This window comes from Akebia trifoliata, chromosome 15, assembly GCF_017979445.1.
Source record: "Akebia trifoliata isolate Shusen 1 chromosome 15, ASM1797944v1, whole genome shotgun sequence".
In the NCBI taxonomy this organism is placed as follows: domain Eukaryota; kingdom Viridiplantae; phylum Streptophyta; class Magnoliopsida; order Ranunculales; family Lardizabalaceae; genus Akebia; species Akebia trifoliata.
In genome coordinates, this window is record NC_141389.1 from 15,752,740 (window position 1) to 15,896,918 (window position 144,179).

General features: G+C 35.6%; 2 protein-coding genes and 1 non-coding gene across 5 annotated transcripts; 1 reads left to right on the top strand and 2 right to left on the bottom strand.

Annotated features, from left to right (window-relative positions):
• The first annotated feature begins 24,518 nt into the window (after positions 1–24,518).
• On the top strand, positions 24,519–63,510 carry LOC147384429 (kinesin-like protein KIN-UB). The gene is made up of 4 exons (XM_086426416.1): positions 24,519–24,794; positions 56,721–56,976; positions 62,667–62,870; positions 63,038–63,510. Exons 2-4 carry the CDS (start codon positions 56,941–56,943, stop codon positions 63,224–63,226), a joined length of 429 nt encoding a protein of 142 aa, XP_086282542.1. The 5' UTR covers positions 24,519–24,794; positions 56,721–56,940; the 3' UTR covers positions 63,227–63,510.
• On the bottom strand, positions 61,200–61,294 carry LOC147384430 (small nucleolar RNA Z247). Its single transcript, XR_015173165.1, has one exon. It is a non-coding gene; the product is annotated as a small nucleolar RNA Z247 (small nucleolar RNA).
• Positions 63,511–66,924: 3,414 nt separating the features above from the next.
• On the bottom strand, positions 66,925–107,536 carry LOC147384431 (cationic amino acid transporter 2, vacuolar-like). 3 transcript variants are annotated; one of them, XR_015172632.1, is made up of 15 exons: positions 107,149–107,535; positions 101,856–102,057; positions 101,640–101,724; positions 99,258–99,398; positions 98,995–99,113; positions 98,815–98,911; positions 97,647–97,819; positions 97,461–97,527; positions 87,302–87,460; positions 86,822–87,089; positions 86,622–86,730; positions 68,755–68,867; positions 67,851–67,926; positions 67,524–67,756; positions 66,925–67,201 (listed from the first exon to the last, which is right to left on the bottom strand). XR_015172632.1 is itself a non-coding variant. In XM_086425592.1 (14 exons), the coding sequence occupies exons 1-14, from the start codon at positions 107,297–107,299 to the stop codon at positions 67,597–67,599; spliced, it is 1,920 nt and encodes a 639-aa protein (XP_086281718.1). In that variant the 5' UTR covers positions 107,300–107,535; the 3' UTR covers positions 67,237–67,596. The 3 variants fall into 3 exon arrangements, 2 of the variants coding, with proteins under 2 accessions (XP_086281718.1, XP_086281720.1); XM_086425592.1 differs by lacking the exon at positions 66,925–67,201 and having other exon boundaries at positions 67,237–67,756; XM_086425594.1 differs by lacking the exons at positions 66,925–67,201; positions 97,461–97,527; positions 97,647–97,819 and having other exon boundaries at positions 67,237–67,756; positions 107,149–107,536.
• Positions 107,537–144,179: the final 36,643 nt, after the last annotated feature.

The window sequence follows — 144,179 nt, forward strand, 5'->3', positions numbered from 1 at the left end:
AACAAAGAAGCAAATAAATTAAAAAAGAAAAAAAAAATAAAGGAAAAAATCAAAAAGAAAAGAAAGAGAAAGAATAGAAGAATAAAAAAATGAAAACCTTGTGTCTATAAAGAGTGAGAAGGGGCTTTTTTTCTATTAGGAATAAAAAAAGAGAAAGGGGGGCTGACATTCTGAAACATGATTGATGTTTTTGGAAAAAACAAAAAAGTCTAATTTTGGACAGCAAGGTATAGGAGAGAAACAAAGAAGAAGATGGTACAACCATCTTCTCCTCCAAAACTTCATTACAACACCCATCGTACCATCATCTTCTCCATTTTGAAAGTCACCTTGACTGCCACTGCTGTTGTCTTCATCACCCAACTGAATACGACCTTCCTCTTCAACGTGTAGAAACACATCCTATCATAAAGACCAGTCCCAACCTTCCTTCTATCTCTTCTTCCCATTCACCATTAAAACTAGTCCCCTACCTTCACATTCTATTATTCATTTTAGCCATTCTTCAACCCCAAACGCCCTCATTCGTAGCCTTCATTACAAAACCCAAGCCCCCACTCCATTACAGCCATTAACAATAGCCATTTTTCACCATTGATAGACCCAAATGACAACCCTTCTTCACTATTGACAGCAGCCATCATCACTGAAAGCGTCCTTAATTCGCGGGGTGCGTGCATCCATTTTTGACTTTGAGGTTTGGAAGTCGCCACCTAGCTATTACGGTCTAGGAACCGAACATTGACTCGAAACGGATAAAAAAATAACTAATCTACTATTAAAAAAAAAAATACTGAGTCCGGGGATCACATTACGGGATTGGAAGATGTTAGGCACCAATCCCGTCCGACATATACTGGTCTCTACTTATTCCTAAATTGAACTATATTGCTAAAAAGACATAATAAATAAATAAAAAATAAAAATCTTTACCTTTATGAACGGAACGGTTTTGTCCCCTCAAATCTAACAGAACAGCTCCTCGTACAGCACTCATCGCTTCGTTCTGTCGTTGGATTTGCTTTGGATCTCCAAGACGAGGTACTTTTTTCTTAGATCTGAATGTTCTGGTTTTTTCTAGATTTTGGGTGTTTTTGAAGTGCTTCTAGGTGCTTTTTGAGTTAAAGTTGGGGTATGGATATTAGGTAAAGAGTTAGGACTTCAAAATTAGGGTTTATGGGGGGTTAGGGAAGCTTCTTGACCTACTTTTATTAGGGTTTATTTCTTATACGAAAAATAAATTGTAAAGACCCCTATTTATAGATTTTTTAGGTGCCTTTTTAGATAGAGTTAGTGTTTAATTAGAATTGTTTTAAATAGAGTTATAGTTTAATTAGAATTCTTTTAAATAGAGTAATTATTTAATTAGAATTGTTTTAAATAAAGTTATTGTTTAATTAGAATTCTATTAGGGTTTAGACTTTTAATCTCACTTGATTGACTTTAAAATTTTGACTTTAGTCTTACATGATTGACTTTCATTTTAATTAGGATTAATTAATATTTTAATTATTAATTTTAGAATTTTTAATTTTAGAATTTTTAATTATTAAAATTGTAAAATTATCGTTTTACCCTCGGAGAGGACTTTTTGTATTTTAAGTCATTTTTCAATATTCTAGGATGTTTTGGAATCAAATTATCGTAAGGAATTCAATGGGAATATTAGTTTATGTCATTTATGAAAAATTTCATACGAAATAGTCGTGAACTTTATGAGGGGCATTTTCATAATTTTGTCGAATTTTGTGAAAATTGGCGAAATGGTTTATTTGGTTTCGATTTGCTGTTTTATGTGTTTGAAAGGATTTTCCTAAGCGTAATGTAGGCTATAGGGATGTTTTTAGGTTAGGGGTATTTTGATAATTTGATCGTTTTTTATTGATTTTTATCGTGAAACTTCTTTTTGTCTGAAAAATGATGATTTCTATGTTTTTGGGGTTATATTTTCCTAGCGTAGCGTGGTTTCTATAGTTTTGTTAATTTGAGATACCTCATCTGAATTTCTAAAACATATCTAATAACAAATAAAGCATTGGAATGATCATCCATCATTGAGAATCGTCGCGTTCGGGTTGACAAGTTGATTAATCAGGTAATTGCAAAAATAGGGTGTCTACAATCACTATTAATACCACTCCTCTTATTCGTCATCTCCTTCTCAAATGCACTTCAGCTCTCTTATAGGCTTACCATGCCCGTATCTCTGCCCAGGGGCCTTTTCTAAGCTTCAACTCATCCTCACGACCTTGCTGCCCAGTTCTCTTCTTTCCTATCGAACCTACTACTCATCTTTCCTTTACCATACTCTCACGTCCTTCACCTCCCTTTCACACCCCTCACCCCCTCTCTCGTGTCCTTGTAATATGCTGCATCCAGCCATTATAGCAAATCACAACAGCCCCCTAAAGTCCTCAATCATATTAACGCCTAGCCACCACGCCACCTTTTAAGCTATCCTCTTCTGCTTCAACACAGCCATCATAGCCCTCTCATTTGCTTAAGAACAATCCTACAACAGCCACTACCATCCTCTTTTCTTCTCAAGAAGGTCTTCACAATAGCCCAATTCACCTTCAATTTCTATTCTCTTATCTTGAACCACCCACAACAATCATCTCTATTCGTTCTCTACATGTCCCCCATTAGTCTAGAATTATCCCCATTGAAGCTCTCATCCGTAGATTTTTGAAGCAACACTCACAAAACTGGGTTGTTGTTCAAATACTCTGAAGGAATCTCACAAAACTTGACCCTTGCAAGTGGTAAGTTCGATTTTTTTTTGTCTCTTCTTACACCTCTTTAATCATTGTTCTATATGTAGGTTTTATTCGTGAGTATTAATTTGTGAAATCGCACGAGTCGACTAGCTATTTTTTTATGTGCTTAGAAGTTTCAAAATTGGATTTTTAATCAAAGTGACACGTGAGTCGTCTAACTGATTTTTGGGTATATAAGAAATTTAAAATCGATTTTCTCAATAAAATAGGTGCAAGTTGACTCACTGATTTTTATGTATATGTGAATTAATTCATCAATCAATTTATTAATGTTTGCAACGCGTCCCTTGCTCAAAAAATTTGCATATATGTGTGAATGGTTGATTCCCTCATTGGTCCTATGTCACTAATGTTTTTTTGTGAAATTTTACTCACGTGGGTTGTTGATGCGTCAACTTATTGATCTACCATGTGTTCGTGATTGGAAAATTGTCATGTTCACAATTCCCATTTTTGAGAGATTCGCTTTTGGAACGTTCTAATTTTGAAACTTTATAATTTTCTAATTTTCTAATTTTTTTAATTATCATTTTCTACATCGAAAAATTCATATTTGCCAATTTCTAATTTAAAATTCATCATATTCATGATTTTCTGATATGGATAATTTTGTACTTTCGAGTTAGAAATCTCATAAAGTACCAATTTAGATGTTCCATATTGATGACTTTCCAATTTGGAAAATTTTCACGAATTCCTATTGTAGTCGATTTGGAAAAATATTTGCGCATACAAATTTGTAATCGAAATATTGTCACGTGGACTTTGGAGCATAGACCGGGATCAAGATTTTTTTAAATATTTCCATTTTATTCAGAATTTGAGAATCATATAATATTTAGGAGAATATTAGCCATATGATTCATTTAGCATATCTGATATAGTTTGATGATGATGGGACCCTAGCTTGACTTTAGTCTCTACCCATTAACCGTAGGATAGTTTGGATCGTAGTAGAGACCGATCATCTCGATCGGATGGGTTCGGTGCTTAACACCTTTCGAAACTCGTAATCTGACCCCTTACCCATTTCTCTTACTCGTGGACTGACCCGATCCATTTTGGAGTTATTTATGGTTCTTAGTCTTAAACTAGGTGGCGACTCCTTATTCCCTAAAAATCCCCAATTTACCAATCGGATCCCTATTCACAATTTAGTGGAAAATGAGTCGAGATGATTTCAATGGTGACTCCACTAGGGATTTTAGAGTCAAACTGTCTTTAAGTTGACCTTTTGCTCGAGTCAACCCAGTTTTCTCAATGAGACTTTTTAGATTAGGCTTGATTTTTTTCCTTTCTTTTATGGGTATGTGATTGATTGGATTTAATTGGTTGATGATTTTTGTCATTGGCTTTTTCTTATGATTGGTTGTTTCATGTGATTGGATTTGATTGAATGTATGTGGCTTGTATGGTTGGATATTCTCGAAAATGCCCCGGGCGTACGTTGTTCCTTTACACACACTCACGAGCACGCTGTAGACACCCCATTTTTTGCATTTGCCTGATTAATCAACTCGTCAACCCGATTGCAACAGTCCCCAATGATGGATGATTATTCCAATACTCTATTTTGTTACTAGATGTGTTTCAGAAATCAGGATAAGGTATCTCAAATTAACAAAACCTTAGAAACCATACTACGCTAGGAAAATATAACCTAAAAAATATAGAAATCATCATCTTGCAGACAAAAAGAAACTTCACGGTAAAAATCATTAAAAAATGATCAAATTATCAAAATACCCCTAACCTCAAAACATCCCTATAGCCTACATTATGCTTAGGAAAATCCTGTCAAACACATAAAATAATAAATCGAAACCAAATAAACCATTTCGTCGATTTTTACAAAATTTGATAAAATTACGAAAATACCCCTCGTAAAGTTCACGATCATTTCGCACAAAAAACTTCATAAATGATAAAAACCAACATTCCTATTGAATTCCTTACAAAAAATCGATTCCAAAACATCCTGGAACATTGAAAAATGACTTAAAATGTAAAAAATCATCTTCAAGGGCAAAATGATAATTTTACTAGTTTAATAATTGAAAATTTTAAAATTAATAAGTAAAATATTAAATAATGTAAAGTGAAATATTAATAAAATCAATTTAAAATTTTGAATAAAAAAAATCGATCAATTAGGCTCTCAGGCAAAATTATTGATGGTTGCCCAGATATTTATTAAAGGACCCCTCCATCTGTGGGCCCAAAGAATTAAAGATATAATAAATGGGGTTTCTCCAAAATCTTCAAATAAATCTTAAAGTCAATCAAGTAAGGCTAAAGTCAAGATCTTAAAGTCAATCAAGTAAGACTAAAGTCAAAATCTTAAAGTCAATCAAGTGAGATTAAAAGTCAAAATCCTAATAGAGTTCTAATTAAATAATAATTCTATTTAAAACAATCATAATTAAATAATAACTCTAGTTAAAACACTTCTAATTAAAATATAACTCTACCTAAAATAATTATAATTAAACAATAACTCTTTCTAAAAGAATTATAATTAAACATTAACTCTATCTAAAAGGCACTTAAAAAAATCTATAAATAGGGGTTCCTACAACCTATTTTCGTATGAAAAAATAAACCCTAGAAAAATTAGGTTAAAAGCTTCCCTAGCCTCCCATAAACCCTAATTTTGAAGTCCTAACTCCTTACCTAACATCCATACCCCAACTTTAGCTCAAAAAACACCTAGAAGCTCTTAAAAACACCCAAAAATAAAAAAAAAGTTGAAAAATTCAGATCTAAGAAGAAAGTATCTCGTCTTGGAGATTTGAAGAGAATCTGGTGATAGAACGAAGCGAGAAGTGCTGTACAAGGAGCTGTTCTATCAGATCTGAGGGAACAAAAACGTTGCATTCGTAAAGGTAACTTTTTTTTTATTTAGGTATTTTTAGCAATGTAGTTTTATTTGAGAATTAGTAGAGACCGACGTTTGCCTGGCGGGGTTGGTGCTTAACACCTTCCAACCCCGTAACATGATTCTCAAACTCAGTATATTTTTTTAAGTAGATTAGTTATTTTTATCCGTTTCGAGTCGATATTCGGTTCCTAGACCGTAATAACTAGGTGGCGACTCCCAAACCTCAAAGGTCAAAGTGGATACGTGCACCCCGTAGATCGAGGGCGCTTCACATGTATATTTATGTTTGCATCATGACATGTCCCTTTAAATCTCGTAGTCGGATCCAAGCTAACCTTGTCCTTCGAGACACAGGGGATGACAGTAAACGCTACAACTTCGGTACAGTACCTTCGGGTATATCAAATTGGAACACCACGTACTGCTTGACCAAGTGAAACTAGGATAGTATATCGGTGTTTCGGGTTGAAGTAACCTAAACTTTGGCCTAACCTAGCCTCAATCATATAGTGAGCTTAGAACATTGAACTTAAGTGCAATCCCAATTATGCCACAACTCGAATCGACCATTAGTGTTCCCAGGTTGCTCTATTTAATCTAACCAAAAGGTAAGTGGGCAGATCGATCCACACTGTTTTAATTAAACCTGCAATATCGGTCCAACCCAATTGGTAAAATGCACCAATCAATTTGAACCGATTAAACCAATTGGCTCAATTGGCAAATAGATCTAACCGGCTAACATCAAACCAGTTAGACCAATTGATTTTTAGGTTCAAAGACTTAATATATTCATACCAATAAGATGCAATCAGTAGGTCAAACTAACTAGTCTGACCCAAGGCTTAACCCCAACCAGGGGAAGATTCGTAATTAACCTCTTTCAGCCTTGTGGTTTCTATAGACTTATAGTGAATTTGGACTCAATGATTATCACCGGACTTAGGTTAATTTATGTCAACATTCTTTCATGTGGTTAAGAGTCCAACCTTCAGAGTCAATAATTAATCTTAGTTTACTCTTAATCAGGTAATAATTGCTCCTAAGTGTTCTAAACACTATCCGTGCCACTTTGGATCCGTGAAAAGAATTATCTTGCCAGAGTAACATCATCAAATCCAAGTAGTCAATCCTTGCCGAAAGGAGAAATAAGTGCAACGGATGAAACAACACGCCATCAAATTTTAGAATCCTTTAAAGCACATCATTGCTTCTGTTCTGGCACAAATTGAAGTCCTAAAAATTGAAATGAAAAAAGATAAAGTCATAGAACCTCAGGCTGTATTGGACCTCGTCAAAGACCTAGAAGATGATCATTTACCCGTCGACCCTGTCTTAGCTCACCGAATAACTCAAGTAGAAACTTCATTGAAGAATATCAAGGATCTTAATGATCTTGTCTTTGGATTAGGAGCAATGACATTATTTCCTACGGTCTGTCTGCCAGAAAAGTTCACAATGTCAAATATGGAGAAATTTGATGGGACTGGATGCCCTAGGACTCACTTGAAAATATATGTCGGCATCATGCAGTCTTAGGGACTGAGTTAAGAACAGATGGCCCAACTTTTTCAGAGAACTTATAGGTCCTGCCTTACACTGGTTAATGTTACTGGACTCGTCTCGGATAAGAACGTGGCATGAATTGATGAAATAATTTATTGGCCAGTATTCATTTAATACGGATATTGAACTCACAAGAAGAGATCTAGAAATGACTAAGTAGAAGCCCAGGGAAATCTTCACAGAGTTCATTGCTCGATGGAAAGCTAAAGTCGCTCAGTTATGGGACTGACCTCAAGAAAAATAATAAGTTAAGATCATCCTCAGGAATCTTACTCCCAATTATGCCAAGTATTTAATGCCTCAATACTTGCCTACCTTTCAATCCCTTCTTAAAGCTGAAAACCAAGTCGAGGATGCCTACTCTTCGGGACTCTTTGGCAACTCGTTTGAGTTAAAACACAAACACTTTAAAACCAGTGCAAATTCCTTACAAATGACCAACACCTCTTTCGCCCTAGCTCCTCAAGCCACTAAATCCTCACAAGCAAAGCCTAGGAGATAATTCTCCAATCTTGAGATGTCCCTTAATGTTGCCTATAAAAAACTGATGAAAAAGGGACTGTTGATACCGTTACACCCTAAGCTGTTGCCTAACCTTCTTCCTCCAAACTTAGACAATAGGTAATTTTGTGAATTCCATCAGATGCCCGGTCATGTTATTGATAGGTGCATTACCCTCCACCATGCTATCCAAGACCTTATCGAATAAGAAAAAGTTATCATACCTACTCTTTCCACGCATAATGTCATAACTAACTCTTTGCCTACCTTTCAAAATGAACCCCCTCCTGTTCTGAACCTTATATCCATATACAAACCTAAATCAGTTGACCCAATTTCTTTTATCCGCTTGATTGGTCTTGATAGTGCATCCTTATCATGCAAGAATGGGCCCATCTACCTTGAGATAGTGACAAAATTAGAAAGTAAGAAGAGTATTAAAGTAACGGGTTATCCAGCATCAAACAAGCTTGAATCAGAACATGAAGAGGTGGCAAGAGCAGACAAGTCCAAATCATTTGTTGTGAAGATATCCAAAGTGGTATAGACCCTGGCATTGTGTCCTCCATTCAGAATCATATCCTTATTTTGAGTTTCGCTTAAGTGTCAGTTGCGTCAGTCTTTAAATTCAATTGATTAGTTCCATTATGTTAGGATTTATTAATTTTTTAAACTTTTAGTCAAGTTGGTCAGTCTATGTCTTTTTTAGTCAAATAAAGTAAAGAAGCTCTTGATTATTATGCGTACAATAATAATTTGAACATAAAATCTAACACGAGAAATGACTCAGAGCTTACTAATCGAACTTGATAAATATTGGAATTAAAGAGTACACTCAAAAAGTGTAAATTGATACTACATTACCCTCAAAGGAAAATGAGAAAATAATAAATTTACTTGAAATTCAACAGTGTTCTCGCATGATCTTATGAAGATATATTGAATATAAGCATCACATCACCTTTTGTCAGAACAGATTGCACCAAAATAAATCAAGACATAAAGTCGAAGGTGGACTTCAAAGTTGAAGATTATCAAGAATGATGCGATTGAAACCATCGACAAAGGTGCTCGAACCTACAAGTGGATCCGTCATGTTTTTCACTAAAGAGAGGAGAGTTCTCGTTCATAAAGGAATAAAAGATTTTCCCTGAGTCTAATACGGAAAACTCGATCATACTCAATTTTACAAAAGAAGGTTGAAGGCTATTCATTCTTAAAAGAAGATCTTACTCGACAGAATAATCAAGAAATCAAGCTCTTGGAACCTTGACCAGATCAAGTAACATTTCATTGAAGGAGGCTCTCTTTGGTCGAAACATTCTCTTATCTTACCAAGAAAAATGTATCCTTCTTTAGCCCTTCGCAGCCCTAAAAAAAAAATAATAATAAAAAAAAAAAAAATTTCAACAACTTTTTTTTTAAACCACACCAACTAACTTTGGGAGGAAAATCTTGTATGAACTACGTTTTGACCTGATCCCAAGAGAGAAAAGAAAGATTTGGGTAGGCAACTTGAGAAGTTACTTCAGGCCCAGTCACACACAAGAAAAATAAAATATACTTTCTCTCAAATAAAATGTCAAAAAAATCTCTTATTGAAATATGGAAAAATGGGATAATGCCAAACTAGGAGCATTGGAAAAAAGAAGAATAAAAATTGACAAAAAATGCCTAATTAGGAGCATTAGAAAAGATAGAGACTCAAAAGAATTGACAAAAAAAGAGAATGTCAAACTAGGGGCATTTTGAGAAGTTGAACCTTATACCTTTTCTTTCTAAGTCATGTCCTGAGCCCACTACTAAATCCTCCTAAATGTTAATTGATTTGGTTAAGAGAACCAAAGGTTGTCGAGTTGAGTATCCGAGATCATCAAAAAGAAAGAAGAGTCCGCTAAGTTGAAAATTCGAAAGACGACTTAGGCAAAAGTTAGGGCATAACAAAAAAAAAGCAAGCCTACTAGGTTGAAAACCTAAAAAGGCGACCTAAACAAAAATCAAAGCAACTTTAAAAAGGAAATACAAAGTCCGCTAGATTGAAAACCCGAAGAGGTGATCTAGGCAAAAATTAGGGCATCATCAAATGGAAGAGAAGATCCCACCAAGAAGGAAAATTCATAAGAAAAGTTTACATAGAATCTGGGGAATGTAAAAAATCGTTCAAGTCAGAACATTTATTTTTCAGTTGAGAGCTCACATATGACGATGACAATGTTGAAGTCAAAGAAACTCAGAAGCCTTTTGTTTTTAATATTGTAAGATATTTAGTAGTGTCTGCTAATGGGAAATATAGAATCATTGACCACTTTGAAGAGGAATATCTTATATTTTGATATTTATCAAAGTCCAGCTCAAGCATTTTTCAAAAAGAAATTCGAAATAAAATAATCTATTCCTTATTGCCCATATGATAATCTTAAGAGTCATAAATTTAAAGGAATGTCGATCTTTATCTGTCAGAGTCTGTAGTTTCTCATCCATATTTTTCAAGTGCAATCCATTCCATCAATTCCATAGTTAAGTTTCAATTAGAAGCCAACTTTGAAACTAGGGGCATTTTTTAAAATAACTTTGATTATGAAGTTTTCATTCTTGATTTCATGATCAAAAAGTAAAATCTTGTTTAAAAGCTTAAAAGTTTGGTGAAACCCAATGATAATTACGAATCCAGATACATGATAAGCCAATAAAGGCCAATCTTTCAAACTTTAAGCTCAATAATACTGAGTCTTTAACTAATTTTAACCCGAGAAACGTGGTTCTAATAAGTTCAAGTCTGAGAAATGAGGCTCCAATTTTTTTTAATCATAGAATTAGTAGGTTTTTGAAGTGCCTACAAACCTTAGCCCGAGAAACGTGACTTCAATAAGTTCGAGTTCAAGAAACTAGACTCCGACTTTTTTTGAATCATAGAATGAGTAGGTTTTTTGAAGTGTCTACAAATCTTGGCCCGAGAAGCGTGGCTTCAATAAGTTCGAGTCCGAGAAATGAGATTCTGATTTTTTTAAATCATAGAATGAATAGGTTTTTTGAAGTGCCGACAAACTTTAGTTAGAGTCCAAGAAACGAGATTCCAGCTTTTTTTGAATCATAGAATGAATTAACAAGATTGTTTAAATTCCTGTAAACTTTAGCCAAAATTCAAGAAACGAGACTCCAGTTTTGTTTGAATCATAGAATGAATTAATAGGATTCTTTAAGTTCCTGTAAACCTTTGCCAGAGTCCGAGAAACGAGACTCCAACTTTGTTTGAATCATAGAATGAATTAACAGGATTGTTTATGTTCTTATAAATCTTAGTCCGAGTCCGAGAAACGAGACTCCAATTTGAATAAGATTTTTTAATTTCCGTACGAACCTTAGCCCGAGAAGCGTGGCTCCAATAAGCTCAAGTCCGATAAGCGAGACTCAAACTTTTCCGAACTCAAAAAAAATTACAAATAAGGATTTAATGAAGTTCCTATATCACCTAATTCTGATTATCTCATTGTTCAAACTTACCATAATTCAATACTGTTTGACTGCTTTCATTGCATATGTGCATTTAAGTTTGAATCATTATTGTCAGCTAGAGAAGAACTCTAGGACCTGACATTTGTTGTTATCGAGGAAAGTTTATTCTCAATGATCCAATGGACTACTTCATAAGCATCAAACCATTGCACATACGTGCACATTTGCATAAGTCAAGGAGAATTTTTTAAAATTCGAGGATCTTACATTTTTAGTCTAGGGAGAACTTACCTTCAAGGATCTGGACGCCCCGACAAACTACCAAATCAGGCTGTAAAAATGTCATGTCATTGACTTTGGCATTCAAATGTTGCACTATCTACCAAAATAGATTTGCCATCTAGTTTGCTTCCATCCTCTGCCATCTGTAGACACCTCATTTTTGTATCAGCCTGACTTGGTGATCCGTTACCCGGATGTTGTGAAATCCTAATGATAAGAGCAAAGAACTCGAAAGCTTGAGAGAAGCATCCTTCTAATTCTCTTTTGTATTCTAATTATATTCCCTTCTTTCTCTTTGTCACACGACATAGAATTACGCACGCTTAGGATCGCTACATTTTCTACCCGACTTAGCAAGTACGTACACTTAGGTTCACTACATAGTCCAATAACTTAGAGATCTTGCTATACTAGGAAAATACAACCTTGAAACTTAAAAATAATCACTTTGGGACTAAAAGAAATTTTACGTCAAAATTCACCAAAATGGACAAAAATCTATAAAATGACGAAAATACTCTTCATTAATTTCAGACCTCTGAAAAGTTTCGAAAATCCCTCCATTGTACTCAGAATGTGATTTTGAATCTAACGGAATTCAGATCAATGAAATCAGATAAACTTATGAAAAAATCATAAAATGACCAAAATGCCACTTGATGTCCAACTTGAACATAGAAACATTGACTCTTTAGGAAAATCGAGATAAAGCAACCAATTTGAAACTTTAAATCAATATTCAATCCAAAATTTAATCAACCCATCAATGTTCAATCTAAAATTTAATCAATCCATCAACATTCAACCCAAAATTTAATCAACCCATCAACATTTAAATTAAAATTCGATCAACCAATTAACATTGAAATTAAAATCCAATCGATCAATTAAATCGAATTTAAAACTCAATCGAACAATCAATACTCAAATCAAAACATAATCAACCAATAGAATCGAAATCTTAATCGAAAAGTGAAACACAACTAACTCATCAAATTAAAATCCAACTAAAATTAAAAAATTAAAAGATTAATCCATCAATTAAAATTAAAATTGAAAGTTAATTAATAATGATCCGCCAATGTACCACGTGTTGCGAAGCATGGGATCATGGTCCCTTTCCTTCTAAACTCAACAAGAAAGCTATTCTCTCTTTAGTTCGATCAAAAAAAGAGAAAAAAATAAGAAACAAACAAAAAACAAAGAAGCAAATAAATTAAAAACAAAAAGAAATTAAAAAAATGGAAACCTTGTCTCTATAAAAAGTGATAGGTCCTCTCAAGAGAAGGGGGCTTTTTTCTTTCGGGAATAAAAAAAAGAAAAGGGGGGCTGACAATGTTTTTGGAAAAAACAAAAAAGTAACGTTTTGAATAGCAAGCTAAAGGAGAGAAACAAAGAAGAAGAAGAAGAAAGGATTGAAGGGAGGGTGGTACACCCATCTTCTCCTCCAAAAACTTCATTACAACACCAATCATACCATCATCTTCTCCACCTTTACGCTACCTTGACTACCACTACTGTTGTCTTCATCACCCAACTGAATACGACCTTCCTCTTCAACGTGTAGTAATATATCCTACCACAAAGACCAGTCCCAACCTTCCTTTTATCTCTTCTTCTCATTCACCATTAAAACCAGTCCCCTACCTTCACATTCTATTATTCATTTTAGCCCTTCTTCAACCCCAAATGCCCTCCATCAGCAGCCTTCATTACAACACCCAAGCCCCTACTCCATTACAGCCATAACAACAGCCCTTCTTCACCATTGATAGACCCAAACAACAACCTTTCTTCACCATTGACAGCTGCCATCATCACCATTAATACCACCCCTCTTATTCGTCCTCTCCTTCTCCAACGCACCTCAGCCCTCTTATAGACCTACCATGCCTGTATCTCTGCCCAACGACCTTTTCTAAGCTTCAACTCGTCCTCATGACCTTACTGCCCAGTTTTCTTCTTCCCTATCGAACCAACAACTCATCTTTCCTTCACTACTGTTTCACGTCCTTCACCTCACTTTCACACCCTTCACCCCCTCTTTGGTGTCCCTGCAATATGCTGCATCCAGCCATTATAGCAACCCACAACAGCCCCCTAACGTCCTCAATCTCTATTAATGCTTAGCCACCACGCCACCTCTTAAGTTGTCCTCTTCTGCTCCAACACAGCCATCATAGCTGATGTGAACCTTCTTGGATTAAAACCTTCTCTTGATGATCTCTTCTAAGAATCCTTTTATTCGAAGGCTTCAAACGTTCTAGATTGTTTTAAAACAAATTCAAAATGTTGATCGGACTAAAACCCCAAGGAAACTAAATCCTTGAAACCTCAATCTAATGACACCACAAGGATTGATCACTTCCTTGATAAGTCGAAGAGTCATGTATTTTCTTCAAGAATTCGAATGAAAACTCATAAAGAACTCATAAAGAACCCATAAAGAAAACATGAAACAAAACTCAAGTTTCTTTGAATAAACTTCAAAATCTCGTAAGATGTAAATTATCAATTGTGTCCCAATTACAAAATGAGGTGCCTTTTTATAGACAAATTAGATCAAGATTAATTCTAACTAGTCCTTGGAAAAATAAAGAAAGTCTAATTAATCCTTAGGAAATAAAGAATTCAAACTAAGGACAATTAGAACATAAAAATTCCCAATTAACCCTTACATTCAAATTGATCTTCCAAATTGACCTTTTGCATAAAAAGATAGTTGACCATCCTTGATGAAACTTTGATATCTCCGAAGTTAGCCTTAGAATCTTCTAGAATGGCCTCTTTGTATTGGACTTCCACAATCAAGCCTTGCAATGCCTCTTCCATCCGTTTTGTCCTTGCCCTAGTCATCGGACCGCCAATTCCTTGCAATGGTTCTTGAGAAGACTTGGAAACAGCAACTCGATCTCCATTATTCTCCCCCTCTTCGAAAAGATTCGTCCTCGAATCACCTACATTAAACAAGGATAAATCAGCAACATTAAAAGTTGCACTAACATTACCATAATCGCTTGGCAAATCAACTTTGTAGGCGTTATCATTGATTCGTTCCAAGACTTGAAATGGACCATCTCCTCGAGGCTACAATTTTGATTTCCTTTGAGTAGGAAACCGCTCCTTACGCAAGTGCACCCAAACCCAATCTCCAGGATGGAAAATAACTTTCAAGCGACCCTTATTGGCTTGCGTAGCATACTGCTCATTCTTCCTGTCAATGTTAGCTCGAACTTTGGCATGTAAATCTTTCACAAAATCTGCCTTTTTCTTACCATCAAGATTAGCATGTTCATTAGTAGGCAAATGTAAAATATCCACAGGTGTTAAAGGATTAAAACCATAAACAATTTCAAATGGAGAAAATGAAGTAGTTGAATGAATAGTCCTTATATATGCGAACTCAATATGTGGTAAACACTTCTCCCATTGTTTTAAATTTTTTTGAATGATAACACGCAACAAGGTAGTGAGTGTCCTATTAACTACTTCAGTTTGGCCATCTGTTTGAGGATGTGCAACAGTAGAAAATAGAAGCTTAGTTCCTAACTTACTCCATAAAGTACGCCAAAAATAACTAAGGAACTTAACATCTCTGTCACTAACAATTGATTTAGGTAGCCCATGCAATCGAACTACCTCCTTGAAGAACAAATCAGCAATATGTGTTGCGTCATTGGTTTTAGTACATGCAATAAAATGGGCCATCTTACTAAACCTATCAACAACAACAAATAACTATCTTTACCATTTTGAGTCCTTGGCAATCCTAAAACAAAATCCATAGAAATATCAATCCAAGGCTGATTAGGTACAGGCAAAGGGGTATACAAGCCATGCGGTCGAATTTTAGACTTTGCTTGCTTACATGTAATGCACTTGTCACAAATAGATTGAACATCATGCTTTATATGGGACCAATAAAAATGCTCACGTAAGATATCTAAAGTTTTTAGGACACCAAAATGACCCATTAAACCTCTCCCATGACTTTCCCTTACAAGTAATTCACGAATAGAACAATTAGGCATGCACAATTTATCTTTATTGAAAAGAAATCCTTCATGCCTATAAAAGTCACCAGACGCACACTTAGCACATGCATTCCATACTTGGTTGAAATCAGAATCATTGGCATACAAATCTTTAATTAATTCAAAACCAAGTAGTTTAGTTTGCAATGAAGTAAGTAATACGTACCTTCTTGATAATGCATCGGCCACAACATTTTCCTTCCCACGTTTATATTTAATTACATAAGGAAATGTTTCTATAAACTCCAACCATTTAGCATGTCTTTTATTAAGCTTACCTTGGGTCTTCAGGAATTTTAAGCTCTCATGATCAGAATGAATGATAAATTCCCTTGGCCATAAATAATGTTGCCATGTTCGAAGAGTTCTCACTAGTGCATAAAGCTCTTTGTCATAAGTAGGATAATTCAATGCTGCCCCACTTAGCTTTTCACTAAAATAAGCTATTGGCTTAGAATCCTGCATCAAAACAGCTCCTACTTCAATCCCGGATGCATCACCCTCTATTTCAAAAACTTTATCAAAGTTTGGCAAACACAACAAAGGTGCATTAGTTAACTTATCTTTCAAAGTTTGGAAAGCCTGATCATGCACATTAACCCAATTAAAAATAACATTCTTTTTAACAAGTTCATTCAAAGGTGCAGCAATAGAACTAAAATCCTTAACAAACCTTCGATAAAAACTTGCTAAACCATGGAAACTTCTTACCTCGTTCGCATTCTTCGGTGTAGGCCAATCTTTTATTGTCCTTACATTTTCCTCATCAACACTAATTCCCTGCGAACTAACAACAAATCCAAGAAATACAACAGATTCTATACAAAATGTGCATTTTTTAAGATTAACATATAATTGGTGTTCTCTTAACACACTAAATACAGCATGCAAATGCTTCACATGGTCATCAACATTTTTGCTATAGACTAAAATATCATCAAAGTAAACTACCACAAATTTTCCCATGAAAGCACGCAAGAGATGGTTCATTAATCTCATGAATGTACTAGGTGCGTTAGTTAAACCGAATGGCATTACTAACCATTCATACAACCCATATCTAATTTTAAATGCAGTTTTCCATTCATCTCCCTCTTTCATGCGGATCTGATAATACCCATTCTTTCGATCAATTTTAGAAAATAAATGAGAGCCATGCAATTCATCAAACATATCATCTAACCTAGGGATAGGATGTCTATATTTTACCGTTATCTTATTAATAGCTCGACAATCCACACACATGCGCCATGTTCCATCTTTCTTTGGTACTAAGAGAACAGGAACCGAACATGGGCTGAGACTTTCCCTCACAAATCCCTTCTGCAATAGTTCATCCACTTGCCTCTGTATCTCTTTTGTTTCCTCGGGATTAGCTCTATAAGCAGGTCTATTTGATATAGCAGAACCAGGTATGAAGTCTATTTGGTGCTCAATTCCTCTTAAAGGAGGTAAACCGTGTGGAATCTCCTCGGGAAAAAGATCCTCAAAATCCTGCAATAAAGACACAACAACATTAGGCAAAGATAAGTTAAGATCGGTAGTGAAAAAATAAACATCTTTGTACATAAGAACTAGAACTTGTGGTCTTACTATCATTACACTTTTAACATCATGTTTGTCAGTAAGTACACTCAGTACTTTATTCTGATCTCCAGGTTGCTCATTTTGCTCTCCTTTTTGCTCACACTTTTGTTTCTCTCTCTTTTTGCACTCACTTGCTATCCTAACCTGGTCTTCATAAGCTTGCAAAGATTTGAGAGGGGCCAATACAATTTTTCGATTGTTCATTACAAAAGAATAACGATTTTTATACCCATCATGCGACACTCTCCTATCCAATTGCCACGGTCGACCGAGCAATATATGACCGGCATGCATCGGTGCCACATCACAAATAACCTCATCCACATACTTGCCTATTGAGAAAGGAACCCGAACTTGCTTGTTTACCTTCACTTCTCCACAATCATTCAACCATTGAAGCTTATACGGTTTAGGATGTTTCTGCCATTTCAAATTCAACTTCTCTACCAACAAGGTACTAGCAACATTGGTACAACTCCCACTATCAATGATCAATGTACAGACTTTATCCTTCACGTGGCATCTTGTGTGAAAAATATGCTCACGTTGCTCCTCATCTCTTTCATCCTTAGGCTGTATACTCAAAGCTCTCCTGGTGACAAGTAAATCACCATGCACAGGCTCTTCTACTTCAACATCAGAACAATCCTCTAATGGAGGCATCTCGTTGTCACTTGAACTAGCACTTTCAATGTCTCCGTTTGCCAACACAACCATAACCCTTTTGTTTGGGCATTCAGAAGCAATATGTCCAAACCCTTGGCACCTAAAACACTTAATCTGACGTGACTTAATAAGAGGCTTTGTTTTAGGTCTATCTTTAGGAATAGAAACCAAAGGCTTTGACTTTGCGTCTTCTTTTGGTTTGAAAGGAATTTTGTTGTCCTTCCAATTTGGTCTCCACGGATTATTAGAAGATGATCCAGAACTGAACTTTCTAGACTTGATTTCCTTTCCACTTTAATGGCTTTGTGCAGTAACTCTTCCATCTCCACATAATGGTGCAACTCAACCACATCAGCAATCTCTTTGTTCAATCCAGCAATGAATCTAGCCATGGTTGCTTCTCTATCTTCCTTTATGCTTGCTCTAATCATGGCAATCTTCATTTCTTTATAATAATCCTTTACACTCATGGAACCTTGAACCAACCCTTGCAATTCAATATACAAATCTCGATAGTAATGGCTAGGAATAAATCTTTTACGCATCACTGATTTCATCTCATCCCATGATCGAATAGGTCTCTCACCATTTCTACGCCTATTGATCACCAATTGATCCCACCATATACTGGCATAGTTTGTAAATTTCACTGCGGCTAGCTTTATTTTTTTATCCTCGGAATAATTATGACAATAAAAAACGTGTTCAACTTTCCTTTCCAACTCCAAATATAATTTAGGATCATTCTTTCCGTGAAAGGTCGAAATCGTCATCTTTATGCTACCCAAATTGTTATCTTCTTTGAAATCTACTTTCTTAGCCCGTCGATATTGTCCAACCTTGAATTCAACAATTTAAATTGATCATGAACGGCCTTGATGAATAATTTTAAGTCGGTCTCATGTGGTTCTCCCCCTTCCTTACTCATGGTTGAAACCCTGTAAGTTAAAATAAACGAAAACAACAAAAAATATGCAACAATCTTGTAAGTCCCGGAAAGTGATGAAAATGATGGAATTGAAGGTCGAAACGGTGTGGAACGAGGCAATGCCTCGTTCAGCTTGTAGATCTCGAAAAGAGCGTCGATTTGATATGCACTAATAGTCGTTCCGATATCCGGATCAAAAGTTATGGCCGTTTGAAGTTAACAACTCCAATTTATAGATTTTCTGTAACTACAAACAGCAACTAACAAATCCTTTTTTTTTTTTTTAAACCAAGCCCAGCAAAAAGAAACAATAAATCAGCCTTTAAGGTACTTAATCAGAAGTTAGAGTTCAATAACCGCAAAAATCCAGCATTCGATGTTCATACAACAAAAGAAAATTTGTGTATGGTTCTTAATAGAAACAAAAAATTCAACAAACCCAAAAAAAAAAAAAATTCAACATTTAACAGAAACTATGGTACGTAACACAAGCCCACGATTCCACTCTTAAAAGAAAACAAGAAAATTCGTTATGGGTTGTAACACCCCGAATTTTTAATTCATATCTCGAGGAAAAAATAGTGGAATATTAAGAAAATCTTGAAAGTGGGATTTAGGGGTAAAACTTTAGGATGTTTTTGATCATTTTTAATGGAATTTGACCTCACCATTAGATTCAAAATGATCGAAAAACATAGTTTAGCCTGTAAGCACGCTCAAATGCGAGTCCGAATATAAAAGTTGCAAAATCCTCGATTACCGGGACGGATCAGGCTAAAACAGTGACTTTTTGTTAGAGGAATAATTTTTAAAATTTGATCATACCATTAGGTTCATAATGAAAAATTATTCAACATGGACTATTTATTTGTCATTTTTGGAGATCAGGAAGTCGAATTATCGCAAGAAACGAAAACGACATCAAGTTTAGGGGTCACCTTAGGCCAAAAATGTAAATTTTTGTTAGAGATAAAATTTGTAGAAATTTACTACACCATTAGATCCGGAACGAAAAATTAGGCGAAATAGAGTATTCATTCATCACTTTTGGAGTCCGGATGATCAAGTTATCATCGATCGAAACAATTGACAAAATACCGAATTCGTCCCACATTTTATTTAAATAATATTTTTAATTTTTTTTTATATGTCATCTTCCCCAACGCGTCCATACGGCCGAGACATATAAAAAACATATTTTTTTTTTCTCTTCGATCTTCCATCTCAGATCTCTCACAAACGGCTCGCCGTCGACGATCGACACAGAAGGGAGAAATGTCCGCAGCTACGTTCTCTACAAAACCCACCCAATCTTTCTTTGTTTCACTTTCTATTTTACCCGATATCGTCAAAAATCAGTCGTATTTGGATACGGAAGTTTCGAAACTTTGACCTCAGATTTCGTCCGTTTCGGGGTCAAACCGTCTTCCGACGCAGAAGGGAGAAACGTCCGCAGCCTCATTTTCTACATAACCAAACAAAATTCCTTTCGTTTTCTCGCTTTTTTCACCCTGTATAGTCAAAAATCAGCCGTATTTTTATACGGAGATTTCGTAACTTCAACCTCGATTTTCATCAATTTCGAGGTCAAACCGTCTTTCATCGTAGAAGGGAGAAGAGACGAGCACATCGAGATCTTCAAAACCACCAGGCCGGTTTCGAAAATCAGCCGCTTCGAAGTTTCGTCCGTCTCGATTTCCGTGCCGTTTGCCTCGATTTCCGTGCACGTGCTTCAATTCCGTCGCCTAGTGATTGTAAGGAACTCTCAATTTCTATTAGTAATCGTAGATTGTGAAAATTGCATTTATGATTTTATCGAAAATTTTTGGATGTATTTCTAAAATATAGAATTATTTTTTTTATTAAAAAAATTCACGCCAGAAATTGCATGTTTGATATGTTTAATTGTATTTTTAACAAATTATACGTGGGTAGGGTATTTTAACGGGTTATTTCCATAAATTGGGTCTTGTGCACTGCTCGGACCCCGTTTTAATATAAAATTATTTTCTTTTTCAATATTATTGATAAAAATAAATTCTTTAGTTGGAAAATGTGATTTAATATTCAATGAACTCATATTGAGTTGATGAATATCAGAAAATGGATGTTTTATTGAAGAATTGAAAATTGTAAAAATCCGAAAGAGGGAAAAAGGGTATGAAACGGTAAAATGTCAGAGTCACACCCGAGGGGTGATGTCTGCATTTTACGTTGTTGTGTTGTGTGTAGGTTGGTGAACAGATATCTAGGGATAATATTATTGGTTGCATGTTTATTTCCTTTCTGTTAGCGCGAGGCGCTCTTTACGTTTCCGTTATGTTATTTATTTTAGGCCGGGTGGCCACACTTGCATGGTAGGAAACTGGATATCTATTCTCAACCTTGTATTGTTAATTTCTCTTTTATTTTCAAATGAAAATAATATATATATGTTGCTATTTTGTGAGCTGTTAAAGAGTTTGTGAATGCCTGAAGGGATAGTGCGTCATATCATCCGGAGTGATGTACGGTAGGGACCACCAAACTCATACGTGGTATGGGACGCGTATGAGAGTGGAGTCACAACTGGAATTCGGGATATTCCTCTCTATCTTTACCAGTGAACTTGTAATGTAAAGGTGGTCGTATACGAATGGTTTGTATATTTGGGAATCATATGCACGCCTGATAGGCATAGACGAAGATGATTGGTCAGTGATCACTAACAATCTATAGTAGTCGAACGTTCTGACACATCGAAAAGAGACCCATTGCTTACGGTCACGTCAAACGGCCAGCCTGAGCCGGATAAATGGTCAACCAAACGTGGTAAGGGCAGCGACCGGTCACAAAATCAGGAACTAAAAGCCAGAGAGAAATTGTAACATCATGTCCCGACTGGGAGCGATCCAGTCGTAAATCCCAACACTCTAATTCCAATACTCCACCATTGTGTATTATGTATCTGCTGTTTTACTTTGATATATAAAATGAAATACATGTTTAATGTTTCCATTTGATCAATTAGATTTGTACATAAAGAAAATGGTATAGTGAGTACTGTTGATTGATGTAATGTCAGTTTTAAAATGTTTAGTTGCTCATCCCTGGCTATATGTACCAGTTAATCGTAGTTTATTATGTAAAACTTTGATTATTTTAAAATGATTCAGTATGCTTATTCGTTCATGTTAGGAGGTGTTATTGGCAGAAATTGTTTGTTTCCCTACTGGGTAACCATTGTTACTCACCCTTTCCTTCTCTATTTTTTAGTTTCAGATTCAGAGCTTGGCGAGGCAAGTATAGAGTACGAATGAGGATCATCTGGTTGGTCAGATAGACAACCAGAGTTCGTCACCTGGTAAATACTAGGGCTATACCCCCTAGTGGTGTCAATTCCCCAAGGTAGTTTTATGGATTCTGTCTTGAGTGTTAGGAATTCTGTTAGAGTGAGAAATTTTGTATAATCCTGTATTCTGGTTATTCTTCCGCACTCTGATCTTTCGTACGTTATTAGACGTGTATAAGCTTCCGCTAGTATTATATTTTATATCTGTATGCAGGATTGTATGCCGTTTATCTGGTGCTGATTAAATGCCTTGGATTGCTAACATAAACAGAGGATACCATGCCGAAATTTCGAGGTGCCACCTAGTACCTCGAGATCTGACATGGGGATTTGTGTTAGCGTTTGACGGGGCGCCACATGGGTGTTAATTTCAGCAAGAATAAGATATAAAATAAAAAATAAAAATTCTAGCAAAACACGTTACATGAATCAGTGAACAAGAAGTGCACAGATTTCAGCAAGTTAATTTTTATTTTTTTTTTTTATTTTAAGAATTAGTTATTAACCACTTCTTTTTTAACGATTATATCACAGATTCAAGTTGGAAGGATTAGTGGTGCAATTACGTTGATACAATTGCTGCAGTTTCAGCAAGAAATCCAATGTAGTTCAGCAAACAGAAAAAGAAAACAAAACAAACTAAAAATTGTTGGTTGAATTCGAAGATGACAATCCCACAGATGGTTTTGTTCCTTAAAAACAGTCAAGAAAGTCGACCAATCAAGTCTGTTTTCAGCCGAAAGAATACAGCCCAAAAACATTAAGAGACATAAATTCAAAAAATGCAGAAATTAAAATCTGAAGATTTATTAGTTCAGATCTATTTTCAGTCAAAAGAATTCAGAAATTCGTTTCTGAATTTTCTCAGTTATAATGTTTGGCAGACAAACTTAAAACAAGGTGAAAAAATTCAGAAACATTACACCAATTTGGGTGAAAATATGAACTCGGCAAGAATTCCAGCAATAGAACGATGATCAGCAATTGACAACAACGTTTGAAGGTACTACGATGAAGATTAACAAATTCATACAAATCGCGATACAATGTCAGACCATTAAAGACAACTCTATGTCCAAGACATTCTCCAAATGAAAATTTCAGAAATCAAGAATCACAATCGAGTATTCTGTTATGGCTGAAATTTCAAGAAGCTCAATTTGCAGATGTACATATAAGGAATTAGAAAGAATGTTGAAGATTGAACATTGATTTCCAATTTCAGCAAAATAGAATAACAATAACACGTGGTGGCTGAATTCCAGAAATTTTTTTTTTTTTTCAATGATCAACACAACAAAACATGGCTGTTGGGGCTGTGTTTCAGCAACAAATCAAGTTGTGGACAACAACTTTGGTTTGTTCTTGTACACGAAATTAAAATCTGAATCTTTTAAAAACAAAGATGATCATGTAGCTCGTATATCTTAGATTGATTATTGATGATCGATCACAATTTGTAATTTTAGCAAAAAAAAAATTCAGAATTCACAAAGAAAATACCGCAAAGAAAATGCAGAATTCACAAAGAACTATGTAAGAACAACTACGAAATTCAATGAATGTTCATGGTTTCCAACAAGAACGTATCAAGAATGTTTTGAAATAATAAAAAACCTGGTTTCTAACCATCGTTGGCTTTGAATTGATATGAATTTTGTTGGGAAGCAAGATATACCACGTTTGATCTCCAATTCGAATGTCACCCGAACCAAATCTTCGAAGGATTACTTCAATCTTGATGTATTTTCCAGCAATCTTGATGCTCTGATACCAAATGATGTGAACCTTCTTGGATTAAAACCTTCTCTTGATGATCTCTTCTAAGAACCCTTTTATTCGAAGGCTTCGAACGTTCTAGATTGTTTTAAAACAAATTCAAAATGTTGATCAGACTAAAACCCCAAGGAAACTAAGTCCTTGAAACCTCAATCTAATGACACCACAAGGATTGATCACTTCCTTGATAAGTCGAAGAGTCATGTCTTTTCTTCAAAAACTCGAATGAAAACTCATAAAGAACCCATAAAGAAAACATGAAACAAAACTCAAGTTTCTTTGAATAAACTTCAAAATCTCGTAAGATGTAAATTATCAATTGTGTTCCAATTACAAAATGAGGTGCCTTTTTATAGACAAATTAGATCAAGATTAATTCTAATTAGTCCTTGGAAAAATAAAGAAAGTCTAATTAGTCCTTAGGAAATAAAGAATTCAAACTAAGGACAATTAGAACATAAAAATTCCCAATTAACCCTTGCATTCAAATTGATCTTCCAAATTGACCTTTTGCATAAAAAGATAGTTGACCATCCTTGATGAAACTTTGATATCTCCGAAGTTAGCCTTAGAATCTTCTAGAATGGCCTCTTTGTATTGGACTTCCACAATCGAGCCTTGCAATGCCTCTTCCATCCGTTTTGTCCTTGCCCTAGTCATCGGACCGCCAATTCCTTGCAATGGTTCTTGAGAAGACTTGGAAACAGCAACTCGATCTCCATTAATAGCCCTCTCCTTTGCTCAAGAATAATCCTACAGCAGCCACTTCCATCCTCTTTTCCTCTAAAGAAGGTCTTCATAATTGTCTAATTCACATTCGATTTCAATTCTCTCATCTTGAACCACCCACATCAGTCATCACTATTCATTCTCTACATGTCCCCCATCAACCCAGAACTATCCCCGTTGAAGCTCTCATCCGTAGATTTTTGAAACAACACTCACACAATCGGGTTGTTGTTCAAATACTCTGAAGGAATCTCACAAAACTTGACCCTTGCAACTTGTAAGTTCAATTTTTTTTGTCTCTTCTTACGCCTTTTTAATCATTGTTCTATGTGTAGGTTTTATTCATGAGTATTAAATTGTGAATTCGCACGAGTCAACTTGCTATTTTTTTGATGTACTTAGAAGTCCGAATTTTTTTTTTGTCAAAGCGATACGAGTCAACTCGCTGTTTTTTTTATGTGCTTAGAAGTTTCAAAATTGGATTTTTAATCAAAGTGAAATGTGAGTCAACTAACTAATTTTTGGGTATATAAGAAATTTAAAATCGATTTACTCAATAAATAGGTGCGAGTTGACTCACTGATTTCTATGCATATGTGAATTAATTCATCAATCAATTAGTAATGTTTGCAACGTGTCCCTTGTTCAAAATTTTTGCATATATGTGTGAATGGTTGATTCCCTCATTGGCTCTATGTCACTAATGTTTTGATGTGAAATTTTGCACATGTGGGTTGTTGATGCGTCAACTTATTGGTCTACCATGTGTTCATGATTGGAAAATTGTCATGTTCACAATTCCCATTTTTGAAAGATTCACTTTTGGAACGTTCTAATTTTGAAACTATATAATTTTCTAATTTGAAAAAAATTTTAATTATAATTTTCTACTGTGAAAAATTCATATTTGTCAATTTCTAATTTAAAATTCATGATTTTCTGATTTGGATAATTTTATATTTTCGAGTTAGAAATCTCATAAAGTACCAATTTAGATGTTCCATATTGATGACTTTCCAATTTGGAAAATTTTCACGAATTCCTATTGTAGTCAATTTGGAAAAATATTTGTGCATATAGATTTGTAATCGAAATATTGTCACGTGGACTTTGGAGCATAGACCAAGATCAAGGCTTTTTTAAATATTTTCATTTTATGCAGAATTTGAGAATCATGTAATATTTAGGAGAATATTAGTCCTAAGTTTCGTTTAGCATATCTGATATAGTTCGATGATGATGGGACCCTAGCTTGACTTTAGTCTCTACCCATTTACGTAGGATAGTTTAAATCGTAGTAGAGACCGATCATCTGGATCGGGCAGGGTCGGTGCCTAACATCTTCCGAAACCCGTAATTTGACCCCTTACCTATTTTTCTTACTCGTGGACTGACCCGATTCATTTTGGAGTTATTTATGGTTCCTAAACCTAAACTAGGTGGCGACTCCTTATTTCCTAAAAATCCCCAATTTACCAATCTGACCCCTATTCACAATTTGGTGGAAAACGGGTCGAGGCGATTTCAAAAGCATAAAAATAAGCTTGCTTAAATGTAAAAAGGGGAATAAATAGAGATGTTTTGAGTAATAGGAAGGCTTAAATAAGCTTGGAGAATTTAGGTAGAATTTTAGCTTCTAGAGCTCCTCCCCCCTCCTTTGCTTTTAATGAGAGTCATATTTATAAGAGTTTAGGGGACTCTTAGGTAAAAACTTGTCCTAAACTCTAAGGTTCCCATTATTTACAACAAACGAGAGTCATTTCTTGAGGGAAAATTTAATTAAAATGAGGCTTAAAGGGTAATTAGCCTTAACAAAATTTGAGTGCATATAAGACTCATAACTGTCTAACAGAACTGACCTTAGGTAACCAATAGCCAATGCAAATTTTCCTTCTGGCCGTTGGTCACCTCTATATTGAGTAATTTCTTCCTCTAGCCATTGGTAACTTATGGCCAAGCCAAAATTTAAGTTTAGCTGTTGGTTACCTCCATGCAGTGTATTTTTCTCTTCTGACCATTGGTAACCTATGGCCAGGCTAAAAATTAAGCTTGGCCGTTGCTTACCTCCATACCAGGCTAAAAAAATAAATGTAATTTATCTATTGGCTTATTATGGGGTCCTTATTCCACTTCTTAGGCATATTTTTTTGGAGTAGCTTGAAAATTGGTTCACAAATAGGCATGAGTTGAGCAATGAACCGGCTGATGTACTGTATTCTCCCTAAAAAAGCATGAACATCTCTCTTTGAAATAGGTACCTTCATCTCAAGGATATATTTATTCTTTGTCAAATTTATCTCAATATCTCTTCTGTTGACAATAAATCTCAGTAGCTTACTTGATATTGCCTCGAATACATATTTTGTCTGGTTGAGCTGAAATTGTATTTCTTCAACCTGTCAAACAACTTCTTGAGATTTACCAGATAGTCTTCTTCTATGCTAGACTAGCGATCATGTCATCTACGTAAACATTTTTTACTTTATGGATCACGTCATGGAATAACGTGGTCATTACTCGTTGATAAGTTGCCCTTACGTTCTTTAACCCAAATGGCATGACCTTATAGTGGAAAGTACCCCAGGGTGTGATGAATACTATCTTTTTCTGATCTTCTTCTGTCATTTTTATCTGGTTATAGCCTGAGAAACCGTCCATGAACGAGAACATGCCATTCCCTGCTGTACTATCGACTAGAGTATCGATGTGTAGTAGTGGGAAGTCATCCTTAGGACTGACTTTGTTCAAGTCCTGATAGTCAACACTTTCTTGGGTATTGGGACGACGTTAGCTAGTCATTCGAGGTACGTAGAAACTACGTGGAATCCTACTTCGAATTGCTTCATGACCTCATCCTTGACCTTGAGGGTCCATTCTAAGTTTAGTTTTCTCAAATTTTACTTGATCGACTTGCTTCCAGGAGTAATTGGTAGTTTGTGAATGATAAGATCTATGTCTAACCCAAGCATATCTCTATATGACCATGTAAAAATATCTTGATAATTTTGTAAGAGTTTGACCATTTCTTCCTTTTGCTATTGTCTCAATAAGACTCCGATCTTGACGATTTGTGGGTCTTCTTCGGTACTAAGATTGATTAAATCTATATCATCAATGTTTGATTGAACACATTTCTCGTGATGTTCTACCAAGTCATTGATTTCTTTAGGCAGATATTACATTTTATCCTCAGACTCTTTTTCGATCCCCATGAGGTCAAAGTTGAGTTCAAGATCAAAATAACACTCATCCCTTTTAAATTATATTTTATCTGGGTACGAGATAGATCTCTTGAAAACTCTTTTTTTGGTTTTTAGAAAATATATATTTTTTTTCAATTTTAAAAGTTTTTTGATTTTTTTGATTTTTAAAATATTTTTATTTTTTTTATTTTTGAGGAATATTTGATTTTTTGTTATTTTTTGGATATTTGATATAAGAAAAACATTCATGCAAATTCATTAGAAAAGATAAGGAACCCTCAAAATAGTCTTTCCCCGAGGACGAGGGCTCGTTATGATCCTTTGACAAATTAGATTTGTCTAACGACTTTTTTTGGAGGCCTTTGGAGGCTCAAGAGTTAAGGAAAATTCTTCCCAATTGTTCAAGATCTCTCATTCTCTATAGGGTGAATAAGGTAGGAAAGTGGTTCTATTGGTGGTTCGGAGATGACTATTATCTATGGTTGTTTGTTGTCAAAGTTGGGCATAGTCCCTCCCAAGCTTGATGAGATGATGACTGGTGCCCAGTCGGTGCTAATAGGGAAAGGTGATTCATTTTCTTCTCTTACAACGATTTTCACTTTTACAGGTTCTCTTGTTACTTTTGGTAGACTTTTGCTGAAATTCCTATTGAATAAGATATCAATGCCTTCCATGAGAGATAGTTGGGATTCAACAACTAAGTCTTCTTGCATGTGCTGGGGGTTTGAAACTTACTATTCTTGACTTCCTTGCTGGCTTTGTTGGCAGTTGTTCTGATAAGCTATCGGGTCTGACTTGCGATTTTAGAAAGTTGATGCTGATATGAGGAACTCTGCCTAGATTCCAGACGTTAGGCTCACGATTTTATTTTCTTACTAATCGAAGTTCTCTCTTCTTGTCATTCATCCTTTTTTGTAGGCCTGAATCCCAAACCGAAATATGGGGTGTGTTTCTTGGCTACAACTAGCGTGACTTTCCCTTTTCCTTCGGGTCCTAACCCTTGTCTAGATCTGTAACTTTCCTTTTTCAAGACCAGTCCGATCATTAGATTTTCCCTTGATAATTTTGTCCCTTAATTTTTTCTTTTCCCTTCTCAATGTGATTAACGACAATGAATTAGTAGGAATGGTACAATACCTTGTCCTTCATCATTTTTATGTCAATGAAAAGAACATCTGGGACTCTCCCAGCTAGGATCAAGTTTTCTGCTAAGACCCATGATGAATTGATTCTTTGGTGCAAAGAAGAAGGTACTGCCCCTGCAATGTGAATCTATGGCCTTCCCAACAGCAAATTGAATGTTGTAAGTATTTCCATGACCTCAAATGTACAAGGATCAATAGTGATTGGCAAGTTCACTTCTCTTAGAGAATCCCTTCTTGAATTGTCGAAATCTCGGACGACTTTATTGTTAGGTTTGACATGCGAACAATCAGCGTTTAGTTTGTAGAAGGTTTCTAGAGAACAAACATTGAGGGTTGAGCCATTATCGATTAATGTCATAGCAACCATCATGCCCCTGCACATGACCATGATATTTAGCAGCTCAACGTACCCCCGTCCCTTTAGTACGAATTTGTTTTCGTTGAAGATAATAGGATTGGGGGCCATAATCTAACCAACTATTTATTCTAATTGTGATGGTGAAATGGTCGTAAGTACATGCGATTTTCCCAAAACTTTCAATAGTACTTCTTGGTGTTCTCTGACTTTTGTAGAAAATCCAAAATGTTGATATAAGCTGATTGTTTGTTCAATTGGTTTATTATATTATGCTCACTTTTGCGAATAAGCATAATGAAGTCTGTTGTCTTTTTATCTAACATTTTCACCTTTTTTTCTTTCTTGTCATCTTGGTTCATCTTGTCCTTTCCTTTTTCTCATCCACTGTCTCCTTTGCACCTCATTCTTCTCAATCTTTATCTTTTTTACTGGCACTCTTTGGCATCTCCCTGCTTTTTTCATGTGACCAATGTCAGCCACCATTGTCCTTTTCATTATTTCGACCCTTATTGATGTGATAATGGTTGTCTCGTAGCTCCATAGGACCTTTTGGTTAGAGTTATATGGGAAAAGGCTTTGGCGAGCATATGGTTTTCGGGGGTGGGTTAGCTTTTATATTGACGATAAGGGGTGGTGGTTGTGATTTGGATGTAGAGGTGGTGGGAGGAACTACTTGAGGGGTTGATGGAGTATAGGGAATAACGAGTGGTAGTTGTGAGGATGGAATGTAAGGTATATGAAGGGGGGTCGAGTTGTATTATGAAAACTTGGCAAGGTATAGGCGATCGGATAGTAGTATTGGGAATTTGAGGAATGGGGTAGATGGTGAGGTCAGCCATTCTGAGTGGTAGTTACGAGATGGGTTTGTTGTGTATTGGTTGATGGTGTTAACCGTTGATGTCTCTAGTTCCTTTGTTATGTGGACCTTGATTTTTGACCCAATGGGAGCTATCAAAGCTGATGGATTAAAATCTAGTTCCCCGAGAATGACATTTACTCTATGCCCACTTCCTCCTCTATTGTGAGTAAGTGAGGGGTTTTGTTTGATATTCTATTGTTGAGGTGGGTTTGCGGGCCCGTCCAGTATGAAATTCTTATCGATCAGGTATATACCTGATGTTTGAGTTGCCAGCACTGATCTATAGAATGTCATGGAACACCCATATGGAATTCACAAAACAAGATAGGGTTGTACCCTAGTCCTTTCACAACTTCCGATTTGGTACCTTTTTAGCGAGATACTCTCCCCTGAGCAAGATCGGGAGTAATTATGATAATGTCATGGGCAACCTAGTAAACACTCTGTTAGGCCATGCTTGAAGACCCTACCTGTATTGTGGTGCATGCTATTGTAGACATCCCATTTTTGCATCCGCCTGATTAATCAACTCGTCAACCCGATCGCAATGATTCCCAATGATGGATGTTATTTCCATTGCTTTATTTTATTACCAGATGTGTTTCAGAAATCCAGATGAGGTATCTCGAACTGACAAAACCTTAGAAACCACACAACGCTAGGAAAATATGACTCCAGAAACATAGAAATCATCATCTTGCAGACCCAAAAAGAAGCTTCACGATAAAAATCACTAAAAATTGATCAAATTACCAAAATACCCCTAACATCAAAACAACCCTAGAGCTTATGTTACGATTAGGAAAACCCTTTCGAACACATAAAATAACAAATCGAAACCAAATAAATCATTTTCCCAATTTTCATAGAATTTGATAAAATTACGAAAATGCCCCTCATAAAGTTCATACCATTTCACACAAAAAATTTCATAAATAACACAAACTAATATTTTCATCGAATTTCTTACGAAAAATCGATTCTAAAACATCCTAGAACATTAAAAACCGACTTAAAACATGAAAAGTCCTCTCCGGGGGTAAAACGGTAATTTCACAGTTTTCATAATTAAAATTTTTGAAATTAATAAATAAAACATTAAATAATTAAAGTGAAACATTAATGAAACTAATTTAAAATTTTGAAATAAAGAAATCGATCAATCGGGCTCTCAGGCAAAATTGTTGAGGGTTCGTGAGATATTTCTTTAAGGACCCCTCCATTTGGGGGTCCAAAGAATTAAAGATATAATAGAGGGGGGTTCTCCAAAAATTTAAAGCCAATCAAGCAAGACTGAAGTCAAGGTATAAAGTCAATCGAGCAAGACTGAAGTCAAAATTAAGATCAATTAAGCAAGACTGAAGTCCAGATATTAAAAGTCAATCAATTAAGACTAAAGTCAAAATATTAACAGTCAATCAAATAAGACCAAAAGTCAAAATCATAATAGAGTTCTAATTAAAACACAACTCCACCTAAAACAATTCTAATTAAAACACAACTCTACCTAAAACAATTCTAACTAAAACACAACTCTACCTAAAATAAGTCTAACTAAAACACAACTCTAATTAAAAGAACTCTAATTAAACACTAATTCTATCAAAATCAACCCCTAAAAAAATCTATAAATAGAGGTCCCCACACCCTATTTTCGTATCAAGTCATAAACCCTAAGAGAAGTAGGTCTAAAAGCCCCCTAGCCTCCCATAAACCCAACTCCTTACCTAACATCCCTTCTTCGATTTTAGCCTAAAAAACACCTAAAAGCCCTTTAAAAACCCTCCAAAATCCATAACAAACTTGAAGAATCGAGATAAAAAAAAAAGAGATACCTTGCCTCGAAGATCAGAAATAAATCCGGAGACAGAACGAAGTAAGGGAGTATAGTACAAGGAGTAATTTTTGTCGGATCTGAGGGAACAAAGTCTTTGCTATCGGAAAGGTGTATAATATCTTATTTATTTATTTATTTATTATTATCTAGGTTTTTTAGCAATGTAATTTATTTAGAAAATTAGTAGAGACCGGCTTTGGCTGGGCGGGGTTGGTGCCTAACACCTTCCAACCCCGTAACATGATCCCCGAATTCAGTTTTTTTCTGTTCTAGATTAGTTCTTTATCTATTAGAGTCATTGATCGGTTCCTAGACCGTAATAACTAGGTGGTGACCCAAACCTCAAGGGTCAAAAGCGGATCCGCGCACCCCACGAATCGAGGGTGCTTTCAGTGGCGACTCCACTGGGGATCTTGAGGATCAGACTTGAAAAACCCCAAGTATGGAAAGCGTTGCCAATAGAGACCTTTTTTTATTTTATTTATTTATTTCTTTAGTTTGTCTATTTATTTTTATGACTTATCCTTCTTTTGGCTTTATTATTGATCGTTATGTTGAATCTTTTGTTTGGCCCACTTTTTTATGATTTAATTTAAGATCATTCGGAATGACCTTAAACCATGCGAAATTTCAAGATAGATGGTTTTATTAAGGAAAGAGTAGTGATTATTGGACCCTTTTTTTTTTATTAAGTATGTAGATTTTTTTTAGGTGTTTGGTATGTGGTTTGGCATTTTTTTCTAATATATATATATATATTAATAAACTCTGGTTTTGTTTAGTTTTATAATAGGAAAGTTGTTCTGTCCTTCAAACAACAAATAATAAATAAATTTCTTTCTTTTAAAAGTTTTGTTACAACAGTAACGTGCTGATGGGGATTGGTGTGCCATATAATAAAAAAAAATTTGTTTACACCACCTTAACAGCAATAGCATGATGATGTGTTTGGTGAGCCCAAAGTAGAATCGTTTCTTTAAATTGTACACATCATCTCCTTCATGGTTTTTATACCAAGCTCCATCGTCATATCCAGCAGAGATTTGGAAAACCTCTCAGTCTGATAGATTTTCACCCATAAATTTGATCGGCTTTTGATTGTGAGTGAAATTTAAGATATAAAAAAAAAATCCTTTTGATTTGTTTCGATATCTTCGTGAAAATCTGATTCGCAGAGTTCGAATCTGAACCAAGAACTGTGCTGTGTTTCTATTAAACATGGAATTTGGCAATTGGTAATAGAAGTGAACAAAAACCGTGGCCAATGGATTGGGTTCCATGAGTGTTTTTACGTCAATCTCGAGCTCTAACAAAGCGTTAATGGTGGTTGTTTTTCTATGTGGAGAAGAGGCAGCAGAGAAACGCTTTTTTATTTTCGTTTCTTGTTCACCTATGCTGAAAATGGCAGCAAAGAGAGAGGACGTCTCTCTCTCTCTCTTTCTTTCTCTCTCTCTCTCTCTCTCTCTCTCTCTCTCTATCAATCTCTCACTTCTCTCTCAATCTCTTCTCTTCTTTGTTTTGAATCGAAACTATGGCACTGTCATTTAAAGTCTCAGCCAACTTAGCCTCCACCTTTTTCTTCCCTTCTGTCTATTGCACCCCAACCTCCAAACTCGTCTCATTCTTCACTTGATTCAAAGCCACAACTATCTTAGCTCGAGCCACCTTCCTTTCTCTAACCAAAATTACCATCATCTCCTCTAAATCAAACAGTTGACGTTCCTCCACGTGTACCATCAAACAGTGGTTGTTATGATGTGTTATTTGTGGCTCCATACCTTGCAGCCTCTTAACCCAGTGGTGCTTGCTGCCAATGCCTCATTGCATACGCTAGTATACACCTATTACATGACCTGCACCTTAGGGAAGAGTCCCTTCTAGAAGAGATCAGATTGTTTAGTTTTGTTTATGTTTGGTGTTTAGGTTTTGATGTTGTACTTCCATTTTACGGGAATGAGGTGTTCTAAATTTTGGGGTTGGTTTTTTCAATGCTTCTCTTCGTGTCTTCTTTACTAATTTTCACTCCAACAAAGAGGAGTAGGGAGGAAAGGAAGAAAGATGGATGGCCTTAATTGGGGTCCAGTGATTTCATGTAATATCGCCGAATCATGTACGCATTTTTTTTATAGAAAAAATGTGAGTGGTGTGTGCTGCCCCAGCAACATAAAAAAATTGATTGAGGGTGCTGGCAGCAACCATGACAACCAAAAAAAAAAAAAAAAAAATTCTTTTATACGCTTGGCAGTCCCTTATTGCAATTTTTATCATGAAAAATTGATTTTGTTGAGTTTGTTACACATCATGGTGAGGGACCCACATCCTTTAAAATATATGTGTATTCAAATTAGTTGCTGAACAGTTTTTTTGAGTTGAGACAAAATTTCTTTTCTAACTTAACCCACCAATGTTTGGAACCTAAAGGGTTTGCTTTCCTCACTAATTTAGTAAGATCTTAAATGTTATTAAGAGTCATTGAACTCCCCACGTGGCACCCAAAAAAAAATGATTCAACATCAAAAGCTTGTAGAAAAAGAAATTTTAAGAGTTTTTTTTTTTAAAAAAAACATTCTTTATTTTGAATTTAATTTTAAAGTTCAATGGTCTTCATTTTCAAAATATTGGGTCTAAGTTAAATTTTTCGAATTTCATTTTATTTTTCAACCCAAGCTTTGTATGTGAAACCTAGAACATTGTAGTTTTAATGTGCTGATGTGATAGTCCACGTGAACTCAATTACCCTTAGTAAGGTTTCAAATCTTACTTAGTTGGTTAGGATAGCCTAAGCTCTTATGTACAAGTTTGGTTGAGTAGCAAACTAATAAAGCAAGGAAATTTTTATGCTAAAAATATAACAAGTCTACCCAAAAAAAAGAGAAAAAGAAAAAAAGTCATCTCCTCATCTCAACAATTATCATTCTAACATCAATGTAATATATATTTGAATATTGATTTATTTAGGATCACCCAAAGAAACCCTTGATTAGACCTTAAAAATTATGTCTATTGCAATGTTTGGGTTTGATCAATTATTCTATGCCATGCTCATTAATTGATTTGTCATTGATCGTAATTAGATATATAACTGATGAGCTTATTTGTGATTTTGATAATGTTATTGGATTGGTACTTATTTTGGTTAATATTTATGTGAAATCCAATGTATGATGATATGGTCAGGCCCATGGGCCCATGTTGTTTGGAAAAGGCCCCAGGCACACCCCACCCTGTTTTGCACACACCACTAGCACGTTTACTATTTCACCTATTTACACGTCCCATATAGCCAACGTGGCACTAGTGCGTGGCCCAGTCTCTTCGGAGATGCGACTTCATTCATGAAAACCACAATTCCAATCACGTACCTTAGGGTATATCAAACTGGGGCATCAATATCGTCTGATCAGGTGATTCTGAGAGGTATATTGATGCATCCAGGCTGGAACGACCTGAGCCTTTGACCTATTGTGAGCCACACAGTCACATGTCCCGATTACCAACGTAGTACTAGTACGTGGTCGGTCCCCTCGTGGGATGCCAAACCATTTATGAAAGCTACAACTCTTGACTCGTACCCATAGGTATGTAAAAGATAATCTAAGTATATCAATTGCACTTCTTGGTCAAAATTGGTGCCTAAGCAAGATCTTGCCCCGCTGTACCCTACTGTATGAGGGGGATAAACTACGTCTATTCTAGACGAGAGGTATTGAAGTGGGCCCTTGCTCAGCATTGTGCGCCGCCTCTCAACTGGAATTAAACTGGCTGTTTTTGTCTTCAGAGAAGTGAGTTGAGGTTTTAGATCATCACCTATACGGTATATCAAACCAAGTCACCACGTATAGAGAGGTATATAGGTGTGCTTAGGTAAGGGTGGCCAGATAAAAATGCATTGCACCTAGTAAGCCTAGAGTCTAGAAACCTTCCCTGTAGGTCACGACTCGAACTTATCGTGGGTGTTCCCGGATTGTTTATTTAATGGAACCTTTTGATTGGTGTATGCGAATGATGTGAAGGATGAGATCAGAGTGTATGATTGTCCTCAAGGATCAAAAGTGTTGTTTTTGAAAATTAAAAAGGGTGCACCGACCCAATAAAAAATCCATCTCTTGCAAATGACCCAGTCCAACTAGATCCAACAATCCTGATGGACCGGGCCATTTAAATCGAAATAGAAATCAAATTTTCAAAGAAGAAAAATAGTTTACAAAGGGAAAGTATTTTCCAAAAAAAAAATATTTTCCAAAAAAGTGTTTTCCAGAAAAAATGTTATTCTCTAGAAAAAATGTTTTCTAAGAAAAAATATTTTCTAAGAAAAAATATTTTTCAAAAAATATTTTTCATAAGAATAAGATTTTCCAAGAGAAAATGCTTTCCAAATAAAAAACTATTTTTTAGAGAAAAAATATTTTCCAGAAGAAAAGAAAATGAAGGAAAAATGATTTACGAAAGATATATTTTTTGCATGAAAAATTTTTGAAATATGTTTTTTTATCAAAAATCTATTTTTTGCATGAACCTTGTAAAATTATCAAAATATGTTTTTCTAAAAAGAAAATGATTGCAAAAAATAATCAGAATTGTGAAAATCGTTATTCAATAAAAACATTATTTTCAAGAGTGCAATAAAATTATTTTCCTTCTGAATAAGCATTGAATAGATGAATTATTTAATGGATTGGTGCACAAAATTCAATAAAATCTCAGAGTTCATTTAAAATGTTATCAAGGGGGTGACACTGAAATTGGTTAAATTCACCTTCAAAGAGGTTACTAGGTTATCATTATATCTAAGCTCAATCGTCCATAGTCTAGCTAGGGTTGTAAATCCGGTTAGTTAGAATAAACGTCAATATCAAGTCAATAGTCAGAAATGACCTCAGAATTTCTCAACATCGTCCAGTTGTTCCCTAAAAATCATAGTGCTTCAATCCTACCAGTTGTAAGTAATATCTCAGTCCTCAGTCCTAATCAAACTCATGTGGGTACTTGCCTTGAGTTTTCATGAGTCATTTGGGTTAGCTCGAGTCCTTTTTTCCAACAAGGTCATGTCTTCCTTAGATTGAGTTTACTTTTTTCCTATTGAGTCAAGTTAGTTCATCGAGTCTATAGAGGTGTCTGTCGCCCCATCTGAAATTGATCGGATAATGGAAATTTTTGAATACCTCGAGCGCATTAACGAATTAACTAATATTTTGATAGATTTATGTTCTGAACAAGAAGATAAGAGTCAGACTCAACCTTTAATCGATAAAGGAAAGGTCTTTGACCTCGAAACAGGAAATAATTCCTAAAGAGATTCAAATAGAAATCATCTTATCCCTAGAGGAACACGAGGGGATAATGAATTTACTCAAAAATTTCAAAAGACTTGTTCGTGTGATCATATGAGGGTATGCTAGGTACAAGCTTGGGTGTTGTTCAACATAGAATAAATACTCGTCTATATCTATGGAATCAAAGAAGATGTTATAAAATGTATCAGTGCTATCCTCACTACATCTTGAGTTGCAAATCACATATTATCAGTCGATATGGGGATACCTTTTGAACTGATCTCTAATAATGGATCGTACTTCAAAGTATAAGTCATTATTCTGTGTACAAAGTTCAAAATTCGACATCGCAGATCATCACCCTACCTCCCTCAGATTAATGGAGCAGTTGAAGTAGCTCGTAAGAGTTTCAAAATAATCATCAAGAAAATGTGTTAGTCACACTGGGATTAGTTAGAAAAATTACCATTCACACTAGGGGCACATCATACTTCAATGCAGTCCTCCATTGGAGCTATTTCCTACTCTCTAGTATATGATATGGAAGCAGTTTTGCTAGTTAAATTGGAAATCCTGTATTTTAAGGTCTTGATAGAAAGTCAATTGCTAGAAATAGATTAGACTTGTCATTGGGTACGAAGAGTTAAACTTGATTGAAGAAAAATAACTTTGGGTGCAAACTTATCAAAGAAGAATTGCTCGCACGTTTGACAAGAAAGTTAAAGTTCGCTACTTACAAGTCAAGGATTTAACCATCAGACTTAAAAAAAAACTAAGTACTCCTCCTCGACCATAAGAGGAAATCTGAATTTAATTGGAGAAATTCATCTATCAGAAAGAAAACACTACTTTGGAAAATCATCAGATTTCAAAGAAAATCGAGCACCCATCTTTGACCCTAGAAAGAAGTTCAAACCTAATTGGTGGGGTCCGTTCATCGTCAAGGAAATATTACCAGGAAAAGCTATTAGGCTTCAAGATCATGATGGAATCGAGTTACCAGAACCAACCAACCTTGACCCAAATCAAACGGTACTACATTTAAGGAGGCCATCTTTGGCCGAATCAATCCTCATATTACCCAGTTACCCAGTTCAACATATCCTTTCTCAACCCCTTTGCAGCCTTTTCAAAAATAAAAATTATGCCTTTTTCTTTCTCAGCCCGATCACCTAACCTAGGGAAAGGAAGATTTGAACTACGTTTTGGTCTGATCCTAAAATTCTGGGATACGTAGGCAACCTGAGAAGTTACTTCAGGCCCGACTACATCAAAATAAAAAAAATCTATTTCCCCACACAATAAAAAATGAAAAAAAAATTCAAAAGAAAAAGAAATCCAAAATGGGGAAGAAAATTTAAGGAAAAACAAAGTAATTTAAAAGGAAATGCCACACAAGGGGCATGTGAGTTTTTGAGCCTCAAAATTCCTTTCTTTTTATACCCAATCTTAAGCCCACCTATAAAAGTCCTCCTAAGTACCGTACAAAAAGTCAGGGAAGATAGCAAAGCATGATCAAATAGTAACTCTAGAAGCTCATAGGAGAAGAAAAAGATAAAAAAAAATGATAAAACCTACTAAGTTGAAAACCCGAAAAGGGCGACTTAGGCAAAAATTAAAGCAAGCTCGCAAGGTTGAAAATCTGAAAGGACAACTTTGACAACAATCAAAGCCAAGAAAAAAAAAGCTCGCTAGATCGAAAACCTGAAAAGGTTATCTAGGCAAAAGCTGGAGCAAGCTCGATTGATTGAAAACCTGAAAAGGCCATCTAGGCAAAAGTTAGAGCAACAAAGAAAAAATAGAAGAAGATCCCAAGCTGAGAGCGGTCCGAGCTTAAACATCAGAAGTCCGAATAATCAAGTTCAATACTTAGCTTAAACCAGGCATAGACTCAGAAGCCACAAGTATCTTGTCTACGATCGATCTAAAATTTTTTACTTCCCCGAGTGAACCAATGGAGAAAAGGGTGAATTTTATGATGAGTCCCAAAAGGAAATATTTTGTTCTCTTGAGCCTAACTCAAAATTTTCAATAAAATTAATCAAAATTAAAAGTTGGATCTTTATTGCGCTTGTGGTTATCAAATATTTCAAACATTCATACAAGGGGCATTTTCTTTCTTATAACTTTTCCCCCTTATACTAGGGGCATTTTTAAAAATTTTTGCATGATATGTTCAATTATCTTCAATGCCATGTTCATTGTCAAACTAGGGGCATTTTGTTTTTGAACAATGATAATGAGAACCCCAAACTTAAGGTTACCCTCTTGATAACAGTTTTTCGAAAGACTTTTGAGGTTCAAAAGAAATAAAAACTCAGGTTTTAAATTCATGAAACTTTTTGGATAAAACCTTGAGGTTCAAACAAAAGCACTTCGGATCTCACCTTTGACTATGCCCAGAGATTAACTAATAATTCGCTTACCTAGAGTAGGAGATATGGCATTCTTTCGTTCCCAGATTCCTGTCCCAGATCTATTTATTCCCAGATTCAACCCCTCTTTTTCAGATTTCATTTTCAATCGTTCTTTCCCAGATTTATTCCTTCATTCTCAGTTTTACTCAGTCAGATGCCGCCGAGGGCTTTCTCAGAATTATGCTCAGATGCCGCCGAGAGTTTTCTCCGAACTATGCTTAGTTACCACCGAGGGTTTTCTCGGAACTATGCTCAGATGCCGCCGAGGGTTTTCTTGGAACTATGCTCAGATGCCGCCAAGGGTTTTCTCGGAATTATGCTCAGATGCCTCCAAGGGTTTTCTCGGAACTATGCTCAGATACCGCCAAGGGTTTTCTTGGAATTATGCTCAGATGCCGCCGAGGGTTTTCTCGAAACTATGCTCAGTTACCGTCAAGGGTTTTCTTGGAACTATGCTCAGATGCCGCCGAGGGTTTTCTCGGAACAATGCTCAGTTACCGTCAAGGGTTTTCTCGGAACAATGCTCAGATGCCGCCAAGGGTTTTCTTGGAATTATGCTCAGATCCCGCCAAGGGTTTTCTTGGAATTATGCTCAGATGCCACCGAGGGTTTTCTCGGAACTATGCTCAGATGCTGTCAAGGATTTTCTTGGAATTATGCTCAGATGCCGTCGAGGGTTTTCTCGGAACTATGCTCAGATGCCGCCAAGGGTTTTCTTGGAATTATGCTCAGATGCCGTCGAGGGCTTTCTCTGAACTATGCTCAGATGCCACCAAGGGCTTTCTTGGAATTATGCTCAGATGTCGTCGAGGGTTTTCTCGAAATTATGCTTAGTTACCGCCGAGGGTTTTCTCGGAATTATGCTCAGTTTATGCTCAGATTATATTCAAATTATGCTCAGATTTTACTCAGTTCCAACTTAATCTCTTAAATTTTAAATCACACACTTGCACAATTGTTACATCAGTCAAAGAGAATTTTCTAAAATTCAAGGATCTGACACCGTCAGTGAGAGTTTGCACTCGATGACCTAACAACCTTTTAATTCGGGGAGAGCTTTACCCTCAAGGATCCGAACACCTTGACGAATTGCTAAACAAGCTACAAAATGAACTGTCACTAGCTTTGGCATTCAGATATCGCACCATCTACCAAAATAGATTTTTTTATCTAGTTTGCTTCTACCCTCTACCAAGGAGGGGCATCTGTAGACACCCCATTTTTGCATCCGCCTGATTAATCAACTCGTCAACCCGATCGCAATGATTCCCAATGATGGATGTTATTTCCATTGCTTTATTTTGTTACCAGATGTGTTTCAAAAATTCGGATGAGGTATCTCGAACTGACAAAACCTTAGAAATCATGCTACGCTAGGAAAATACGACTCTAGAAACATAAAAATCATCATCTTGCAGACCCAAAAAGAAGCTTCACGATAAAAATCACTAAAAATTGACCAAATTATCAAAACAACCCTAGAGCCTACGTTACGATTAGGAAAATCCTTTCGAACACATAAAATAACAAATCAAAACCAAATAAATAATTTTCCCAATTTTCACAAAATTTGATAAAATTACGAAAATGCCCCTCATAAAGTTCATGACTATTTCACACAAAAAATTTCATAAATGAAACAAACTAATATTTCAATCGAATTTCTTACGAAAAATCGATTCTAAAACATCCTAGAACATTAAAAATCGACTTAAAACATGAAAAGTCCTCTCTGGGGGCAAAACGGTAATTTCACAGTTTTCAATTAAAAATTTTGAAATTAATAAATAAAACATTAAATAATTAAAGTGAAACATTAATGAAATTAATTTAAAATTTTGAACCAAAGAAATCGATCAATCGGGTTCTTAGGCAAAATTGTTGAGGGTTCGTGAGATATTTCTTTAAGGACCCCTTCATTTGGGGGTCCAAAGAATTAAAGATATAATAGAGGGGGGGTTCTCCAAAAATTTAAAGCCAATCAAGCAAGAATGAAGTCAAAATTAAAGTCAATTAAGCAAGACTGAAGTCTAGATATTCAAAGTCAATCAATTAAGACTAAAGTCAAAATATTAAAGTCAATCAAATAAGACCAAAAGTCAAAATCATAATAGAGTTCTAATTAAAACACAACTCCACCTAAAATAATTCTAATTAAAACACAACTCTACCTAAAACAATTCTAACTAAAACACAATTCTAATTAAAAGAACTCTAATTAAACACTAACTCTATCAAAATCAACCCCTAAAAAAATTTTATAAATAGAGGTCCCCACACCCTATTTTCGTATCAAGTCATAAACCCTAAGAGAAGTAAATCTAAAAGCTCCCCTAGCCTCCCACAAACCCTAGTTTTGGAGTCCCAACTCCTTACCTAACATGCCTTCTTCGATTTTAGCCTAAAAAATACCTAAAAGCCCTTCAAAAACCTCCTAAAATCCATAACAAACTTGAAGAATCCAGAAAATAAAAAAAGAGATACCTTTCCTCAGAGATCAGAAATCAAATTCGGAGACAGAACGAAGTAAGGGAGTACAGTACAAGGAGTAATTTTTGTCGGATCTGAGGGAACAAAGTGTTTGCTATTGGAAAGGTATAATCTCTTATTTATTTATTTATTTATTTATTTATTATTATCTAGGTTTTTTAGCAATGTAATTTATTTGAAAAATTAGTAGAGACCGACTTTGGCCGGGCGGGGTTGGTGCCTAACACCTTCCAACCCCGTAACATGATCCCCGAATTCAGTTTTTTCTGTTCTAGATTAGTTCTTTATCTATTAGAGTCATTGATCGGTTCCTAGACCGTAATAACTAGGTGGCGACTTCCAAACCTCAAGGGTCAAAAGCGGATCCGCGCACCCCGCGGATCGAGGGCACTTTCAACTATACGACTAGTGGAAGGTTTGCTCATAATAGGTTATAAGGTGTTGGGGGAGGCGTAAAGGATAGGAGGTTGACAGAGCTTGTGGTCTTGGTGCAGGTGTCGGGATGAAGAGGGGTCAGTTTGGTTGTACATTATTGATCTATGTTTCTTCTCTCTTCTTCACCACATGCACTGGTTTTATCTAAGAAGGGATCCCTACTGCTACCCCCAAGTTTGTAAAGTCAAATATCATATCGATCTGGATCCCATCCTCGATTCAATCTCCTACTTGTACCAGATTTGAGAAGGTGCATGTAGTGTATCCCACTAGATGAGTATAAAAGGCATGCCCTAGTGTTGAGATAAACGTGGTGTTCATCTCTTGCTCGGTTATCGTAGGCCTTACTTGTGGAGTAGACTCTCGCCACCTCTGGGCATACTCTTTCACTTTTTCCTTCTGTTTTTGTGTCATCTTGGCCATGTTGTTCTAGTCCAAACCTACATCTATGTAGAACTTGTAATTGTGCCAAAACATTTTTGCTAAGTCTTGCCAATTCTTGATGAGCGTGTGATCTAATCCTGAAAATCATTTGAGGGTCGGCCCCACTAGGCTTTTTTGGAATAGTTGTACCAGTAGCCTGCCATCTTCCTCGTACTGACACATTGACCCACAATATATTTTGAGGTATAACATAGGACACCCTACCCCATTGTACTTCTCAAACTTTGGATACTTAAACTTGGCTGACAGCTGTGCGTTTAGGATAGAAGTAGAGGTCCTTAAATCGAGTTCTACTCATGGTATTGAGGCCTTTGATTATGCTCATTTCCTTTTGAAGAAACTCGATTTGTTGGACCATTTTTTCGTCTGTTACGCTTCTGGCTTCTGGCTTCTGGGGCCCTGTACTCACACTCAACATCAAGAATGACCACAGGGGGTGGTCGATTCTACGGAATGTAAAGTAGGGGCCCTTGGTATCTCGACATTGTGGTAGGGTAGTCTGTGGTCTTTCTGGAGGTTGTTTAGGTGGATCCTAGTTTGAATTTAACGCATTATGTTATACTATCTGGGCATGTATGAAGTTTGCTTTAGCTAACACGGCACTCGACATCTTTTCTTACCTCTTAACAGTTTTCAATAATGTTGTGATCCTTGCATCAATATTTGATGTTTTGGCCATTGCAGGTTATGCAACTTCAGATGTATTCATGGTAATGGTTAAAGATTTGAGAAAATACGGAGGTACCTAAGGCTGTTTATATTTCTTTCGTTTGGCCACCTGTGGGTATAGAAATCCAAGCGTTACTATCTTATTTATAAAAAAGAAAATGCATAATATTTTAGTAGGTCAGATAAAGCTATTTATTATAAAGTAAACAAATTTTAAAGAAAAAGGGGTTTCTAGGTGTGGAGCCAACATCAACACAGAGTTGGCATCAGCACGTAACTGGATTGTGTATTTTTTAAAAATAATTACATCAGCATGGAGTTGGCATCAATACGGAGTTGTCATCAATACGGAGCTGGTATCGACATGAAGTCGACATCAGCACGGAGTTGGGTGTGTATTTTTAAAAAGTAATTACATCAGGACGGAGCTGGCATCAACATGGAGCTGACATCAACACGAAGCTGGCATCGACACGGAGTCGGCATCAACACAGAGCTAGGTTATATACTTTTGAAAATAATTACATCAACATAAAACTGGCATCAACTCGGAGTTAGCATTAGCATAGAACTGGATTGTGTATTTCTTAAAATAATTACATTAGCACAAAGCTAGCATCAACACAGAGTTAGAATATTTTCAAAAAAGAGGATTACATTAGCACGGAGTTGGCATCAACACAGAGTCAATAAAATATTTAGAAAAAATTACATCAGCATAGAACTGGCATTGATACGGAGTCGATAAAAATATTTTGAAAAAAGAATTACCTCAACTCGGAGCTGGCATCGACATGGAGTCTGTAAAATATTTTTAAAAATAATTACATTAGCATGAAGCTGCCATCGACATGGAGTCAATGAAATATTTTGAAAAAAGAATTCCATCAACATAGCGCTGACACCGACATAGGGTTGGTAAAAATATTTTGAGAAAGGAATTACCTCAGCATGGAACTAGCATCGTCACGAAGTCGGTAAATAATTTGGAAAGGAAATTTAATCAGCATGGAGCTGGCATCGATACGGAGTCGATAAAAATATTTTGAAAAAAGAATTACGTCAACTCGGAGCTGGCATCGACATGGAGTCTATAAAATATTTTTAAAAATAATTACATTAGCATGAAGCTGCCATCGACATGGAGTCAATGAAATATTTTGAAAAAAGAATTCCATCAACATAGGGTTGACACCCACATAGAGTCGGTAAAAATATTTTGAGAAAGGAATTACCTCAGCATGGAGCTAGCATCGACACGAAGTCGATAAATAATTTGGAAAGGGAATTTAATCAGCATGGAGCTGGTATTGGCACGGAGTCGATAAAATTATAAAAAAAAAAAGAATTACAACAACATGGAGCTAGTATCGACACAGAGTCGGTACAACATTTTGAAAAAGTAGGTTGCTAAAATAAGTCGAATTGGAAAAACATCTTTTTTTTGTTAGCCCCAAATTCAGTTATCTGAAATCTAGATCGACCAGTCAGATCCCTAGGGAAGAGGTGACGTACAAGTACACTCTTAAATCACCTCATTTCCTTGAATAAATGTAGTCTATTCCTCTCGTATCAACGGGGCAAGATCGTTCTTAGGCACTGACTTTGATCAAGAAATGCAATTGAGGACTTAAAAAAAAAATTTGAATTTTTTTTTTATTTTTCTTTTGAAGATATATTTTTGAAAAAAGACTGAATTCATTTGAGTTGATCAGTCGATCGTTAACTTTGTCGGATCATATATGGATCATGGACTCGGATCGGATTGTATATGGGTTTTAGATCCGATTTGTAATGGATACAAGTCATAGACTTGATTTGGATTGATGTGGGTTGTGGATCCAATTTAGATTGGATACAGGTCATGGACCCAATTTAGATGGATATGGGTCATGGACCTGGTACAAGTGGGTATGGGTCGTGGACCTGGTTAGATGGATATGGGTCATAGAGCTGGTACGAGTGGGTACATGATGGTAATATCATTGTTCTTCCCACCGAAGTTAATATTAATCTTACTTTTACCTTACTTGTGGGGCAAGTAAGGGATCGAACTCAAAAGAAAGGGGGAGTAGAGTTAAACTAAGAAGATAAAATTCGAGTTAACCAAAAGGAATTAAAACTATTTTTCTTTGTATTTTTGAACTTATTAAGAAGATTTAAAGTTGCTAAAAAATGAATCAAAGTAAATGAAGTTAAAAGCAAGTAAACTTATAAAATTAAAACACCATTGGAGGTGGATCTACCTAGAACATGTTGATGAGCAATTTCTAGTCTCTAGTTTTTTTTATAACTCATTCGTAAGGGCTTAGTGTTAGCTCCTTAGATCGGAAAGTTTAGCTAATGAAATAAAATGAGGAAACATAAATAAAATAGAATTCTTTGAACTTCGTACTACCAATTATCTAATTTAAGCATACTTTATCTTGATCTAATCTAAGCATAAACTATCTATATTAAGAATAGAAGGGGCAAGAAATCTTAAAGAGAACTCATGAGTATTTTAGATAAAAGAAATGCATAAAACTAGAAACAACACAAGAATTTGCTCTAGACTTTTCCACTCTCCAATGGAGGGGAGCTTAGCCAAATGTCATTACAAGAGAGGGAAGATAAGAGATGGAAAAAATTTTCTTCATTTCATGGAGAAACTTACAAGTTCTTCTTACAAGATTATTTAACAAAAAAGAAAATAACTAGAAAATAAAAATACAAAAATATAAGAGAAAAGGCTAAGGGCATTAAATTAAAGGAGTCTTAGATAAAAGAACCAAGTGGGAAACTTTCTCTAGAAATTGAAGCTCTATTTATAGAGAAAAATGTGTGTAGAAGAGTCTAAAAGTAGCCTCCACTTTTCTTTGCATAAAAAGACAAAAGATGAGAACATGATTTAAAGATTAGGGAATTCCAAAGGATTAGGATATTCCAAAGTGGGCCCAAAAGCTTTTACCTTGAGATTTTGATTCCAAAATATTGATTTTTTGCACAAGAAACACATGTAATTAGATTTATCTAGTAAATAAATTTATTTATGTATAATTAAGCCTAATTAACATGCAACATGGTGTTTCGAGATTTATCATGATTATTACCTTAATAAGGAAAAATAGGGATAAAAATTAAAATAAATATACGGGAAACGTGTATATAACTCAGTGTTTCGAGACACTTATCAGTACAGGTCATGGACCCGATTTAGATGGATACGGGTCGTGGACCTATTTGGAGTTGGCACGGGTCAAGTTACAGGATCGGTTTGATTTGAGAAAATCCACACAATTTTTTTTAAATGATTGGTGGGAGGCTTGAAGAGACTTGATTGCGCTTGTCCCCGAGTTTCGAGATTGATTGGTTGGTCGAATAGCTCAATGTGCCTACTTGAGGCCCAAGTTCTCAACCTATCTCAATTTGGCTTATCGACGGATAACTTTTTTTTTATTTTTTTGAAATCATTGGTCGAAAGAGAATTATTTTGTTTAGTCCTCCAAAATTTGGATTTTTTGTTTTTAGGGTGGCATTGATGCTTAAACAGAAAGTTGGAGCTCTATACATCTGGTCTGTGCTCAGGATTCATATTGGTCCGTGTTTGGAGCATGGATAGAGTTATCATTGTCTTATTCATGTTTTAAGCATGGATGGGACATTAACTATTCTTTCTATGCTTCAAATATGGATGAGGCATTCTCTATTTTATTCGTGCTTCAAACATGGATGAGGTAGTCTCTATTTCATCCGTTTTTCAAGCACGAATGAGACACATTTTTGTCCATCAGTGTTATGAACACGAACCAGGAAGAAATCAGTTTATGCACTTCATAAAAACTGGTTTCTTGGCTACTATTTTGAATGTCCCTCACTGTTTTTCTTCTCTTGGGCAAAATGCAGAAAACATATCCTCCTTTTTACTTAAGGGGAAAATAAGGAAATGCAAAGAAAAGAAAGAAATCCTAATATGTACAAGGTTGCTTTCGTAGGCTTACAATTTGGACTTCGAGGCCCGACAACAACTTAAACAAATAAAATTTTGTTCGGGGGTCAATGCATTCTTGGAAACTTGTGTCCTAGCTCATCTAATCAGGCAAATGCATATAGCTAATTGGTGGGTTTATGGCTACCTGATCTTCAAACCTTGATGCATACCGGAGTATGCATGTTGTTGGTTAGTGATCGGATTTGATGTGTTCATCCCCAACACTTGAAATAACGATCTCAAGCCGTAGAACTACTAAGCATCGAGGCTAGATATATTGAGGGTACGGTGGCTTGTGTAATGGGCTTTGCTGACAAGTACTTTTGCATTTTTCTTTTCATTTCATTTCATTTCTTTTTTCATCGACCCCCTTACAAGCATGTAATGAAGAAAAGTAAATATTACATGTCACGCGTAAGATAAAAAAAACATAAATAACAAACACAACAAACAATATAAGCTTGTAAATAAAAACACTTTGTATTTTTTTTTCAAAATGGCTGAGTTAACACAAGGATATGAACCTAGTATCCCCAGTAGAGTCGCCAGTTGTAGATACGTGATTCTCGGATTTTGAGTATCACATCTACTAAAGTTTGGAGTCGCCACCATTCATATTGTAAAAGGGTGTGAATGGTCACCCGATGTACATTTTAGAAAAATTACTATTTTTGGCATTTAGTGACTCTCGTTTGGATAACGTACCAATCAAGTTTTCTCCCCACCAAGTAGTGGTAACCCCAATTCAACTTAGTCACTTTTGATGAAAATACAAAATAAAACAAAATGCCATGTGTAGATAACTTGTACCCTAAATAGGGATTTACTATCGACTTTGGCTTATAAGGATCATCTCATTGATGGAGATGATCTGAATAGGCATTAGCCTTGGAAAATAACATATTTTTGAAAAGTTTTGACTTTGGTTACAGGTCCATTCTCATAAGTCGAGAATAACCTGAATGTTAAGTGCCTCAAAATAGTTTGAAGGTTTAAATCGATTTTATTTTTTAAGGTGGTTATAACCCTTATACTTTCGACCGAATCGAAGTTCGATCTACTAGAGATGGGGGAGGGGGAGCATTACATCTTAGAAGTTTTCTAGTAAAAAAATAAAAAGAGGAAGGGGATTGTAGAAGAGGGGTATGGAAAGAGTAGAGAGAGGGGGAAAGTGTTTATTTGACTCACCTTGAAGCTTTAAAGTTTTCTTTTCTTTCCTTCTTTCCTTCTTCTTCTTCTTTTATGTCTTCTTTAGTCCTTAGTGAATTATAATAATGTAATTTTTATAGTAGATGAAATGAGGGAGTAGAGAAGAGATGAGTAGAGTGTTGATTTTTTTTGTATAAGACTTGGTGTACCCATTTTGGAAGGGGAAGGGGGTATTTATAAGTGTTTGGAGGTTACTTTAGGGATATAATGGGGTGAGGTAATGGAAGAGTAGAGAATAGCTTGGGTTTTGAAGGTGGGGGGTATGAAATTTAGAGTTGGAATGAACGTAGTTATGTAATAGGTGAGATGAGTGATGTGTGATGTGTGATGGGGGTGTAAAGGAGTGGTTTGTGGGGTTGAGTGTTAGATAGGTTGAAGAGGTGAGGTGTTCAGGTTAGGAGAATGGGTTGTATAAGGGATTAGTTGATTAGATTTTGGGAGGGTTAAGGAGATGATGACATGTGTCAAAAGGGATTGGGAGGTGAGGTGATTAGATGAGTTGATTGGAGAGAAGGAGTGCTTGATTGGAGAAGAAGGGCGTGGGTATGGTTTGTAGAAATGGATTGTAAGTGATGATGGTAGTAGGTTAGAGAAGGGTATGGGTTGAGATGGGGGCAGATGTTTTGTTTAGAGAAGGGATGATGTGGTAGGTTAGAGAAGGGTATGGGTTGAGGTGATTTTTAGAGAGATGTAATGTGGGTAGATGGTTTGTTAGAGAAAAATGATAGGGTGGGTAATTAGATGAGGGAGGTGAGTTGGGGTAAGGACATGTGTCCCCTTTAATGATCAAAGGGTGATTGGTTGATGTGGATAGTGGTTTGTAAGTTAGGGTTATGGGTTGGATGTGGATTTGATATGGATTTGGGCTTTGAAATGTTGGGTTTGGATTTTAGGAAAGGTTTTAAAATTGGTTTGGGTTATTTTGGAGTAGACTTTTTGAGGGTGGGTATGTTTTAGGGTTTAGGTGGTGTGGGATTAAATTTAGGTTAGGGGTAAGGTGAGAAATGATTTTTTGTGAGTTGAGGGTTTGTGAGCCCTAAGTGGGCTTAGGGTATTTTCTATCTTGAGGGTGGAGAAGTTAAAGGTGAGGAAGGTGGGGGTACACCAAGTCTTTTTTGGGGATCCATTAGACCCTTAGGGGGTCTTAGGAACCTTCAAATCGATAGAAAACGCCATGTTCCAACAAATTGGGCTTTTTAGGCCCGTTGCCAAGTTATTTAGAAAATCTAATTTTTTTTGGGCCCTTTCGAGTCGGGGCCCGTTCAAATTGGGGTGTCTACACTTTTAATGTCAAAAGGTTTTTTTAGGGGTTGGTTTGGTGTCATAAAAAATTGATTTTGGGATACTGTTCTAAGAGTATAGAAAATGGTTTTCAGGACTAGTTTTCGAGAGATAAAACCTGATCTCATGGGGTTATTTTGGTGTTCTCAAAATTGGTTTTTTTATTGGTTTCATCCTACTAAAACCAAATCCATAGGATTCGTTTAGTATTTCAAAAACTGAAGTTTTTTTTTTTATCAATTTTAGTGTTGAAAATATGGATTCTTTACACTCCTTGATACTAAAAATTCTGAATCTGGGAGGTGTCTTTATACTTTAAAAAAGATTTTTGAAACTAGTTTTGGTGCTAAAAAATCTGGGTTTATGTGGAAATATTTTTATGCAACAAAGGTCATGTTTTTTTTGTTTTTGCTAACTGAGTGTCTAGGCCAGCTTGTGCTCACCACAACTAATCTCGGGGAGGACTACCACAGCAACTCACCACCATGGTCCCCCATTTAAATCATGAGAAAAATCTAAGAGGGGAATCGAACCCGTGACGTGCGCCTAACCCACACTTCACATGCTCGCCCTTACCACTTAGGCAACACATGGGTGGGTCAACAAAGGTCATGTTTTAAGATTGTTTTTTATGTAGAAAAACTGAATTTTTGGACTGGTTTGGCAGTCATACAAATAAAATTTTGGGATAAGTTTTATTACAAGAATCTAGATTTTTTAAGGATTGTGTCATATATCGAAAATTGTATTTTGGGGGCTTTCTTATTGGTACAAGAACCTAGATTTTTTGTTTTGTATGTGAAATTCATGTGGATGAGAGTGTTCTTATGGGGTAATTGTTGTTATTTGTTCTATGAAAAGATTGGTATGCAAGGTCGCAAGGTGTTTGGTTGATCTAATCATTAATTACAAAGGAATTTTCAGATTTGGCATGATATTATGGCTAGTCAACTCATTTCTCTTTACAAAAAATAAATAAATAAATAAATAAAAGGAATTCCATAAGCTTTCAAATCACACACGTCTAATTAAATTAGATTTAGTTAAATCATGGGTTCTGATTCTCTAATAGGCGAGTGACCAAAATCAATGTTGGAGCATGCGTGGGAATTCCTTGAACCACAAGTGGATCAAATACCTATGATTTACTTCAATCTAACTTGATTCACTGTACATAATTTGTAAATATCAAAATAAATAAATATAAAAATCACGTGAGTCTAATAATTGAGTGTTGTTAAGTAGGTAACCATATAAACAGGTGAGTTGGGATGTCTAACACCTTCCCCGAGTCACAATTCAACCTCCGAACTTGGATATTTGATTCATAAATTATTATCGTGGAGTCAACTTATTAAGAAAATAATTTTAAAATAAAAAATTAAATCGGGTGGTCATTCACACCCAGTTAACTCAATGAATGGTGACGACTCCAAATCACATGACCAATCGATTCTATCTTGAGAATCCGGTCCATGGACATGGGCTTACATTTTAGTGGATGCCCAAAAGTGTTGGAAGGATACAATGATGCGAACTGGATCTTAGAATCTGATGAATCCAAATCTGCTAGTGCTTATGTTTTTACACTAGGTGGAGTTGTCTTTTGAAAATCAACCAAGCAGACATGTATGACTAATCTACAATGGAATCAGAGTTCATTGGTGTAGAGTTAGTTGGAACTGAGGCTGAATGGATGAGAAACTTATTGATATGTATTCCCTTATGAGAAAAATCAATGCCATCAGTATTTATTCACTATGATAGCCAAGCTGCTATAGCTAAGGTTAAAAATCATGATAATGGTAAGAGTAGACACATTCTTCTTAGATAGAATGTGGTCATGCAACTATTGATGGATGTGAGGTCAGAAAGTAACCTAGTAAATCTATTAACAAAACCACTACCTAGAGGGTTAGTGAGTAAAACATCTCAAAGAAGGCCAATACGTTTAATCATTAATTGAGTAGATGTTGGAGAACCCAACTTTCTGAGCTCTCTCTTTTTCTCCTCTCTACGGTTCTCTCTAAATATCATTGTTCATACTAGACTAATTTAGTTTGTTGTAGGCTTGCTACTTTCAAGTGCAAGACTTATAGGATCGTGACTATTGAATCTTGAAAACCAACTGATGGAGCCTTTTACACTGTGGCACTACAAGAAAATTGATATATAGCGACAGGATTTAACAACGGTCAAATTGCATCCGTCAGTGTAGAGGACTTATAGCAACATATCAAAATAGATGTCGTCGGTATAGAGTTAATTTTCTCGATTTTTTTTCCCTCTCCTTTCATTTTCCTTAAGTAAACGAACCCTCTTAGTTTCTCTGTTTTCCCAACCAAACGAACTCTCTGTTTTCCTTCGTTTCTATTTCCCTTCAACCAAATGAAATTTATCGATTTCGACTTTAATGTGTACTCTCGATCTCCATTTTTTATTTGAAGAGATCAAGTTGAATCTTGAGGCAATCAAGCTGATTAGGGACGAAGATTAGATCCGAGGAGAGAGCTGATTAGAGACGAAGAAATCAATTCGTTCAACAAAATTTGTAGTCGATTTGTTCAACAATTTCAGATTTTCGACTAGAGGTCTAGGGTTTCTCATCAATCAAACCAAGGTAATCTATCTGTGTTTTATTTTATTTTCCTAGTTGATTCCTCAAAACCTAATTAAAATTTGCTTCTTCAACAGGTGTTGTTGCTGCGAGGCTTTTTTATTCCGATCATCATATATATATCGATTAACTTTCTATCTTTTTGTATTTGAGCATTATTATATGGCTTCCACATTTGCTAGATTATTTGTTTATGAAGTTTCAAATTGCACAACATGCTTAGATCTATGAGATGTTAGCCATTGACTTCGTCCGAATAAAAATTAGGGTCGGCCACCATAATGTCCAATAGCTTCACTCATAAACTGTGTAGATCCACAACACCATTGGACCAACTACACTTTATATACAGACTTAGTAGAGGATCCCAAAGAGTGCGTCACATGGATTTTTGGGTAGAAATTCTTAACTTTTAGCGGCCATTTTTGTCTCTAAACACCTGGGCAAGATAGACAATGTGAATCGTCTCAATATTTTTGAGAATCTCATAAGAGTTTATTTTTGACAATGTGAATCGTCTCTATTATCTGAATTTATTTGGAACGATCCCTGCATTTTGTTTTAGATGCGTAAAACATGACCTCGAGTTTTGTTATTGTGTTAGATCTTCCCATAACTATACAAACCATTAATTTATGTCTAATATAAAATTATATTTTTATCCCCTTAAACAACTATCTTTTCAAACAGAAAAAAAAAAAAAAACAAAACAAAAGCAAAAGAACTTTGTTTGATTCACTTGACATGTTCACAAGAGCAGTGAAGAAGACAAGAAAATAGAAAAAGATAATGACTTATGTATAGATCATGTCCAGAAAGCAGTGAAGACAAAAGATGTAATTCCTTGAATATTCTCTTTGATCTTCATCTTGGATGATGTTGATTATATTTTGTGGCTTACGTTGTTATGTTTGCTTAAACGATGAAGTTAGTCTAAATTTCAATAGAATGTTTAGAGTTAATGTCACCCAACTTTGACTTCTCTAGTTACCCGTTTTGGGTATTGTACCTTTTAAATTTGATTGATATTGAAATCAACCAAGTATCTGGTCAATCTGATCATTATTGTATCATATATGGACTTGAGAGATGTGTTCATAGTCATTTAGTAAATTGAACTATATAATTTACACTCAAGATCTGACTAACTGTTCATTCAATTATCAAAACGTGAACGTACATGCAAAATTGCAAGATTTTCAAGTGAAAAGATTGCATTTGTTAAAGTGACAAATTCGGTGATTTGTATAGTGGCAATCTTTTAAAAATAATGAAACATATGATTTTATCATTTTAAACTTGCCAAATTGTCACTTTAGAACTTTTGATATTTTTTGCTTTGGTAATTAAAATGAACAGTACGTTAGAATCGTAATTTCATCTAAAGTTGATCATATTTTCTTAAATATCTCTTTATTACATCTTCCTTTTGGTGGCATATTTGGGGGTTAGGTTAGGTAGTTGTGAAACCTTGTACTGTTATTACTGAATGTGGGCTCAATAGCTTGTAATTCCATTTGAAGGGATGCGTTTTTTAATAATAAATGTTCTTTCTAATCACATTTCAAGGACAAAAGATGTAAAATTGAATGGAGAAGCATGGTTCATTTAGCCAACCCCAAATCTTTGGATGAGGTTTCGATGATGATGAATTGTTTTTTTTTTCTCGTAGAAAAAAGGAACTCATTGTAAAGGTTTACTGGAGCTTTTAGAGTCAAAGCACTATTAGCAACACTTGTATGTTTGTTTCTTCGAATTTTATCAGTTTTGTAGTAATATTCCTTGGTTTTGCTTCACGTCTGCCGTTTATGTTGGTAATGTTTTTCTTTGTTAACATCTTCGGTAAAAATTTGCTTCCTTTTCATATCTAATACATGTTCTGTCAAGATTAGTCTACTTAAGTGAGAATCTTTTTTCCCCTTTGTGCTTCTAGCACACATTTTCCCTAGGTCAATAGAGTTCAATAGGTATTCCTTACTTATCTATCTATTTCTCTGCAAGGGACATTTTACTGATGTTTTGTTTGATTTGGTAGAATGCTTATAAGACATTTTACTTAGATTCATATATAGTGAATCACTTAGTGGCACGGGAGTACGTTCCAACTCATCTCAAACTCGTCTATGTCTTAAAACCATGATAAAATGAGCTAGATGTACGCTCATTTATAAGTTGTAGATATAGTACAAATAAAATTTATTCAAAATATGTAGAATGACTTGTAGATATGATACAAATAAAATTTAGAAAGGCTTCACAAAGTCATAAATAGAACAATTGAGAATTGTTACAAGATGTATCGTGAGTTGTTTTTGATGAATTGATCATGATGATACCACCTTTGGAATTGAGAATTGTTATAATGCTAGTTGTTAGCTTATACTTACATTTTCATATAGAAAATGTACTATATGGATTTTCAACATTTTTCTTATCCTATATACCACTAAGGATTCTCTTTTTCGTTTTAAATTAACATTCTTGTGATAGTTCTTTTGTGTGTGTGACTATGTGTTATTGGTTTAAAGTTGACGTCGTCGTAAAGTGGACATGCCAATAGATAAAAGTTGGATTCAGTTGCCTAGAAGTACCCTTGAGTATGATGAAGGAGTTATTAAGTTCTTAGATTTTGCATTTTCTCATTCAAGGTTTGATAACATGATTAAGTGCCCATGCGTCAGATGTCTCAATGCGATTTTAAAGGATCGAGATAACGTGCATGGTGACTTATTATGGTATGGGATGAATAAACATTATAGTCGTTGGACTTACCATGGAGAGAAATTTGAAGATGAAGATAATAGTGATGAGTCTGAAGAGGGGTGATGATATGTAAGGGATGTTACAAGATGCATTCGGAATCCCTAATTTTGATAATGAAGAGGTTAATGAGTCAAATGATAATGGTCCGGATGAGCCAAACGATGATGCAAACAAGTTTTATGAAATGTTGAAGGATGTTGAGACTGAGTTATACCCGGGTTGCACTAAATTTTCAAAACTATCTTTTATTGTAAAGTTATTACACCTGAAATGTCTTAACGGATGGAGTAATAAATCATTCGATATGTTGCTTGAGTTGTTAAAAGATGCATTTCTTGTTGGAGAAAAGTTGTCAAAGAATTACTATGAATCGAAGAAGATTTTGCGATGACTTGGTTTACATTACAATAAGATAGATGCGTGCCCGAATAATAGCATATTATTCTGGAAAAAACATGAGAATGCAAATGAATGTGCAGTATGTGGTAAGTCTAGGTGGAAAACTGTTAAATGTCAATCAGTTGAAAACCCCTCTGATTCATCTTCAAAGGAGAAGAAAATACCTGCAAAGATTTTACGTTATTTTCCGTTGATTCCTAGGCTTAAGAGGTTGTTTATGTCTTCAAAAATAGCTGAACATATGAAATGGCACACCGAATGTCGTATAAAAGATAGGGTAACAAGGCATCTAGCAGACTATATGGCGTGGGAAGCTTTAGATAATAAATACCCATCATTTGGTTCTGAACCTCAAAATGTTAGACTTGAATTAGTCACTAATGACTTCACTCATTTTAGTTACATGAGTACTCCTCACAGTACATGGCCCATTGTTCTGATTCCATATAATCTCCCGCTATTGATGTGTATAAAGCAAACATATTTTATAATGTCATTGCTTATTCCTAGTCCTAAGGCTCCCGTGAATGACATCGATGTTTATCTACAACCATTAGTGGATAAATTGTGGATAGACACAGTTAAAACATATAATGTATCAACAAAACAAAATTTTCAGATGCATGCAGTGATTTTATGGATTATCAGCGACTTTCTTGCATATGCTAACTTGTTTGGATGGAGCACTAAAGGAAAACTTACTTGTCCATCCTACCACAAGGATACTTGTTCAATACGATTGCAAAAAGAAAATAAAGAATGTTACTTAGGACATCGTCGATTCTTACCACTTGATCATAAATTCTGACATAATAAAATGTCCTTTAATGGCAGAAATGAGTTGGGAGTTGCACCAAAACCTTTGACAGGCAAGGATGTGTTCGATTAATTAAGTGACTATAAGCAAATCATATTTGGTAAGGCAGATAAAGATAAGGATGGGAGGAAAAGAAAAAGGGATGATTGCAAATTACCGAAGAATTGGAAGAAGAAGAGCATTTTTTTCAATTTACCGTATTGGAAAGATCTTTTGTTGCGTCATAGTTCAGATGTTATGCACATTGAAAAGCCTTATTGCTGCCTTGACTCTGTGAGTAGTTTTCTTTCATAAAAAAACCTTTTTTTATTGACTCTGTGATTTCAGCGCATGCACTTTCTTTTGCATCCGTAGATTGGAATATGTTTTATGAACATCTTATTGTGCTGATTACGAAAAAAAAAGAGTATCTAACTGTGACATAATGTTGTGATCTCTTTTGTATCTATTTTAGTGCACCTTGTCTCTTATTTACCTTTTATCTTTCTATATGTTCTTCACCATTGTGCTATTTGAGTGGTCAAGAAGCATTATGTAATAAATTGAGCATAGTAGAATGATGATATTGAGAATGATGAGAATTGAATAAGAACAATATCTTTGTTCTAGAGTAAAATGACAAAACTCTTCTTATCTTCTTTTACATGGTAGTCATGTGCATTTAAATACAGGAATTACAAACTCTATTCTAGGAAACTAGCTAAGAGTAAGGCTGTACAAACTTGACTGTTTCAGAGAATTAATGTGCTGAACTCTATTCTAGGAAACTAGCTAAGAGTAAGGCTGTACAAAGTTGACTGTTTCAGAGAATTAATGTGCTGTGATTTATTAGCTGTACAAGCATGATTTTCGGCTATTTGTCTGATTTATTGTCCTTTGCTTGATTTGTGTGATCTTCCCTTATACGCTCCCGCAAGATGGGGCTGCCATCAGCAAGTCCTATCTTGTTTCTGAGTTGTTCTGTTCGTTGCCTTGACATTGGTTTTGTTAGAAGATCTACAAGTTGGTCCCGTGTATTGACATGATAAACTTGTAGTGTTCCTTTTTGAACCATATCACGCACAAAATGTAGGTCGATCTGTATGTGCTTCATGCGAGAGTGTTGTACAGGATTGAAGCTCAATTTTGTTGCTCCCAAGTTGTCACAAAGCAGCTTTGGTGTTGAGGATATTGGGAACCTGAGTTCTTGAAATAATGCAAGTAGCCAAATTGTTTCTGACGCTGCATTTGCAAGAGCCCGATATTCGGCCTCGGTGGATGATCTAGCAACTGCCCTTTGTTTTTTTGAGCTTCAAGAAATTGGATTTGGGCCAAGGAAGCTTATGTAAGCTGAGTTTGAAGTTCTATCATCAAAGTTACCTGCCCAATCTGCATCCGTGTAGGTTGTGAGATTTGAATTGCTGATTTTTTTTATGTGAATCCCATGGAAAATCGTTTGTTTCAAGTAACGTAGGAGCCTTTTTGTAGCTGTCCAATGAGTTGCAGTGGGTTTATGAATGAACTGAGATAGTTTATTCACTGCAAACGAGATATCTGGCCTTGTAAGAGATAAGTATTGAAGAGCACCTATGACACTCTTGAATTCGGTGCTGTCCACTGAGCTTGTTCCATCAATAAGTTTGAGGGTTGTGGTTGTGGATAATGTTGTTGACACATCTTTTGCACCCAACATATTGTGTTTGGACAGAACTTCTCTAATGTATTTATGTTGAGACAAGAAAAGTCCAGATTTTGTAGGTATGACTTCCATTCCTAAAAAGAAATGGAGGTGTCCCATGTCTTTTAGAGAGAAACAATTGCCAAGTTTTTCAATTACTGAGGCCACAAAGTGATTATCACTGCCGGTTATGACCAAGTCATCCACATACACTAGCAAAAAACATGTGACAGAGCTGGTTTTATATATGAAGAGTGAAGAATCAGCTTTTGAATTGACAAACCCGAGCTTCATTATAGTATGTCTAAGAGCTGAATACCAAGCTCTTGGTGCCTGTTTTAGGCCATAAATAGCCTTGCGTAGACGGCAGACATGGTTTGGCTTGTGCACATCTTTAAATCCCGGAGGTTGTACCATGTATACGTCTTCAGTCAACAGTCCATGTAAAAATGCATTATTGACGTCGAGTTGTCTTAGAATCCACCCTTGCATGACAGCAATAGTTAAGACAGTTCTTATTGTTGCAGGTTTCACAACTGGACTAAACGTCTCCTTGTAATTCAAACCCGGGCGTTGGTTATACCCTTTTGCAACAAGTCTAGCTTTGAAGCGATCAATAAACCCATCAAATTTTCTCTTCACACGAAATACCCATTTACAACCCACTGGTTTACAATGTGTGGGTGGGGGAACTAGTTCCCATGTAGCATGCCTCATCAATGCCGTGAGTTCTTCAGACATTGCAGTCCATTTCGGATCACTGAGTGCTTGTTTCACACAAGTTGGCTCAATGGTTGGTTGAATGGGATGTTTTGTGACTGAGTTAAATTGTTTAGGCTTGTGGATATTATTCATGGAGCGTGTGGTCATGGTACGGGTTCGGGTTGGTTCAGCTGGTGGGTTATTGGTTGCTGGGTCATGGATTTCAGCATTTGGGTTGTGCGTATCCGTAGTGGGTAAGACCATGAAATGAGTGGACTCATTTATGTTTGACTCATGTGGTGCGATTGAAGAAATGGAATTCAAATTGGGGTAATTATGAGAGGAGAAATTAGGAGAAATACCTGAGGGTGCAGTGGAAGACGGCGTGCTCTCGGACTGCACTGGTGGTGGTTGTGGTATAGGTTGCATCGAGATGGGTAGAGCCGGAGACTTGGACAGTGTGCTAGGCTCTGGTTTCGCGATGGGACTTCTGATTTCATCAAAGAGGACGTGCCTTGAGAGATACATGCAATTTGTGGAGAGGTCGAGACACTTGTATGCGTTTTGGGTTTGAGAGTAGCCCACAAATAGACACGGGATTGACTTGGGCTGAAGCTTATTTGAGTTGTAGGGCCGAGTTAGAGGAAAACACAGACAACCAAACTTTCTTAACTTGAGATGGTTTGGATTTTGTTGAAATAAGGCTTGAAATGGTGACTTGTTGTTCAACAATGGTGTTGGTTGTCGGTTAATGAGGTAAACAGCTGTTTGGAAAGCATGAGGCCAATAAGATGGAGGTAGAGAGGCATATTGTAAAAGTGTTAGACCTATTTCAACAAGATGTCTATGACGACGTTCGCTAACCCCATTTTGTTGAGGGGTATGGGGAGCAGTCGTATAGTGGCTAATCCCATGGATAGATAAATAATTTTTAAGTGCCACAAATTCTCCACCATTGTCGGAGTAAAGACATTTGATTTTTCGTTGAAAACAGTTTTCCACAAGATGTTTAAATTGTGGAAAAATAGTGCTTACTCCAGATTTGTTTGTCAAAGGATAAAACCACATATATTTGGTAAAGTGATCAACGAGAATCAAGTAATATTTTGAACCATCAATACCAATTGTGTGTGAGTGACCCCAAACATCAGTGTAAATGATATCAAGAGGTGCATTGCTTGTTAAACTATTTGACCGAAATGGTTGTTGATGTGCTTTATTCATAGAACAAGAAGTACAAATTTGAGGCACTTGGTCTTTTTTTATTGGAAGAGAAAAAGATTTGATAAGATGATGGACAATTTTTTGTGATGGATGTCCAAGTCTCTTGTGCCACCCATCAATCGATGTCCGCTCATGCACATTTGCAACCATTTTTGAAGTGGAATTCACCAATGAGTCTAGGAGGGTATAAACACCGTTTTCACATGCACCTTTGAGTTTAGTCGCCCCCGTGATCTGATCCTTGACAAGAAAATAATTTGGGTGAAATTCAAGAAAAACGTTGTTTTGAGTGGTAAAATGGTGAACAGAAATTAAATTCTTACGGATACTTGGAACACAAAGTGTATCATTTAAGTAAAAAGTGCGTGTTGGTGATTGAAAAACCAAAGAGCCAATGTGTGAGACACGCAAACCTGATCCGTCACCTATTATCACTTCATCTGTCCCGTCATATTCCGAGTGTACTGGTAGTTTTGATAGGTCACCCGTAATATTATGGGATGCTGCAGAGTCAATGAGCCACTTAGTGTCCTGCTGTTGAGAACTGGAGACACAATTTGTGGTGGCTTCAGAAAATGTCACTCTTGGACAGTGTTTTGCAATGTGGCCCAGTTGGTCACATATTTGACATTTGGGCTGGAACTTACGCTGCCCATTGAATCGGCCAGTGTTTTGGTTTCTTTTGTTCTCACGTGGGCCATTGTTTGAGCGTGATTGGGTTGAAGAGCCTTTAGGGACTTGCTGCTTAGTTGAACTCCTGAAGGAGTTACCGTTGTTTCCATTTGAGGAAGACAAACCAAAGCGTCGATTCGTGTAATTAGCTGTGGCAAGCAGCTGCTGCGTGGAGGTCTCAAGACGACGAAGATATGTCTCATGACCTACGAGTAGATCATGGAGTTCCTCAAAGGTGAGAGATTTCTCTCGCGCCTTAATCGGAGCAGCGATTTCACGATAATCAGAACCTAGTCCATTGAGGATGTATAAGGTGAGGTCATCATCAGAAATGGGATGATCAATGACAGTGATTTCATCCGCAAGTGACTTTACGATGTGCAAGTATTCTTGAATTTTCTGGTTGCCCCTTTTTATCAAAGTGAGTTCTTCTTTGAGTTGCATTGCCCTAGTTTGGGATTTGCTGGCATAGAGAGTATTGAGTTTTTTCCATGCTTCTTGAGAGGTTTTGGCAGCGGAAATGAGAGGAGTGATGGTGGTCGCGGTGGAGGCAAGAATAGCACTCAAAATGAGCTTATCTTGCCTTACCCAATGTGTTTTTTGAAGAGATGATGTGGGGGTATCGGCTTGGTGGGGGCAAGGTTTATCTCCAGTGACATAGTCGAGGAGATTGTACCCAATTAGAAGAACTTCAAATTGGGCACGCCACTGTGGGAAGGTGGAGGGAGTGAGTTTGTCATTGATTTGGGCTGAAATATTTAGGGCAATCAAGGGAGTATCTGTTGGAGAGGATGGGTTGTGGGTGGGGTTGGGGAAGGTGGGGATCGAATTCTTTTGAGAGGATGGCTGCTCTGATACCATGATGAGAATTGAAAAAGAACAATATCTTTGTTCTAGAGTAAAATGACAAAACTCTTCTTATCTTCTTTTACATGGTAGTCATGTGCATTTAAATACAGGAATTACAAACTCTATTCTAGGAAACTAGCTAAGAGTAAGGCTGTACAAACTTGACTGTTTCAGAGAATTAATGTGCTGAACTCTATTCTAGGAAACTAGCTAAGAGTAAGGCTGTACAAAGTTGACTGTTTCAGAGAATTAATGTGCTGTGATTTATTAGCTGTACAAGCATGATTTTCGGCTATTTGTCTGATTTATTGTCCTTTGCTTGATTTGTGTGATCTTCCCTTATAGAGAAATGAATGCATTTTAGAGAATATGTTGCTAAAACTAACAACATATCTTAAGTTGAGCTCTTTGCGCTGGTTGAACAGAACCACCATGACAGATAAAATGGGGATAAAACACATTGAGAGTTAGAACTATTTTCAAGATAATAATAACTACATAGCTTACAACTGGATAGAGAGTGTAGATCTTATGAAACTAAAGCTCAATAAGTAATCAGAAATACTTACACACACACACATATAAACACACAGATCTTTCAATTGGATATATATTGCAGATCTTGTGAAACTAAAGCTCAATAATAATCAGAAATACTTCCACACACACACACACACAGATTGCTAGAGAAAGAAAGAGGGATCAAAATCTCTGTTTTGTCTATGTCTGAATTTGCAGAAAATTACTCCAATGGATGAGATAATCTCCTGAAGAATAAGATATTGTAGAGAACTAGCTTGAATATCCATCTCTCACCATTGTGATATGTTGTTAGTTTTAGAATATTTATTTCTAACAGGCTATGAAGGTGGAGAATATGGTGAAACTAAAGGAAGAATTTGATTACAAAAGTTTGTCAAGACGGCTTGACATACAATTAGACAAACTCATTGCAGAACATGAAAGGCAGCAGAAAGCTTTCCAGGATGAGGTTGAAAGAATAAACATAGAAGCTCAAAATCGTATTGCTGAGGCAGAAAGAAATTGTGAAGAGACACTGGAGGTTGGTTAAATTAATTATAATGCTGCTTACTCATTCCTATTGGTGTATTTTGTTGTTGACATGGATTTTGTTAAATACCCATGCTTGTCATGCTCCATGTAGTGTTTAATTTAATTTTCTTGATAGTGTCTGACTTTTTGTTGTCTTCCTATCTTACTTTACTGTAGAATGAGAGACTTCAATACCAAATGGAATATAAGGAATCGATAAAGAAGCCCAAATCCTTAGGAAAGAAGATTGATGGTGGTGATGGGACACACCAACACATACTTCACTTTTGTTGTGTGTCCGGCATAATAGACAATCTAAGCAAGTTGGCCCAAAGTGATGGGCAGATAATGAGGTATTTATCGTAACCTTGTTGTTTCCCATCTGTCGTCAAAAACTGTGAAATTTTACTGATAGGAGGATGAGTATAGAGGATTGAATAGGTTATCTGGTTTTCTTTTTTTATATGACTTAGTTATGTTGTTTTCTATAATATAGACAGTTTTCAAAACATTTAGTGGGAATGGGAACTATGGTTCAAATACCATGGAATTTTGATGTTATCATTTTAGAGAATAAAGTTAAGCATTTGTACTCTAATAAACATGAGAGAGATCATTTGCTTCATTTACATGTAAGCTTGTTTATTGTCTAGTTGTTTTTTCACGTAAATCATGTAATTGTCACATAATTTGGCTTTAAAATTTTGATGGGGGTAGCGTGATCAAGAGTGGTTGGGTTTATGGTGGTAGCCTCAAAACAGCTAGAATGAATATAAATTTACCTGGAAACTTGATTATCTATTATCCTGTGCTCACATGGTGCAAAATTGATTGGTCTGCCTGTATATATATTATTATATGTTCCCACCATGGGGAACGCAGAGTCACATAATGTGTCATTTGGTGTTTACAAGGTGCTTGCAATTTAAGGCCATCCATGCTAATGGTGGTGAAGGTTTTAGAAGGCGTAATCGATATGGAACCCATAATGTGTCACAGCAGTGCTTGTCTCTGGTGGGTAATGCTGTGTTTGGGGATAGCAGTGCATTAGCATAGCTTGTTTTATGTGTTTGGGGACAGCAATGCATTAGCTCCTGGAGGCGTGTGAATTTGAGGAGAGAATTTAATTTACAGTGGGGTGGGGATAGGGCTGGGCTGGCATTTCGATTTTTTTTTTTTCACAAAATATCATTTACCAATGGACTTACAAAGTCTGTCAGAAAAACATATAGCGACGGCAAATACTGTCGGTAAATATGTAAACAATTGATGAAAAAAAAACTTCCGCACAAAATTTTTTCCGAAAAAAAGGGATACAGCGACGGTAATTTTATTATCCCGTCGCTAAAACAAATACCGACGCAACCAACTCCAAACCTATCCGTCGGTATAATATTCTGCGACGGACTTGTGTGGATTTAGCAACGGATCTAACTGTCGGTATAAGTCTCTTTTCTAGTAGTGTGGGTATCATCTTAAAGGGGCACAAATTTGGTTTTAAGGACAACGGCTCTTTTTGCTTTAGTCACATCAAAATCGATAAGTTCTTTCCAAGCTTCACATTCTACAATCTAATTTTTGGATTTAGAATTTTTGCTTCAAGTACATAGAAAATCTTCAATAGATAAGTGACTAGTGGAGGGTGAAAATTTAGGGGAACTAGTGGGTTTTTGTTCCTTCCCATGGTCGGTTCTAAATGATGTTGGTTATTTTTCGGATTGCTCACTCATCAAGATTTGTATTGTGATGGATGTTTATTCCTTGATAGTTTGTTATTCTTCTTCTTTGGTAAGATGGTCAAATTTTGGCCATCTTCTTTGGCTGCTCGACCTACAAAGACACCAATGTAGAACCAGCCTATGAGTTTCTGACAATCAAGTCAATGATCAAAGAAGCTACATATCAAAATAGAAAGAATAAAAGAGTTCCAAATTTGATCCCTCTCCATGGTGGAGTTTGTCATCTTTTAAGGTCTCGTTTGTAACTGTTCTTTCCTTTACTCATGCATATGCTTATTGCTTAAGAGTTATGATCATTAATGACACTATCTTTCATAGAGTAACCGTTATGTTTCAGCTAAGCGCTCAGCCCGTATCTTTAGTGTTTGTACTTTGTATGATCATGTCGGATTACATTTTAATAAGATGTAAACATGTAGCAAGCAGAGATAAGGAAGGAGCTAAGGTTGTCAATGAATTGGACTGGATCTAATGACCTAACCCAAGCCCAATTTGTTTAATTATCATGCCAAGCCTCGCATAATTGGGATAAAAAAATCTGTATGTCCATACATTCAGCCCAACTCGTGTGCATTTGGCCCAATTAATTACGGGTGGGACAATGAGATCTCGCACAAACAAACTTGCACACATCCAAGTCAGCACATTCTCTTAAAAATATTCTTTTTATGTAGTACAAGTGATTTGTGATTTGCATCTAATTTAATTGTAAGAACTTTACTAATTCCCATTTCTTATCTCTCACTAAAAACTAGGACAATGCCTGAGTGGGCCTATGTTTTTAAAAATATGTACCCTTCATAAAGAATATGGTCCATCTATGACTCACTCTATAAAACATTAGTCTAAGAATGACTTTTTGAAATAATTTTTAAGAAAAATATCATAATTACCATCTCAACAAATTGCAACCATAATTTATTTAAGAGATCCACGTTTCGGTGAACATTTGAGATACCTTTTATGTTTTAAAATTGATAAAGGAAAAATAATTAAAATAATAAAAAAAAAAACCCTTATTTTTTATTCATAAAACTGATCATCTTAAACCCTCTTAACAACGATGACAGAGATAATGATGAAGATGAGGATGATCATGATCATGATCAATTGATTTTTACTGTGTAGGTCGACCAATAAATTTTTTTAATTTCAAGCACTAAAATAGATGAATATAAATTTAAATATTCAAAGTATTGGCTTAACGCTCCAATCTCCATTGTCAACTTGATTACTCGTGAGGCAACTTAAACGAGTCAAATAAAATTGTATTAGTTTTATGATGGGGACGATTGAGGCTGAACATGATCATCATCAATTGATTTTTAGCGTAAGTTCTGAGTTTCATATATACCTTAAAGTATTAAAAAACAGTTGAAAGGTCGTTTTGGTATTTATTGAAAAAATTGTTTAAAAAGTCTTTTCTAGACTATTAAAGTTTTATAAATGGTCCATATTCTTTAAGAGGGGACTTTTCGGTATATATTTTTAAAAAAATAGGCCTTTATCGTCATTGTCCCAAAAAAAAATATGAGTGTTACGTACCTAGATAATAGGATAGGCCTTGCTACATATAGTAGTATTGTTAGTTGATTAGGATTCAGATTAAGGATTTTATTAAATTTGGATTAGAGTAAATTTAAAATAAACTTATATTTGGATCATGGTTAAATTATGATTTTTTTTCTTTTGTATTCTGATTTAAAAGTAAAGATAAAATTAATCAAAAGTCCTTATGGGTTTAGGAGATTGCCGAATCGGACCAAGTCTAATAAGATGAATCTCTAATTTTATTCTTTATTTGATCTAGGATCATATCGATTGGTATGTGTTCCTCGGATCATTTGGGAAGAAACTTGCATCATTACTGCCTCCGTATCAGATCTAGATCGTCAACAACGTCAAACAACATATATGGTAGAAGATTGCATCGTTACCATCTCTAACCATAATCACCCAGGCCAGCATCAATACAGTTTCTATCAGTCAAAATAGTAAGTGGGGCAGCTGTTTAAAAGTAAAGATGTTGAAGGTTGTTAGTTGTATTTAGTTAGATTGAGTTGCAGTTTATCCAGGTAAGTCAGTTATGTTGTTTTTTTTACTTTTTTTTTATTTTTATTTTATATTATTGATTGATCAATCATTGGTGGTTTTAGGTAGTTGTAAAAGTCAATGGGGTTGTGGAGTAACTATCCAATAATAGTGGGCTAAGTCACTTGAGAGACGTATTTAAGTCCATGAGTTAATGAAAGAATCATCAGAAAACTTTCATTCCAATTTTTCTATCGCTAACAGAACGAACCATATATCATTAATGGCTGGGAAGAAGAAAAAGGACCATATCATCCTACCCTTGAATTGATAACCATTATCTTTCCAAAAAGAACACCCTCATCTTATCACTCATGACACAATAAAACATACAACTTGGATCAATCTCACATTTTCCATTGTCAATGTTGTTGGAGATGTCTCAATGAACTGAAGAGGAGTGTATGTCACCATCAGTTCTCATATAAATCAGCCACCAGAGGTTAACTGTTATTTGAGGTCGTAACACGAGGTTAGGGTTTTTCTTTTTCACACACCTTGTGTTCCTTTTCTGCAAGAATGGGTGAAGAAAGGTCATTCACCGTCTCACAGAATCAAGGCTTACACATATATTCTTCAAATAAGAATCCAATATCTCAGCCCACCCCATCCATGCTACTAAACATCTTAAACAAGTTATTTACACATTTGGTTTTAAAGGTTTCACATGCGATGGTGATGGTGAGGAAAATTATTTACATATTTTCCAAATAAGAATTCAATAGCTCAGTCCCACCCCAATGCTATTAACATCTTAAACTTATTATACAACAGAGAGGATGATTTCAGTTGAGTCCTGCTACGTATTAAGAAGATACAACAAGGGCACACACCAACAAGATATGGATTGGTCTGCCCTCCCTGGCATCGTGGCATTGATCATAGGTCTGGGTGGTTTTTCTTCTTCTAGGCAACATATTCTGAAGACCTCCTCTGGTAGATCTCGTCGGCATGTGCTATCGGCACATAAAGTGCATCCAATAGCGAGCTATGGGTTCGCCCGTAAAATACATAAACAAACACTCCAAATACCATCCATATCGAAACACGGATCCATGTTCCAGCTCTAAGTTTGGAAAAATATATAAATAAATATGTTAGATGCTGAGCAGGGTTAAGTCCCACCAAAGAAAAAGAAATAAGCCAGTTCGGCTACTCACCCAAGATTTATCATTAAGTAGACGTTAATGAGAATGCAAGCAACTGGTAGAAGCGGCACAAAGGGACAAATGAAGCCTGCAGAGATGCCATTATAACAGCCTCACAATTTTGCTTATAAGCTCTTTCATGCACCGTCAGAATGATACATAAATAAAGAAGAATATATTAGTCAGTTAGGGCCATAGTGACAAAAATCTGAGATTTTTTTTTAAAAAAATCATGATTTAATAGCTGTCGATTAAATCAAGATTTTTCAAAAAAAAGTGAAGTTTTCGGGGATTTTTCAAAAACTTACGATTAAATAGATAATTTTTTGAAAAAAAAAATCATAAATTGTTTTTTTTTAGCTCATTTTAAGTGTTATTTATCATTTAATATATCAACTACAATTTTTATACTAATATAAATTATTTTTAATTTTTGAATTTATCCGATGTTCTCCCAATTTTATCGATCCTTTGCCGATTTTTTCCGAAGCTTTCTCTTGCCAAACTATTCCCAAACACCAACTTCGTTACTATGGTTAGGACTATCAATCGGATGTATCCCACCCAGGAGATTGATTAGGCCAATTATCAACCAATTGGAAGACTCGACCATAGCTTAAAGTTTTGTACCGTCTCCGAATATTTTGGCTGAGATATTTCAGTTTTGGCAAAGACCAGAACAAAACATTGGCCCTGAAAAACTAGACATTTCAGGAATAATTTGGATTGTTTTGGAATGTCTTGGTCAAGACAGGTTGACGTTTAGAACAGAAGATCCCAAAGGTAGGATTCAGGAGAAGGTTGACTACTACAAAAATACATCACATGTACAGCATAATATAGAAAATTCCCTATCATGACCAGACTGACTTTTCTTATACACTTGTTACTATGTATGACAGAAAATGAAACATACCCCCACTGTGTCCAAAACTGTGCCTTGCATCATCTTGGTCAATCCATGAGAGTACAATAAGACCACATAAAAGAAGCAAACCACCAACTCCACATGCTGAGAAGCGAACAAGACTGATAAAAAAAACAACCAAATCAGATGTGAGGCTTAAAATACAAATCATTGATTCAGAACCACTGCAATTAGACCTACAACCAAACAGTTAAGCACTTCACTACCTTTCAAAAATTTTGAAGTAAATGCTACACAATTTTTTCTTTTTTTTTTAAACTTCCTAATCTTCAGTACTGCATACATTGAAGCTACTTTTATAGACTTTTCTTCGTGGTTTCTGCCTTGAATAGTCATTAGAAGTGGCCTCCATGCTATGAGATGCAAGGATCTGGGAAGAAAAGGAGTGTTTGCTGTGGGAACACAACTCTTTCGATTGTGCAATCAAATGGAATAAAGATATTATAGAAACAATCACATAAAAGGATCTAGACTTCCGGTGTTGCCAGTAGCAATGGCTCGATGGTGCACCAAAATGTTGCAGAACGGAACCAAATTGAAGCAAGTGTAACCAGTTCACTAGGTAAACCACACAGCAGCATATATCACTTCTTGCAGGCAAGGATGGAGCCAGGATTTTCCTGTAGCGGGGGCAAACTATAGTTGCCTGATAAGGTTCAAGAACTTGAAGATGAGTGGTTTTGAGGAAAAAAAATCATGGGTTTTTCTTAAGAGGTTGTAGGAAAGGGCATTTAGGTCATTTTTTATTAGTCTATGAGAGAAGACCTAAGTCAAGGGGTAATGCCATCAGTGGGGGAGGGAATAACTGCCAACTATTAACCAAATAGAAGGGTTATGATAAACCCAAAAACTTGAGTGGGGTGGGGGTAAATACCAAAATTTTGTGGAAGCAAACTCAAAATATATCAAATTCTAAGAAGAATAATGTAATTTTTTTTTTTTTTTTTTAAATTTGTGGAGGTCATTACCCCCACTGTAAATCCGCCCCTGTATATTACCAAAATAAGGTTAGGGAGTCACCACCCTTAATCTAAGTGCCAATAAAGTTGAGAACTTCCCACTTTTCAATAAAGTTTTTTACTTGTCAAAAACAAATAAGGTTAGGGAGTATACCCTCTCATGAGGTGATCCCCTACATTCGTAAGTCCATAATAAGTTCCTTGGGAACGTTTCGCATACATCCACTCCAAACATTTGTATAGTTTAGGCATGAAAATGGTAAAGATTACAGAAGAGCATTCCCATTCAAGAAGGTCTCTAGAATTCTTATTTACAAAATGCAAACCCGATTTTGGGTATATTTCCATTAAGCATTCATCACCATAAAAATGCTAGGAGGATTTGAGTACTATCTTAATGGCTAAGCATTCCCAACTCTAAGCAAACATAAAAAATCTCAACTAGTGAGACCATTCCATTTATTCCAAATACACACGTTCACTTAAGACTCATGCATATACAATCATGTATGCATTATCATCTCAATAACCAAAAAAGTGTTTCAAAAAAAAAATCTAATTCTTCACATTTGGTCAAACCTAGGTAACCACCAACTTGGTGGGTAGGATGGGGTGCTAACACCCTCCCCATCCTTCAATTGAATCTCCTTACCCGAATCTCTCGGTTAAGACTAGTTTCGGAGTCACTTTCAAAGACAAGAATTTTGGTTGACCATTTATACCTTAAAGTTTCGTGAATGGTGACAACTCCAAAACCCAAGTAGAGTGATGGTTACTTAAGTGAAACCTACATGTTCTACAGTATAAAGTTTTTCCAACAAACTCGAAGGAAGATCACCATTCTTGAAACCACATCAACTCAAATTTAATAAAGGATTCTATCTGTTTTTGCCTTTATCCACATCCGGATATTAACTTCACTAGCTAGTGGTAAACCAACACATTACAAGATTCTCTTGATGGTTCGAAAAAGTATATTTGGTCCTCTTCAATGGAATATCAAACTCATTATGAGTCATGAAATCCACTAAATCTTTCATGCTTCTTGTAACCTTGCTTCACCTTTTTCTTTCTCGTATGAGAATCTTATGACACTGAAATCATCTCCAATGCAACAAAGAAGGTCCCACAAACCTTTTCTTGTGGACCATAAACACTAGTAAGAACCCAACCAAGAGCCCCCCTTATTGGAGCGTCAAGTCATGCTAGAACCACATTATATTTCAATTGGAGTTTAGAGCTTTGATCAATAAGCCGAGCTCCTGCACCATCAGGGCTGGGAGGAAAGATTTTAATTGACCTCCCCCTAGGACTTAAAAAATTATCACTAGTATCCTCGTTCTTTGTTTTATTTCCAGATGCCTCTTTATGATGCCTTGGGACATCTTCTCCGTCAAGTTGATTACAATGACTTGGCTCTCTTAATGGCCTAGGTATTGAGACTTCTCTTGAATCCAAAACCTGTAGATTGGCAAGATTCTAAGTCCTGCAAGGGATATAGCAGGATCTGTCTGACTGCATGCCTACCCTGGTGATTTGTAGGCTTTTAAACAGTAAAACTTCACACCATCAATGTACTCTACTTGATGCACATTACGAGTAATCTCAGATTTCCTAAAAATGCTGCTTTTCTGGACTTCTTTTCACCTACATCTCTTGACTGATTCTTATTGTGCCATTTTTTTTTTCTGTGCTTGCCTCAGAGAAGTTCCCTTTAACCTTTGAATTCTTCTCCATGGCTGCATCCATATCTTTGTTTCTGTAACTCATGGGGCCAATATTACAAAGCTCAAAGACTCTTTGAGTTCTATATCAACAAAGATGGCCTTCATAGTCTCAAACAAATGGATATCAAAGGATTTGGACAATTAACAGGATCTAGCAGTTAGTCTACCCACTGTGGCCAATGTAAATTCATTTGAAACTTCTCAATAACCACTGCAGCCCTCAAATTACTTTAAACCCCCAAATTCTTCGAATAAAGGATGTTGATGTTGTTAAGCACGACTCTGCTAGAAAGATCTCCATTTGGTTTGTTAAATATCTACATCCAGCAGCTCCTGGTGGTGATGATTGGAGGCTTTCTACTGAGATGGACCGGAAGGACATCAAGTACTACCTCTGCCACCATCAACCAGTCCTTCCCACCATCACCTTTAGGTAGCACCAACACATTCAGTCTGATTTTGGTCCCACTGAAAAAACCAAGAACCCAAGAAGGACTGCGATTCCTTCCTCTATCGCAAGCTGGGGCTGATTTACAACGGGGATACTTGCCCATCCAATTTTTTTTTTTTTAAATTACATTATCCTCCTTAGAATTTGATATATTTTGAGTTTGCCTCCACAAAATTTGGCAGTTGCCCTCACCCCACTCAAGATTTTGGGTTTATTAGAACCCTTCTATTTGGTTAATATTTGGTAGTTGCTCCCACCCCAACTGATGACATTAGCCATTGACTTAGGTTTTCTCTCATAGACTAATAAGAAGTGACTTAAATGTTTTACAACCTCTAAGAAAAACCCATGAATTTTCTCCTCAAAACCACGAATTTTCATATTCTTGAATCTTATTAGGCAAGGCAACTATAGTTTGCCCCCACTACAAGAAAATCCTAGCTCCACCCCCTATCAATATGAAGTCTAGATTAATTGAATGATGAAATATTTTGTATGACTTGAACTACATGATATATGCAAAATTGCTCTTAAGGAGCTTATTGTGAACTCGAAGGCATGGGGATCACCTCATAGAGGGTATACTCCTCAATTTCCTTATCATTGGGAATGCTTAAACTACATGAATGTGGGTATGGATTACACTACATGCTTGGGTTCTAAAAAGGTCATAGAGGTTCTTATTCACCCTTTCTTCCTATTCCCATTCCATCACATTTTCCTAGATAAGATAGTGGCTTAGATTATTTAGGACAGTCCTAATGCAAAAAAGAGAAAACAAGAGTGGGGGTAGAAATGGGAAGGGGGAAATGCAATTAAGCAATAAAAGAATTAAAACACCTTTCCTACCTTGTCCTTCTTCTTCTTCTACTTCGATCTTTAAGACTTAGCTCCAAAAGATTTGAGATTAAGTTTGGATAGATTTTTGGGGTCTTGGAAGCTCTCAAGTAGAGAAATTGGACAAAATTTTAGGAAGGAAACTTGGTCTCTTGCCTTGGGAGCCGCCTCTATTTATAGGCCTTTGGAGACCCTTGGGATATAATAGTTCACATACCACAAGTTCAACTTAATTGCAAGAAAACCACAAAGAATGACTTTGTTTGCCTTTTACCAAAGTGTCCTTGATGGTCAAATGGGTTGGAAACTGAAAAGGGACTGTGTGCATTGTGTTGAAAGTTACCTTACCAGTGTTAGAATTGATTGCTTGGTGTAGATATTTGATTTAGAAGATATCTCAGAAATTTGCGGCCCCCAATTTCTTCATATTTCATCTACTAAATTTCATTATTATGGAAACCAAGTTTGGAGTTACGTCCCATAGTGATATTGGTAATATTCAACTTACCAACATCAAATTAAATGGTGCAAACTATCTCCAATGAGCCCAATATGTTGAAGTTTTCTTGACATGTGAAAAGGAGATGTTTCTTACAATGGAAAAGCCACAGGAAGACTCTGCAACAAATAGGGTATGGGTAAGTGATGATGCCCAAATTATGATATGGCTATGAAATAGTATGGAAGGCTTTATTAGTTCCTATGTTAAGTTCTTGGATACTTCCAAGGAAATTTGAGAGACATTGAAGGAGTACTCATCTAATAAAAATATTAGTCGGATTTACTAATTATATCAAGACCTCTTTAATGTCCAGAAAGGAGATAAGTCCTTGGGAGAGTACTATTCTACCTTAAAGGGTATGTGGGAAGAATTAAAGGTGTACCAATCATTTTTCATTGATATGGAGATCATGAAATGTCAAAGAGAAGAGTTTCATGTTGCTAGACTATTGTCAAGACTTGGTCATAAGTATGAGCTAATCAGAGCTCAAAGTACCCCAGGAGGTAGTGATGTCCCATCAATTGCAGATGTATACACACGTTTGTAGTGAACATCCATAAGGAGTCATACTAGGATAGATATTAGTGCTAGATTAGCATTGGTATCATCACTGGGTAGAGCAGACAAGAGGTCACATAACTCGAGGTAGAGTCATGACATAGGAGGCCAAGGTAGAGGTAACCGAAAATTTATGCATTGCGGTCTGATGGGTCATACAGTTGACAAGTGTTGGGATCTTCAGGATAAGCCTGTGTGGGGCCAATTAGGTATATATGCTACTGAAGATCATCAGATGCGAAGAACTCAGACAACAGTATTGAAAAACCTTCTACCAATCCTATATGAGAGTCGATTGTGATCCCCCGTGAAGAGTATTTATGTTTATTTAGAGACAATTGCTTTCGATTAGTACACCAAGTTCCTCTACTGCTACCTTCATTAAATCAGTTAATGTTTACCTCACTACTCATCATACTACTCTGTGAGTTATTGACTCCAAAGCTTCATATCATATGACTGGATAGTCAGGTGTGTTCTCCATTTTTCTTGATTCTACTGTTCATTCATTTATCACATTAGCAGATGGAACCTTAGGTTTTAGACAAGGATCTACTCCCCCTTGTGAATCTATTAAGTTGTCTTCAGTTCTATTTATTCCCAAATTTTTTGTTAGTTTCCTTTTTGTTGGTAAGCATACAAAATCTTTAAACTGCTCAATCACTTTTCTTCACTCTCATTAAATCATTCAGGATCTAACGATGAGGGAGATAACTGGTGGAGGATGTTGTTAACCAACCAACTACTCCAAAAGACCGATAATTGGAGGAGGATGTTGTTAACAAGAGCTCAATCTAAGTATTTTAGAACTTCTGTTCTTTTGGTGGAAATTGTGGCCTGCCATGTGTGATAGTTAGGGTTTTTTTTTTTTTCGTTGGTTGGTCACCTCAACCGCCTTTGTTTCTTTCTTTGTACCGCTTTCTTCTCTCAATAAAATTATAGTTATAAAAAAAAGAATATAAGAGGGCAACGAGGCTTAGCGGGGGGTGTTTTTAAGAGTGTATGAGCCGACCTTAGATGCAAACCAGACTCAGTTTTGAGAAGAGTTGGAAGATGTTGGTTCGTTTTGGGGAAAACCTTGGTGTTTGGGAAGAGATTTTAATGTTATTAAATTTTTGTTCGAAATGTAGGGTGGTGTTCGCATGTGTTCTAAGATGAGAAAGTTTGGGGATTTTATGAACAGAACTTTGTTGGTTGACATTCTGTTGTGTGGGAAGACTTACACTTGGTCAAATCATCATGATAGTCCACTTTTAAGTAGATTGGACAGATTTATAGTTTCTAGTAATTGGGAGGATCTCCTCGGGTTGTTGGCTCAAGAAACGATTCCAAACCCGTGCTCAGATCATTGTCCAATTTATTTATTGTTAGGTATCCCAAGAAACCATCCCATTCCTTTTCAGTTTGAAAACATGTGGCTTAGGGAAGAAGGATTTGCGGATTTGATTCAAGGTTGGTGGAGTGACTTTTCTTTTCATGGAAGACCGGATGTTGTGATCAGACTCAAGCTAAAGGCCCTTAAGGAAAGATTGAAGGTGTGGAATTTGCAAACTTTTGGTAGGATCTTGTTGAACAAAACAATCAACCTTAGGCAATTAAATGCGCTTGATTTGAAAGAGGAAGGTGTGGGTTTGTCCATTTATGAGAAAACTATCAGAGTTAATTTGAAAACAAGTTTTCGGGAGGTAAGTGTCAAAGAAGATGTGTTGGAAACAAAAATCTTGGGTAAAGTGGTTGAAAGAGGGTGATCAGAATTCAAGTTTTTTTCATAAGATGGCTAATTTCCATAACAGGGTGAAGATTAATGGGGTAGTTGGACAAAGATAAAATTAGAGAGGGAATAGCGGCTATTACAGGAACTTGTATTCAAAAGAGCACTTGTCTAGGCCTCTCCTAGATGGCTTATCTTTTGATACCATTTCTGAGGACCAATGTTTGTCCTTAGAAAGACCATTCGAGGAGGAAGAGGTTTTCAAGATTATCAAAGAGATGAGCTCAAATAAAGCTCCAAGTCCAGATTGCTTTCAATGGGGTTCATCAAAGTGTGTTGGCAAGTAGTTAAGGCGGATCTAATGGCAGTCTTGGCTGATTTCTTTCACAATGGGGTCTTTGATTCAGGAGCAAATACACTTTTGTTGCTTTAATCTCGAAGAAGGAAACGGAGGAGGCTATTTTGGATTTTAGTAACTTTAGGTTGTTTTTTATTTAAGTTTTTAAGGTTTAAAATTTTAGGAGAGAGAAAGTTACGAAAATTAGATAATTTTTATAATTTATCTTTTACTTAAGGGTAGCTTAGGTCTTTTCTCTTTAGGGTTTTAGTTTTACTATTTAAAGTCATCTTTATGTTATTTTATGGAGTTTTTTTTAATACAATTTACAGAATCTCTGATTTTCCTATATTGAATGTTGGGGCAATTATCTTGATGAGCAAGAATCATCTCTCTTCTATTGTCTTTTTGGTTTGTAGGTATAATCTAATTTTCTTCTTCTTTTTATCTTATTTTCACAGTTTTCTGTTACTAAACCCTAAGTGAGCCTTTACCCACATCTTTTTAGAGATCCTACACATACTAGAACCTACCAAAACCCATACCAAAACTACCATGTTGCTGCCCAGCCCAAACCAGTTCCAAAAACCCTTATCTAGTCGACCTAAATTAACTACAAAATCATCCCTATTTGTCGTCTAATAATTTACAACAAGCTTAGACGATCCTAAAATCCTTAGTTTTATTAATCTATCCTTGTTCCAACCCTAGATCTAACCTTAGGAACCTTAATTTTCTAGATCCTCTTAGATATTGTTAGACTAATACCTTAGGCTAGTTAGAAGTTCTACCTTTCATAAGATCCCTCAATTTAATATTTTAAATTCAGACTAGTGAGACTTAAAGCATTGTCTAGAATTATTTGTTGGCTATATACTAGACTTTTCTTATTAAATAATTTTTTTCGTAATCTCAGAACCATCATTTTAGTTTGTTTCATCGTCCTGCATCACTCACGGTATCATTTATCAATCATCTTGGGTTCATACCCCTCAACAAAATCGGGTAGCTGAACGTAAAAACCGACACCTTCTTGAGGTTGCTCGTGCCCTAATGTTTTAGACGAAGGTTCCCAAATATTATTGGAGTGAGGCTGTGTTTACTGCTTGTCATCTCACCAATCGTATGTCTATTGCAATCCTTGATGATACTTCTCCACATCAAATCTTATCTCCTGATCGTCCTATTTTTCATCTTCCTCGTGTTTTTGGGTGTGTCTGTTTTGTTCATCATTTGGGTCCTAGTCGTGACAAGAAAGATCACAAGAGTTTAAATTATGTGTTTCTTGGGTACTCTAATACCCAAAAGGGTTACTGGTGTTATAGTCTCACATTATGCAAACACTTTGGTTGTGTTGATGTTACATTTTTCGAGTCTACATACTTCTCTACTTGGTCATCTAATGATGTTAAATTAGAGAGTATTTCTTTACCTATTCCTGTTCCTACTTCTAAACTCAATCCTGATCCACAACTTCGAGGTTATCATAAGAGGATCACTACTGTACCGCTAGCACCAACTTCTTTGCTGTTTGAAGATCCATCTCCACTTCCTGTACCGGTACCTCCTTCTGTTCAGGTAATGAATATTGCTTCATCTTCTAGTAAATTACCTATCGCTATTTGTAAAGGTATCCGTTCTTGTTTTATTAAACATCTTATCTCTAATTTTGTTTCTTATGCTTCGTTGTCTCCTTCAATCCTTCTTTTATCTCCACTATCTCTTCTATTTTTATTCTTAAGAATTTACATGATGCCTTATCTCACTCGGGATGGAGGACAGGTATGGTTGATAGATTGAAAGCTTGGTTAGTTGCTAAGGGATACATACAGACTTATGGAGTTGATTATGTTGAAACTTTCTCTTTAACTAGAAAAATTACTTCGGTTCGAATGTTAATTGCATTAACTGCTATGTCTGACTGACCTTTGTATCAGTTAGATGTTAAAAATGCATTCCTATATGGTGATTTACATGAGGAAGTGTATATGGAGCAACCACCAAGGTTCATTGCTCAGGGGGAGACTGGTAAAATATGTAAGCTTCGGAAAGCACTCTATGGCTTGAAGCAATCTCCATGGGCATAGTATAGTAAATTCAATGATGTGGTTCTTACATTTGGGATGATACGATGTCAGATAGACCATTCAGTTTTCTATCAGAAACTGAAAAAGGGTATGTGTTGCTGATAATTTATGTGATGACATTATTTAGACTAGTAGTAATGTTGATGGGATATAGAGGTTGAAGTTTTATCTTCAACAACAATTTTATACCAAGGACTTGGGAAAATTGATGTATTTTTTTGGTATTGAGGTGGCTCGTTCAAGTCGTGGTATTAATCTCTCTCAAAGGAAGTATGTGCTAGATTTGTTAAAAGAGACAAGGTTACTTAGGACCAAACTAGTAGTACCCCCATGAACTAGAAGTTAAAACTTACAGTTGAATAGGGAAATATGTTTGATGATCCTTGTAGATATAGGAAGTTAGTTGGAAAGTTGAATTACCTCACCATCACAAGATTAGACATCTCCCATGCTATCATTGTGGGTCAGTTTATGGAAGTATCTAGGATGCTACACTGGGTAAACTGCTTGGCATATTATGAGGTACCTAAGGGATCTCCAGGACATAGTTTGTTGTACAAGCCTAATGGTCATACTCAAATTGAGAGTATACAGATACAGATTAGGCTGATTTTCCCTTAGACAGGAGGTCTACCACAGGCTATTGTACCTTCATAAGAGAAAATCGTGTATCATGATTCATGGAAAAAACAAGAAGCAAACAATGGGGCTAGGTCAAGTACAAAAGCTGAATATAGAGTCCTGTCTCATACTTCTTGTAAACTAATTTGGTTAAGACATTTTCTCTAGGAGATTAGTTTCACAATAGAGATACCTCTGAATCTTTTATGTGAAAACCATGCAACCATGCATATAGCTTCCAATCCGGTGTTTCATGACCTGACAAAGCATATCGAGGTGGACTGTCATTCTGTTTGTAAAAAGCTTCTGAGTGGTGAAATTGCCACAACGTATGTCAAGTTTGAAAATCAACTTGCTGATCTATTTATTAAGTCGTTGGGAAGTGATAAGGTTTCTTTTCTATGTAACAATCTGAGATTATATGATATATATTTTCCAGCTTAAGGGCGAGTGTTAGATATATCGGTATTTATATATGAGCCATAAGGGCATATGCGTAATTTTATTTGTTTTCTAATTTTATATATACCACAGTTCATAGTGAGAGAGTCATGTTCGACTCCTCCCACTTTCTCAACTCTTTTCTTCTATAAACCATAATCTAATTTTCTACATTGATAAATCGAATTGCATGACTTAATCGAATTTTTTAATAATAAATTTAATTACTTTATCCAATCCAGCCCCTTGGCTCGGTCGATTTCTCAAATAAAACAAAATTCGATCGAATAACTTGACTTAGTAGAGTCCCAAAATAATAAATTTGACTTGACTGAGTCATACTCGTACTTATCCTCCATGTCACTTTTATGCTAAGTCAATTCAAGTAACAATTGGGTTACGTGGGACCCTTATTATGGGTGTAAACTAATCCCCCAAACTATTAATTGACTTGTTATGATACATTGTTTAACTCGGTTGAGTCAACAATCAAGAAATTCAGCTTAACGAGTTGGATTTGGGTTAGGCCCTTATTTCCTTGTTTGACTTGACGAGTCTAATCCACATCAAAAATGATATACGTGAGATGCCCTACCTTATTTTACATTTTAATTCCGAAATACTTTTACCAAGTGGGTGTTCAACACACAAAAAAATCGAAGTGCATTGACACACCAAAACAATGCCCCTATAACCATTCCCTTCCTACCATTCTCCTTATCCTTTTAATTTGTAAAATTTATACATCAAAACTGAAGTGCATGCCAAGCATTGATTTAAATCCAATTTGTTTCAATGTTACTAAGCACTTGGATTTAAACAGGAAAAAAGGTCTCATACATCAAGGTGTATATGACATGCGTCCAAACTAATCCTTTACCCTTCTTTTCCTATCTATAGATGTGGGTATATGTACATCATGCTTGATGTCCATAGGTACGCACCTAAACTCTCACTTTTTCATATTCATAAAAAATGATGCACATATGATCTATTCAACCTTTTCGTCCTCATTGTTATCAACTTTAAAGAAAAGTGTAAAGGTTAAGAGTACCTGACATAGTGGTTTCATCACCGCCATTAATACTTTTCTAATCTTGTTGTATCCATATCGATCAGGACAACCATTAACATGTTTTTTCGAACCTAGTCATATTGCCTAAAGCCTTGGCGATATCAACACTTAACCTTCTTGTTGTACACGTAACACATGGGAGAGTTTAATCCTTGTTGCTATCACCACCATGAATATTTTTCACTAACATCAAAGCACATGGTTTATTAGCCCTAGATTTACCCCTGATCACCTTTATCTTCTGTTTCTTGCTGCAAACAGAGGTAGATATGGGAATTGATGCTCCGCAAACATGGAAAATTGATCATCGATTTGAACTTCCATCTAAGACCGAGTTTGTTAGATGGATCTCCAATGAAATCGTTGGGTTTATCCACAAATAGCATGAAATTGTAATCCAAATAAGAGTTTCTCTCAAGATTTGTCTTGGACGGTGGTTCTACGATTTGGTTTTCCAGCGAAGTGATGCCAAATCCACCATCCATTCCGCCTCAATAACATGCTTGCCTAAACCAACGCATGGATGATGAAAACCTCATTCTCGATCATCATTGATGAGGGTCCCAATGCCTCAATAAGATTCTTTATGCCATATTAATCACGATCCATCCCTACAGGAACTCACCTCCTTATCACAAGATCAAAACTGGTCTGTTTTCCTTAAACGAAAATATTTTATTCCAATTATCAAACTCTAACCTCGGTTGGTCAAATCGACGGCCTTGCTGATTTTCACCTTATGATCAAAGGATCCCCTGACCAATCATGATCCACCCCTCTCAAGGTTTCTCATGGGTTCGACTCCTACGGATGATGCCAAATTGTAGATGCAAAAACTTGCACTACCTTGGGATCTGCAACAACGCCTCGTCATCTTTACCTCTTATGCTTCTAGGTGTGCCTGCAACACAAGCTCTCCGACACTCAAGTCAGATTAACCAAATAAAAGTAGTAGAGTAATAATTTGGGGGCCAAAAATCATACTTTTGGTGCCTCTATCCATGCATTTATAGAGGTGAAACCCTAGGATACCCTTAGATGTCATTTACCAATTTGACCTTTATCCAATTTAGTAGGTGGATAATGGATCCAATCAAAATCTTGTCCTTGTTCAACCATTCTTTTTCGAGATTCTCCCTTATCAAGATCCTAACCAATTCTAACTTCGTCCAATCCCTAATTTTTAGGGATCCGAGTTGATCGAGTTGCTTCACTGTGCGTTTTCATTAAACTCGAGCCCAGACTCCAGATCACATCCCCAAGTACCCAAGATCACTCGAACTCGGATGAACTAGCTTGGATTTCCAAGGTCTAATTGGATACGTCACACCCTGGTGCCCTATAAAAAATATCCTCCACACTAACCATTGAAATACCAACTACAAAGCTTAAACCTAAGCTTTTCTTTGTCAATAATAATAGCCCCCTATTAGAGGGCTTATTTAATGTTGTGTGGGCCCAATACTTAAGCCCACACAACCAACCACATGTTTTTAATAAAAAAGAGAGGCCGAACCTTATTGGGAGAAACCTACTCAATCTCTTTTCTATGTTCGTCCTTCTCTCCTTAACCCTAGTCTTCTAACATGGTATTAGAGCACTTCTACCTTTAAATCTTCTTGATTTTTCTTCTTTTCTTAATCCCTCTTCAATCCGGTACTTCCAAACCCTAAGGCCTTAGTTCCAAAAGGGGATTAGGTGTTTGACGTTTGTTTGTTTGCACCTAGATTGTTTAAGATGTTAATGAATGATTGGGAAATTGGTAGACAATTTTGAAGCCTAAAATTCAGTTTAAAAAAAATCTGTGAATACTATCGCGTTAATAGTGCTCGTCAACAATGTTTTCTATGTGAACAGTGTTTTCTGCAAAAAAAAATAATAATAATAATTATCGACTTCTCGATCAATAGTTTGAAATTTTGCCCAAATCTCAGTTTGGGTTTTGCGATTTTATTCTGATCATTGTTTCATTGGCTTCTCAACCCTAGCCGCATATCATAGAATATCCCAAAGGATACTCTATATTTTTTTGAGATTTTTTTTATCTTTGTGCGGATTTTCAATTTACTCCTCCCTGGATGGTAAATTTGGGGGTTTCTGATGGTTTTGGTGCCCAAATCACCTCTGTCAAGCTCAACGACACTAATTATCTCCCATGGTAGCACTCTGTGCGAGAATTCCTTTGTGCTAAAAAGAAATCAAGGTTTTTTATTGGGATCCACCTCCTCGGGATGACTAACGGTATGAAGATTGGCAAGTGATAATTCCTTGATTATGACATGGTTATGCAACAGTATAGAGCCCTCTATTTCCTTCAATGTGATGTATTTGGATACAACAAAATAGATCTAGCTAGCCATACAAGATGTACTCTCAAGAAAAGAATATTTCTAGGGTATATGATCTATTTGAGGCCATGTTCACTACTAAACAAGGAGACAGATCGTTGAGTGATTATCATAGCTCTCTCTGGGGTATTTGGGAAGGACTTCAGCAATATCAGCCTTTCACTATAGACCTTGAGACCCAGAAAAGGCAATGAGAAGAATTTCAGGTTGCATAGTTACTCTTTAACCTGAATCTAGAGTATGTTTCTTTGAAGGATCAAATTCTTACTAGTGAGTCTTTACCAATAGTTGTCAATGCCTTCTCTCGTCTTCAACGTGCTTCTCTTGGGAGTGTCTCTTCTACAACTCTCAAAAAGTCAACATCATTGGTTTCTAGTGGTTCATTTGACTCTCCTCGTAGCTGTGGTGGCCGTGGTAGAGGAGGTTGTGGTGGTGAATTGACGTGTACAAATTGTGGCTACATTGGCCACACTAAGCAGTTTTGTTGGGATAAATGGGGTAAACCTATTAGGGTTAATCAGGCTCAAGAGGAACCTCATCAAAGTTCCACTGATTCCATTTCTCAAACTACATCTAGCACTGTATTTCCTAATCTTACTACACAGTTGGGAGAAATTCTTCAGAAGTTGACTACATGACCTACTCCACCCACAACTACTATGGCTACTTCAGGTAATCCCACATTTATGGCAACCAAGTCTCCTTCATCTTGGGTTATCGATTCAAGAACTAGTGTTCACATGTTTGGTACATCTCGTTTCTTTTCTAATTTCCATTCTTTTGATTCTCACATTGTACTAGCTGATTGATCCACTTGTAATGTAGTTGGGAAATGTGATATTTTTCCAAACTCATATCTTTCCTTATATCTTCTACTCTTTTGGTCCCTGATTTTCCTTTTAATCTACTTTCTATTATCAGCATACAAAATCATTGCAAAGTTCCATAACCTTCTTCCCTTCTTATTGTGTCTTTCAAGATCTCAAGACAAGGAAGATGATTGGTGTGGGACATGAGAAAGATGGATTATACTATTTAATGCGCGATGTGCCTGCTTCTACCTTGAGTGTTTCCGTTTCACCTCTTCAGTGGCACTATTGGTTGGATCGTGTGTCATTGTCTAATTTACGTCATGTTATTCCTAAGTTGAGTTTAGTGTCAATTTTGGAATGTGAGACTTGCCAATTAAGAAAGCATCCCCGTAGTTCTTTTCCTAGTCATACTGAGAATCGTCAATCAAGTTTTTTTTATGTAATTCATACGGATATTTGGGGTCCGTCAAGAATAAAAGTTTATCTGATTTTCATTACTTTTTAGTGTTTGTGGATGATTATTCTCGTATGACATAGCTCTACTTATTGAATTACCTCATGTTTTGCTTACTTTTTATTAAAAAAAATTCAGTCAAATTCGGCAAACTTGTGAAAAATATCCACTCTGATAATATCTTATAATTCATGCAATCTTCTATTCAGTCTTTTTGTTCAGATAGTGGTATTATTCATCAGACTAGTTGTGTTAATACTTCTCAACAGAATAGTATTGCTGAGCAAAAACTTCATCATTTACTTGACATTACTCGCACCATATGTTTCAGATGCATGTGCCTAAGCCTTATTGGAGTGATGCTATTCTTACAGCTTATCATCTTATTAATTGTATGCCAATATCAATTTTAAATGGTCAATCACCTTTCTCTCTGGTTTATCCTTAAGTACATCATTTTGCTGTCACTCCTCAAGTCTTCGATTGTGTTTGTTTTGTTCACTCCTTTGAGCTTGGGTTTGATCAACTCTCCCCAAGATCCATCAAGTGTCTTTCTAGATTACTCTCATACACAAAAAGGATATAAGTGTTATTGTCCCGTCGCTCAATGCTATTACGTAAGTGTTGATGTGACATTCTTTGAAGCTACACCTTATTTTTCTTCTGCCATTACCTCATTTGATTTGAATCTTGTGTCTTCTTATTAAGGCAAGCTGTCTCCTACAGTTTCCTCATTTCCTGAGCTTCCAATTCTTCCGACAGGTAATCCTTCCAATGTGCCTCTTAAAGTATATCAACATACTCATTTCTGAGCACCTTCATCTTCTCTGCCAACCCCAAATCCATCATCAACTTCACTTGAGGTTCCTCCACATCCACTAGCATCTACTCCTACCTCTAGTGATCTATCTATTACTTTACGGAAATGTACTAGATCTTGCACTAAGCATTCAATTGCTGATTTTGTGTCTTTTCATCGGATGTTACCTTCATTTCTCCAATTTGCATTTTCCTTGTCTGTTGTTTCTATTCCTACTTCCTATATGCAAGCATTATCCTCTTCTGGGTGAAAACTAGTAATGGATGAGGAGATTGCAACACTTCATCATTATCATACTTGGGATCTATCTCCGTTTTCACATTGGAAGTAGACTATGAGGTGTAGATGGGTGGGTGTATACAGTCAAGTATCTTCCCAATAGATTTGTTGAGAACTTGAAGGCTCATCTAGTAGCCAAGGGTTACACAAAGACTTATGGGGTTGATTATAGTGGGACTTTTTTTTCTAGTAGCTTGCCTAAACTCTGTTAGAGTTCTTATTTCTATTGCAGTGTGTCATGTTTGGCCTTTATTTTTCATTTGGATATTAAAAATGCCTTTCTACATGGAGACTTGCAGGAAGAGGTATATATGGAGCAGCTACCTGGATTGTTGCCTCAAATAAGATTGGACTAATGTGTCGCCAACGAAAGGCAATCTATGGGTTGAAATAGTCACCTTGAGCTTGATGATAAATTTAGCTCAATTGTCCTCGCCAATGGAATTGTTAGGTCTACTTCCAATCATTCAACATTTGTGAGACACTCTTCTGATGGAATTATTGTATTGATAGTTTATGTGGACAATATCATCATCACTGGAAGTGATCCTAATGATATCTCAGATTTGAAGACTCATCTAACCAAACAGTTTAACATTAAAGACTTGGGTTTTCTTCGCTACTTCTTAGGTATTGAAGTAGCTCGCTCCAAAGAAGGTATTAGTTTGTCTCAGAAGAAATATGTTTTGGATTTATAATCTAAAATTGGTACTTTGGGTTCTAAGCCAGTTGATACTACTATAAATCCCACCACTAAGCTTGGTGCTAAACATGGGGAGATTTATCTTGATGTAGGGCGTTACCATAGATTAGTTGACAAACTAATCTACTTGATTGTCACGCGTCTAGATATTACCTGTTGTAGGAGTAGTTAGCCAATTTAGGCATGCTCTGGAACAAACTCATTGGGATAACGTGTTTAGGATACTGAGGTATATGAAGGGGTCATTAGGCAAATGATTATTATATAGATCTTCAACCCTTATATCCATTACTGGATTCTCAGATGTTGATTGGGCAGGGAGCCAAATTGATCGTAGATCTACTTCTAGGTATTGTACCTTCGTTGGAGGTAATTTGGTGACTTGGCGCAATAAAAAAAATAAGTTGTAACCTGTTCTAATACTGAAGTAGAATACAGGACGATGGCACATACTGCATGTGAGATGTTTTGGGTTCAAAGTCTTCTAAAGGAGATGGAGATTGAAATTCCTTCTCCTATGCCTATGTATTGTGATAATCAGACTGCTAGTTATATAGCTAATAATCCAGTATTCCACGAGAGAACCAAGTACATTGAGTTTGATTGCCACTTTATTCATGATATGGTGATGGTCAAGAAGATATCTACTTCCTATATCAAGTCAGAAAATCAGTTGGGAGATGTTCTCACAAAACCATTGTGGAGTTCCTTTCTTACTTTTTGTACCAAGCTGGGCCTGTCAGATTTGTATGCTCCAACTTGATGGGGAGTGTTCAAAGAGTTCTTATTTAATGTCGTATGGACCCAAAACTTAAGCCCACACAACCCATGTCTTATTTCTCATTAATGTAAGGATGTGTGCCCATACAACCAATCACATGTTTTTAATATAAAAGAGAAGCTGAACCCTATTGGGAGAGACCTACTCATTCTCCTCTCTATGTTCCTCCTCTCCTTAACCCTAATCTTCTAACACCATCTAATGTAGCAACCTTACTGTGAAACTAAGCCATATTGAAGTATGAGAAGAAATTGCATTAACCTAGAAAACCATAAATCCTAGATTTTTGAATGCATGCATGTCATCTGACTCAGTGCATCATGGATAGTAAGTGCACCAAAACACAAATTACCTCGACAAGTATTCAGCTGAAGCTGCAAAGGTGAGGAGAAGAACTCCTATACATACAAATGTTATGCTCCATGCAGCAATTCTTCGCCTTTCTTGTTCATTTAATTTGTCTAAACCAATCAACATGAATCCTTTAGCAACATTAAACACCAAATCCTCAGTGGCCCTAGAAATCGTCTAATATAAGAAACAAGAAAATACCTTGATCAACAGTTTCTTTCTCAATAAGAGGATACTCCACAGATGATTCGATGTTGCCTTGTGCATGTTGAATACAATCATTAGAGGAGCCAACAGGAATTTTTGGATTTTGCCCCTTAATTTCCTGAGTACTACTGCATTGTGATAATGCTGAATCTAAAGACTCCTGAAGTGACGATGGAAGTGGCACCTCATCTGGAGGAACATATCTGAGTATCAAAATAGAAATTGCAACAACCGTGAAAGCAAGAAGAGTGCCCACACTGACCTGTAGACCCAAAAAAAAATTAAAAAATTAAAGCCAGGCAATTGGAATATATTAGGAGTTGAGCATTAATTGGGCCCCAATTGGACTTCAAAGGTCAGAAAATATATGGCGAACGATTCCAAAATAAAAAACAGTATGGTAGTGATCAATAATTTAATTTCTAGACCAGATTTCCAAGGCAGCCCATTGAACAGTGGATCCAGACCACTTACCATCCCTGCCAGTTGTGAAACATCCATAAAGAATGCCAAGAGTGCAGCGCAGATCCCAGTCAATATTGTACTCTTGACAGGAACTTGAGTGTGTTTATTAACATCTGAAAAGAAAGATGGCAGCAATCCATCTCTAGCCATTGCCATCAGGATTCGAGGCTGAAAACAAAGACAAGATAGAACACCAGATTCCATTAGGGATAACAAAAATCATATGTGGCGCAAATAAAAATGAGAGGATATCACATAAATCAAGTAAGAAGCATACCAAATGAAGATAGTAAGGAATCAAACCAAGGGAAAGAAGTTTAGCCCATAAGCCAGTAGAATTACGAAGTTAAGGATCTTATGTGGAGGTAGAAAAGCTTAACGGTAACTACCATACACTCTTTAAGGAGGATGATTGAAGAAAAAGCATTTATTCAAATTTCTCGTAGCTTAAGGAGAATAATTCTATGGAAAATGCTTTTATTCAAGTTTGTCATACACCTATCCAAAACAAGTTCCTCGTCCTAGAAATTGGTAGAAAGTACAAAACAGGGAGAAGACAAGCCCACTTTTGAGGGGCATCTTTGATCCCCAAATGATTGTTGGAAAGACAAAACTGCCCAAATGAGTAAGGAAACGATAAAAAGATCCGGTGACTTACAAGAGTCAATTCTGATTCCTTGCCCATAGCTGTGCAATATTATAACTTACAACCTAAATAGGTCATAATGACAGAAAAATAAATTTAAAACTACAAAAAATTAGATTATGCATGTAATTGAGCATTGGAATTCATATATGCTAATTATTTATATTATATGTAATAGGCTTTCTATTACATATCTTATTCACTACTCATTTACTATTTTCTCTTAATTATATAATTTTAAATATAATGAGACTAGAAAAATATTTCGTGGAAAGCCTAATAATGAAAATTGAATGATGTCTGTTAACCAATTTTTTTCATAACATCAAAAAATGAAACAAGACATGGTCTAGGGTGAAGATAACAATTGTATTTTTTAAGGACCACATCCCTTTTCCATTTCTACCACTCCAAATAAGCTCTTCGATTTGGGTTTCTACCCAGACATAGTGTTACCCTTGCTTTTATCATGATGTCACTCTACATGACACGACACCTTTAGAAATGCACAAAGTGTAACATTTTGATGTCGGAAAATGAAAAGAAGAGTCCTAGGAACAATTATGTTGCAGCTTACAAATCAAAATGCTTGGGCCCTTGAAAACTATTTTTGAATGATATCGAATAATTAATTTAGGTCTTGACATAAAATGGTTAACTTTTCATCGTTTGGTCAAGTAGGTTTTCTAATCAGTGGTCTTAACACATCAAACAATTTGCATATCGTATTACTTTTTTTTCCTTATATGATCTTTTTTTTTCTATTTTTAAGAGATTAATAGGTGCAATGTAAGCATGAACTCTACTTTTTTTTTCTTTTTTGCTTTTTTTTTTATATGCGTCTGATTTTTAATTTTTAATATTTTTTATAATCCCATCGTCATATTCAAACTTTCAGAAGTTGGTATGCAAAACACCTATCAACACCTTGACACTTGGCACACATGCCTAGGTAACACTGCTCATATGAGAAAAGCTCTTTGGGCTCTTCTACAAGGACTAGCTATGAAAGTGATGTAGAACACATTGGTCTTGATTTTCTAGAGAAAATGGACCATAATAAAGGCAAAGAAAAGAGAATTTTCATGACCGAATCAACATATCCAGATCTAGCCAACTTGACTCAATTTGACCAAGTCAACTTGGTCTGACCAGCCTGGTCCGGGTTGACCCAGTTGAGTCCATACTCAACCCAATTTTGATTTTAGTCCTATTTGTTTAGTCTATTTTAGTTTTAGGTTATTTAGAAGTTGTTTAGTTAGTTTCTATTTCAACTGTTGCAAGTTTTTATTTTGTCTAGTTTCTAATTTGTTTAGTCTCTAATTTGCTTTGAAGTTTCGATTTGTTTATCTAAATTCGTTTTTATTCTTTAGGTTATAATTAAAAGTGCTTTTAAATGTCCAAATTGAGTTCTAATAGGATTAGAAGATTAATAACATGTTATAGATAAATTAGAAACTTACTTTTTAGTATTTTAGAAGGTTTCTAAGTTGTTATGATGGAGTTATCTATATAAAGATTTCCAAAAACTGAAATTCAATTGATTAGAAACATATCAATTCAATTATCTTTTCTCTCTTAATTAATTTTTAGCTTTATGCTTTTTTTTCTTTCACACAATTGCTTGTTCATCAATTGAATCTATTGATTCAAATTAATTTTGTGTCCATTGAACACAATCTCTTAATTGCTATCGAATCTTTTGATCCACACACTTCCGCTACCTCAAGTGGTATCAGAGCTCTTGCTACAATCCACAAAAAATGATTGATGAAGGTGATTTTGTCACAAAATCTTAACTAGAACCTCAATTTGAAGTCAAATTTGCGGCCCAAGAAGCCCAATTTGCAACCCAATTTGAGAAGTTTGAAGAAAAAATCAACAAAATTATGATTAAGATGGAGTTATTAGAAATATTTCGTGTCTGATGTTTTTATTTTACTTTTTCTAGTTTTCTATTCTTCTCTTTGTAAGGGCATTTATGTCCATTCACCTTTATTATTATAAATACCTAGCCAAGCTCTCATTGAGACTTGACGATTATTCTTCTACAATTCTTCTTGGTATCAAAGCCCTGGATGATCCATCGACAGCCCCTTTGGGATTTCTCCTACATTTTTGGGCCTTTCGAGCTTCACCGTCATCACCTCCATCTCTTCTCTCTTCTCTCTTCTCTTCCCTTCCAATCCACCCCTTTAGACCTTTGCGACAAAAACCCTCAGCAGCCTTCGTTGGACGGTCTCCCCTTCAGGGGTTTTCCTGTCCTTCATTTTCTAGTCCCAATTGCATGTTGTGATAAGACATTTTCCATGCGATAGTGCTGGACTGTGCTACTGGTTGCGATATGTTGCTGCGATAAGGGTTGTGCTGCCCTCCTCTGTACTGCTGGCTGCTATCAAGGTTGTTGTGTTGGGCTGTGCTGCAGGCTGCGATAGTGCTGCTGGTATGCAGAGGTGCTACCTTTTTTACTTTTTTTTTTGCGACAAGGATAGTGTTGCGATAGGGTTGCTGGTATGTAGAGGTGTTGCTGCCCTTTTGCGACAAGGACAGTCCTGCCATAGTTAGTGCCGTTGCGATAGTTAGGCTGTTTTGCTGGATTGAGATAGGGCTGTGTTGCGCAAAGCTATTATGCGGTAAGGCTGTACTGCTATGTTGCTGTGTTGTGATAAGGTGATTATGCGATAGCACTGGTTCTGCGATAGTGCCGTTTTTTTGTGGGATCTGTTATTTGTGAGATAGCACTATTAGTAGTGGGCTATGATTAGTGCTGCTGTTTGTGGGCTGTCTGCTTTGCTGTTTGTGGGCTGCAATTAATGTTGCTGTGTTGTTTTTTGTGTGCTGCTGAGTTGAGATGTTGTGCACTTATGTGATTGCGATTGTGCTGATTTCTTTTTAGCTCCTTAGGATCGTAAGACCTCCCTTCAAGCCAAAGCTTCGTCTTTATGCTTCGGCTGTTTTTCCTCTTGTTTTCTTCTCCTCTTTACACCCTAAGTATATGTTGATTTGTTCATACACTGCTTCTTCATCAAATTGGAGTCTTCCTACATTTGATTGTTACCCTATTAACTTTTATCCATTTGTCGTCTTTTGTGAGATATGAGATTGAACCAAGAGTACAAGGAATTCAATACGACACTCTTAGACAAAATTCCTCAGCCCAATGTATTACTAGTGCTCTATTGGATGGTCAATATTTTCAACCTTGGTCTTGGTCTGTGAGACTCTATTTGGGAAGTAGAAGCAAATTTGGTTGGTTTTTGGGCACTGTTAACATTTGTCGTGGCCAAGGGGGCCATAGTCGTAGTCGAGGGAGTAGTCTTACTTGCAGTCATTGTGGGAAGACTGGCCATGAGAAGACCCAATGTTTTCCATTCTATCTTTATTTGTTGAGGTTTACTACCACTCCTTTGTTAGGGCATTCTAGTCCCCGTGCTGCCACTATTGATTCACAATAGCTTCAGGCCTAGATTGCCACCACTGTTCAGGATCAAATCCATGCTCATAGTCGATCATCTTCGATTGTAGCCTCAGTTACCACTCCTCCAGGTATATCTTTTGTATTTCATGTCACCCAGCCAGGTCCTGCCCCCATGACAAGGGTTATTGATTTTGGTGCCTCTAATCACTGGACCTATGAGTCTAGCAACTTTATTTCATCTATTTTTTCTACTACACATAAGGAGGTTCGTCTTTTTAATGGGATTCACTCTCACCTTCATGAGCATGGTATGCTTCACCAGTTAACCTGTCCCTACACTCCTAAGCAAAATGTGGTGGCGGAATGTAAAAATCGCCACCTTATACTATCTACTTCGAGGCATGCACGTTCCTAAGTTATATTGGAACATGGCGGCCCTCACTGTGGCTTTTCTTCTTAACCGTGTTCCTAGCTTCTTTCAAGGAATGAGTTGCATGAGAATGAAGATAGGCATTTCAATGTAAAGGACTTCTATCCTTACTTTCCATAATAGGATTTTCTACTCATGCACCAAACTCAGGGACGACTTCCCTCAAAGGGAGCCTAATGTAAAACACATTGCTCTGAATTTCCCAGAGAAAATGGACCATAAAAAGGGTAAAGAGAAGAGAATTTTCATGACCGAATCAACGTATCCAGATCTAGCTGACTTGACTCAATTTGATCAAGTCGACTCGTTCTGACCAGCTTGGTCCAGGTTGACCCAATTAAATCCATACTAAACCCAATTTTGATTTTAGTCCTATGTGTTTAGTTTATTTTAGTTTTAGATTATTTAGAAGTTGTTTAGTAGTTTCTATTTCAACTTTAAGAAGTTTCTATTTTGTCTAGTTTCTAATTTGTTTAGTCTCTAATTTGCTGTGAAATTTTTATTTGTTTGTCTAAATTCGTTTTTATTCTTTAGGTTATAATTATTAGTGTTTTTAAGTGTCTAAATTAAGTTCTAATAGGATTAGAAAGTTAGTAATATGTTATAAATAGATTAGAAAGTTACTTTTTAATATTTTAGAAGGTTTTTAAGTTGTTATGATGGAGTTATCTATATAAGGAGTTCCAAAAACGAAATTCAATTCATTAGAAACATATCCATTCAATTATCTTTTCTTTCTTAATTACTTTTCAGCTTTATGCTTTATTTTCTTTCAAGAAATTGCTTGTTTATCAATTGAATCTATTGATTCAAATTGATTTTGTGTGTTCCACTGAACACAAAATCTTAATTCCTGACAAACTTAATGAGGACATCACAGGCATACCCTTCAAGTGTTCCAAAGGAGAAAAAAACACTTAAACTCATTATAGATGAACGGAGTATGGACATGAAGTTTAAGGACAAGCACCGTTGAAATCTTTTTAGGTCATCATATTTCATGTTTTTATTTAGTTTATGGTTATGAGTCTATTTTAGTGCTTAGAATGAGTTTTGAGGTTATTTTCATGTTTTATTACCCTATGATGTTAGTATAGGTGTTTAGGGGAAATTTGGTAACTTTATATTGAGTTTTTAATGAATCGTCATAGGCTGAAAATTCAAGGGAAATAAAGTTACGGGATTGGGACATAGATGGTATTTCTGCTTTTGTTTTAATTAAGTTGTTTTAAGTTTATTTTACAACCATTGGATCTCTTATTTTAATTGGATAGTTGAGATTAGATTTAGGGTTTAGAGAACATTATAAATACTTGCTTCTTGCTGTAATTTTCTTCAATGATGAATAAAATTGAGATTGAAGCTTTGATATTCCCATTAATGGCGTGGTGTGAAGCCATTTTAGAGTGAGTCCAAAATAACATTCGTTTTCTCTATCGATTTCTCAATCGAGGTAGATATTTACCTTTTCTTCTTAACATCTTCTTTCTCACTTTCTCTATTAAATTTTTGTTTTGAACCTCTACAATATATATAAACCCTAGTCAATCCACTTTATAAACTAAAACCCAATCGACATTCTCTTCTCCGTTAGAAACCTAACCCTAATACCCACAAAAAACTGACTTAACCCTTCCCTTCTCGAACCACATCATTCCTTATCACCCAGAACCCTAATCACCTTCCTTTTTTTTAGCCTACAATTTCTCAAAACGTTGTAACTTGCTGCCCCTATAAATCAGCACCGCTTATTTGGCTATTTTTGCATTAAATTTAAGCCTAGAAATCTGGTTTGAACATCTAACTGAAACCCTAGGCTAGAGGAAGACTTGACTTCCATTGGAACCTATTGTAAGTACTTGAATAACTATTATTGTGAGATTATGACGAACCTTAGGGCTATTTTAATTTTCACTTGGATTCTCTTGCATATCCATGAATGCATGAGCTAATGATTTATATTTGCATTGCTTATGTTAATTCAGTCTAATCTCAGATTTATCATCCTAGGATAATATTCACAGTCCTACATCAAAATCTATTGATTCACATGCTTCCGCTATGTCAGAGAGCAAGAGAGTGATCAAGGAAAAAAAAATCAAAAATTGACTTTGGAGCTTGGATTGCTATCATAGCTGCCCCTTTCGTCCTTTTCTCTTTTATCTATCCCACTTGGTGTGCTAGATCCTTATTTGGTGTATTAAATAATTCCATCAGTTGGTGTGTGATAATAGAAGTTGGTGTGAAATATAAGCTTTCAAAGAAAGGAAGAGCACAAGGTTAACGCACATCATTCATCGTCATCATCATCAAAGCTTGTCCCAAAAATTTGGGATGAACACTGAACATCATTTCCTAATAGGAAGTTTTGATGAAGAAGATCATGTCAAAAACCAAGAGGCAAAGGGTCTCATTCGGTATACCCAAAGCCAACCGAATTACTAATCGGGCGTCCTGATAATAAATAGAAGTTTTGTATATTGAGGTACCTGGAAGACTGAAATCAACCAGAATATTTATAACAAACAAAAAGATGGACCCCAAACCACCAAAAACATCATATATTCTATAATCTATGTATTTCAACAATATTATGAAAACCAAATTAGATTAAAAAAAATATTTCTTCTTTAGTCATGTTAGTAAATAGATAAAACTTCAATGTAATATTCTCAAAATCAGAAAATAATACATGGCCTACACCAATTATATCTAACATTCCTACCATGCACTGTTAACTGAACAAATAATCCAAAGCATTAATGGGTTGTTTGGGTTTAAAAATGTTTCTAGCCCTATTTTTTTGTTTGCACCAAACCACTAATTACTTTATTAGGAGCCCGTGCATTCCCAAAGCTGTCAGTCACCACATATTGCTTCACCCACAACAAAGAGGCATCAAATCATTGATGGTACCAACTCATCACAAAAGTTACTTTTCCCTACTACAACCTATCCTTTATCATCTCCACTCATGCTATTTCATGCCACAGAATTCTAAATGGGTGATTAACGGCAAGAGGAGTGAATAACAACCATTCTAGATGTTCAAAAATATTTTATATATAAGTTTGAGACACTAATAATGTGCGTAGCTGGTAGAGAAATCCCATATATCAGATAAGTAATTTGAATGGCTGTTTTTTGAGGCTAGCAAATCCCATCTCAGTGATATTGTCCAATTGAATTCAACTTGAATCACGAAACATTTTTATGGGAGACAACAAACCAGCATACTTGACATGTAAATCATAGATGATTAGCGCCAACTGACCATCGCAAACACTTACTAAATCCAGGCATTTTGCTGAATTACCAAACAACTGGAAGTTCTTAAAATACATATGAATGTATTGCACAGAAGACTACAGACTAGAAATAAAGAGAACTTAGAAAGATATAAAAATGCTAAAAAGGAAACCAAGAGTGCAAAGTGAAGCTAAACTCAAGGCATATTACAATTTATATAATAGGTTGGGGGATTCTAGAGGATGGGAAAGATGTCTACAAGATGTTATGGATAAGAGAGAAAAACTAAATACTTCAGACTTATAAAAGAATTGGAACCAGCTTGGTAGAGTTATTTCTATAAATTACCGAATAGGAGCTTAGGACTAGGAGACCAAAGAGCACACATACTTTCATAGATTTAGGCTATTAGAAATGAAGGCAACTATAGTAAAAAATGAATGCAGGTTGAGCTTTGGACCAAATGGAATAAAATAGGAATCTAGAAATGCATGGGAAATTGGATTGTCCAAGCAACCAAGTTATTCAATAGCATTTTGAAATTGAGAAGATGTTGTACCAATATATCTTTATGAACCCTGTATAAGAAGAAGACATTTTTGAAAGGAAAAGAGCAATTTGGAGAAAATGTAGAGTTATAGAAACTACATGGGTATCAAACTTATGTGTCAAACTATGAAATTACAGGAAAAATTGATGGAACAAAGATTAAACCATGAAACAAAAATTTCATAAAACCAATTTATGGGTGATAGGGTAGAGGGGGAGGGGGTCAGCCATCAAGGTCAACTCCTTAAATAGACAGATGATGTTCTGATAAAAGGGCTTGATCTTTACATGTTTTTTATGATTTAGAAAAAGCATACCTAGAGAGTAAATTTGGTGGGTTCTGGGAAAGGAAAGAATCTAAGGGATTATATTAACATAGTTAAAGACATGGAAAAGGGGTTGTTTCTAGTGTGAGAGCAACCGTTTGTGAGACAATGTTGCTAACAAGTCATTTGTCTCATAAACCTTTTTTTCACACTAGTCACAAGCACCTCAGACATGTCATTGATTATGTTAACATATCCACTTGCGACTCCTTCAATATCCACACAATTGACCCGCTAGATATTTCATCGTATGCTTTCTACAATCAATAAAAACCATGTGGAGATAATCGGACATTTGAAGGAAAGAAGTTATCTTTTGAAGCGCTTAGTTTGAATGTGTTAAGTCTACTCGTCTTTTGGAGCAAGGCTTTTATAGAGGTTAAGGGCATTTTCTTTAAAGACTTTGTTGTTAGATGGGATCTCACTTGTAATTTAGAAGATTAGTGGTCCCTTTTGTGGTTTCTTTTTGCGGTTTTTATTTTTTTCTTTCCTCTTAGTTTAGTCTTGTACTTATGGGACATCTCGTCCACTTTTCAAATAAAATTTTAATTTATCAAAAAAATAAAAAAAAAATACACCAAAGTGATCATTTTCGTTAAATTGTATCCATAAATGAAGGAGAATGTCACCCATATAATTAAATCTTGATGCTTAACGTGGAGATATGCTTTTAGGGTGCTAAGTAACCAACACATTCCAATCAAATTGAAAAGGCAAGTTCATAAGAAAATAGTAAAACCATTATTCTTTATGAAGCTTAATATTGGGCAATCAAGAAACAAAATGGTCACAAACTAAACACAACAAAAATGAGAATGTTAAGATGGATGAGAGGAAAGATTTGGATTGGGTGGACTTTAAATATCTTCTATCGTAGAAAACGTTACATTTGGGCTATCCTTCCTTAGGCTATTGCTTGGGGTCTTTGGAGAGAGAGATATCAGGGTGTTCCAGGGCAAGGAAAGTACGTTTCACACGATGTTTCTGGAAATTTTGGGGCTGCACACCTTTGGTCGAAGTTGAGCAAAGATTTTACGGGGCTTTCAACAATTTTGTGTTTAGATGGGACTCTTTATGTGCTTCTTAGTGTTTTTTCGGTTTTCTTCAGTTGTTTTGTTGTTTCTTTTGGCTTTGTAGGTTTTCTTTGCTTTTGTTTGGGGGCTATCTCAATCTCTTTTTGTAATTTCTTTCCTTTTCCTTTGCAATAAATTTTTATACTTATCAAAATATATATATATAGAACCAACCCCAATTTTAATGAACTAAGAGAAAGTCGGTCGAGATGGTTTGGTCATTTGCAATGAAGATAGATAACCTCAATTATAAGGAACATGCAGGCTGAAGGTTCCAAAAGAGTGAGAGGAAGACCAAAATACATGGATTGAGTTAGGGATAACGGATTCGAAGACTCGTGAATTAACAAAGAACATGGCTTCAAATATAACTATATGGGAGAATTGATCATTCAATCGATCCCATATATTTGGGATAAGGCTTTGATGATGATGATAGAAAAAACCAAAAAGCATTCCTCAGCTACTCATATTTACCTGAGGAAGAATTGAACCCATCAAGGTTGAGCAAAGTGCAGTCACTGCTCCAGTTGTAGTTACATACCTACATTAAAATTATAGGAAAAATGGTCATCAAAGCCAAATAAATTCACCTAAAATGCTCTCAAATGTTTTATTGAGGGATGAAATCACCATTGACTTTTAAGAAAGATCTTTACTTACACTGCCCATTGCATTCCATGACTAGCAAACGCAGAGGAGATAGGGGTATCAGGATCCATTGCAAAGTATGGAACAAGGCCAACAATAATTGCAGAGACCAACATATACAAGGTGCAACATATTGACAATGCAATCCCTATTCCCAATGGCAAGTCCCGTTGAGGGTTTTTCACCTGTGATGAAGATTTGCAGTACAATGTGAAGGGGTGAGGAGAAAATATTTGGTATTTTTTGGACAATCCTAGTAGTGTGAAGCCATTAAGGAACTCCTTAGTCTTTCACTTTCTACTAGTGTTAATGATCATTATTTTTCTTTGCAATGATTTGGATAATATGGAAAGAAAGGAATCTTCAAACATTTGTAGGAAAAGAATCTTAGATAGTGTGAGAATACAAAGGGCTTCTATTTGAAGATTTTGCATCTAGATGGGACAAAAATGTTAATGAACTCATTTAATCTTCTTGTTTTCCTTAGTACAACACCAATGGGCAATGGGTAGGCTTGTTACCTAGGGTCGTATATTTCTTCTCTTTCCTGCGATACAAAATCTCAATTACAAAAAATGGAGTTCAGGAAACCTAGATGGACTTAGAAAAAAGGATGCTTTGACGCTATCTAGTTTTGCACGACTAAGTGAATAAAATCAGCAAGTGTGTGTATAAGTAGATAAAATCACCAAGTCCCCTTAGTAAACTTTTGATTCCTTGCAAAGAAAATTCGAATCCGGGGTTATTCAATCTTGATTCAAACATGTTCAAAGCGTAGTCACAAAAATGACTTTTTTCCCTGAAAAAGTCACATTTAAAATGAGTTTTATAGCTTTAACAATTAAAACAAGTAAAGAAACTCATTTTTTTTAAATTACGCCCCCCCTCCTCCTCTTAAAAGAAATTAAGAACACATATTTGTTAGGCTTAGTTTGTGAATGTTGTTTAATGTGAGATTTGATATATAATATTGAATTTGGCGATTCATAAATGTAGTTTAATATGGGATTTGATGATGAAGTCTTGATGTTATGTTTTTTAAATTTTTCAATAGTGCGTAATTTTTTTCAAAAGATATATTGATGATTAGACTTTTTTTAGAATCATAATTCATAACATGTATAATTATGTGTAAAAAAAATGTTACCATGCATAGATAATCAATAATGTGAATATATACCTCCTCAGCTGTGCTAGCAACTGAATCAAACCCTATGTATGCAAAGAAGACAGTCGCAGAACCAGCAAGCACACCATTCACTCCAAAGGGGAAATACCTATAAAATAAAAACAGAAAGATGAAATAAACTATATCAATCAAAGATAAATGATTCAAGGTATACAAGATGAAATCCATTACCCGCTAGGAAGTTCATATCCAACCCATCCAGTTTTGAAACCTAAATATCCACCGGCAATTATGACAAATACCATGACACAGACATTTGCTGTTGTGACAATGGATTGGACAAATGAGCTCTGCAAGAAATGAGCTATGGAAGAATAAGTGGTTGAATTGAAGGAACCGCACCCCCCCCCCCCCCCCAAAAAAAATAAAATAAAATAAAATAAGAACGAGAAAATTAAAGTTTCATGTAAAACAAGTCTGTATGGAAAAGAGACCTCTTTGATTCCCACGCACAGCAGCCCAGTGACCACAAGAACTAGAATTAAAGCACATGGGTCAACCACAACATTAAGCCCAGGAATATGTGCACGAGCTAAGAAAATGGGCAGACTGTCCTCCCCTCCAAAAAACAAGGCCTGTATAAGAGTTGGATAATTAGGTATACATTACAGATTAGGATCCAAAACAAATGGTGAAACATGTAAAAGAAAATTGCTGAGGCAAAACCTCAGAGGAAACTATTGCATGCACTATGTATCTAAAACTGGTCCCTTCAGCCACCTCCTTCAATACCTTTGCAGCATGATACAGGCACCTAAGCTGATGTATCAATCACAAATCAAAATCAAAGCTATAAAATTCTCATTCTTTTTCATACTTGGAGCTCATTGCATGCTCTCCGATTTTCATCTGGACCCTTCACTAGGACTCCTCCATTAGTATATTATTTTCGACAAATCTTTAGGATCATACCTTTATGCAAAAACCCATATATAATGTTTACAGCCATGTCAGCATTTCTGGCTTCTCGAAGGCAGTGTGTTAGACATGGACATACTTGTCCATATCCTTAAAGGAAGATTTTAACATGGGTATTGACTTCAAGGCTGGGAGAGGCAGCAAGGTTCAATAATGGGAAGACTAGTAGCGTGTATCTCCATTGAGGTCGCAGATTCATAATATATTTTCTATTGTTAGAATAGTGTGTTTTTAATAATAATTGTGGTGCGTGTCTTTTCACATTCTTTTATGTTATTATAAATAGAATAGAGGAGGCTGAACCCTGTTTAGTTCGTCTCCTCCTTTCCCAGCTCTTCTCTGTTCTTCTTTATTTTACATGGTATCAGAGCACCTCTGAATCTGATCCATTTTTCTGCACTATCCTTCATCAATCTTCCTTCTTTCTTCTCCCTTTTCATTCTTTTCCTTCTAGAGATTGATCTAGGGTTTCAGGGAAACCCTAAAAAAGGGTTCAAAGGCTGCCTCAGCCCCCTTTGCTGTGTTCTTGGAGAGCTTCTATCTTCTTCTTCTCTACAGGCTGTCTATTGAATATAGAAGGTACAACAGGCTGTCTATGTGCTGTTTTTATTTGATGAAGTGTTCTACCGGGCTCAATTAGTGAGTTATTCAGACGTGATCTGAATCTACTATTAGGTGTGAGTTTGGACGTGATCAGAATTCATTTTTGGAAGTGTTTTTCTTTGACTTTTGTCGCCGATAGAGTTGTTGTAGCTGTTCATACAGTGTGAAAGGTCGAATTGTGTCATCATCTAAAAGACAAAGTTCAGTGGATAGACTCCAATGGAACCTTCAAGTGAGTCAAAGACGTTTGTTCAAGTTTCTCGTGATAGTCCAGGCAACAAGGTACATCTATTAAGTTAAATGGTCAGAATTATCTTCTTTGGGCTCAATCCTTTATACATTATTAATGTATAGATACATATTAAAAAATAAAAATAAATATATAATAAATGTGAATGCAAAACTTAATAGTTTCTTCATTTAAGCAAGCCTTTTACTTATTAAGGTGTATATAATTAGTGTGATACTATTATTTTCAATTTCATGTAGAGTATAATTCTTTTCACTATCAGGCCCTCAAATACTTGTGCATATATGTAGCAGAACATTATTGATCTTCATTTCCACACTTTATATGGTTGTTCAATGTATTTTGATGGCTTAATGAGTGAGTTTTAAAACATACCAGATCCTTTCACATATTTTCAATGAAAATTTCCTCAATATTTCTGTCATTTCCAAAAAAATTGTATTAATTTCTACACTGATCAAAATATTTCCATTTCCAGATTGACTGAATATATAGCAAAATAGAAAGTTAATACCTAGGATGTATCACTTATCTTCCCCGCTTTTTAGGTTCTCTTGACCTATTGTGTGGTTTCTACTTTCTAGTATTTCTTTCTGGTTTTAATGAATCCACTTGAGAAAAAATGAAAAATAAAAAATTGGCTCTCGTTTCCCAAATAAGAGAAAACCAAGCATAAAAGGGCATGTCTACCTACCAAAGAACAAAACTGACATCTCTATACTAGATAAAGGCTGCTATTTTCCAAGTTCAGCCCCTTATTTCTTGAACATATCATACTAAACACAGTATGACTGATGGCTTACCACACTTCTTAATTAAAAAATCCATATCTCCTTATTTCTATGGATTGGCGACTGTGAACTGATAGCAAATAATGATGGACCCCCCCCCCCCCCACACACACACAAAAAAGCTATATCAATAAACAGATGCTGATGCTGTAAAAGGAACCAGAAATGTAATAAAAGAAACAAACACTATAAAGCTCATTAGAAGAAGGACAAAAGTGCAAGACAACGAAAGTTGATGAAGGGATGGTCTCTACCAGATTTGGTGATATGCCACGAGCAACGGCTGAACCACCAATTGTATATTCCAGTATAAGAGCCCAACCAATCAGCCAAGCAACACTGTCATCAATCACCAAAGTAAAATTACCAACTGAAAGGAATGAAAAATCCTCTAGAAAAAACAGTAAAAATGTTTTAAGATCCTATCAAACTCTATAAACAATACAGTTAATATAGAAACTCTACGTTACCCTTCTCCAACACAGATGTATGAATAATGATAAGCACTCCCAGCAGACGGGCAACGACTTGCAAGCTCTGCATAGCAAAATGCTGAAAGAGCAGCCGCTATTCCAGCTATTAGAAAGGAAATCGTAAGAGCAGGCCCAGTGTGCTCTCTAGCAACCGTTCCAACAAGAACATAAACTCCAGCTCCAATAGTCGATCCAACACCTAATCAGATGAACAACAAATTAAATATTTCCATGGTCTACTCTACAGTCTAGAATAGGTATATGGATTAGTCAATGACTATGACATGTTTGAGAAAAGCATATATAGAACAGTCATATGAATAAAAGCATATGCACTGATTTCTTTTCATGGCAATAAAAAAATTTTGAACTTCTGAGTTATAGCCAAACACAAAATGAAATTGCTGAGATAGTGTTGAAGAACGTTCTTTATCAATATCAGAAGGTGCCAACTCTCTTTAGTTGGTAAAGACCATACTCTATGGGTGATGATAACATAGACCCCTAGGTTCATTTCCAAGTCATCTCCGAGTTACTGATCTCATTAAAAACAAGAATATTGATTAACAAACATTCTTTATCATCATCATAGAAGCCTTATCCAAAGAGTTGGAGTGTTGAAGAATTTTCAAATGCAAAAAAAACCATATGCATCTTCGTCGTGACAATAGAGAATAACAAAGAATTGAGTTTATTTATTTATATGTATATATATAGAGAGAGAGAAAAAGAGAGAGAGAACCGGTTGCCTGGACCGCATCTTCAAAAGCATGCAATGTGTATAAAATTAACCAGAGTTCTAACTTGGGTTAGAAAAACACGGTTTCGTGATTCGTGCGTCAAACTTCAATTCTCTCCGTCTCTGTAACTATCCAAAGGGAAGAAGAACAAGAGACCTAGAAGATTCTCACAATCTCTCGATAAGTTGCCAAAAAGACAAGAAAAAGAAACCCTAGGACTTAGACTTGGCAGGGTCTATGGTTGCTGTGTGGCTGGCTGTAGTGGGACCTATATCCGTTCTTTAGCATGAATTACAGGTTATAGCATTCGGGACGACACTTGTTATCAAATACATGTGCATCAACATATTTGCTATCAAGCATGTTGTCTTGAGATTAAGAGGCTCTCTATGTATTTTTCATTTATAATTTTATTTTTCATATTTTAGGGAGGCCAATAGGAGTGTTGGCATGTATCTGTAGAGGGGTTTTGGGTTGTAGAGCTTAACCAAAGCCAGATTAGTAATGAATTGGCTAGGATTATCCCCGAGGATAGAGAAGGAAGGATTTACATCCATGATGTAATCTTGTTTTCCTGGTTGGAGTATGCCTAACCCCAGATTGTAATTAACCAAAAAATACATCTAAATCGGGTTAAAAATAAGACAACTTTCAAAATGAAAAACAGAGTTATGTTTCATCACCTAAACCCAAGGTTTAGAGAAAACATTATGTAGCATGTTATACCAAAGGACAAAAATTTGACAATTATCCATTGCAGAAAGAATAGGGCTTGGAAATAATTTCAGACAACTTAAGGGTAAAGGTCACTGAAAGTAGCTACCATGTCTTCTCTAAAATAAATAAATTTGACGAACACCTCATACGATGCACCATTTCTTTCATGAAAAGTGACATCCAAGATGTTGTTGACTTTTTTGTTCAAAAAAGAATCAACAATGAATTGATGAGGCTATAAACCAAAAATCAATGATGAGGACTCAAACCCAGATTTTTTTTTCTTAGAAATTCTCTCTCTCTCTCTCCCCTAGGAAATAGTTACAAAGAGTAAGAATAGTACGTGAGATCCATGATTTATTTGGCTAACTATGATTGTCCACTAGTTAATTAGAAGCCACATGTCATTCTTTCTTTCACTCGGTCCAAACTTTGCCTAGTCCTCCGGACCAGACAACCTTTTTCCATATATAATATATATAAGAGTTTATTGAAGAAACCAAAAAGAGGATCTCCCATAGATCATAATGACCTACTATAGAAGGACTAGGGTAGAAGAAAAAAAAAAAGTCAAACCCCGACCCACCTACAAGCCACAAGGGAACAAATTATTGAGTAATATCATAACAAAATGAAATTAGATCAGATTGTTTTTGCTGAAAATATTTACAAAAGCATGAGGATTTGGCATGTGACAACTTAAGGGTAAAGGTCACTGAAAGTAGCTACCATGTCTTCTCTAAAATAAATAAATTTGACGAACACCTCATACAATGCACCATTTTTTTCATGAAAAGTGACATCCAAGATGTTGTTGACTTTTTTGTTCAAAAAAGAGTCAACAATGAATTTATGAGGCTATAAACCAAAAATCAATGATGAGGACTCAAACCCAGATTTTTTTTCTTAGAAATTCTCTCTCTCTCTCTCTCTCCCCCCTAAGAAATAGTTACAAAGAGTAAGAATAGTACGTGAGATCCATGATTTATTTGGCTAACTATGATTGTCCTCTAGTTAATTAGAAGCCACATGTCATTCTTTCATTCACTTGGTCCAAACTTTGCCTGGTCCTTGGACCAGACAACCTTTTTCCATATATAATATATATATAAGAGTTTATTGAAGAAACCAAAAAGAGAATCTCCCATAGATCATAATGACCTACTACAGAAGGACTAGGGTAGAAGGAAAAAAAAAGTCAAACCCCGACCCACCTACTAGCCACAAGGGAACAAATTATTGAGTAATATCATAACAAAATGAAATTAGATCAGATTGTTTTTGCTGAAAATATTTACAAAAGCATGAGGATTTGGCATGTGACAACATAGCCAGGTCCATTCATCTCTCTCCTATTGAGCTTAATTCCTATAGTTTTTTGCCAATCATGGAATCACAACATTACACAATCCAATAGGCGGGTGTGATTTCCCTCCAGGTAGGAGGGAAAGTTGAAACGTCAGAAGGGACAAGGAGAGGCCCTAAGGAGATTTCCACTACTAGAGACACGTTGCACGTTGGAAATTATGTGGCAAAGGATGGGTTTACAAGAGGATTATTGTTATTGTTGAATGTCTTTCAAGTGATGGGGCTGAGACACTCAAAATTGGGGTCAAACTCCTAATTCCCACACACAACAAGGGTTCTTGTACCCATGGTTTAAAATCTCGTTTCGAACGTTGTTTCAATTTTTCCAAAAAATCGAAATGATACCGAAATTTTTTGAGACAAAAGAAACATTCTGAAACATAAATATTAATATATAAAGAAGCCTTTTAGAAAAGACTAGGTCAGGGGTCATTTCATTCTTTAAAAAGATAGGGGTATCTCAAATATTTAAAAAATATGAAGTAGAAAGTGGATAAATCATCCAGTCTTTAAGAGAAGACTGAGGTCAAGGGCATGTTATCCCTTTGACAAGCCCAGTGGTTCTCAAAATAAGAAACCAGAGCAGGCTTTCTCAAAAAATGAAACTAGAGAACCTATTCCATTTTGTCAACTTCAGTTTTGAGAGAGAAAGAGAAGAAGAAGGAGAAGAAAGATCTGATCTTACTGACTTGAACTCCAATGGCAAATTCTTGTGCGACGTCAAGGATCCGGGTATCTCTCTCTCTCTCTCTCTCTCTCTCTCTCTCTCTCTCTCTCTCTCTCTCTCTCTCTCTCCATAAAGATGGTGTGGATCTCACTCTTTCAAGAAAAATCAAACAAAACTTGTAATGTTTCAATTCTATACTCGTTTCATCTTGGAATGATGAAATTCCGAAATGTTTCATATGAAACATTCCAAAACGAAATTTTAAACTATACTTGTACCAACTATTTTTCAACCAAGTAAACAAAAATCGGTCATTTATCGGGGAAGAGGGTTAAGAGACTTGGCAATTGTCAAATAAATGAAGGAATGAGGAAGGTCAAGCCTCCATCAAATAGCCTCCATAAATGAAAATTCCATTTGTTGTATCCTTTGTAGTACCATTAGACCTCCGGAGATTAACTCTAGTGGAAACTTCATATTTTTGCCTCTTAAGTGTCCAACTTATCACGAGATGTTTTGTGAAAAGAAAACGGATTTAGAATGGAAGCCGACGTACCTGGGTAAGGAAATTGGGACAAGCACGGAAAATCATTGAAATGATCAAAGGTGAGGACAGGGAAAAAAAGGTTGGACAACAAAGAAAAAATGAAAAGGGTATAAGCTATATCGTCATTTTATAAAGATAATTTATTAGAATATTGAAACAGTGTCACATGGGGAGCGTTGGTCCACAAATCTAATCCATTATAGTGATAGTTCAAAATAGCAGCACATCGATGTGTGCAAGAGCAATGAAGGGATAGTTGTCACCTTGACAAGGCACAAAGAGAAATAAAGAGGCAGCAACATGTGTACATTTGCAGGTCTCAAGGTTGAGAGGGAGTAATTATATAAGTAAAAATGGGAATGCATCACAACAGTATGTGCATCAACTCGAGATTCTCAACGGGAGTGTGAGCATGGACATATGATTGAATCCTAAAGCATGTGACAATGATGACCCTCACCCTCAAGCAGGACCTAGACATCGGCAAGTCCCTGACTTCAGGAATAGGATCAGGACTACAAAATGTCGATTGAGAGTATCATGTTAGTTCATATCTAATGGAGAGATTCTTGGAACGATGAGGATCACGATCGCTTGACAACAAGGAAGACTCTATGAATGTAATCGTAACATAAAGAAATGGATAGAGAAACATCCTAAAAGAGGGGAGCGAATTGAACCTATATAAGTAGGTACTTAGTCTTTCTTATGTGTTTCCGATCAAAATGTTATGCGTGAATCTGAATTAAGCATCAGGTACCACACCGGTGCCTAGAGATCGGATTGGTCCCATGTAGAGACAGGAAAAACTTAAAAACTCAATTACGTAGAGAAAATCATTATAAATACAACAAAGTACACCATGTAAAGATTTTAAAAAAAAAACTAAAATTTACCTGAATTTTCTATAGAAAACAACATCTCGGAAGCAATACTCCTAACCAGCATGCGAATAAGAGAAGAAAACAAAGCATAAAAAATTTGCAACATAAAACCCAAAAAAAACAAAATTCAAATCAAATCAAATTTAGACAGACCAAGCAAACAAAAAAAATAATTGTGAAACGAACAAACCCATCAAACAAAAAAAAAAAACTATCAAAATCATACCGACCATAAAATTCAGGTGTTAAAAAGAATGCAGAAAGTATAAGGGGAAAAAAAAACCAAAGGAAAGGGAATCCCCTCTCCCCCCCCCCCCCCCCCTTTTCTCAGAAGAAAAAAAAAATTAATAGAGATTAAAAGCAATACCAATTGCAATTAGCTGAAGAACAGATAATTCCTTGGCCAATTGGTGGTGACCATCTCGCCTCACATGAACCGAATCGACTTGCTTTCTCCTTATCAAACACCGAAATACCCCACCACCACCACCCCTTTGTGAATCAACCACGAAACCCATCAACAAAATCACAAAGATTCAATCTTCCTTCTTCTTCTTCTTCTTCAGATAAAGTAATCTATCTTTCAATCAATTAATAAATCAGAGCCCTACTCACCTGCCCGCCTACCCAAACAACATCAAAGATTCAAGCTTTCGTCAAGGGTAGTGGGCAGACCAGGCCAAAGCCGATAAATTCTCAACGATAAACAGGGGAAGAAGAAGAATGCACCTTCTGTTTGCGTGCAAATACGAACAAACATAAACAATTGCTTGCCATGCATTGGCGACCGTGAGTGAGTACCGGCTCAGGTTTGTCAATGGTTTGTTTCCACACGTGCAGGATTATCCCAAACGGACTGAAACCGGAAATCCGGGTTTTGATCAGGCTGCGGTTTGAACTGAAACCAGGACCAATATTACCGGTTCCGGGTTTTACCTCGACCGGTCAACTATACATTAACTCGAACCCCGCCCGAACCAGGTTTAAGGGGTGCAAACTGGTCCAAGTTTGGTCTGGATTTGGACCCGATTTCCGTAAAATGCTATAAAATTTATCATTGCATAAATGTCAAAAAGAAGCTATAAAATTTATAATAATAATAATAAATAAATAAAAACTCTTAAAATGAACATTGAATAATAATTTCAAACTAAAATTATAAAGATTAAATAATAATTACAAAAATTAAAAAAATAAACAACTTATAAATAAGTTGGGTGTTACTGTCGACAACAAATTTCACCATTTACCTCAAGATGAGTGAAATAAGATTGTAAATGATTTTATTGATTTTGATAATAATGGTAAATACAAATCTCAATATACTCAATTAATAAAGTTATATCCTCTAATTAATGGTCATATACAAAAACAATGATGACATGTAGATTTTCTTTCTCTAGACTTTGCGCTTTATCGACTAAGAATGATTATTTGGATTTTAGAGAAAAAGCTTTTAGACTTGATCTTTTCTGGAGGCTTGTTATAGATTTTCTTCTCTCCGGATTTTGTGTTTGATCAGATAAAAATGATTTTATAACTTCTAGAGAAAGCCTTTAGGCTTGATCTTCTCTGGAGGTTTGTTGTAGATTTTCTTCTTCCGAACTTCATGCTTGATCAGTTGAGAAATATTTTCTTAACTTTTGGAGAAAGACTTTAGGCTTGATATTCTCTTTAATCGGATTTCGAGTCTCTTGAAGGCTTTGTTTCGTCTCTAGAGGAGAGCTTGAGAGCTTCTTCTTCTTTAGAGAGAAAACTTATGTCTTCTGAGAGAAAGTGATTCCCTAGTCCGTTCTCAAATGAGAAAGATTTTCGTATTTATAGACTTATAGTAAATTAACTTTACAACTATACCCCTGACTTATGAGCTTTGATTAGTTGGTCTAAATGTTAACTTTGTCCAAATCCAATTTTAAGGATTCTATAAATTTTTTATGAGCCAAACTCATTAATTTGGGTGTAGGGCCCAATACTTAATATGTGGATCACTTGACTTCATTTAGATTATGGGTTTCGTTTACAAAAGCACAAACCACTATAGGACTACCCCAATCAGTGGCCCGCATTTATGTAAGCCCAACTTTGATTTTTATGAACTATTTTGATAATTTGGAAAGTTGTAGACCCTTTTAATATTTCGATGCCTACAATTACAAATGACAATTCTTTTTCTTTTGTAAATCTACATATTAGAAATGTGAGGTTTGCATCACAATAGATTGTGTGGAGAAGTAAATCCTTGGCTCTGGAGATAGTGACATGTGTACGAATTGATCCTAAAGAATTCCAAACTAATAAAGATATACCTAACCTAAGGATACAAAAGAATGGTCGGGGCTACCCAATCGAAGGTAAAGGTCAAGGATGGGGAATCAAATCAAATCCCTGATTTGGTTGGATTTGTGCGCAAGAGTAAGAGATGACTTTTATCTCAAAGATGCCAATTGAAATGGATTGATATTTGTAGACACCCCATTTTTGCACTCGCCTGATTAATCAACTCATCAATCCGATCGCAACGGTTCCCAATGATGGATGATTATTCCAATGCTTTATTTTGTTACCAGATATGTTTCAGAAATTTGGATGAGGTATCTCAAATTAACAAAACTATAGAAACCACGCTACGCTAGGAAAATATAACCCCAAAAACTTAGAAATCATCATTTTTCAAATAAAAAGAAGTTTCACGATAAAAATCACTAAAAATTGATCAAATTATCAAAATACCCCTAACATCAAAACAACCCTAAAGCCTACGTTATGATTAGGAAAATCCTTTCGAACACATAAAACAACAAATCGAAACCAAATAAATCACTTCACCAATTTTCACAAAATTCGACAAAATTATGAAAATGCCCCTCATAAAGTTCACAACCATTTCACACAAAAAATTTCATAAATAACACAAACTAATATTTCCATTGAATTCCTTACGAAAAATCGATTCTAAAATATCCTTGAACATTAAAAACCGACTTAAAACGTGAAAAATCCTCTCTAGGGACAAAACGATAATTTCACAATTTTCATAATTAAAAATTTTAAAATTAATAAATAAAACATTAAATAATTAAAGTAAAACATTAATGAAATTAATTTAAAATTTTGAACTAAAAAAAATCGATCAATCGGACTCTCATGAAAAATTGTTGAGGGTTCGTGAGATATTTCTTTAAGGACCCCTCTATTTGGGGGGTCCAAAGAATTAAAGATATAATAGAGGAGGGTTCTCCAAAAATTTAAAGTCAATCAAGCAAGACTAAGGTCAAAATTAAAGTCAATTAAGCAAGACTGAAGTCAAGATATTAAAAGTCAATCAATTAAGACTAAAGTCAAAATATTAAAAGTCAAACAAATAAGACCAAAAGTCAAAATCATAATAGAGTTCTAATTAAATAATAAATCTATCTAATAGAGTTCTAATTAAAACACAACTCCACTTAAAATAATTCTAATTAAAATACAACTCTACCTAAAACAATTCTAACTAAACACAACTCTAATTAAAAGAACTCTAATTAAACACTAACTCTATCTAAATCAACCCCTAAAAAAATCTATAAATAGGGGTGCTCACACTCTATTTTCGTATCAACTCAAAAATCCTAAGAGAAGTAGGTCTAAAAGCCCCCCTAGCCTCCCATAAACCCTAGTTTTGGAGTCCCAACTCCTTACCTAACATCCCATACTTCGATTTTAGCCTAAAAAACACCTAAAAGCCCTTCAAAAATACCCCAAAATCCATAACAAATTCGAAGAATCCAAATCCAAAAAAAAGAGATACCTTGCCTCGGAGATCAGAAATCAGATCCGAAGACAGAACGAAGTAAGGAGTACGGTACAAGGAGCAGTTTTTGTCGGATCTGAGGGAACAAGATCTTTGCGTATCAAAGGTAAACTTTCTTTTATTATTATTTTTTTATCTAGGTTATTTGTTAGCAATGTAGTCTTATTTGAGATAGTAGAGACCGGCATTAGCCGGGCGGGGTTGGTGCCTAACACCTTCCAACCCCGTAACATGATCCCTGAATTCAGTTTCTTTTGTTCTAGATTAGATCTTTATCCGTTTAGAGTCATTAATCGGTTCCTAGACCGTAATAACTAGGTGGCGACTCCCAAACCTCAAGGGTCAAAAGCGGATCCGCACACCCCCGCGGATCGAGGGCGCTTTCAATATTCTTGTCATTACTTCTTATAAAAAATTAATAGGTTTATATTCTCATTAACTTGTGGGGTGTCTTTTTTTTTCAATTGAAGGATTTGATGAGGAGCGAAGTAGTTGAAAATTTTATTCAACCATCCGGATCTAGTTCTTTGATGAAAAAATAATATTTTTTATTCTTTTCTTTTTTTTGTTTAGATTAAACTTGTAAGTAGATTTGTATTTTTACTAAGTTCAAAGTTAAGAATTTAAACTTTATTTATTAATCCGAGAAGGCTCGGAGTGTAATAGATTTAGGAAAGGACGACAATGGAATGTAACTACCTCAGTTTCTTGGATTCATACGTCGATATTGGTGTCAGTTCGAGTCGATTCAACTAGTTCATCCCTCGTCTAGAACGACAAAAGCCACCCACGTAACTAATGTAAGTGCATTTTTGTATTGCTTTTGGGTGAATTATCTATAAATTTCGGATTTGTACTTAGTAAATAGGGCACCTTTACAAGGATGGCACTATAAGATAAGAATCGAATTTCATCATCAAATTCTTGTCCTATTAAGAAACTGAATTCACAGCCAAAAATTAATTAAAATTTGGTTAGACTTAACCATAGGTTCCATTGAGCTTAATAGGCAAAGCTAATTTGAGTTGCAGCAATTGCACTTCTTAATTAAGGTCGGTGCCTAAATGAGATCCTAGTTTACTAAATGGATCGAGGTAAAAAATCGAGGTAAAGACTTTCTTAGTTTCACAAGATTTGGGATAATGATAATCTTAGTTTCAGACAATGGAAAGCAGTTCCACAATGCAACAATACGAGCCCTCTATGAAAGTGTGAACATTAAACATTTTTTTATCACCTAGGTATCCTCAAGAAAACATGTAGACCGAAGCATTAAACAAGACCTTACTGACAAACATGAAGAAAATGATGGACAAGGCTAAAGGAAGTTGGGTGGACGAGCTACCAGGTACATTATAAGCATATCGAACCACACCAAAAAAGACAATAGGGGAATCACCATTCAATCTAGCCTATGGAACTAAAGGTGTTATCCCAATTGAAGTAGTAGTGCCAACCCTAAGGACGACGCTGAAAGGAACTAATGAAAACGATGTTGCTAGAGCGCATGACCTTGACTTACTAGAAGAAAAATGATAAAAAGCCTTAACCCCTCTCAGAGCTCACCAGCAACAGATAAAGTGCGTGTACGATCATAAGGTCAGGAGATGGTCGTTTAAAGTTGGATACTTAGTCTTGAATTTTATTTTTATTTTTGAAAATATAAGGGAGACAAACAGCGACAAGCTCGATGCAATTGGGAAAGACCTTATATAGTCGAAAAGCTTAGAAAAGTAGGTGCCTACTATCTAAATACCTTAAAGGGTGACGTTTTCTTTAAGCCATGGAATGCAATTCATCTTAAGAGATTATACTGGTAAGAATAGACTTTGTACAGAGCATGCCCAGAAATTGACACGAAACTATAATACATGTAATGGAACATCGAGCATGAATGCATAAACAAATAATCAATATCGAGTTCAAAATTTTCAAACTCAAGAAGTCATGTCAGTTTTCTTAAACACGTTTACAAAATCCAAGCAACAAAATAGTTGGAATAAAAACAAAATGAAATAATAGAATCAAAATCTTACGAAAAACACAAGGTAAGGGTAGTAATTTATTAAGAAAAACTTATACTACATCTTACATAGGGCATACCCAAGAATATATTAGGTCAAAAAATTGGTGTAAAAAAATATTTTAAGTCGCAAACACACTACAACTTTCAAGTCTCTAAGAAACAAAAGGTCTACCTCAGATGGTAGTAAGTAAGAAAAACCCAAAATAAGGTCAAATCATTAAAATAAAAAACTCCTCGGTACCTAGACACGACCTTTGGAAATCCAAATTCAGAATGGGTGCCTAAAAGATAGAGCTGGTAAGTCTAGAACCTTTAAGGACCCAATCCGAAGTATGGCTTATATGTCCGAGTTGAAGAGGATGAGTATTGTAAAATTGCATGGGTAGGTAGTGTCCACCTAGGGCATGAAGATTCAAGTGAATCAATGGCCTTCCCATAGCAAATCCCCATACACAAAACGATCTTTGAATACCCAACCCAAGGAAAAGAATGCATAATCCATCTAACAGTGGTAGTGAGACAATATAAGGATATTTGTAAAAACTATCAATGAAAACCCGATACTTACCCCCAAAACTTAACACGGAGCTCGTTTGAAATCATGAATAAAATTTGATGGGTTTTTATTTTGAAAAGTGATTGACGTTTCTAACCATGCAATGCAGTTTGCGAAATAATTTTCCTTCTTTCCTTGTTGACTTCAACTTTTGAACTCCTTCTTCCCCCCCTTTTTTTAAATTTTTTAATTTTTTCGGTTCCGTATTGTTTTCATAGACAACATTTATTTAGTTCGTATAGAAAAACAAGACTATTCTCTTTAACTTCAGTCTGTGCATACTGAGCAGACTAGTACATTTATCACTTTTTAAATAAAAAGTTTTTGCCCATTATCTTATCCTTAACACTTTTTCTTCTCTACATTCTCATATTCATCATTTTTATTTAATTTCCCTCTCTACTAATTGAAATCGCCTTGACTCCGTCGTCTGCTAAATAGCAAATAAGAGTCCGATTATGCCAATCAAGGATTTTTAAAGTATAGGGAGTCGCCACTTAGTTTAAGTCTAGGAACCATAGATAGCTCCAAAATAGATTGAGTTGGTCCACAAATAAGAGAAATGGGTAAGGGGTCAAATTACGAGTTGCGGAAGGTGTTAGGCATCGAACCCGTCTGATCAAGATGATTAGTCTCTACTATGATTCAAAAATATCCTACGGTGAACATTCAAAGACTAAAAGTCAAACTAAGGTCCAATCATCATCAAATCACATCGGATTTACTAAACAAATCTTATGACTAAAATAATTACATGGATTTTCGAATTTCGCATAATGAAATCTCATGATTGATAAGGTTTACGTGGCACCAAAATTTAGTGAATCGATTCAGTCACATTTGGAAAAATGCGAAATCATTTTTAATGCCATGTACACAAAATTAATGAATTAGCTCATTGACGACATTTTATCAAAGAAATTCAATTTTTGAATCGTCACGTGTATTAAAATCATTGAGTCGACTCACATATTTTAATCAAATAAATTCTTGATTTTTTGAATTGCCACATGTATTAAAATTGGTGAGTTAACCTACTAATTATTAATTAAAGAAATCTTGATTTTTTGAATTGTCACGTATATTAAAATCAGTGAGTCGACCAGTTGATTTTTATTGAGAAAATCGATTTTAAATTTTACGTGTACTCAAAAAATCAATAAGTTGATTAATATCAATGTTAGCGAGTTGACTCAATAACATTAAAAATCGATTAATCGATCCGATAATATAAACAGTCAATGAGCCAGTCCACCAACTTGATATATGTGAGTTAGTTCATTCAATCTATCAACAAAAAATGGGTGAATCGATCAATTAATATTTTGGAAACTTAAAGGTTGCCACGTATACCCCAAAAATCGACAAATTAATTCAAATGCATACGAAATCAAGAAATAATAAAAATAAAAAATAAAAAATTTACCTTCACCGAGTAATTTTAGATGCGTGGATTCCTTTCAAAAAGACCTCGAAATAACTTATGAGTTGAGTTGTACGGTCAATATAGTTGTGAGTTATACCAAAGAAAGATAATAAAAAAAATGTGGTTATGATTATGACTTCTATTATGGCAGTTGGGGACCTTGTGAAGAGTAAGAAGAGTAGAGAGAGTGAAAGAAAGATGTCCAAGAGAAGAAGGTGGAGAGTGAAGGTATGAGCTGTTGTAAATTAATGGAGAAGGCAAGTAAAGGTATGATGAAGGAAGTAGATGGCAGCAAAAAGGTAGGACATGGGGCAGCAAAGATCTGTTAAGAGAGGTGCAGGATTTTTTATATATAAAAGAAGAAGATGAGTACAGATTTTTTCATCTATGGAAGAAGAATGTTGCTGAATTTTTTAATGGGAAAGAAAAAAGGTAGCTAAATTTTAATGGGGGGAGGAAGAAAGGTTGCTGAATTTTTTAATGGGGAAGAAGAAGGTGTGAGTAATGGAATGTAGAAACGTGATGAATGTCAAGAGAGGGATTGCTGTTGCAAGTTTAATGGTGGAAAGGAAGAAATTTTTTTTGGTGATGGGCAGCCAAAAACGTCCTATTTTGGGGCTGGTTGATTGCGTAAAGAAGATGATGTGGGTGTGAAAAGGATGGAGAAGAAGATGGAATTGCTGTGAAGGACAGAAACATTGGTTGTTAGAGAAGAGTTTAATAGCTAAAACCTTGGCTATTAGAGAAGAGCTTAATGGCTGAAACGTTGGCTATTATAGAGGAGTTTAATGGTTGAAATGTGGGCAATTAGAGTAGAGTTAATGGCTAAAATGTTGGGGCAGCCAAGTTAAAAAATGTCATCTCCCATGGTGGTTCATCTTGCTATTTTTTTATAGTAGTTTTCTCCTATAAAACATAAGAGAGAGAGAGAGAGAGAGATGAGAGAGGATGGAGATGGGAGAAAGAGTGGAGATGGGAGAATGGGTAGTTGAAGAAGAGGATGTGGGGAAGAGAGAGTTGGAGAAGAAGATAGCCTACATTTTTTATTTTCTTTCTCTCTATTTTTTTTTTTAATAAAAAAGAATGAAGGGGGTGGAGATCCCACACTACTCGTACTATGATAGCCTACCGTCGTTGAGTTGTGATTGGTTGATAAGTTTTGTTTTGGGTTTTGAATTTTGAATTTATTTTTAATCCGATTTTGAGTTGAATTTCGATTAAATTTTTTTTTTCGAGTCGACATTTTGATTTGAATTTTAATTTGATGTTTTAAATTTAAATTTCTATTTGATTTTAAATTCTGATGGTTTAATTAAGATTTAATTTCAATTTGGTTTTATCGATGAAGTTCGATTTTGGATTTCGATTAGGATTTATTGGTTTGTTGATTATTTTTATTTTTATTTTTAATTTGATTTTGCGCTTTAATTAGTTAATTTTGATTTTTACATTTTTATTTGAATTTCGATTAGATTTTAATTTGATTTGAATTTTAAATTGGTTTCTTGATTAAATTTTATTTTCGATTTGAATTTTATTTTGATTTGAATTTTAAATTGACTTATGGGTTAAAGTTTAATTTTCGATTTGAATTTTATTTTGATTTTTGATTTGAATTTAATTTTCTTGGGGATCAAGGTCTCTATGTAAGAGTTGGATATTAAGGGGCATTTTGGTCATTTTTTTACGATTTTTCCTAAATTTATCTGTTTTCGTTGATTTGAGTCCCGTTAGACTCGAAATCACATTCTAAGTGCAATGGAGATACTTTCGAGATTTTTTAGAGGTTCGAAATATATGAGGGGTATTTTCATCATTTTGTTATTTTTTATGATTTTTCTTGAATTCCTCTGTTTTCGTCGATTTGGGTCCCGTTAGACTCGAAATCACGTGCGATGGAGGTACTTTTGAGATTTTTCGGAGGTCTATAATATATGAGGGGTATTTTCATCATTTTGGTGATTTTTACAAATTTTTACGAATTTTAGTGTCAGGTTTCTTTCAGTCCCAATGTGATTATTTCTAAGTTTCAAGATCACATTTTTCTAACGTAGCATAGTCTTTAAGTTATCGAATTGTGTAGCAACCCTAAGCATACGTGTTTGCTAAGTCGGGTGTAAGATGAGCGATCCTAAGCGTGCGTAAATTTCTATGTTGAGTCGTGATGAGTAGGGGGATGAAGAAAAAGAAAAAAATTAAAAATGAAAAGAATCAAGAATAGTACTCACAAGCCTTCGAGTTCTTTATGTTCATCATTAGGAATCCACAACAACTAGGTGACGAATTGTTGAATTAGACAGATGCAAAAATGGGGTGTCTACACTAACTTGGTTGGCTTGGCCTTTTGCACTGTCGTTTGGGCTCCTTAGACATCGATCGTGTTTGGATTTTAGCGGAGTTTTGAGCGATTGGGTACCGTTTGTGGGTGTGTGGAGAGTGTCGGGTCGATTAGCGAGTAATTGATGTAAGGGATTCTTTTGCTCGATTGAGGTAAGTCTATTTTTTATTTATATTTCTCTCTCTTTCGTTTGTTTTTTATTCAAGTAACTTTTGCATGGATTTAGGGCGTTTGGGTCACATTTTTATTTGGCATGGTATGAGGAATGAATTGTAGATTTTTAGAGTGTTGTGAGTATGTTATTTTATTTCTTGTTTGAGTAATGTAGACGTTGTAATGTTTGTTTTGTTCAGAGGTGAATATTTGAGTGGTTATGTTGCGTTGTTTTGTATTATTTTTTTCAAAGTAGGTTTGCACATCATTTTTAATTAGGTTTGAACTGTTGTTTTGTTTATGTTGGGATTTGAAGGATGTAGTGTGATGGTTTGTATTTGGCCTATTTGTTTGGTTGATAGTTTTTGAGTTCGTGGGATAAGTTTGTATGGCGTGGTTCATGTTGGATGGTTATGGTTTAGGTATGGTTTTGGGTATGGTTTAGCTTTTGAAGGGGTTAGATTTTAGAATTAGTTTTTTCAGTGTATTTTTTAGAATTGGGTTAAGTGATTGTTTCATCAAGTTGTCCGGGGTGTAGCAAATCCTATAATTTTTTTTTTGTTGAATGGTGAGCGTTCACACTTTGGTTATTGTCTTGGATAAGTTTGGGGTGATTTTTGATGGTTTCGGGCTAGTTTATTATTTTGTTGAAGCATCTAAGGCATGGAAAATCCTTGCGTTTGTTGTTATTATCTTGAATATATTTTAGATGAATTAGGTGGTTTTAGGCTAATTTGTAGTCTAGTAAATGTGTCTAAGGCGTAGCGAGTCCTAGCATTTGTTTTTGTCAAACTTTAAATAAAGTATTGTCTTAGGTAGATTTGCGATGGATTAAGTGATTTAAGGTTGGTTTGTTGTCTTATTTGAGCATTTAAGGTATAACGAATCCTTGCATTTATTTCTGTCAAATGTTGAGCGTTCGTGTTTTCGTATATGGGTCATACTCGAAGACCTATTGACATTTTTAAGGAGGATGAGGAGACCAAACCGGCGTCCAGGGCTAGATTTGGGACATATGTTAGTTCGTCATCATATATAAAGGAGTTTTCTATGTTGATTCTCACACATCTATCGGTTATTCTGATAGAGCTTTTTCTACCGAGGGGTCTTTTTCTATGGGAGAGGTGGAGGTTAGCATTTCACTATGTCGTACTATTTCTAGACATCTGAAAGCGCCTTTGATCCGTGGGTTGCGGATCCACTTTTTTTGGGTTTGGGAGTGACCACCTAATTATTATGGTCTAGGAACCGAAACATAATTCAAAATCAGAAAAATGTACTAATCTATGAAAATAAAGGGTCCGGGGATCACGTTACGGGATCGGAAGGTGTTAGGCACCGATCCCACCCGACAAACACCGGTCTTTACTTTTCCCAAGAATTATTACATTGTTAAAAATGACCTAAAAACATAAAAATAAAATAAAAACCTAACTTACCCGGGTGATTGCGATAATTGGTTCCCTCAGAGTTGGCGGAGAGCGTCCTCGTGTGAGTTTTATTATTTTTTATTCATCACTAGATCTCCTTCTGATCTCCAAGACGAGGTATCCTCCTCTTAGATCTGAGTATTTTCTGATTTTTTAGGTATTTTTTGAGGGTTTCTAGGTGTTTTTTGAGTAAAAACTGGGATTTGGATGTTAGATAGGGAGCTGGGGCTTCGAATTTAGGGTTTTGGAAAGGCTGGGGGGTGCTTCTAACCTCTTTTTCCTAGGGTTTCTCTTGACCTACGATATTGGGTTGTGGAGGCCTCCTATTTATAGATTTTTTTGGAAACTTTTTAGTTTGACTAAGTATTTTTTAAATTAGGTGAATTAGGGTTTAATTAGGATTTGCAATTAGGGTTTTCATTCTTACATACAATGAAAGAATATTTTTTAAATTTTTTAGAGAATCCTTCTAATTATATCTTTAATTCTTTGGGCCTCCAGATGGAAGGGTCTTTTAATAAATGTCAAGTGGGCTCTATTTGAATAAGTGGGCTACTACTTAAAATTTGGCCCGTGAGCTTAATTAATTGATTTTATTTGTTTAAAATTTAAAATTTAATTTATTAAGGTTTCACTTAACGTTCATTAATATTTTAATTATTAATTTCAAAAATTTTAATTTTTAAAATTGAAAAATTATCATTTTGCCCTAAAAAAGGGTGGTCGTTTTTCGATGTTTTGGGATGCTTTGGAATCGATTTTTCGTAAGGAATTCAATTGGTGTATCGATTTGTGTCATTTGTGAATTTGTGATGTGAAATGATCGTGGACCCTATGAGGAGTATTTTCATAATTTTGTCAAATTTGGTAAGAATTGACGAAACAGTTTATTTGATCTTATGGGTTTGAAAGGATTTTCCTAAGCGTAATGTAGGCTCTAGGAATGTTTTGATGTTAGGGGTATTTTGATAATTTGATCATTTTTTTAATGATTTTTTCCGTAAAACTTCTTTTTATCTTAAAATGATGATTTCTATATTTTTGGGTCATATTTTCCGAGCGTAGCGTAGTTTCTAAAGTTTTATTCACTTGACATACATCATCCGAATTTCTAAAACATTTCTAGTAACAAATAAAAAATATTGGAATATTCATCCATCATTGGGAACCGTCACAATCAGGTTGACGACTTAATTAATCAGGCGAGTGAGAAAATGAGGTGTTTACAGATGCCCCTCTTTGGTAGAGGGTTGAAGCAAACTATATAGCAAATCTACTTTAGTAGATAGTGCGATATCCGAATGTCAAAACTAGTGACAGTTCATTTTATAGTCTGATTTAGCAATTCGTCGGGGCATTGGATCCTTGAGGGTAAAACTCTCCCCGAATTAAAGGTATATCAAGTCCTCGAGCCTGAACTCTCACTGACGATGTTAAATCCTTGAATTTTGAAAAATTCTTCTTGATTAATCAAAAGTGCATGTTTGTGCAATGGTGTGATGCTTACTGAGTATTCTATCAGATCATGGAGAATAAACTCTCCTCGATAACCACAAATGTTAGGTCTTAGAGATCTTTTCTCGCTAACGATGATGATTCAAATTGAAATGCACAAACGCAATGAAGACAATCACACTATATTGAATTATGATAAGTTTGAATAATGAGATAGGTGATGTAGAAACTTCATTAAACCTTATCGAAATTCTTTTTTAGAGTTCGAAAAAATTTGAGTCTTATTTATCAGACTCGAACTTATTGGAGCCACACTTCTTGAGCTAAGGTTTGTAGGAACTTAAAAAATCCTATTCAAGTTGAAAGTCTCATTTCTCGGACTCAAACTGAGGTTCACAAGAACTTAAACAATCCCATTAATTCAATTTATGATTCAAACAAACCTGGAGTCTGGTTTCTCAGACTCTGACTAAGGTTTACAGGAACTTAACAATCTTGTTAATTGATTATATGATTCAAACAAAGTTGGAGTCTCGTTTCTCGGACTCTGGCTGAGGTTTACAAGAACTTAAACAATCCTATTAATTCATTTTATGATTCAAACAAAGCTGGAGTCTCGTTTCTCGAACTTTAGCTAAGGTTTATAAGAACTTAAATAATTTCGTTAATTTATTCTATGATTCAAAAAAATTAGAGTCTCATTTCTAGAACTCAAACTTAGGTTTACAGGAACTTAAACAGTCTCGTTAATTCATTCTATGATTCAAACAAAGCTGGAGTCTCGTTTCTCAAACTCTGGCTAAGGTTTACAGGAACTTAAACAATCCTATTAATTCATTTTATGATTCAAACAAAGTTGGAATCTCGTTTCTCGGACTTGAACTTATTGGAGCCACGCTTCTCGGACTGAGATTTAATTAAGGACTCGGTATTATCGAGCTCAAAGATCGGGAGATTGGGTCTTTATTGGCTTATCATGCATCTGGATTCATAATTATTCATTGGGCTTCGTCGAACATTTCAGCTTTTGTAAGATTTTTCCTTTTTATCATGTGATTAAGAACAAAAGTTTAGAATGACAATAACTTTCAAAAATGTCCTTAGTTTCAAGGTTGGCTTTAACTGAAACTTGACTACGAAACTGATGGAATGGATTGCACTTGAAAAATATGAACGAGCCACTATGGACTCTGATATATGATTGACAGACGAATCAACATTCCTTTAAATTTTCAAGACTCTTAAAATTATCATATGTGCAATAAAGAATTTGATCATTTTGTTTTTGAATTTTCTTTGAAAAATGCTTGAGCTGGACTTAAAATCTTGATAATTATTGGAATAGAAGATCTTTCTCTTCAAAGTGGTCGATGGTTCTACACTTTCTTTTGACGAACATTTGGATAAGTAAACATACTCTTCGACTTCAACATTATTTTCATCGAATGTTGTGGCTTGAATGATTTTGCATTTCCTAGTTTCTACACAAGCTTCCTTCTGACTTTTTCTTCTTGATGAGACATTTCCCTTATTTGATGATACCCAAATTTTTGCCTAAATCGCTTCTTCTGGTTTTCAATTTAGCGGGTTTTGTTTTTCTTTTTCTTATGATGCCTTGATTTTTGCCTAAGTCGCCTCTTCAAATTTTCAACCTAGTAGGTATTTTTTTTTATGGTTATGCTCTAACTTTTGCCTAAGTCATCCTTTCGGATTTTTGACTTAGCGAACTTCTTTTTTTTCTTGATGATTTTGAATAACCAACTCAACAACTTCCTTTTGAATTTTTCTTTTCAATAAGATTTTTCATTTTTTATGTACCATAATTTTGTTTAGGTCACCTTTTTAGGTTTTCAACCTAGTAGGCTTTTTTTTTTCTTGATGATCTTAAATATTCAACTCGACAACTTCTTGGTTTCCTACACCTTAACTGAGTCAATTAACATTCAGGAGGACTTAATAGGTGAGCTTAGGACATGGTTTAGAAAGAAAAAGTATAAGGCTCGATTTCCCCAAAAATGCCCCTAGTTTGATATTTTCTTTTTTTTCTAATGTCCCTAGTTTGGCATTCTTTTCCTTTTTTAATTCTCTTTTTATTTTTTATTTTTATGCCCCTAGTTTGGCATTCTTTTCTTTTCTGTCAATTATTTTGATTCTCTTTTTCTAAGACTCTTAGTTTGGCATTCTTTTCTTTTGAACCTTTCAATAGGGGATTTTCCTTTTGGATGACACTTTTTTAAGAGAATACATTGTTTTTACGTGACTGGGCCTAAAATAACCTCTCAAGTTGCCTACTTACCCCAAATATTTCTTTTCACTTTTGGGATTAGATCAAAATGTAGTTCATACTAAGATTTCCCTCCCAAGGTTAGTTGGTGTGATTTAGAAAGAAGAGACTATTGATTTATTTTATTTTATTTTAAAAGACTGTAAGGGGCTAAAGAAGGTTATCTTTTTCTTGGTAAGACAGGAAAATAGTTCGACCAAAGAAGGTCTCCTTTGGTAAAATGCTACTTGATTTGGTTAAGGTTATATAAATTCAATGTATCGTTTGTTCTGTGGAATAAGATCTTCTTTTGAAAAGGAGTAATCTTCAGTCTTCTTATATGAAATTAAGTGTGATTGAGTTCTTTGACATTGACTCATTCAACACTTTCAGACCTTCAAAAAATTTCTTATTCTTTTGCGAATGAGAACACTCTCTCTCTCGAGTGAAAAACATGATGGATCATTTCTTGTGTATTTTATCACCCTTATCGATGATTTTAACTACATCATTCTTGACCGATAATATTTGATCTTGAAGTTCACCCTTGACTTTATGTCTTGATCTATTTTGATGCAATCTATCAATATATCATCATGAGGCCATGTAGGAATGTTGTTGAATTTCTCAAATAAGTTTATTATTCTCTTACGTTCCCCTGAGAATAATGTGGTACCCATTTGTACTTTTTGAGTATACTCTTTAATTCCAATATTTATCAAATTTGATTAGTGAGCTTTGAGGCATTTCTCATGTCAAATTTTATGTTCACATCATTATTGCACGCATGATAATCAAAAGCTTCTTTATTTTTTTGGAATAAAAAGACATAGACTGAAAAACCTAACTAAAAGTTAAAAATTAATAAATCCTAACATAAAAGAATTGAACGACTGAATTTAAAGACTGACACAATTGACGCTTAAAAGAAAAATCAAAATGGGAACATGATTCTGAATGAGAGGACATAATGCTAGGGACTATGCCACTTTGGATATCTTCATGATGGATGATTCGGGCTCGTCCGCTTTTGCCATATCTTCATGTTCTAATTCAAGCCTGTTTGATACTAAAAAACCCGTTGCTTCAATACTTTCTCTACTTTTCAGTTTTGTCTTAGGGTATATGGGTTAATTCTTACATAGTGAGGATGTACTATTAAGACCAATCGAGTGAACAAAGAAAATCGGGTTAAGTGATTCGAGTTTGCTTATGGATATTAGGCTCAGAGCAGGAGGGGGTTGATTTCGAAATGTAGGCAAATGGTTAGTTTTAACAATGGGCGCAGTAAGAGTAGGTATGATGACCTTTTCTTACTCAATAAGGGCTTGAATAACATAGCGGAGATTAAGGCATCTATCAATAACATGACCGAATATCTAATAGAATTTATAGAATTTCCCATTGTCCATGTTTGGGGGAAGAGGATTGGGCAAAGGCTTAGGTTGTAATGGTGTCAACAATCCCCTTTTCATCAACTTTTGATAGGCAACACTAAGGAACATTCCAAGATTAATGAATTGTCTCATAGGCTTAGCTCTAAGGACTGAGTGATTTGAGGAGTTAGTGTGAAAGAGGTGTTGGCTACTTGTAAGGAATTGGCACTGGATTTGAAATGTTTGGATTTTGACTCAGATGAGTTACTAAAAAATCCAGAAGAGTAGGCATCATCAACTTGATTTCCAACCTCGAAGAGGGATTGAAAAGTGGGAAGATACTGAGGCATCAAGTACTTGGTATAATTTGGAGTGAGATTCTTGAGGATTATCTTGACTTGTTCCTTCTCTTGAGGTCGGTCCCACAATTGAGTGGCTTTAACTCTCCATCGAGCAATGAACTCAGTGAAAGTTTCTCTAGGCTTCTGTTTAGTAGTTTCTAAATCTAGTTTTTCCTCAATGTCCTCAATGTAAAAGTGTATTTCTCCAGGTTAAGCTTTATCCCAATCTTCCTTACTAATGAAAACACCTCCTCCAGATCAGCAACATGATCTTCTTTCTTTTACTCTTTACTAACATGTGATGAGTGTCTCGAAACACTAAATTATACGCATATTTCCCAAATATTTATCTTGATTTTTGTTCATATTTCTCTGTATTAAAGTAATAATCATGATAAGCCTCGAAACATCATGTTGCATGTTAATTAGGCTTAATTATACATAAATAAATTCATTTACTAGATAAATCTAATTACATGTGTTTCTTGTGCAAAAAATCAACATTTTGGAATCAAAATCCCAAGGTAAAATCATTTGGGCCCACTTTGGAATGTCCTGATCCTTAACTCATGCTCTCCTCTTTTGTCTTTTTGTGCAAAGAAAAGTGGAGGATACTTTTGGACTCTTCTACACATATTTTTCTCTATAAATAGAGCTTCAATCTTTAGAGTAACCCTCCCTCTTGGTTATCTCATCCAAGTCTCCTTTAATCTTAGGCTCTTAGCCTTTTCTCTTATATTTTTATATTTTTATCTTCTAGTTTTTTTTTTTTTGGCTAAATAGTTTTGTAAGAAGTAGAAGAATAATAATTTGTAAGTTTCTCTATGAAATGAAGAGAAGTTCTTCCATCTCTTATCTTCCCTCTCTTGTGATGACATTAGGCTAAGCTCCCCTCCATTGAAAAGTGGAAAAGCCTAGAGCAAGTTCTTGTATTGTTTCTAATTTCATGCCTTTCTTTTATCTAAAATGTTCATGAGTTCTCTTTAAGATTTTTTGCACATTTTATTCTTAATATAAATACTTTATGCTTAGATTAGATCAAGATAAAGTATGTTTAAAATAGATAGATGGTAGTAAGAAGTTCAAGGAATTTTACTTTGTTTATGTTTTCTCATTTAATTTCATTCGTTAATTTTTCGATCTAAGGAACTAACACTAAACCCTTACGATTGAGTTACAAAAAGGTAAGAGACTAGGAGTTGCTCATTAACATGATCTAGGTAAATCCACCTCCAACAGTGCTTTAATTTCATAAGTTTACTTACTTTTAACTTTATTTACTTTGATTCTGAAAGCGTTCTCGATTCGCGGGGTGCGCGGATCCGCTTTTGACCTTTGAGGTTTAGGAGTCGTCACCTTATTATTATGGTCTAGGAACCGAATACTGACTCTAAAAAGGCAAATACTACTAATCTACGAAAGAAAAATACGGGTCCAGGGATCACGTTATGTGGCGCCCCGCCAAACGCTAACATAAATCCCCATGTCAGATCTCGAGGTATTATGTAGCACCTCGAAATTTCGGCATGGTCTCCTCTGTTTATGTTAGCATTCCAAGGCGTTCAACCTGCACCTGATAAACGACATACAATCCTACATACAAATACGAAATATAATACTAGCGGAAGCTTATATATGTCTAATATCGCACGATAGATCAGAGTGCGGAAGAAGAAAACTTATATACAGGATTATACAGAGATTCCTCACTCTAACAAAAGTCCTAACGCTCATAACAGAATCTATAATATTACCTAGACAAACTAACACCACTAGAGGGATGTAGCCCCAATACTCACCAAGTGACGAATTCTGGCTGTCTATCTGACCCACCAGATGATTCTCACTGATGCTCTATACCTGTCTCGTCAAACTTCAGATCTGAAACTAAAAAAAATAGAGAAGGAAAGGGTGAGTAACAATAGTTACCCAGTAGGAAAACAAACAATTTCTACCAATAACCCCTCCTAGCATGAACGAATAAGCATACTGAATCATTTTAAAATATACAAAATTTTACAGAAGAAACTACGATTAACTGGTACATATAGCCAGGGATAAGCAACTAAATATTTTAAAACTGACATTACATCAATCAACAGTACTCACTATACCATTTTCTTTATGTACAAATCTAATTGATCAAATAGAAACATTAAACATGCATTTCATTTTATATATCAAAGTAAAGCAACAGATACATAATACACAATGGTGGAGTATTGGAATTAGAGTGTTGGGATTCACGACTGGATCGCTCCCAGTCGGGACATGATGTTACAATTTCTCTCTGGCTTTTAGTTCCTGATTTTGTGGCTGGTCGCTGTTTACCACGCTTGGTTGACCATTTATCCAGCTCAGGCTGGCCGTTTGACGTGACCGTAAGCAATGGGTCTCTTTTCGATGTGTCAGAACGTTCGACTACTATAGATTGTTAGTGATCACTGACCAATCATCTTCGTCTATGCCTATCAGGCGTACATGTGATTCCCAAATATACAAACCATTCGTATACGACCACCTTTACATTATAAGTTCACTGGTAAAGATAGAGAGGAATAAACCCGGATTCCAGTTGTGACTCCACTCTCATACGCGTCCCATACCACGTATGAGCTTGGTGGTCCCTACCGTACATCCTAGGATAGTACACCACTCCGGATGATATGACGCACTATCCCTTCAGGCATTCACAAACTCTTTAACAGCTCACAAAATAACTACATATATATATTACTTTCATTTGAAAATAAAAGAGAAATTAACAATACAAGGTTGAGAATAGATATCCAGTTTCCTACCATGCAAGTGTGGCCACCCGGCCTAAAATAAATAACATAACGGAGCACCTCGCGCTAACAGAAATTTAAATAAACATGCAACCAACAATATTATCCCTGGATATCTGTTCACCAACCTACACACAACACAACAACGTAAAATGCAGACATCACCCCTCGGGTGTGACTCTGTCATTTTACCGTTTCATACCCTTTTTCTCTTTTTTTTCGATTTTTACAATTTTCAATCTCTTCAATAAAAACATCCATTTTCTGATATTCATCAACTCAATATGAGTTCATTGAATATTAAATCACATTTTCCAACTAAAGAATTTATTTTTATCAAAAACCTTAAAAAAATACAAAATTTATATTAAAACGGGTTCCGAGCAGTGCACAGGACCCAACTTACAGAAATAACCCAATAAAATACCTTACCCACGTATAATTTGTTAAAAATACAATTAAACATATCAATCATGCAATTTCTGGCGTGAATTTTTGAAATAACAAAAGAATTCTACATTTCGGAAATACATCCAAATTTTTTCAATAAAATCCTAAATGTAATTTTCACAATCTACGATTACTAATAGAAATTGAGAGTTCCTTACAATGTCTAGGCGAAAGGATCAAAGCTTGTGTGCGAAAATCGAGGCGATCGGCACGGAAATCGAGACAGACCGAACTTCGAAGCGGTTGATTTTTGAAATCGACCTGGTGGTTTTGAAGATCTCGATGTGCTTGTCTCTTCTCCCTTCTACGGCGAAAGGCGGTTTGACCCCGAAACCGATGAAAATCGAGGTCGAAGTTACGAAAATCTCCGTATAAAAATACGGCTGATTTTTGACTATACGGGGTGAAAAATACTAGAAAACAGAAGGAATTTGGTTGGGTTATGTAAAGAATGAGGCTGCGGACATTTCTCCCTTCTGTGTCGGAAGACGGTTTGACCCCGAAACGGACGAAATCCGAGGTCAAAATTTCGAAGTTTCCGTATCCAAATACGGCTGATTTTTTTGACGATATTGGATGAAATAGAAAGTGAAATGAAGAAAGGTTGGGTGGGTTTTGTAGATGTCGAGGCTGCGGACCTTTTTCTCTTCTACGGCGATCGTCGAAAATGGACCGTTTGCAAGAGATCTGAAGTAGAAAAATCGGAGGAAAAACAAATTTTTTTTTTTTTCGTTTTTGTCTCGGCTGTAATGACGCGTTGGGGAAGATGAGTTTTAAAAAAAAAAATTTATTTTTATTTTATTTTTTATTTTTAATATTAATTTGGGACGAATTGGTATTTTGACAATTGTTTTAATCGATGATAACTTGATCATCCGGACTCCAAAACTGACAAATGAATACTCTATTTCACATAATTTTTCGTTCCGGATCTAATGGTATAAGTCAATTTATACAAATTATGTCTCCATCAAAAATTTACATTTTTGGCCTGACGTGACCCCTAAACTTGATGTCGTTTTCGTTTTTGACGATAATTCAACTTCCTGATCTCCAAAAATGACAAATAAATAGTCCATGTTGAATAATTTTTCGTTATGAACCCAATGGTATGATCAAATTTTAAAAATTATTGCTCTAACAAAAAGTCACTGTTTTAGCCTGGTCCGACCCGGTAATCGAGGATTTTGCAACTTTTATATTCAGACTCGCATTTGAACGTGCTTACAGGCTAAACTATGTTTTTCAATCATTTTGAATCTAATGGTGAGGTCAGATTCCATTAAAAATGATCAGAACAAAGTCCTACAATTTTACCCTAAGTCCCACTTTTAAGATTTTCTTAAAATTTCACTATTTATTTTTTTCCTCGAGATACGAATTAAAAATTCGGGGTTTTACACGTTATAGGGTTGAAAGGTGTTAAGCACCAACCCCGCCCGGCAAATGCCGGTCTCTACTTATTCCCAAATAGAACTACATTGTTAAAAATACCTAATCAATAAAAATTTAAATCTTTACCTTTATGAAGACAATGGTCTTGTTCCCTCAGATCTGGTAGAATATTTTTTCATACAGCATTCCTCGCTTCATTCTGTCACTCGATTCATTTCGGATCTCTAAAATAATGTATCTTCTTCTGAATTTTTCTAATTTTTTTTATGGATCTGGGGTGTTTTGAAAGAGCTTCTAGATGTTTTTTGAGCTAAAATTGGGGTATGGATGTTAGGTAAGGAGTTGGGGCTTCAAAATTAAGGTTTATGGGAGGCTAGGGAAGCTTTTTGACCTACTTTTTCTAGGATTTATTTTTTGATACGAAAATAGGTTGTAGGGACTCCTATTTATAGATTTTTTTAGTGCCTGTTTTGATAGAATTAGTATTTAATTAGAATTGTTTTAAATAGAGTTAATATTTAATTAGAATTATTTTAAATAGAGTCAATGTTTAATTAGAATTGTTTTAGGTAGAGTTATAGTTTAATCAAAATTATTTTAAATAGAATTAATGTTTAATTAGAATTCTATTAGGGTTTTGACTTTTAGTCTCACTTGATTGATTTTTCATAAGAAATTCAATGAGAATATTGGTTTGTGTCATTTATGAAATTTTTTGTGCGAAATCGTCGTGAATTTTATAAGGGGCATTTTTGTAATTTTGTTGAATTTTTTGAAAATTGGCGAAATGATTTATTTAGTTTCGATTGGTTATTTTATGTGTTTGAAAGGATTTTCCTAAGCATAATGTAAGCTCTAGGGATGTTTTGATGTTAGGGGTATTTTGATAATTTGGTCATTTTTTAGTGATTTTTACAGTGAAGCTTCTTTTTGTCGGTAAAATTATAATTTCTATGTTTTTGGAGTTATATTTTCTTAGAGTAACGTGGTGTCTACGGTTTTGTTAGTTTGAGATACCTCATCCGAATTTCTAAAACATATCTAGTAACAAAATAAAGCATTGTAATAATCATCCATCATTGGAAATCGTTGCAATCGGATTGACGAGTTGATTAATCAGGCGAGTACAAAAATGGGGTGTCTACAGATGCCCCTTTTTGGCAGAGGGTTGAAACAAACTAGATAGCAAATCTATTTGGGTAGATAATGCGATATCCGAATGTCAAAGCTAGTGACAGTTCATTTTACAGCCTGATTTAGTAATTCGTTAGGACGTTCGAATCCTTGAGAGTAAAACTCTCCCCGAACTAAAAAGTTGTCAGGTCCTTAAGTGCGAGCTCTCACTAACGGTGTCAGATCCTTGAATTTTAGAAAATTCTCCCTGATAAAAATGTGTAAGTGTGTGCACTTGAAATCTGAGATAAATCTCAAAGGGTCTGGGCAAAATTCGAGTAAAACTGAGTAAAATCTGAGCAAAACATAAAATCTAGGAAAACCAGAGAAAAAATTTGACTTTAAACAAAACTTGAAAATCTTTTTGAGGTTTGAGAAAAATCTGAGCAAAAATTGAATGTTATACTCTACCTACCCTGGGTAAAAGAGTAATGAACTTATTTTTCTAGAAGTCCTACTCTACCTGCTCGGGGTGAAAGAATAATGAACTTCTTTTTCTGGGAGTCCTACTCTACCTGTTCGGGGTGAAAGAGTAATGAACTATTTTTTTGGGAATCCTACTCTACCTGCTCAGGGGGAAAGAGTAATGAACTAATTTTTTTGGGAAGTTTTACTCTACCTACTCGGAGTGAAAGAGTAATGAACTAATTTTTTTGGGAGTCCTACTCTACCTGTCCAGGGTGAAATTGTAATGAACTAATTTTTTTTTGGAAGTTCTACTTTACGTACTCGGAGTGAAAGAGTAATGAACTAAGCTCTTTGGGAGTCCTACTCTACCTGCCTAGGGTAAAAGAGTAATGAACTAAGCTTTTTGGGAGTCTTACTCTACCTGTCCAGGGTGAAAGAGTAATGAACTAATTTTTTTTTGGGAAGTTCTACTCTACCTACTCGGAGTGAAAGAGTAATGAACTAAGTTTTTTGGGAGTCCTACTCTACCTGCCCAAGGTGAAAGAATAATAAACTAAGTTTTTTTTTTGGGAAATTTCACTTTACCTACTCGAAGTGAAAGAGTACTGAACTAATTTTTTTTGTTTTTGGGAAGTTCTACTCTACTTGTTCGGGGTGAAAGAATAATGAATTAAATTATTTTTTTGGGAGTCCTACTTTACCTGCCCAGGGTGAAAGAGTAATGAACTAATTTTTTTTTGGGAAGTTCTACTCTACCTACTCGGAGTGAAAGAGTAATGAACTAAGTTTTTTGGGAGTCCTACTCTACTGCCCAGGGTGAAAGAGTAATGAACTAAGATTTTTGAGAGTCCTACTCTACCTGCTTGGTGTGAAAGAGTAATGAACTAATTTTTTTGAGAGTCCTACTCTACCTGCTCGGGGTGAAAGAGTAATGAACTAATTTTTTGGGGAGTCATACTCTACCTGCTCGGGGTGAAAGAGTAATGAACTAATTTTTTTGAGAGTCCTACTCTACCTGCTCAGGGTGAAAGAGTAATGAACTAATTTTTTTGAGAGTCCTACTCTACTTGCTCGGGGTGAAAGAGTAATAAACTAATTTTTTTGGAAAGTTCTACTCTACCTACTCGGAGTAAAAGAGCGATGAACTAATTTTTTTGGGAGTCCTACTCTACCTGCCTAGGGTGAAAGAGTAATGAACTAATTTTTTGGGAATAAATGGGGGATTTACACAGCATTTGATTTTTTTAAAATAAAAAATTAGATTTTATGAAGGTCCAGTAAACATTTTAACTCTCTTTGAATCTTTGGAGTTTTCAAAATTACTATCAAGAGGGCAACCTTTAATTCAAAGTTAACCTTATCATTTGGGGCTGAAATTGATCAGGCTTCAAAATCAAAATGCCCCTAGTTTGATAGAGAACATTGCATTGGAGATAATTGAACATAATTTGAAAACGAATGCCCTTAGTGTAAGGGGGAAAACTGTACTCTTTAGAAAAAGAAAGTGCCCTTGTTGTGAAAGTTTGAAATCTTTGATTATCGCAAGCGCAATAAAGGTTTAACTTTTAATTTTGACTTTTTATTTTGAAAATTTTGAGTCAGGCTCAAAGAAATTGGAACAAAATATTTCTTTCTGAAATTTATCATAGAATTTGTTATTTCTCCCCATCGGTTCACTTAGGGACATGAAACTTTTCAGATCAATCAAAGACGAGATACTTGTATCCACTTAGTCTATATTTGGTTCAAACTGGGTATTGAAACTTGATCATTCGGACTTCTGATGTTTCGGCTCGAACTGCCTTTTCAGCTTCTCAACTCAACAGAGATTTTCTTTTATTTTTTGGTTGCTCTAAGTTTTGCCTAGATTGCCTTTTCAGGTTTTCAATCTAGCGTGCATGCTCTAGTTTTTGCCTAGATTGACTTTTTAGATTTTCGATCTAGCGAGCTTACAATTTTTTCTTTTTTCTTTGCTCTGATTGTTGCCAAGGTCGTCCTTTCAGATTTTCAACCTTGCGAGCTTGCCCTAATTTTTGCCAAAGTTGCCCTTTTGGATTTTCAACTTAGCAAGTTTTTTTTCTTTTTGTTCCATTTTGAACTTCTAGAGTTACTGTCTGGTCATCCTTTGCCATCTTCCTTGACTTTTTCGCACATTACTTAGGAGGACTTTTATGGGTAGGCTTAGGACTGGGTATAAAAAGAAAGGAATTTTGAGGCTCAAGAACCTAAATGCCCCTTGTGTGGCATTTCCTTTTAAATTATTTTCATTTTCCTTGAATTTCTTCCCCATTTTGGATGATATTTCTTTTTCTTTTGAATTTTTTCTTTTCAGATTTTTTTCTTTGTCGGAGAATCTATTTTTTTATTTTGATGTGGTCGGGCCTAAAGTAACTTCTCAGATTGCCTACGTACCCCAGAATTTTGGGATCAGACTAAGACGTAGTTCGAATTTTTTCCTCCCCTAGGTTGGGTAATCAGGTTAAGAATGAAAAATGTATTTTTCTTTAAAAAAAAGGCTACAAAGGGGTTGAGAAAGACTATATTAAACTGGGTAATAGGAGAATTGATTCGGTCAAAGATGGCCTCTTTAGATGTAGCACCGCTTGATCTGGTCAAGGTTGGTTGGTTCTAGTAATTCGATTCCATCATGATCTTAAAGTCTGACAATTTTTCTAGATAGTATTTCTTTAATGATTGAATCTCTTCAATCGAGTTCAAACTTCCTCCTATGATCGAGGAAGAGTGCTTAATTTTTTTTGTAGTTTGATGGTTAAATCCTTGACTTGTAAGTGATGAACTTTGACTTTCTTGTCAAACATGTGAGTGATTTCTCTCCGTTGACAGACTCAATCTGTTTCTAACAATTGACTTCCATCACGACCTTGAGATACATGATTTCCATTTTAATCGGTAAGATTGCTTCCATATCATATACTAGAGTGACTCTAGTGGAAAACTGTATTGAAATGTAATATGTCCATAGTGCGAATGGTAACTTCTCTGGCCAATCCCAGTGTGATGTGTGATTGACGCATTTTCACGATGGTTGTCTTTAGATTTTTACTGGCTGCTTCAATTATTCCATCGATCTGAAAATAGTAAACTTTTTAAAAATCCAGCACTGATACATTTTGTAATCTCTCCTCTGACTATGTGAGTTTATTCTGGTTTGTACATGTGGTGTTCTCACAGGATGGGTATATATTTCATGTTGAACAACACTCCAAACTTAACCGACATATCCTCATAGGACCATGTAAACAAGTCTTTGGAATTTTCTGAATAAATTCATCATCTTTTTGTGCTCCTCTGGGGATAAGTTAATTCTAATATGAATTTCTTAGGAATTATTTTTTGTTCTGAGGTAAATGCTCTTTGCTTTCCTGATTAGAGGTCGAGTAAGACATTTATCTTCTCATTCAAGAGGGGGTTCTTATTAGATGAATTTCTCCTTGAAGCCAGTTTATTAGTTAAATCGTTAATGCGCTCGAAGTATTCAAAAATTTCCTTTATTCAATTAAATTTAGATGGGGCGACTGACACCATTGCAGACTCGACAAACTAACTTGAGTAGAACAAAATAGGAAATAAAAAGACAGACTTGATTACTGAATTGATAGAAAGAACTGAACTTAAGACTAAAAAAAACTAGAGACAATTGCCCACAACGGGTTTGATTACAGACTGAGAACTCGGGACACCATTTCCAAGTAGCAGGACTGAGTTTTCTTCTTTAGAATCTTTGCTTTGTTCAAACTTACTTCTTCTCCCTTGGCCAATGTTGCATTTGGTGGCGAAAAACTCATTAGGGACCATCACTCTAGTAAGAGGGGGGTTGGGAGGCTTATGATTGACTAAGCGGATGAGAAGGATTGGGTCAAACGAGAGTTGAGTGTTGGATACCATGTTCAAAGTCTGAGGGTGTTGGTAAGTGGGTAGAGGGTTGGTAGTAACATTTGACTGCTCAAGGGTAGGGACAATAACTTTTTTGGCATCAATAAGGTCTTGAACTGTGTGACGAAGAGTGACGCAACAATCAGTAAGATGACCGGGATTTTAGTGAAATTCACAAAATAGGTTGGGATTGTGAGAAGTGGGGAGTAGATTTGGTAAAGGTCGAGGTTGGAGAGGTGCAATGAGCCCTTTACTTAATAGTTTTTGAAAGATAATGCTCAAAGGCATCCCAAGATTGGTGAATTTCTTGTGTGGTCGAGATTGATTAGGGTTAACTTGGTTACTAGACAAGATAGTAGATTGGACGGGTATAGTAGACGTATTGGCTACATAGGCGTGATCAGTGCTAGACTTGAAATTGGTGAAAGGCTTTTTGAACTTGTTGTCAGAAGGATTGGAAAGGATTCCGGAAGTGAAAGCATCTTCCAATTGGTTACCAACTTGCAATAGAGACTCGAATGTAGGAAGGTATTGGGAGACTAGATGTCGGGCATACCCTTGCGAGAGGTTTTTTAAGATAATAGCCACTTGTTCTTTCTCTGAAGGTCTATCCCACATTTGTGCAGCCTTGGCCCTCCAACGACCGATGAAGTCAGTAAATGTTTCCCCATTCTTCTGTTTAGTTGACTCTAAGTACCTTCTTGAAGTTTCAATTTCGGTACTGTATTTGTACTGATGCTAGAAAGCTTTTGACATATTCTCTCATGTTCCTACTATAGTTGGATCTTGAGATATTAACCATCGTAGAGCTGACCCAGATAGAGTTCGTTGAAATAGCAATGTCATCTATTCATCGCTGAGCCCCATAGTACGCATGTTAGTAACATACACTTTGAGATGCATTTTTGCACAACCTACCCCACTGAACTTGTCCATTTCAGGCATCACAAATTTTTCTGGTAAGTGAATTCTAGGAGTACGACTCAGAGCTTCGATGCCTACTGCAATTTCATCGATACCATTTATATTCTTCAGAGCTGACTCTAGCTGAGACATTTTGTTGGCTAACACTGGATTCTCATCAACATACTTTTCGTCTCCGTCGAGTTCGAAGACTTCATGTGGACGTTTCTTTTTTACCTTCTTTCCTTTTAAGTCATCTAGGGGATTGTCCGTTGATTCCGAAATCTGTTCTAACACTTATACTTTGCTTCTTATACTGTTGATATCATTGACAAAGGCTGTCAAGATCTTACGAATCTCTGTAAACTCAGATTCTGAAGCCATCTTTTTTTATTGACTTGGTGCTGTCGCTCGTTCTAACCGACTGGACTTACAACTCCAACTAGGAGGTGGACGCTTGAGTTTGGGTGCAACGATAATCCTAAAACTCCATCAAAGGTGAAGTAGGCTTTTATCAATTAGAAATATAGGTCCGTCTTGATAGCATGGGTTAAGTTAACCCCTAGATTCAAATCTCTAACCAATGAAATATTTCGATCACGAAACATTATATGAAGATGATTTATCGATTGATCATGAATCTTAGAAAATTTTGAATCACGGTTAAGGGTTGTACGATTTTCTAAAAGTAAGATTCAGATTGTACTAGTACATCCCTTAATATGAATTTTTTACTGATCCTGATCTTGTTAAATATGAAATATTCAGTCTATTGAATTAAATTGGCCAATACAAGGTGATTGGGACCATGTACCCATTTGAATTTGGGCCAGTTTGACCCAATGGATCTAAATATTCTACTTGAATCACTTCATCAACTATTAATCCAATCGGTCCATGTGTTGATCTATAAGATCCATTTACCAATTGGGCTAACTAGTTTAATTTGATATTGATTGGTATATCTCATCAATTAAGTTTACTGGGTTGGATCGGTATTGCGGGTTGGATTGAAGCAGCGTGGACCGGTCCACCCACTTACCTTTGGGTTAGATTAAATAGAGCAACCTGGGAACACCAATAGTCAGTTCGGGTCATGACCTATAGGAAGGCTCCTAGACTCTAGGTTTACTACGTGCAATGCAATTTATCTGACCACCCTTGCCCAAGTACACCTATATACCTCTCGAGCGTACTCAATCAAATGGTACGTGGTGACTTGATTTTATATACCGTATAAGTGATAATCTAAAACTTCAACTCAATTCTCTGAAGTAAAAAACAACCATTTTAATCCCCAGATCAGAGGTGGCGCGCGATGCTTGAGCAAAGACACTCTTAAATCATCTCTTTTCTAGAATAGACGTAGTCTATCCTCCTAGTACCGTAGTACATTGGAGAAGGATCTCGCTTAGGCACTGGTTTTGACCAAGAAGTACAACTGATGTGCTTGGATCATCTTTGATATGCCTATGGGTACGAGTTAAGAGTTGTAGCTTTCATAAATGGTTGGGCATTCCACGAGGGGACCGACCACGTATTAGTACTACGTTGGCGGGACATGTAACTGTGTAGCTCACAATAGGTTAAAGGCTCAGGTCGCTCTAGCCTGGGTGCATCGATATACCTTTCAGAGTCACCTGATTAGACGGTACTGATGCCCCAGTTTGATATACCCTAAGGTACGTGACTGGAGTTGTGGTATTCATGAATGACGTCGTATCTCCGAAGAGACCGAGCCACGCACTAGTGCCCCGTTTGCTATATGGGACGTGCAAGCATGCAAAGCAGTAAATGTGCTAGTGGTATGTGCAAAACAGGATGGGGTGTACCTGGGTCCTTTTGCAAACAAAAGGGCCCATGGGCCTGATCATATCATTACAACATTGAAATATTAATCACAATTCATAGCATCGAGATCAAAATCAAAATAAGCATATCCAAAATTTATCTGTAGAGATCATAGCATATTAGATGGGCAATCAATCAGATCTAACACAAAAAAATCAATCAAATCCAAGCACAATTCTTTTCATGGTCCAATCAAAAAATCATTTTGGGTGACCTTAAACAAGTCGAGATTTCAATGAACATTGAATCGATGCTATAACGGTCATTATTGAGATAAGGATTGATGAACCTTTTTTTTTTTTTTTTTTTAAATTGAATTTTGTTTTACTAAGCAGCAAAAAAAAGATTCTCTTAGCCAAAATTGATTTTGAAAGCAAAAGGAAATTTTTATTTATTTTCTTTTTGAATTTTTTGCATTTTCTAATTTATGAGTCAACAAATTTCTCAATGAGACTTAGGTTATCTCGACTAACACATTAAGAAAAATTACTAAGGGTCATTATGCCACGTGGTTCATCATGTCGGCAATCCAATATCACAACCTTGTAAATTTTGACAGAAAAGTTTGGATCTGAAAATAGAAATCACATTACTTTTTTTTTTTATAGCTTTGATCCAAGGTTTTGAAAATGAACGGCTATGAAATCAAATTTAAAATCAACATTTAAAATGAAAATTAATTTTTAAGAATTTCTTTGAAAAAAAAAACAATATATATATATAGATATTTATTTTAAAATTCTCAGAATTTCATTCGCTACAAGCATGTGCTAATGGATCACTTTTTCGAATGCCACGTGGCAAGGTCAATGACCCTTAGTAAGGATGAAACCTTGCTAAGCTAGTAAAACTAGCCCCCCAACAAATTATAAAACAAAACTTTTTTTTATGTTGCTGCCGGCAACATTCACAATCCAACTCACACGTTTTTAATATGCTGCTGCCATTAAAAACATGAAAAAAAATGTTTACACATTGCTGGCAGCACAACACTCACAACCTGAATAATGAAAAAGACATCATCTCACACACAAAAATTTTTTTATTGTTGCCAACACAGCACTCACAGCAAAGGAAGAAAGAAAAAAAAAATTCAATGTTTTTGTTGCCTCTATTTCTGCCAGCACAACCTTCTTTTATTTTTATGTTTTTGTTATGTTGTTGCCACAACCACAATGCTCATAACTCACAACTCACAATGCATGACTCATATTTCTATGCTTGCCTCCATGAGACACAATCACTTATTTTTAGTATTGCTGGCAGCAACCACTCACACTTGAGCTATTTTTTTACCTTTTCTTTTAATCAACCAAAATAGTAAAAAGAGTTTTTTATTTTTTTCAAAGTGCTGAAGAGCAAAGGAGACGCCTCTCTCTCCATCTCTCTCTCTCTCTCTCTCTCTCTGTAAATCGGCATTTAAGCCTTTCTTTTGGTTTTTTTTTTAAGAAAGAAAAAAAAAAGTTTTCAAAACAAACTAGGAATCGTTGGTTGAAGAAGAACCACACGATTTTTTTTAGAAAGTAGCCAACAGAAATTCGACTTTGAGAAAAAATGGCTCCTCGAAAGAGATTAGCCGTTTCACTTTGAATAAAAAGCTTTCCATCGATCAGCACAATTTTCTTCAACAAACGAACAAAAGGGTGATTAAACTTGATCGAATAGATCTCAAGAGGGGCTGCCGATTTAGATTTTTGTGTATCTCCATCGACAATTTCTCGGTTCCTAAATCAATCGGATTGAGAGATCAAAACCGATTGTCTCTGTTGAAGAACGATGAAGCTGGGGTAAACAATGATTTGAAATGATGGTCTCTCTGTTAGAGACGATGAAAATGATGGTCTCTCTGTTAGAGACGATGGAGTGGGGAAGAAGACAGGTTTTTTTTTTTTTTTAAATGATTAAAAGGGTTTGACAAAAATAAAAGAACTATTTTACTAAGAGCACCCCATTAAGAAACATTGGGTTTAGAATTTAAAATCGATTTGTACTAGGGACAGACCACCCTTAAAAAAACATTAAAATGAGGGGTTGCTGCTAACAGAATCTCAAAAAAAAAAAAACATTTTTTTTTGTTTTCCTTCTTGCTATCAATGGGCAGCACGACTAACATTAAAAAAAATATTATTTTTTTTGAAAAATTAACCAACAAATTAAATACATACTAATTTTTTTTTAAACTAAAAAAGAAATGATGTCCAAGGATCAATCGCACACACCTAAAAAATATCACCTTTAAAAAAAAAAAAAATATGTACATGTTTCTTAAAAAAAAAAAATCAATAAAAAGAAAATAAAAATTTCGTTGTCCAACCGTCATCAATCCATCTTCAATAAAACCAATCCTTTGAAATGTCGCATTATTTAGGGTCATTCCGAATGGCCTTTGATTAAGCCATAGAAAATAATATGTTGGATCAAGGTACTCCAAGTAGAACCAAATGATTAATGATTGGACCAACAAGAATAATGAATGAAAAATCGATAAACAAACAATAACTAGAAACTAATTAAATCATGATAAAAAAAACTAGGTCATTGGCAATGTTCCCATACTTGGGACTTTTCAAGTTTGATCATCAATGGTCCCCAGTGGAGTTGCCACTGAAAGCGCCCTCGATCTGCAGGGTACACGGATCCGCTTTTGACTTTTGAGGTTTGTGAGTCGCCACCTAGTTATTACGGTTTAGGAACCGAATATTGACTCTAAAAAGGTAAATACTACTAATCTACAAAAGAAAAATACGGGTCCGGGGATCACGTTACGGGATTAGAAGGTGTTAGACACCAATCCCGCCCAGCAAACGTCGATCTTTACTTATTCCCAAAATAGAACTACATTGCTAAAAAAACCTAATTAATAAAAATTTAAATCTTTACCTTTACGAAGACAATGGTCTTGTTTCTTCAGATCTGGTAGAATATTTCTTCGTACAACACTCCTCGCTTCGTCCTGTCACCGGATTCGTTTCGGATCTCTAAAATAAAATATCTCCCTATGAATTTTTCTAATTTTTTTTTTTATAGATTCTGAGGTGTTTTGGAAGAGCTTTTAGGTGTTTTTTGAGCTAAAGTTGGGGTATAGATGTTAGGTAAGGAGTTGGGACTTCAAAATTAAGGTTTATCGGAGGTAAGGGAAGCTTTTTGACCTACTTTTTCTAGGGTTTATTTTTTATACGAAAATAGGTTGTAGGGACCCTTATTTATAGATTTTTTAAGTGCTTGTTTTGATAGAGTTAGTATTTAATTAGAATTATTTTAAATAGAGTTAATGTTTAATTAGAATTATTTTAAATAGAGTTATAATTTAATTAAAATTATTTTAGGTAGAGTTATAGTTTAATTAGAATTGTTTTAAATAGAATTAATGTTTAATTAGAATTTTATTAGGATTTTGATTTTTAGTCTCACTCGATTGACTTTAAGATTTTGACTTTAGTCTTCCTTGATTGACTTTAAGATCTTGACTTTAGTTTTACTTGATTAACTTTAAGATCTTAACTTTAGTCTTACTTGATTGACTTTAAAATTTTAATTAAAATTTCACTTTACATTAATTAATGTTTTAATTATTAATTTTGAAAATTTTAATTTTTAAAGTTATAAAATTATCGTTTTATCCTCGGAGAGGACTTTTTGCATTTTAAGTTGATTTTCAATATTGTAGGATGTTTTGGAATCAATTTTTAGTAAAAAATTCAATGGGAATATTGGTTTGTGTTATTTATGAAATTTCTTATGCGAAATGGTCGTGAACTTTATTAGGGGCATTTTCGTAATTTTATCAAATTTTGTGAAAATTGACGAAATGATTTATTTAGTTCCAATTTGTTGTTTTATGTGTTTGAAAGGATTTTCCTAAGTGTAATGTAATCTCTAGGGATGTTTTGATGTTAGGGGTATTTTGGTAATTTAATCATTTTTTAGTGATTTTTACTGTGAAGCTTCTTTTTGTCGACAAAATGATAATTTCTATGTTTTTGGAGTTATATTTTCCTAGCGTAGCATGGTTTCTAAAGTTTTGTTTGTTGTAGATACCTCATCCGAATTTCTAAAACATATCTAGTAACAAAATAAAGCATTGGAATAATTATCCATTCTTGGGAACCGTTACAATCGGGTTGACGAGTTGATTAATCAGGCGAGTGCAAAAATGGGGTGTCTACAGATTCATTTTTCAACAACTTTAAATTTTCTTGATAAGTTCAAAAATCCATGAAAAGAAAAAGAACAGTTTTAATCTTATTTGGTTGAGATGAATTTTATCCTCTTAGCTTAATTCTACTCTCCCTTTCTCTTGGGTTCGATCCCTTACTTGCTCCACAAGTAAGGTAAAAGTAAGATTAATATTAATTCCTGTGGGAAGAACAACGATAGTACCACCAACATGTCATCAATATAGACTTCTGCAGTTTTCCCTAATAGATCTTTGAAGAACTCTATTACCAATCTTTGATAAGTTGTTCTTGCATTCTTCAACCCGAAGGGCATAACTTTGTAGTAGTAAAGCCTTTGCTTGGTCTATTGGGCTAAGTTGTATCTTATTTTAGCCTGAATAGCCATCCATGAAAGATAGCCTTTTGTGACTTAAAGTCACATTTACTAATTGGTCTATCCTCGACATAGAAAAGTTAACCTTAGGGTAGGCCTTGTTTAAGTTTGTAAAATCATTACAAACCCTAGCTTTCCCATTCTTCTTTAGCATTACCACTATATTTGCTATCCAATCAAGGAATTGTACTTCTATGATAAACCCTGCTCTGATTAGCTTACTCATCGTTTCATTTATCATTTCTCTAAACTTAGGTGCTAATCTCCTTGGCTTATATTTCATTGGCTCCATGTTCAAATGGTGGCAGATCACTCCAGGGTTGATCCTCGGCATTTCTTCTAAGGACCATGCAAAAACAACCCAGTTCCTTTTCAGCTAGTCTATTAGCTCTTTCAACTCTTCTGATTCCAACTCTGCTCCTACCCCAATTTACCTACCTTCCCCTACATCTACAATTTGGATGTTTTCCAGGCATGGGGGTATTCAAGGTTCGTTTTTCCCCCACTGTAATTGTTATTGATAAATGTTCTCTTCAGAAAGTTCTTCCTTGTCCAGCATACACACCTAGGCTGCTATGTGATCCCCCTCGTATATCCCACATCCTTTGAGGCATTGAAAATCTCAAGACCTGGTAGAACGTCGAAGGTATGGTCCCCATCTCATGGGTACACCATCTGTCTAATATGGCATTGTGTGGGAAACTTGCTTCGATGACCATAAACCTAGTCATCAAGGTTATTGGTCGCGGCTGCACTGACAAGACTATTTTTCTCTATGATTTGGCTTGTTTTTCCATCAAACCCCATCAAAAGAGCTTTTTCTTGAGTGAGTACATTTCTATTAAGACCCATTTTTAGAAAAGTCGAAACGTACAAGATGTCAATTAAACTGCCACTGTCAATCAATACTCTCTTGAGAGTGAAAGTGCCCACCTGGAGGGTTACCACCAGCACATCATAATAGGGTCTTGCTAACCCTCTAAATCTTTTTTGTGAAAGCCACGATTTACTATTTGTAGGGTTCCATCTGTTCTATGGGCCCATTTCTTGCTGTATAGATGTGAACAAGGTTCTCTTCTCGCTGCTTCTTGGTTATTTCATCAGCCCTATTCTGGCCTGACCTTCTAGTTTTTTGCTTAAGGACAACATGTATAACTACTGTCCTTCCATCTTGTCCTTCAACAGGTAGTTGATCTAGCCTTTGATTCCTGTCTTGGGATAGATTATCTTTCTGTTTTATGGGTAGGTCCCTCAGTCTGTCTTGCTTTGCTAATTTCTGCAGAAACCTTCTCAAGGCTTGGTACTTGTTAGTGGTGTGTGCTCACACCTTGTGATACTCTCAGTATCGTTCATCTCAAGGAAGTGGTATTGGCCACTCAAAGTAAGGCTCGTTCGTGACGAATGGTAAGATTTTGTTACTCTACTATTGTGGTTGATACTGTTTGTTGGGCTTCACTACAGCGTATATTACATTTCTTTTATCGGATGTGTTTTGGAGTTCATCTTCCAATCTGATGTGTTTTTCTACTTTTTCGAGTAGTTCACTTAGTACCTCGGGTTTCCTCTTCACAAAAGACCTATACAACCCTGAGCCAAGTGGTAAAGAGTTTCTGAATGCCACTACTGCCGTTCTCTGGTCGCAACTTTCTCGGGATATCACTTCTTTCCTAAACCTCTTTGTAAATTCTTTGATGCTTTCTTCAGACTGTATTCTTATACTGAGCAAAGCGTCCATGTCTTCGCCACTCTTTCTATTGCTAATGTATCGTATTACAAAGGCAGTACAAAACTCCTCAAAAAAAGTTACTGATCTACACGACAATTTGTGGAACCAGTTTAGTGCATTTCCCTATAAACTAGAAGGGAATAGCCTACCCATTAAGTCATCATTCCCTTTCTATAGTGCAAGCATTTGTTGGAAATGGAATAATGTTCTACTAGGTCCTTCATGCCAGAGTAAGGGGTAAAATGTGGTGGCACGAACTTCTTTGGGATTTCTTCTGCCAAGTCTCCGTTGTAAAGAGAGACTTTTGAATTCCCTTGACAGCTTGTGCTGCCACCGTGCCAATATCCACACTCTTTATTGTCTCATTTTCCTTCTGGATCATCTCTTTGATCTCCTCTCAAGTTAGACCCATTGTGGGCTCTACTCGAGTAGTTGGAGTAGCAACTTCTGTTTCTCATTCTCCCATTAGGATCAATGGTTGAGAACTTCCTTCTGCATTTGAAGTGCGATTGTCTCCAACAAGAAGTTGAGGATCATTCGGTAGGAGATCTTGTTTTGCTGGATACTGATTCTCAAGATACTGATTCAGGTTCCAATTTTGTTCGACTATGTCATCTCGTGATTTCTAACATCACCAAGAATTGAGTATTTGTAGTAGGTATTGCGGGTGGAAGTGCATTAACTTCGATGGTTCTAGTAGATCTCCCCATGGTTTCGATTGAAATCATTATGCTATTGGGTTCCAACAGAAGGTGCTAGATTTGTGGGATCAGATTTCTGTGAACAGTGCTGATGGACTTTACCTCATAGATCCATAGTCACTCATACCACCTCCTTGCTAGTACCGATGTGGTACCTGCCAAAAATTCTTGACGCTCAAGTTAGAGAAGTAGAGGAATAATTAAATATATTAGTTAGACCTCCAATCCACCAAAAAGATCCCTTACTCTATGCAAATTATGTTATTTATAGATATTTTTTTTTAAATCAGGATTTTCCCTTCTCATAAGAGGTAATTTCAGAGAATCCCTGATTCCTAGGATCCTCAACAGAATGGGGATCTTCTAGATTAGATATGCTATACTGGGGAGGTCTTCCCCA

Coding starts and splice junctions, on each gene's coding strand:
- LOC147384429 (XM_086426416.1), top strand. CDS start 56,941: ATGCACATTGAAAAGCCTTATTGCTGCCTTGACTCT. Junction 56,977..62,666: donor CTTATTGCTGCCTTGACTCT/GTGAGTAGTTTT, acceptor TATTTCTAACAG/GCTATGAAGGTGGAGAATAT. Junction 62,871..63,037: donor ATTGTGAAGAGACACTGGAG/GTTGGTTAAATT, acceptor ACTTTACTGTAG/AATGAGAGACTTCAATACCA.
- LOC147384431 (XM_086425592.1), bottom strand. CDS start 107,299: ATGGGTTTCGTGGTTGATTCACAAAGGGGTGGTGGTGGTGGGGTATTT. Junction 98,912..98,994: donor GGATATGAACTTCCTAGCGG/GTAATGGATTTC, acceptor TTTATTTTATAG/GTATTTCCCCTTTGGAGTGA. Junction 97,820..98,814: donor TTGCTAGCACAGCTGAGGAG/GTATATATTCAC, acceptor TCTTCATCACAG/GTGAAAAACCCTCAACGGGA.